Source organism: Nipponia nippon, unplaced genomic scaffold (assembly GCF_047370975.1).
Source record: "Nipponia nippon isolate SJK-2023a ecotype South Korea unplaced genomic scaffold, ASM4737097v1 scaffold_12, whole genome shotgun sequence".
NCBI lineage: Eukaryota > Metazoa > Chordata > Aves > Pelecaniformes > Threskiornithidae > Nipponia > Nipponia nippon.
Genome location: NW_028262313.1, coordinates 24,362,172 through 24,471,962, shown reverse-complemented (window position 1 = coordinate 24,471,962; position 109,791 = coordinate 24,362,172). Strand labels below are relative to the sequence as shown.

At 48.0% G+C, this 109,791-nt stretch overlaps 3 protein-coding genes across 5 annotated transcripts; 2 read left to right on the top strand and 1 right to left on the bottom strand.

The window, feature by feature from the left end:
- Window positions 1-5,486: 5,486 nt before the first annotated feature.
- Window positions 5,487-51,886, top strand: MSN (moesin). The gene is made up of 13 exons (XM_087749271.1): window positions 5,487-5,561; window positions 31,910-31,993; window positions 41,191-41,286; window positions 41,822-42,096; window positions 42,551-42,634; window positions 42,988-43,134; window positions 43,609-43,705; window positions 44,765-44,928; window positions 45,382-45,512; window positions 46,192-46,352; window positions 46,864-46,956; window positions 47,382-47,615; window positions 48,645-51,886. Exons 1-13 carry the CDS (start codon window positions 5,550-5,552, stop codon window positions 48,807-48,809), a joined length of 1,743 nt encoding a protein of 580 aa, XP_087605397.1. The 5' UTR covers window positions 5,487-5,549; the 3' UTR covers window positions 48,810-51,886.
- A 7,906-nt stretch (window positions 51,887-59,792) lies between these two features.
- LOC104012830 (adrenodoxin) lies at window positions 59,793-68,454 on the top strand. Its single transcript, XM_009465237.2, has 4 exons — window positions 59,793-60,073; window positions 66,134-66,258; window positions 66,704-66,833; window positions 67,090-68,454. The coding sequence occupies exons 1-4, from the start codon at window positions 59,895-59,897 to the stop codon at window positions 67,208-67,210; spliced, it is 555 nt and encodes a 184-aa protein (XP_009463512.1). The 5' UTR covers window positions 59,793-59,894; the 3' UTR covers window positions 67,211-68,454.
- A 2,751-nt stretch (window positions 68,455-71,205) lies between these two features.
- LOC104012911 (rho GTPase-activating protein 20) lies at window positions 71,206-109,250 on the bottom strand. Of its 3 annotated transcripts, XM_087749269.1 has the most exons (16): window positions 109,113-109,240; window positions 105,575-105,674; window positions 90,666-90,748; window positions 86,566-86,736; window positions 85,830-85,979; window positions 84,208-84,249; window positions 83,369-83,453; window positions 82,407-82,484; window positions 81,608-81,674; window positions 80,059-80,247; window positions 79,421-79,596; window positions 78,730-78,891; window positions 77,460-77,569; window positions 76,334-76,523; window positions 75,590-75,707; window positions 71,206-75,007 (listed from the first exon to the last, which is right to left on the bottom strand). In XM_087749269.1, exons 3-16 carry the CDS (start codon window positions 90,743-90,745, stop codon window positions 73,266-73,268), a joined length of 3,360 nt encoding a protein of 1,119 aa, XP_087605395.1. In that variant the 5' UTR covers window positions 90,746-90,748; window positions 105,575-105,674; window positions 109,113-109,240; the 3' UTR covers window positions 71,206-73,265. The 3 variants fall into 3 exon arrangements, with proteins under 3 accessions (XP_087605395.1, XP_087605394.1, XP_087605396.1); XM_087749268.1 differs by lacking the exon at window positions 105,575-105,674 and having other exon boundaries at window positions 109,113-109,250; XM_087749270.1 differs by lacking the exons at window positions 86,566-86,736; window positions 90,666-90,748; window positions 105,575-105,674; window positions 109,113-109,240 and having other exon boundaries at window positions 84,208-84,367; window positions 85,830-85,961.
- Between the last annotated feature and the right edge of the window lie 541 nt (window positions 109,251-109,791).

The window sequence follows — 109,791 nt, the reverse complement described above, 5'->3', positions numbered from 1 at the left end:
GACAGCCAATATTATGATATTACTTTTATAGCTGGGCTAATCAAAAAGAATATAAAATTATCCAGTCAGACACTGGCACAGCTCATACGACCAAGGAGAGCTATCTTCTAGTCTCTGTCCCTAATTTATAGGACAGTACTTTAACAGCCTAATTTTTCTTAGGCTGGGGGTTGTGGATTTTCAGTGCCTCGGCTACTTTTACTTTGCTCACGGAGAGGCAAATTGATCAGGTATTTTTTGTAAGAAAAAGCAAGCTGTGACGTTTGAACAGCGCAGGCAAGTCCTCTGTTGATGGCAGTCTCAGGACTTCCGAGGAAATGAGGTTTGATGTTGCCGTCCCTGTAGACCTCTCATTTTCCTGTTAACTGCTTTCTACCCCCATCAGACAGACTCTTCGTTTCCTCCTCCACCCATTCTTTCCTTCTTTGCTTTCTACGGCAACACGGAATGACTTAGTGGTCAGAGATTCTCCTTGGAATGTTTTTTTAAGATATTGTTATGGGTGCTGGTTAATGAGGTTTAGGAGAACACCAGAATCCAGAAGTTTATTTGATTGGAAAAAATAGAGGGATAGGAATGAATAGCTTATCTTGGCTCTTCTTTCATAACATATTTTTGGAACAGACATCAACCCCTAGGCAGAGTCCATTTTGCTGCCATCTCAGCACAGCTGCTTTGCTACCTAGTTGATTGGTAACAGTCTCCTTGCTTCAGAGTCAATTGCAAGAAACTTTTAATAACCATGCTGTAGCCAAAACAGTGAGAGTCTGAACCAGGTTGAGATCTTTCCTTCCTTGCGCCAGCACCAGATGTGGCATGTAGACAACTGGGCACTTGGACTCATTAGAACCTTTTTAACCCCTCCAGGAGCCATTTGTGAGGAATCACCTGGTGATTCATCTCCGTGCATCAGGTCCCTGGCTGGTGTTAAAGCTAGAGCCCATTTAATCTCAATTGCTCCATATAGCAAAAGGCCCGTGTGTATCTGTGTGTCTGTGAAGAGGGGATAGGCAAGAAAAGGAGTTTATAAAAGGTGAAAAGAAATGTGAGATGTCTTTCCAAAGGTTTCTGTAAATCTAAGTTTACAGCTCTTGTACCCAACACAAATGACAGGTCACTGTTTCACCCATCACTAAAAGGCAAATTAATGCAGGATTTCCTCAAGCCCTTGAAAAAGTTAAGAAATTGATAACCACTTGTTGAAGATCTGGTCCTGATCTGCACGGCCTGCGAGGAGCGGCTGAGGGCTCTGGGTTTGTCTCGTCTGGAGAAAAGGAGGCTGAGCAGCGACCTCATTGCTCCCTGCAGCTTCCTGAGGGGCAGAGGTGGAGAGGGAGGGGCTGAGCTCTTCTCCCTGGGATCCAGGATCTCCCCGGGATCCTTTGAGCCTGGGAAGGGCTCCAAGCTGCCTCCGTCAGGGGAGGGTCAGCCTTGACGTGAGGAAACACTTCTTTACCCAGAGGGTGGTCAAACACTGCAGCGGGCTTCCCGGGGAGGTGGCCGATGCCCCAAGCCCGTCAGTGCTGGAGAGGCATTTGGCCAATGCCCTGAATAACGTGCTTGAACTTTTGGTCGGCCCTGAAGGGGTCGGGCAGTTGGACCAGAGGATCGTTGTAGATCCCTCCCAACTGAAATATTCTAAGTAGAGGTCGTGATGGACAGCCCTATTTATTTCTTTCAGAGCTCAACAAAGATAAAAACCACTATTTGCATACTGCAGGCATGTTAAACAGAAAGTAGTTTCATTACAGGACAAAATCCCTCAAAAGTTAAAAGCTCTTACCCATCCTAAGGCAGAAAAACATTTTGTCTCCTTTGAAAGAAGCTACAGAAACCAAGTTCACCAAGAACCTTTAACTTTCCAGCTTTAGAAAGCTATTCTAACAACCTTGAAGTTGTATGTTCAAGATACAATATGAAAGCGGCCCTGAAGGGGTGGGGCAGTTGGACCAGATGATCGTTGTAGATCCTTCCCAACTGAAATATCCTATCCTATCCATTGATGAGCAGGCAAGCTGTACAGCTCTGGAAGACTGGACTCCTGTTGTGAGGCCTGAAGGCTGCAGACACAGCACCTAACCCTAACACCTTCTAGTATGGAACACCTTTGCTTTGTTTTTTTTTTCTGTTTGTTTTTTTTTTTTTTAATTACATTGCAGCAAGCTGGATGGAATAAGGCCTCTATCTTCTGCCAAAGCTATGCGAAGGGCAGTTCAAGTCACCCAGCATTAGTCCAAAAAAACTATATGCTGATGAAATGGCCCCTTGTTTAAGTGCTCATGCTAAATAATTCTGGTATTTCAGACCAAATAATTTACGTGCTTTTCCTGCTTAAAAGAAAGTACTACAAAAGGTTTGATGTAAATGAAACCAAGACAATAAATCCCCAGTGAAATACCAGACCTCCTCCCAGGAGAATGCTTAATGTCATCCTGGTCTAATCTAATTCTGAAATACTTTAATATTATTTGGGCTCTGAGCAGTCTGGAAATAACAGCATTTTTGAGGCCCTGGGTAATGTTACTCGTCTCTACAGCCTCCTGCAGGGAGGATCCTCAGTCAGCTGACGCTTTTACCCCTTGGAATCTCATCCTGCAGTCGGGGAGGAGAGATAACCCCTGCCTGTGGCTCCCAAAGAATCCCCCGATGCGCTTGTTCTCACAGGCGGCCAGGCAGGGAGGGCTCAGCAAGCGGCTGCGCGATCCACCATCCCTCCTCAGCCGCTGGCAAGGGAGAGGTCTGCGGGGGAGGCGAGATCTCCGGGCAGCTCCGCAGCAGCAGGAATTCCTCACGACACCGTAGCTGGAGCACCATGTGGTTCGAATGTTTCGGATGTCTTGTCCTCCCCCTCAACAGGGAAGGGGAAGAGGAAAGGAAGAAGCAGGCGAGGAAGTGAATTGTAGAGACTCATGTGCCTGTCACAGGGAAGCCTTGTCTTTCAAAGTGGCACGGATGGTATTTGGTTTGGCTGTTGCTACGAGCAATAGAGAAGAAGGACAAGAGAAGTGGCTGGGGTGAGAAAGAAGTGTCTGTGATGCTGCAGAATCCACTCTGCTGTGTCTCGCCCCTTCAGACTGTTTGTAGACTGTTCGACGTAGGGTTTATGACTTTCTGTGCACATGGCCAATGCCTGGCACGCTCTCAGTGGGACTGCAGTTGCTTTGGATCTGGTCGTTTCACGGACATGGGGCTTCGTTTGCATCACGGCTCCTGTCATTAGCACTATGAAGAAAACGTTAGGTCCCTGGACGCTAAGCTGTGGCTCCTTAAATTTGGCAAGGAAATAGCTAGACTTTTATCACCTGAAGTTTTATCATCTTCGTGAAAAAGAATTATTAAATCCTCCAAACAGCTACCTCAGTCTTACGAAGGAATGTTGGAACGGAAGTCCCAACAGAAGCCGAATCGGGCTCTCCCCATCACATATGATGTCGTCAGCATGGTGATGCAGAAGTCTCCACGGAGCCACCTGAAAGCTCACCCCTAACATTCCTGGATTCAAACCTGGCAAAAATCACGAGCAGGTGCCTTTGTTATTCTGGATCTCTTCTGGCAGTATCAATCTCTGTAGGAAACAAGTGGAACCCTTTCATGGCACAGTCTTGTTTAACCTAGTCTAAGAAAGTCCTAATGTAAAAATGAGTCAGAAAAGGAAGAAAATATTGTAAAATAGGCTTTTAGGGACCCTGTGACTTTTTGTATAGAAAAGTTACACCGATTCGCGTCAGTCCAATTATACCGACCTTTTTTCCTGTGTAGACACAGCATCGAGATTCCAGTTTAGGTGAAACCTGCCTATTCAGGTGAAGCAAACAAAGCTGACGGACCCCATCTCCATTTCCTGCCAGCTGGGCACAGGAATATTTTTATCAATCTCTGTAGTATTACTCCTAGTTCACTCTGGGGTGAGGCAAGGCCTTGTCTCTTACAAACTTCATTTTTCATTTTTTATAGGGTGAGAACTATTCTGGATTTTCTCTTTCTCACATAATGCTGCATGGTGAGGAAACATCACATTGAAAAGCAAATCAACACATTTTATAAGCCCCTAGTTTAAAAATTATTTGCGTTACATTACATGTACATTTACAACAATATTATTCCTTGGGGAAAAAAAGAGAAACTTCCTTTCTGCAGACCCTGAGGATTTAATTACGGGTATTTACAAGGCACTTTGAGGTCTTTTGAATAAACTGCAATTTTAAAGACGTACAAAGCGTTGTTATGAATCTGCTGTCAATTCCCAACATACCTCAGTTCAATATTAATCCCAGCAGAATCCTGTAATCAAATTAAAGAAAACAGTTTACTCAGCAGGAGGCTGTGCTGAACTGCCTAGTAGAGCTTGGCTTGCTCTCTTCCTATTTTATATCTGAATTTATGTGTTCTCATATTAACACAATCTTCATTTATTCAACATGCTGGGAGAAAAGTAGGTATGAAGTACAGCTAGTCTGCATGGTCTTTCCATCAACCAACATGGCTTAAAGATTGAAAATGTTTCGTAGATTAGACAGGAAGACACAAATTCAAGAAAAATAGGAAGATAGGTTCCTACTTTCCTTAAAAATTAAGACGTTAAATTTATTGAGAACATTTCCTTCTGCAGGACACAGGCTGTTAACTTTAAAAAGAATGACTTTTTTTTTTTTTTTTTTTTTTTCCCCTGGGAGAAAACAGGACTTGGGTTTGTGTTTGACAGCTATGTTCAAAGTCCCAAATGAGACGAGATGGCTTCTTCAAAGCCCCCTGAAAATGCTGGACCTCGACTGCCTCCCTCAGTGGCTCCAAACACAGACGGCCGGGGAAGCTTTGGCGCGGGGTCTGCAGCCGGGCCTCGGGCTATTTTCGCCCATGACTTCGGCGGGTCGTTCACACCGTGCGATGACGGTGGCGGCCTCCGGCAGCCCCGAAGAGCGGGGGCCGACCGAGCACCAGCCCCGAGCGAGGGTGCCCGGGCTGGCTGAGAGGCCACGGGATCTCTCCCCCGTCAGCGCTGCGGTCTTGGAACAGCGCAATCGCCCGTGAAGTAGCATTAATTTTCTAATAGCGCTTTTAGCGAGGACCAGGAGTCCCAGCGACGCCCGATACGCAAATAAACTTCAGCGTCCCGCGCTTTCTCGGCACCTGGTCTGGGGGGCGCTGGGAGCCCCCCGGGCGTTTCGCCGCTGCCTCGGAGGCCGCTGCCCCCCCGCCCGCCTGGCAGGGGCCCGCTCCGGCGGGGGCCCGCAAAGGCTTCGCCCTCCCCCCGCGGCGAGGCCGCCCCGAGTCTCGACGGCGACGCCGGGCCCGGCCCGGCCTCCCCGCGCCGCAGGACCGGGCCCGCGGGGGGCCGCGCCCCGCCAAGCCGGCCGGGGCGGGGGCGCTGCAGCTCCGGCCCCGGAGGAAGGCGGCCGGGCGCGGGGCCGGGCCGTGGGGCGGGGCGGGGCGGGGCGGGGCCGGGCGGGCGGAGAGGCGCGGCGCGGAGTCCCGTTAGAAGCAGCGCGGAGCCCGCGGAGAGCCCCACCGGCGCAGGAGCAGCGACCTGCCGTGCCCAGTCCGCCGGGAAGATGCCGAAAACGGTGGGTGCCGCCGGAGCGGAGCGGGGGGGCCCCGCCGCGGGGGCGGCTCTCGGCGGCGGCCGAGCGGGGCCGGCGCCCGGGGCGGGTGCGCGGGGCTGGGCGGGTGCGGCGGCGCCCGGGCCTGGCGGGGAGAGGACGGCGCCGCCCCGGCTGCGCGCCTCGCCCGCCCGCCGGCCCGGGGGGCTCTTCCCGCCTGGGCTCGCCTGCGCCCCGCCCGGCCGCGGCCGCCGCGGAGGGAGAGAGGAGCGGGGGAAGGAGGGAGCCCCGGGGAGCGCGGCGCGGGCCGGGCGGCGGGCGGGAGGGGAGCGCGGCCGCCCGCCCCTCCATCTTGCGCTCCCCGGCCGGCCGCTCCCTGCCCTGCCGCCGCACCCCGCCCGCGGGGCCGGGCCGGGCGTGGGGCGGCTGCTGGGCCGGGGCCCCGCCTGGGCCGCGGCTGCCCGCTGGGGGCGGCTGGCGGGCTGGCTAACGGGCAGCGCCCGGCGGAGGCCGCCCCTCCGCTCCAAAATGTCCGGTGGGGCCGTGCCTGCCGCCCGAGGGCTCGGGGTCCCTGCCCGGGGCTCGGGGTGCGCCCGGCTCGGGAGGGCGTGCGGCGGGGAGCTGTCTGCAGCCTGACGGGGCGTGAATTAGTTCTATGGCCGCCGCTCATGTGCTCTGTAAAGAGGAGAAGTTGGGGTTTTCACAACTTGCAATTAGTCAGCTTGAGTTGCTAGGGAGCCTTGTCCCAGCTTGACTCGAAGTATTTCTTGGCTGGAGAGATCTTAGTACTTCAGAAAGCCTGGTCAAGTCTGTACTTGACTCTCCTCCTCGCAGCAGGAGCTCGGTGACGAATGAGGAGCATGGGGTTTTTCCATTTAATTTCCCCTGGTTGGAGAAGAAGAATTGGTCCTAGCCCTTCATTGATAAAACAGGAAGGGGGAGGCTGGAAGGCTCTCGATGTTTCCTTGCTGGGAGTGATCTGAAATGGCCCAAGAACATCTTATGTTTAAGCTAAGAGTCTGTGGTTTACATAAAGGAGAGAAAAAAAAAAAAACAACCAAACTCTAAACAAAAACCCACCCCTGTGCAAGTGGAAGTTGAAATGGAATCCACCCTGATTTTTTTTTTTCTACAGATAGTTTAATTTTATTACTTTAAAATAGATACTAAATGCCTATTTGACTGACTTCTGCTTTTCCTGCTGTCTTAAATGCCAGCTCTCCGAGACAATAGCTGGATTTCTTTTTTTAAACATCAACATCTTAAAGGATATCAAACTCAAGCCACTTAAACGTTAACACAGTATTTTCTGAAGCTTTCGAAAGGCCTTTCTTCAAACATCAGCAATGACTAGTGAAGATTTACTTCCAAAAAAAAAAAAAAATACGGGCAGCAAGTTAAGCAAGATGAACAGAAGTAGCTCAGGTTAGGGGACTTCTGCGTAAAATGCAGTTGAGACCTTTTAGCTAGGGAGTTTACGGTTGTCATGAGTGACTTCTTTTAGTGTGAATCAGCCAAGAAATCCTGAAGGTGTTGAAGAGACGCTTATGGGGCAGGGTTCCCGCTGCCAGGCTGCACCAAAGGTTGGGAGACGGCCCTGCGGGGTGCCCGCTGCGGCCGCTGTGTCTGCAGGCACACCCGGGGCTGGATTCGCGTTCTCTGGTTCTGACAGAGCAGTTCTGCTTTCGGAGCTCTTAGAAACTGGAACAGATAAAGAAATGCAAGGGCTTTGCTACGGCGCCATGTATTGCACGCCGCAGATTCCGCAGAAAGCGGTTCAAGTGTTTGGGCCTGTTGAGGTGCAGAGCTGCAGGCCTCCTGCTGTATCAGCCTTTGGTTTCCTGCCCCATCTGCCCTAGTTGCAGCCCCAACTGAAATAATATTTTAAACATTATTTCTTGAGCTGTGGTTTGCAGGAACAGGATATGCTGGCGTAACTGTGTAATCAGTTCTTCATGTGAAAGAAACAGGGCTACTAGTGTGCTAGCTTAAGATTTGTTAATAGCTACTTAACTAACAAAACAGTAAAATGCAAGTGACTTTCCTCAATTAAGGTCAAATGTGGGTGAAACTGGAGCAGTCAGATGTAGCTATACGTGGGCTTCATCACAAAAATAAATCCATTGTGAAGAAGGCAGATGGAGGAAATGTTCCAGGGAACAGTTCTGGCTGGGCAGGAAAAACATTTGTGTCTGAAGTGTTTGGTAGCTCTTATCATTCATCTCACCAAGCTCACAGAACATGCTGCTGCGCGGCTTGAGCAGCAAAACCTGTTGAGTTCCGAGTCCCTACTCCTCCTTAAGCTAGGCTAAATGTTAACACATGTAGCTAGAGATTGCTGGTTTGTTACATGAGGTTTGCCACAAGTGGCACTATGCTTTGGTGCACTATTAATAGGACTTCAAGATTAACTCTGGTAACCTTTGAACTACGGGCACGTGATTTGCTGTTGTGAAGTGTGGTGTCTGCACAACTGGGGGCTTTGCTTGCTGGAGGCTTCGTAGGCTATGTAGAAAGTCCCTGATGGATCGGCCTGCTGATCCTGCCATGCTTTCCACAGGAAAGCTTCACTGTTTTATCTAGAGTGATGTTATAGTTAAGCAACCAACTCTGGCTTATAATTTTTTTTTTTTGTTCTGAAAAGTTTGCAAGATGTAAACAGTTAAAGCACATGCCAAAGAGGGCATATAATTCCCCCTCCCCCTTTGTATTGCAGAGGGGTGGAAGTAGTTGAATGCTAAAACGCCTCTTGCAAGCCATTGTCAAGTTCAGAAAAGTCTCTCCCCCGGTTGTGAGAAGTCTGTTTATTGGCCATGATCTCATGCTTACTGAGGAGTGCACTGAGTCATTTCAGGCTGGGCAGAGCTGGAAGTCACACTCAGTTCCACATCCTGATAGAAGGGAATGAGCTGTCATGTTGATGGCTAGTCCAAGCCCCGTAGTTAATCACTTGAACTTCAGTGTTACCAAAACCGTCGCAGTTGGAGGGGTGGGAGGGAAAGCCACCTTTTTTTATACCAGTCATGCCCATTTAATGGGCTGATACTTTACTGTGTCTTTAGCTACTAGAAAAAGCAATGTTTCTGTATCGGGATTCATTAACTATTTTGCCTATGAATGTATTTACTTTATGGCTCTATGAATGGATAGGCCACTGGACTTGAAATGTGAGCATGTCGTGTATGAGGTGTGTATTCTACTGTCCTGTCACTAGGACTTGAGCAGTTCTGTTTTAAGTAACATAGTGTTTACTTGTAGAGAAATGAGTTTAGTCAGAGGTAATCTCATGAATACAGAAAGCTTCAAACTAAGGTATAATAAAGTTTGGACTCCTCTTATTGTATTGGCAGAACTAAGTGTTTCTCTCTGCTCAGAACGTAAGTCTCCAGGTTTCTAGGGCAAAGTGTTACTGCAGAGAAGATCAACTTGGACAAGCATGAAGTCTTCAGCACAGAAGAATAGCAAGATTCATAGGTCTCAGCTCTGTGATGCTATGTAAGATTTTTTAAAAAAGTCTTTTCTGCTGTTGCCTTTTCCCTTAATACTTTCTAAAACTCAGTGTAGCAATATCCATTAGGGCCTTCGGGGACCCTGTCTGTAGCTTAAATTGATGGTCTTTGGTACTTCTGGGCCTTCCATGTTAAACAGGGAGTTTAAAGAATACCATTGATAAACTAGCGTTCGCTTTGTTTTTAGGTACTGGTAAAATCTTGCTTCACCTTCTTACGGCAAGCCTTGCGCCTAGCTGGCAGCGTTGTGCAGAGAACCTCAGTTACAGCGGCTTCGGACCGTAGTGGGTGAGAACTGTTCCCAGTGCCTGATCCGAACTGGTAGTCGTGATCTGGTTCTTAGAACTTTAACGTGACAGTGTTAGGCCTAAGAGTGCTTATCATACCAGAGGTTCGAGGAGATTAAAAGTGTTAGTCGAGTCCATCCTTTTGTTTTTGACCTCTTGATTTGTTGCTTGAGGCAGATGAGCAAGAGGCAGGTTGGTGAGGTGCACACAATAAAAGGAGCCCAAGGGAAGCTTTAGATCTGCTGCTTCTGCCGTAGAATCCTACGGGGAAAAGAGTGCCTAATACCAGGGCTTGGTTGCCACGCTTCTTGCAAGTATCCTGTCCCCTTAACGTTTACAGGCAGTGCCTCTTCTGGACCTGCAAGGGGCTGCAGCGCTTTCCTTGGGGTGACTCTGCCTCGTCTGATTAATCGCCCCGAAGGTTAATTACAGTTCTTGCTTTTCTCGTGAGGATAGTTCATAAGATGCCTTAATATGGACTCCTTTTTTTGACAGGAAATGGCATCGCTGCCTCTAGAGGGAACTTGTTTCAGTTGTTTTATGTATAATGTCTGGTCTGAAGTGGAATCCTCCCGCGCAGAGCTCACTGAAGTCCCTAGGTAGCTACATGAGAGAGGGCTGACAAACTGAAACCGCACGACTGAAATGCCTTCTGTCGCAGCTTCTGGCGAAGCTGGGGGAGCAGGAGCAGGAGCAGGACCCTTCCTGGGTTGCTGGGCTCTGCGCGTCCTTGCTGAGCGACGGGCCCCTTTCCCAGAGCAGCCCCTCTGGAAGAGGTAGCTCTGGCCCCGCTCCAGGCTCTGAAGGGAACTGACTAAAAGCTTCCCCTGGCTACGTCATCTCCTGGCCTCTTTCCTGCCTTGCTGCAGCTCAAACAACCTTATTTGGCTGACGGCTTTTTTCTTTTTTTTTTCCCCTCCTCTGCAGCGAGAGGGCCTCCCTGAATTTGCACAATAAAGCTGTTATCTGTGCTTAATCGCTGTTCTGAGGACTACAATGGGGTCTGCTTGAAAAAGAGTTCCAAGGTCTCCACGCTAACTCCTTGCCCCCCCTCCCGGTGTCTTGGTTGTCTGTCTGCTAAATGATGATACTGGAAATCGGCATCACCCTGCGAGGAGTCTCTGCTGCTGCAGACACGCTGTCGGAAAGGAGGAAATCCCTCCCTGCCCGGGAATAATCCAGGGCAATTAACTGATGTAAATTAAGAGCACTAGTAAGCAGCCAGTTAATTGCTTGCTTTTCCCTAGGGGTGTTTGGGAACAGCAGGAATTTGCATAGTGCAGCCAGTAATACAGCATCAAAGGAGTTTGTTTTTATCCCATCTGAAGCTTCTAAAGCAGGCTGAAGTCCCTAGATTCGTGGAAGGCTACTCTTTTGGGCAAACCTCTTTGAAACACTTCTATGGCTGTGTCTTGGTGGAGCATTCAAGTGTTTTGGAAGTTGTGGGCACAGAACCCACCCTTCTGACTCCAGTAGCTAATGCTGACTCGTACTGTAATGTTGAAAAGATTGTGCAGCCAGTACTTGGCAGGGGTATAGGAAGAGACAGTCACTGGCAGGCTTGGTGGTTATAAACAGGATCAGCTGCAACTGTTCGGAGGTTTAAAACCTGAAATTGCAGAGGTTTGAGCCTTATCTTGATGAGAGACAACTGTGGCTGCAGCAACTGTGGATACGTAGGTGGGTGATCTGGTGCTGCTTCCTTCCTCTGCAGCCATGACGGGAGGCTGCACGAAGGGGTGATCCTCCAGTGGAGCACTGGGGCAGGCAGAAATTCTTGGCCGTTGTATAGCAGCTTGTTGAGCTTGTATTAAATGGGGAGAAAACACTCCTTGAAGAGATTTTTTTTTTTAATGGTATACTCCTGCAAAATGCTTTTTCCTAGTTGTTCCAACATCTCTGAAGCTGTAGTTGTTCTGAGGAACCTATTAAAAAATACAAGCTTTGGATGAAGGAATGATGTTTGGTTCTTGTCCCATTCCCAGGCTAAGAAATAGGAGTGTTTGGCCATGCTAGGTTTCTCTCCCTTTGGCGGTGGCTGGTTGACGAATAGCAACAGACAAAGGCACAGGGGTGCCCCTAAAGGAGGAATGAATGAAAACCCTCCGAATCTGATCTGCTCTGTAGAGAAACGTGCAATTAGGCAAGAATGAGATGACGGACTAGGAGGGGGAAGAGACAGACTCCTTTCTCTGCCAGCAGTGATTCTGTGTAGAGAAAAACGAAATCTCAGAAGAGATCAGAAAGAGGATAACTGAAGTAGTGAATAAGAATGGCATGGTATGCGTGGTCCAGACTGATCTATGCTCTCTTGCCCGTTTCGTTTCTAGCACTATTGGTCAGCTTGTTTGTTTTGCAGAGGAAGGCTACTCAGGAGAAGAGACTTCACTGTGCTGGAGTGTGAATGCTGTGAAACCTTGTTGTTTTTTTTTTTTTCTTTTTTGGGGTGGGAGGGGAAGGGGGTTAAGTCAGTGTCAGAGAATCTTGCGTGCAGCAAATTGGAGAATTGCTATTCTGCGATTGTATGCCTTCCTATGTTCTCCAGGTATTTTCTTTTTAAAGCAAAACTTCCTGCGATGTGAGGATAACTCTGTGCTCTGGGAGACGAGATCAAAAGCTTAAGTATCAATAACTAGTTTGCCAACATTGGGTTATTTCCTTTGCCCCTACATATATCTATATATTAAGGAAACTTAATCACTTTTGGAAAGGTGGACTGGTTCACTTCATTGGTTTTATTGGGTAGATAATGAGAACTTTAGCTGGGATGTATTGACTTCCCACGGCCATGAACCGTTCTTGTCTGTCTGCGCATCACTGATTTTTCCTCTTCTCCTTAGTAAGCCCTTATGACTCACAACCTTTTTTCTCTCTGGACTGGGAGACCTAGTTATGGTGGGGAAGTGACTAAGTACAGGAAAAATCTGCCATCGCAGTCTGATCAATCACTTAGTCACACCATTTAATAAATGTATTTGGCTTTATATAACACAGGCTAATAAAGCTCAGAATTCTGAGCTTTCCTTGCCATAGCTTTTAAACTGTACTGAGCTTGACTCTCCAGTGTTAATTCTGTGCTGGGTTATGGTGCAAAAAATGAGCTGCCAGACAAATTATTAGGGTGAAGTGTCAGGGCTCTCAACATCCCCCACCCCCCAGAGGTGTGGCTTTTTGTTCATAATGTCTCTAAGAATAATAAGGTATCATTTTTTCACCCTCTGAATATGTTATTCTGGAATAATGAATTAAAAAAAAGGTGTCTATTTCCTGAGTACACTAAATGTCTTTTCAGGCTGGCTGCTGGATGGAAAAGAGGGTTCTGGTTGCATGATTTTTTTTTTCCTCTATTAAAATCCAGAACTTGATATCACCCTAACATGATTATAGTTCACAGGACTTGCAGAATGGCAGCGAATGGTTCTGAAGGCACTCTGTAAGGAAGTAAGGCAGTTCTACTGCTGACAAATTCGAGCAATATCAAGCTGCCCAATAAAAAAGTGGTGATACAAAACCCACACAATACTTTGTGGTCCAATACATCCTCATGTATGAAAACAATCCTACTAGTATGGCAACTCACTAGCAACCGTGGAGTTCCAGTTAGAAATGATAGAGAAGGAGGGATTTGTACGTAGGTATTAAAAGTAAGGGCTTACTTACTGATCCATTAAACAGACACTTGAATGAATGGTTGACCTGTTCATACGCAAGATAGCGAGAGGCGTATGGCATAGAAGTCTTTGTACGGACACCTCTAAAAATGCTTCCTCCCTGTGTGCAAGAGGTGGCTCTTGCAGAAGTTGACCAATGGTGAATCTGTTCAGGAAAACTGACTAAGAACTGGTGCTCCAGATACTGTGGAGGTTTGGGGGGGGGGTGTGTGTTGTGTTTTTTTTTTTTTTTTTAGGGTTAGCAAAGTAATGCTGACCGTTGGTCAAGAAAGGGTCAGCAAATCAAAATCTTTCATAAAAGGGTAATAATAAATATGCGTAATACTTATTTCAGTTGTATGAAGATGTTCTAAATTGAACTTAAGTTAAAAGAAAACTTCCACTCTTATCCTTCCCCTTATTTTAAACAAGAATTTTCATCTGCCATCATGTTGGATATTGGAGGCATGGATATAGTTTCAGATATGCTCACTTATTTTCTTCGTGAGTTTCTTCTCGCTTTCATATTGTATCTTGAACATACAACTTCAAGGTTGTTAGAATAGCTTTCTAAAGCTGGAAAGTTAAAGGTTCTTGGTGAACTTGGTTTCTGTAGCTTCTTTCAAAGGAGACAAAATGTTTTTCTGCCTTAGGATGGGTAAGAGCTTTTAACTTTTGAGGGATTTTGTCCTGTAATGAAACTACTTTCTGTTTAACATGCCTGCAGTATGCAAATAGTGGTTTTTATCTTTGTTGAGCTCTGAAAGAAATAAATAGGGCTGTCCATCACGACCTCTACTTAGAATATTTCAGTTGGGAGGGATCTACAACGATCCTCTGGTCCAACTGCCCGACCCCTTCAGGGCCGACCAAAAGTTCAAGCACGTTATTCAGGGCATTGGCCAAATGCCTCTCCAGCACTGACGGGCTTGGGGCATCGGCCACCTCCCCGGGAAGCCCGCTGCAGTGTTTGACCACCCTCTGGGTAAAGAAGTGTTTCCTCACGTCAAGGCTGACCCTCCCCTGACGGAGGCAGCTTGGAGCCCTTCCCAGGCTCAAAGGATCCCGGGGAGATCCTGGATCCCAGGGAGAAGAGCTCAGCCCCTTCCTCTCCACCTCTGCCCCTCAGGAAGCTGCAGGGAGCAATGAGGTCGCTGCTCAGCCTCCTTTTCTCCAGATGAGACAAACCCTGATAAATATATTGAACAGAACTGGCCCTAGGGTTGAGCCCGGAGGAGCACCGCTGGCGACTGGCTGCCAGCCGTATGTAGCCCCATTCGCTGCATCCCTTTGAGCCCTGCCGCCCAGCCAGTTCTTCACCCAGCATGCCGTGAACCTGCTCATCTCACGGTTGGACAACTGGTCCGGAAGGGTGCTGTGAGGGACAACATCAAAAGCCTTGCTAAAATCCAGAAAAGCTAAATCCACTGCCTTCCCCTCATCCATTAGGTGGGTGACATTATTGTAGAAGGATTTCAAATTAGTTAGGACTTTCCCTTTGTGAACCCCTGTTGACTGTGCCTGATGACTGTATTGTCCTTTAAATGCCTTTCAGTAGTGCCCAGTTACTTGGTTAATCTAGTTAATATCCGACCACTAAAACAGATCTTCTAGTAACTATATGTCAGGAAAGCAAAATTGCCTGGAAAGCTGGATGGGTTGACAGAAACTTGCTTGTATTGTAGCTTATTGTGCAGCTGAGACAATAGAACACTCGGTGTCTACGCAATAACAACGTGCAAAATCATGACACATGATGTGGTGTGTGTGGTTTGTTTGTGTGTGTGTGTTTGTTGGGTTTTTGTTTTGTTTTGTTTTTTTTTTTAAAAAAACGAAGTTGTCTTTTAGGGATGATACTAGATTACATTACTCGTTATATTCATATGTTCCACTAAGTTTTGTTTGACAGCATTCATTGATGGAGACGCTGCCCAGCATGCATAAGAAGGGTGTTGCTTTTCTAGTTTACAGTTTGTAACTACTATATGTTACATACCAAATGTGAGGATAACTCTGTGCTCTGGGAGACGAGATCAAAAGCTTAAGTATCAATAACTAGTTTGCCAATATCGGGTTATTTCCTTTGCCCCTACATATATCTATATATTAAGGAAACTTAATCACTTTTGGAAAGGTGGACTGGTTCACTTCATTGGTTTTATTGGGTAGATAATGAGAACTTTAGCTGGGATGTATTGAATCCAGGGTCTGGCTGCGTTCAGCGCTCTGCAGCTACAGTTATCCTCAGTGAAAAATCAGGATCTGAACTTAAGCTCAAGCTGAGAAACCTTTCTTCTGCTTCTGAAAATGTGTGCTGTGTAAGCAACTAGATTTTTGTTGCAGTATCTGTATTTTTCACCAAGGAGCACTCAACGTGTGAATTTGTTTGCATTGGTGAAATACAGGAAGCAGAGAGCAGTAAAATGATTACGTTGTAGGCGATATCCACAATCTCCTGGAGAGCCAGAAGCTGCTGCATGAATGAACTGTTACGTGACTGCTCATTTTGTGAGCTGCCTCAAAAACTGTAAGGTTACTGGTAGCTTGAATAATGGGGTCAGAAAAACCTTGTATTACTTGTAATACCTGGAAGCTCTGAGCCCGTGGTTGGGAAGGTGGTGGGCTTTGAGAGTGTTTTTATTCAGCACCATAAAACACTTTATCACTAAGCCAAGCAAGTACTTGAATAAGCAATGCGTCTTAGTCCTCCAGCTCTGTTGTGCTGTCTTTGTTATGGGAGCTGGACTAAACTTATCCTTTCCTGGAGTACTGAGGTTACATGCTTTCCTTGCTGCTACAGCATTAGTGCTTTGCTCCAAAAAGCAAGCAAGCAAGCAACGAGCCTCTGTTAACCTGAACTTGGTGTTCAAAAAATCCAAAAGTGTTTACTGCCTGCTGATGTAATCTTTTTTTGGCTTAAAAGGCTAAACCGCACCTCAAGCTGATGGTAGTCTGACCCAGCCGTGACAACCTGGGAAGCAGTCAAGTTCTAGCAATAAGTTCCTGAAGACTCAGAATTTCTTACTCTTCTCTTAATGACTTGCTGCTGCAAGTGTTTTAGGCTACATGAAATCTATAGACAGCAATGCCTTCTGCACTGATGGGCACAATGCATACCGAGGCTGTTGTGGTGGCAGCCATACACATACGGAAGCGAGTTAAAGCTCAAAAACCCCCAAGCTGTTGTTTTTTTTTTTCTGCTTTATGTTGGTCTGTGGTTTGTTACTAACATCGCACATTTAAAGGTTGACTGCAAGCTGCAATGCAATGTATTATGCTCAGTTTAATACCCCTTTGCACACCCGACAGAATAGGGTAGAGGTCTTTTTCCAGTGAGGATACGTGTCAGCATCTTCAGCGGTGAGAACATATCACTGTCGTGTCTGTCTTGAATCTCTCCATCAAAAGACAGAGCAAATAGAAGGACTAAGTAACTTCCAAATCGCCAAAAGATCAGTCAACTGAAGATGAGATGTCCTGAACGATACCTGCTTCAGCATCATAGACAGGAAATGCGACGCTATCTTAGCGTTTCTTCTGACAAATGCTAAATAATCGAGTAGAAATCTGACAGAAGGCTGTCCTGCTTCTCCTTTGCTACTTCAGTTCTGACAGATTTAATATACAGGCTTTGTTGCTTGCTCTTTACTTGTTTCACCTCCGTGCAAAGTCTCTTCTGCCACTAAGCACCAAATGTAGCTTAGAGGAGGTGACCAGCCGCTTCTCCCATGGCTAAGTTTTGAAAGTGTCTTTCATTCATACTGCAAAAAAAGCTGGTTGGTGGGTGCCTCTTTTTGTATAGAACCCCTCAAATTGCTATAAGGTATTTCAAATTTAAGATTCACTGCATCATAGCTTGCTTCTCAGTAAGCTGGTTCCCTCACTGTGCGTGTTACGTGACTCTTTCCTTCGTATCCTGGGACTGGGTGCTGCATTACTCTGTCCTTTCAAGTGTTTCCTTATCTCTCTGCAAATGTCTATGTGCAAATGCTTGGGTCTCAGGGAAGTCTGGCATAGAGGACTTTCCAGTGAAATACTTTTACAATATTCTAATGACAGCTTGGATTTGGCAGTGTTTGGAAGGATTTGAAAATAATTTGGATCTGAGGGGATTCAGACAGTCTTGTAAACCAAGTGATTTCATTGATCTGCCATTCCCTTAGAGAAGGATGGGTTATTAGGTGCATGAACATGGATCTGTCTGTTTTCACTACAAGCCTGAGCACGAGTAGTTAGCTGCTCTTACCGCTCCTGGAGTTCTGGAGATGTGCAGTTGGGGGTGAGGTATCCGCATGCAGGAGCGTTGAAGGAGCCCCAGGCTTTGATCAAAGTTGAATTAATGCCTGCAAATCCTATGCTGCTGTTCCTTAGCATATGGAAAAAACTGAAAAAAATCACAAAAAGCGACCCTGCACAGCAGGTCTGAAAAAGAGCTAAGCTCTCAAGTTGACTTACGAATGCTCCTTGCAGAAGGTTGCTTTGCAGGCTCCCTGCCTCTGGTTAGTCCAGTAAGTTTTACTGTTTGCTTTCGTGAGTTATATTTGCATGTATGTTGGCTTACACAGGAGATGTACTCAGCATCTGGCTATTTCTCTTCCTACTGCTCGGTTGTGTTTCTCAGTTTTAACCTCCAGCTTCAGGAAGACCACCAACAGTTTGGCTTCTCTGTATGTTTGGCTGCATAAAGGTAGACCATAACATCTCTGTTTGCAGAGGAGGTTTAAAGGATCTAAATATTGAAACTGCATATGGTGTAAGGAAATTGCTCCGGCCTGCTTGATGCAAGAAGTCAGTTTCCACCATGAGCATTATGTGTTTAATGCAGGGTAGCTCCCCGACAGCCTCTGCGGTCTTGTGGAATCATTGATAAAGTTAAGCTGAGAGAGAGCCCTAGAAGGCATCTGGTCCAGCCCCATGCTCAGAGCAAGGCCAATTTCAAAGTTGGATCATTTTCTAAGTTAGATTGGATTGTTCAGGATCTTGTTTTTGTTACAGTGGAACAGTAGGTCTTCACAAAGATAACTTGAAAAGTACTGGAACTTGCGAAGTATTGTGGAGGTGCCTGGAAGTTCTTGAACCTCATCCTCTGGAGTGCAGAGGCATGGAGAAAGTACAAGATCTAGTCAAGTATAATGATTAAAAACTATCAAAAGTAAACCCTTTTTTAAGGAACACTTAATATAAGGCCGGTTACTTGTGAGTACAGCTATCTTATCTGTTGTGTTTGCTGGTACAGTTGATCTATGCAGGGTGTCTCTGGTTATGTCCAGGCAGCATCCTAAAAACGCTTTCCCCCACGAAGCTAGCATAGGCCAGGGTGATGTTAAGCCGCGGGAGTCCTGAGGCAGTACGTTACCGATGCATTTGATAGTTGCTTCCTAGCAATGCTTATAGCGCTGTTTCAGAACGTGCATCCCTGTAGCAAACTGGGAATAGCTTGACTCTGTAGCAGTTGCTGGAAGTCTGAGGCTTTATTCTGTTCTTTAATTGTGACTCTGTCTCTCTGCAAAACTGCAGAGACAGGTACAGCCTTTAACTCAAGTCCAACAGATATGAATTACGTTCAGGTAGCTGTAACTTTTTTTTTTAATAGACTTTGTGAGAACATCCTGAAAGATTAAAGAAGAAATACTCTGGAGTGGAAGTGGTAATTGTGTGTTTTCTTACATTTAAACAAAAAAAGGCTTTCCCCCCCCCCCCCCCCTTCAGTTTAGTCAGGCCTTCTGTGAAAGGCTACATGATGCAGAATGTTATTTATTTTTGCATCTGAAACGGTCTAAGTGATACCCTCTACTATGGCTGGTTTTTGACTGCTTGGTCTCATGGTGTGTGCCTGATCTATAGAATGTCCAACTGTCATCTACCCTTAATTCTGTGCACTGTAAGGGTGGTATGTGATGGACCTGTATTTATAAGGAAGACATGTTAATAGATCTTACTTAACCACTGGGGTTCCTGGGCATTTAGCAACATCTTCATGCATGTATCTAGGTCTCAAGTGATAACTGTAGTTTTTCAGGCATTCTTTTTAAATAGCCCAATTTCAAACAATGTATTTCAAAAGGTGTATGAGTATGAACTCGGGAGTGTGCATTTCATTGCAGCCTTTAACGAACTAGATCAACTTGGTTGCATGTTTGAGGGCTTTGGTGGTTTGCTACCACTGTAAAGTTTTGCTCCCATCTGCGTGTTCCTGCCTTGCGCTGCCTCAGATAGTCCAGCTCAATAGCGCATCGCTTCTGTTCTCCTAGCTCAGCAGAAAACTGGGTTAGTGGCATGTGCGGCTTGATGAGGGATAAATCTCACCAAGGGGTTATGTATCAGGGCTACTGCAAAGGATAAAGTAGGAGTGCCTGGGAGTGAGGAATAAGAAGTTCAATAGCTTGGCCCATCTTGTCCAACTGTACCCAAAAAGCCATTTTACTCTTCCTGTAATCTGTGCCAGTAGCAGTGCCCCTGTGTCAATGTAGTGAATGGAGCCAACGAAATGGTTCTGCTGGAAAAAATAACGGATGAGCTATTCCCAGCCTGATTCATTCTTTGGTCCTGCTTGTGGTGTAGTTATGGAGTGCTAACATGAACCCGAAGAAGGCAGAGGGAGGGTGGAGGCCGTTTGGGATGGTCTGCCGTGGCGGGGGGACCGCACCCTGCCTGTGCTGGCACTGCTCTGCAGCTCCTGAGCAGCTCCGCGCCCCGGGGAGCCCGCTGGGACGCGGGTTCTGCGTATCCTGGTGGTGTAGCGGCTCCCCTCTATATTAGGGAAACTCAAGTGCTTGAACTAGATGGAGCTTAAAATAACAAAAGGTACTTCAGAAATCACAAGCTGGTCTTTTATAAACTATGTAGAGTCCAAACAGAGCTATTTAAAACCTAAAATAGGTTGGTGGTGAGGGAAGCAAATGGTGGGGGGGAAACTGAGTATTAAAAAGAAATGTAGAACTGAGCCATTTCAGGGAAATCCTGCATTTTGGGGAACCATGACCTAAACAGATATGAAAAAGCAGCCAGCCCAAATGAGACCCTGTACTTGAAAGGAAGTTGCAGGATTTGTCTGGCTCACTGGAAATGATAAAACTGAAAATCACAGGATGATGAAACAGCTTTACCTCACACTTGACGGTGCCTGCAGTTAAATTTGGAGGGATGGCTCATAGTCTGGGCAGTCAGCTCCACAGTAAGGCTGTGTTCTAGCTCCTCGAAGTCTGGCTATTGTTCAGACATCCAGTGAGCGCTGTGCGCTGGCCAAGGGCTTGGCGCGCCACACCCAGGCAGCGCTCCGGCCGCTGAAACAGGCAGCCCTGTGTTCGGCTGCCCCTCTCAGGACCGGTGAGCTGAAGTGCTAGGCGTCCCCTGGTTGAAGAACAGTGAAACAGATAAGCATGCTTCTGACTCGTTCATCCAAACAGGGGAATCCTTTGGAAGGACGAGCTCAGTCACAACAGTTATCTTCATGCTGTCTTCCCTGTGGAAAGTCTCTTGAATGATAAGCAGAGCGTCTGAGCATAGCTTTTTTTCTTTGCCCTCAATTCCAAGTTACCTCTAAAACAGATCCTAACTGCAGGTGAATTTAGAGACCTTTACCTAGGGAATGAGTATTTTGTCTGTTAGCTCAGGAACCTCAAGTACTGACTGTGCATGCGGTGCCTCTGTGCAGCTCACACTTGTCTTGTTAGCATCCTGTCTTGATCTTGTTTTGAGCCCCTTCCAGCAAAATAGCTGCTTGTAATTTTGGCAGACATCAGGCTTGGAAAGCTTATTGGCTGTCTGGAAATGCATCCTGGCTACCAGGCTTGTCTGCTTAACCCCTTGAACCGGGTCTTTGCGGCTCTTAAACGGTACTGGGAAATCCCCTGCCTTTGGAGTGAGGCTTGGGAGGGAAGAACTAGACTAAGGGAAGTGTAGGGGTGGGGGGAAGGCTGCCCTCTATGAGTTTTCTCAGAAAATCTGAAATGCTTCCAGTGGTGGGGGCGAGTGTTGGAACTATTTTGCTGGTTAAGCTACTGCAGGAGCAGCCAGGATCGTAACACCAGTGTGTGGCCTACAATTTAAGGGGCGGGGGGGAGGTGGGGCACCAAATACTTGTTTATAACCTGTGGATAGAATTGCCTAGGAGGGACACAGGACAGGAATGTCACCCGTACCAAACATGCCCGCTGCCCTGCTGCCTGCCTTGAAGTTGCTGAGCTTTAGCTAAGGGATGTGGTTAAGCTCAGACAGGTGAAGTACAACTGCCAACCCTACTATTAGGGTGCAGAGGCCATAATAGGCGTATAGTATTTCTCCAGAGGACAGCACCTTCCAACAGGCACAAAACAAATGGGTGTTTACAAAACAAAACCCAAAGCTACCCAAAGTGTAGAAGTTGAATGATGGCAACTGTATGTGGCTAGATTTTGCTTCGAGTTTTACCTCCTGATCGAGATGTTGTGGAAAAGGGGTCAGGGTTTTTCCCCACGATTTTCAATCTCCTTCTGGGTTTTGACTAGTAAAGAATGTTTTAAGTAGCTCAAACAACAGGTACAAAAATAGTTACTCTAAGGGCCTCTTTAAACTAGCTCTAAAGAAATGGAAAACGGCAACGTTAATGGCTTGGAACAGCTACAGGAAAGCAATGGGAGGTGCGTGAGGAATCTATTTATGAGAAAGGAAATGGCAAAAATAGAGGAATTGATCCATTGCACAAGGTTGTGAGTAAGTTGTGCAACAAGTGTCATACAAGTATCTGGACTTGACTGTAAATGTGGGGATCCACCCATGGCTTCTCTTACTGGCTTAGTACTCTCATCTTGCAGCTCCTTTTGTCAAACTGAAACTTGTTTGCCCTCTGGACAGGGTGGCAAGCTGCTAGCAGCCATGGTGTTGAAACACCACTGGTAGGATGTGACTGCTTACTATCTGCTTGGTTGAAAAGGAAAGAATTATATTCAAGTAGCTTTAACTTGGACACATGTCATTAATGATTTTGGAAACCATGCTGTGTAGTAGGGGGTAGGGGAATTCCCTGTCTTTTTTTTTTTTAATTGTTTTGTATGAATAACTTTGTAGTAATCTTATAAAATAGAACTTTCAGTCCTGAAAAAGTTGCCTGCCCAAATCAGATCACTAATTAAACTGGGTAAGCGATGCTTCCAGCGTTCTAAAATGCTGAGCTCTCCAACTTAGCAAGAAGGATTGGCATAGCCCCTGCTTTGCATGGCTCTGCATTCTTGCATTACTAGTGTGTGCTCACTAGTGCTAATCAAAGAAGACGGCTCTGGACCTTTGAAACATTGATTATGAGAACTGAAAAGTTGGGGCGGGGTGGGTGAGCCAAGGCCTCTGAAGTAAGGCAACTGCAAATGTCAGCCCCTTTGCATAAGGAATAGGCTTTTTTGAAGCCCTCTTGTGAGCTGTGTGAATGTGGTTTGAAGCAGACCTCGTTTTTTAGAGATGCTGTCCTTGGGGGTAATAAATCTGATTCTCCCCCGCTTGAGGAGGAAAAAAGAAGTCCGGTTCGTACAGAGGATGCCTGAAGTAGACTGCCCGACTAGATACGAGTAACTGATCTCTGGACCGACGGCCACGTGCTGCAGGGAGGATCCCCTCAGGCTCACTCGGGCGCCCCGCACGCTAGGTGTTGATCAGCTGGGACGGGGGACTTCAGCACGGAGGTAGGGGTGGCTGCTCACACTTGGTCTTGAGAGCCAGAAAAGCAACAAAATACTGCTGTGTTGCTCTGCTCTGTGGGCATTGCCTTTTTCAACGGCAGCAAGTGTTCTCGAGGAAACCGATTTGTTTTTTTCATGGGAATGTTCCTGTTTACCACTGGGTGTATGGAAGAACTTTATTTTCCTTATTGCTGGGAGATGAGCAGTCTGAAATAATCTCAAAATAGTCTCTTGTGTTAACGGCCTAACCAATACATATTTGGGGCTCTGACAGGACAGTATGACAGGGTTTGTATTAGGATGAATCACTTGGTTTCCTTTTTGAAACTGACTGCTTTAGCATTACATTTTGTACCAGGTTTTTAGAGCCACCTCAGTCAATCTCTTCTCCTTACCCTTTTCAAGAATAGGGATTAGTTCTTTCAACCACTGGATACCGTGCCTGCTATAAACCCTGTCAGAAAACTTGTTTAGAGAACGCTGTTGGAGTGGACACAGAATCAGCGTATTTTGAGCCCCTGTGTTAGGTAAGGCAGAAATTCTCTGCTCCCCCAAGCTCCGCATGGGGCAGAGGTACTTCTAAAAACTTCCATGTTAGTCACCAAGTGCTAGGAGAGTGGGTAACCTGCAGCGTAGCTTTTTAATGTGCTGTAACCGGCTTCCCCCCCGCCCCGTGTTAGTCAGTCGGCGCTACGAAGGTGAGTTTTGCTGCAAGTTACGGGCAGAGCGCTTTCTGCACTGGCCGCGCCCCTCGGTGTCTCCGCCGAAGCGCGGTAAGTGTGCGATGCACGCCTGTGTCGCAGGGCACGGCTGGCTTCCCGCAGCTCAGGCGCTCCCTCCTCCACCCTCTCTCAGTTCAGTTTCTGCAAGCAGACTTTTGAAAGCTGTGAACTTTCTCAGTCCTGCCTGCTGTTGCTGTGGCTGGCTTCCTGTGGCACCATTTTCCTCTTGCTGTCCTCAGCGGCTTGGCTCCTGAAGCTGTGTGAAAGCTGCAGCGTGCTGCCCGCGTAGGCCAGCTTGCCTTGCTGGGGACTAAGAGCAACCGGTGGAGGTGGAGGGGGGGACACAGCTCTGATGTGACTTCGTCAAGGTGTGGCTCCGCAGTGGTTGCTGGCTTGCTGCAGTGCTGCTTCACAGGGAAGGAGTAAGACCACGTGAGCGCAAATCTAGTTAGATTTAGCCTGATCGCTTCCCTGACCGGGCTTGCTGGTGTCAGAGCAGGGCTGCGCAGCGAAGCTGCGCTGCAGCAGCTGCCCCTTCCCTGCCTGCAGACCAGCCCGCACCGCAGCGGAGCGGGGCACAGCTCAGCACCTTCCGCGGCTTCAGAGGGCACCGGAGCCAACAGAACTGCCTGTCCTTCTGGGATGTCAGCTGGTGGTGCCTTCTCCCAGCTTTTCTTCAGTTTATCATTCAGACAACTTGTTCGTATACGATAATCGTGCTGCAATTCAAGGGATTTGCTCTTTTATCATTTTTAGTTCAAATGCTGACCTAAGTATGAGATCTTAATGAGGTGCTGCTCAGCCCTATCTGCCACTTGATTTTAAACAAAGGAAGCTTGTTGATTTTTTTTTTTAAGTGAACTTATTAATACATGGTATATTTGGGGTAGAACAGTATATTGCATGTGTGGCTACAGGGCTCTGCATGTAAATCCAGTGGTTATGGACTCTCCTTGAGGACTCGGATCACGTTTGTGATCTGTAGGTCAGTCAGCAGCAATATCCACTTTCCAGTGGAATGTGGAGGTTGCTGCCGGTTCCTTACGTTTTTGGTCTAGAGCCCAGTGATGTGTGTTTCATAGCACACTAGAGGTACGCTCTCCTCCATCCTTCTGCAAGAGGGGTGGCGGTGGGGATAAGGGAACAAGCCAGAAAAAATACTTGTTACTGAAGCTAATAAGTGGAGCTTCTTTACGTGCTTCCAGATTACAGTTCTTGATGTCTCTGCCAAGCTGAATTCAAACGGTGGATGAGCCCATTAATTGAGATTGGAGTATCCAGGCCCTTGTTTCTTTTGTCGCTGGCTGCTTACAGAGAAGCCTGTCCTCCCTCTGCAGCTGGCTTTTAATTTAGTTTTATTATAGGTACAAATGGAAATTTCCCGTAGTAGATGACACTGAGCTGTGGAATTCAGCATAACAGTGGATGAAATGTTACTGTAAGGTTCATGTAAACCTGCCATTTCTTGCAGAGTCTGACTGTTACAGCTGGCATTTTTTGTGCTTTAATGACAGCCGTGTGTGTCTTGTTCATGTTAAGTAATACTGAGCTAGTTTTAAATGGTGGTTGGGTGCATAAGGTAACTTAATGCATGAGAAGGGCAGTAAGGTGCAAGATCCTCACTACCTTCAGAAGTTTGATCCGCAATCGGTAGCTGGCTGTCCTGTGTTACGTCTTAACACACAGCAGGTGTGGGCAGTTGGGATGTGTTTGTAACTAGTGTATTGCTGAAAGGTACAGTCAGCTCCCTAGCTGTCTGGCTTTGTCGGAAGTGACATTAAAAATAGCCCCAACTGAATAACTGACAACTGCTTCTGCAAAATGAGCTTAGATGCTGTGCTGTCAAATGTGCAGAGAACAGGGGATGGGTGGGGAAAGTGCGATTTTTTTTTTTTTATTTATTTTATTTTTTTTCTCTCTCTTCCTTCTTCCCCTCTCTTACAACAATCATGGGGGTTTCTTCTATCTGGTAAAACGTTTTCAGATCATGATCTTTGCTTGTGTCCATTTTTCGTCTTAGCATAAGGTGACTAAAAGATGTACGTGCAAAGAAGCTCAGTTTTTCTGTAACATCAGCTGGCTGTCTTCAGGCCCTGCTCTGAAATCATTAGGGATTCTTCGAAGGGTGAGTTCCTGCTACAGGCTGTAGTTAGGTACCAAAACAAAGCCAAGACACAATCGGTGCCTGTAAGGGTGGTGTTATAACACGTACTCTGTAGCACATAAGTCATACTTCTGGCTCACTGGTACTGAGTGCATCAGAGGTGGGCAAGCTTCCTCTTCCACTGTCTCATGGTGAATTTATTCACATTGTCATAGTGGGGTGGAATTCTTGGCCTTCCTTGGCCTTATCGGCCCCGCTGTGGCTCCAGTCGAGTGAGGAGTGCCGTGTCCCCAGTAGAGCGGCGGTGGAGAGAGCTGGGAAGCTCCGAGGAGCCATCGGGAGGATCAGTGCTCTCCCTGGGGGCTGCAGTGCAGCAGGGCCAGGGCTGGTGCCGGGGCTGTGCCTGCTGCTGTTCTGTTCCCTGATGAGCTTAGGGGGATGAAAAGGCCCTTTAAGACTGCTGGAAGGGGGCTTGGTTTAATTAAGTGTAATCCCTTCAGAAATTGCAAGCACTTTCACATGACCCGATTCCAGCCTCACCCTGGCACAGAGGACCCAGGGCTGTTTCGGCAGAGTGCTGGCACTCGGGAAGGAGCCAGATGTCTGTGAGTATTGCTGGTGCTGCGGGGGGGGGGCATTACCTCTGATGCTCTTCTGAGGCCGTGCGAAGCACGATGCCCTGGTACGCTCTGCGGGTCAGCGTGCGACTCCTGTCCTCGCAGCGGGGCCCGTGTTAGCTGGCCGACGTGGTGGGAAGTGAAGCATAGCCCTGGGGAGCGTTTGTCCTCCAGAAAACACTCATGCGTTTTAAGGGACAGGGGAACAATTCTCGTTATACTTACCATACTGTTGCTAATCTTGCTGAAAGCCAAAACTTGCCTTATGAGATCTTGAGTTCAGAGTTTGTGCAACTCCAGCTGGATTTGATGTGCTTCCCCGGTCAGAGCTGTTGGGACTGATGCATGGTGTTAGTCTAGCATCTTTACCTGCAGTAACTGCTGGGTGAACTGGTGCCCTGTAGTGTAGAGAGTCTATAAAGGATGGCCTGGAATTTCTTTTTAACTGAACTTACCTCTGGTCCGTAACAGTCAAATGAGCGATAAAGTATGATTTTTCCCTATGCTATTTTCTCCAGAAATAGTCTGCTTGGTGGCTTGAACCTGGGAAGCATGAATATCTGAAGCTTGAAGCATACAGATCGGCAGGGTATAACAGCTTCCTTGCGTTCAGGAAATCCAGGGAGGAAAGAAGCTTTAGCTCAGGGACAGGGTTTTGTAGAGGTTGATACTCTCTTGTGCTGACTCTACCTATTATTCTGACATGAATTTCCTAGTACTCTGTTCCTGTCTCAACTTACGACAAACAGAATTGTCTGTTCCACCTCTTGCACCGCTCAACGTGCTGGGACATTAGTACGAGTAATGCATCCGTTACTTAGTGTGACGGTATCAGTCCTTCCTGTTTGTCCTGCTCTATGCAGCCACAAATTTTCATCCTGGGAAGCAGTTGTAGCAGGTTATTAGTAGGACTCACTCAGAGACCTGGAAGATAACCGATAATCATTGCTGCTAGTAAAACTTATTGGGAATCTCAGTGCGGCAGAAAGCGAGACTTGGAGGTATACGGGCAATGTTAAAATTTCTGAAAAGATGTTGCAGATAAGTGCCTGGTACCACCGACTGTGAAGTCGGTCTCCTGTAGTCACTAAGCACCATGGAAGGAGGGTCGTGGTGTCCTGTAGCTTGTGAAAGCTTTTGCCTATCGAAAGGAGCTTTCTCTGGCTGCAGCTGCTCTGGGGGCTGAAGAGCGTCCCTTCCACGCGAGGGGTCCTGTGCGGGAGGTCTCGCCCTCGCCACAGCACCGTCCTTGGCAGCAGGAAGCTCTTTAATGTGCTCTGGTAGTGGCAATCTTCAGCTGTGCTTAGGCTGGTAGAACAATGCTAATTCCTCAAATAGAGAAGAGGAAGAGTTGCTAGGTTTCTAGCTCTTTCCTGTAGCTGTTATGAAATGAATCAGTTAAATATGGGCTTCTTTCTTGAGTATTTTTTTAGCTTGGTGAGTGTAAATTTGCCTGTTGAAATATAATACTTTAATTTTCTTGTAATGTGCAGGACAGCCTCTTCTGGAAGCTTTTCATATAATGTTGCTAGGTGTTTGTACGCAAAATACTATATTAAATGATGATGGAAAGGGAAAAGAAGGCTATTTAGAGGCCACCTACTGGGGTAAAACTTCTGCTAGTTTAAGATCTAAGCAGAATTTAGAGGGTTGCAGACACTTGGATGCAGCAGTGAGTGCATTATAAATGCTATGGTGAAAAAAATCAATGAGTTGCTTTAAATAGAATTTGAGTATAAATCACTGCATTAGGATAGGGTTGGTGGGGTTTTTTTTGGTAAATCTGTTTAATGAAATCCAGTAAGTCCTCTAAAAACACCTCCTGAGTGTTAAAAGTTTAAGACAAAATTTACTAACAACAAATTTTGGAAAAGGGGTGTAGTATACTTGGGGATAAGGATTGCCACTGTGGACCTTGTGATCTGATTGCTGGTGGGCAAGGTCTCTTTCTCACTGTATTTACTCTTACTCCTTACATCTCGGCAGTGTGCACCTTGCCTGTCTGGACTGACAGAGCTAGATTTGTGTATGCTCAGAAGTCCGAGTTGGTTATCTTATTGAGGAGCATTTTGTTCTGTTTGCAACCCAAATGGAAGGCGTGCTGATGGTTATGCCAGCCCTCAAACCTAGGAAGACCTCATTAGATGGCTTAGAAATACAAAGTGTAAAAACTTAATGCTAATGAATCTTGAGGCTTTTCTTAGAATAAGCATTGATGGTAAACTAGATAAATGGTTTAAAAGTGCTTTGGCGCAGTAATTCTTAAGGGACGAGGCAAAGAGGAGTCTAAATTACGATGGGACTGGATCATGCTGGCTTTCTTCTGGTGTAGCGCTTCTGTTGTGTAACCCTTGTGCAACATCTGTGTTGGGCAGTACGCAGCTGTGAATGCCTCAGTAAAGTGGTTTTACTTAAAAGCAAGACTTCAAATGAATGGGGAGGATGAGGGTGCACATGCAGTGTCTGGCACTTGTCAGGTAGAGGTTACAGCAGTCTGGATCTCTGTAGTTTGCTGAGCTGCAGGCAGAGCACGTGAAGGTCAGTGAAACGGAGTTGCCAGTAGTGAGGTGGCTCCTGGGTATCTTGCAGAAGCAAGCTCCCTTGGTGCTTGGTTTTTCAGCCTTTTTACATGCTAGGAGAACCAATTTGTATTTCTGTGCCAGTATGCAGGCTCTTGAAATGAAACAAAATGCTTGCTCTGAAGTATTGTCAGGCCTCTTATCTGCTAACTGGGAGTGGAGAGCAGTGCCTCCCACCACCTGCAATGGCAGAAACCTCACTTTGTTTTTCCAGTTCACAACTGGCACAAAAAACCCCTGGCTTGGTAGCATGTGGGAAAAAATTCTTCGTATGTTTTTTCCACACCAATGAGGCTTAACAAAACTCAGTTTTACAGCAAACGAACTTCTCAGCCAAGTATTAAGTTACTACAAAGCTAGTGGTTAAAATGTCAGCGGTACAGCCCGGGACATGCTTTCCCCAGCTCGGTCTGCTGACGGTTAACAGCAGCATGCCATTGAACGTGCGAAACCCTGCTCGGACCAGGGAAGCCAGCGTTACCGGGGTGTGGTTCTCGGCAGCACAAGCCTGTTTCCTGCGGTGTCTTAGCTCAACGCTGGCTTCGAAAATAGCATAGGCTGTGGAGGTGCGAGTGCAGACCCCATTCAAGACTCTGCTGCTGCTGCGCCTTGGGTTGGTGCGCATCTTGAGCACGGGGGGCTTCTACTGGGGGAAAAAGTGTATCTCTTCCTATTGAATGTACTAATCGAAGGATGATAACTGGTCAGATAGCTTAAGTGCATTTAAGGGAGTGACAGTGAAGGAATTTTGCTGGTTCCGGCACGGGACCTTATTTTGCTGTGCTAACAAAGACGTGAGTCTTACAAAGAAGTATTCTGCGTGAATTATGAGGATACTTACTGAAGCAGCTTTATTTTAAATTTTAAGGTCTGATTTGCTCTGAAGAGCTTAAAAGCTATTTGGGCACAAGTTGCGAAGAGCTGCCACAAATGTTTCGGTTCTGTTTTCTGGTGCTTCCTCTGTGCTCAGATACTTCAGCGTTCAATCACCTTTACAGATGATATCAGATAAGAGTAGCTACTGTGTTTTATCCATAAACAGTGGAGCAAAAAGACTATTTTTCTTTCGTGGTAGCTGGTACATTAGTGTTTTAGGTGAACAGGAAAGACTTTAAAACAAACAAAAATCAACCTGTTGCTTAATGGCTCGTTTAATGTATCCCCTCTTATACTTAGACGTGGCTTATGGACACCTTTGCTCTCGCTGGTAGGTGTGCTGGGCACGTCAGGCTTACAAGCTGGCACTCCTTCTGGTAGAAGAGACTGCTTCCAGGTACAAGTAGCAAAGCTGTTTTGGGGAGCGTTCAGCCCTTCTAGCGAGTGACTGGATTCCTGGTTCACCAAAGCGCTGTGAAATCAGCCAAATGTCAACATCCAGGGTCTGAGGAGAATAATTTTGGGGAGGTATAGCAAGAGAACTTAACACAACTGCATGCTATTGAAAGCTGCTAATTTTAAACAAAGTTTGATTGCTTATGAGTTTAGGTCATTTGCTCTTTCCTTGCTACTGCTATGGGATGGTTTTTCCTCAGTTTGACTTCACTGTGCCTGAAGGTTCAGAGGGTTTCAAAACCGACTTACTCCTGGTCTGCTTGTTCATGATATCTTTGCTCCAATAACGTCTAAATAGCATTCCTTATACATGCAACAATCAGAACTGCAACTCTTTTTGACTTCGGCTTTGCTGTGCTAAGCCTACCTTTAACCTCTTACAGAATGTGCTTAAATTCTTAGCTAAACTTAATACAAGAAAACCTTTAGGTTCATCACGAGAGGATATCAAGTAGAAAATAGCGGTGTGCCTAGGATCAAGTAGGCTTTTTGGGAAACTTCAAAATGTATTTGGATGGAGTGGTCTCTTTTCGGCACTTGACTTAGATTTAACTAGCAGAATGCTTTTTGCTTATGGAAAAAAAATGGTTGTAGCTCTCTTGCAGTCTGCTGCTGCTTTCTTAGTAAACAAGGTGTGAAATCTGTCCGTATACTCAGTAAAAATACAGGGATCGGGACTGGCTGTGATCATATTGGTACTGGGTGGTTCCTTGAATATTTCTCTGCTTACTCTAGCTTTTTTTTGGTCTTTAGCGTCATGTGGTTAGCTTATAGTTTAAATGTGAGTTTGCGTTATTCTTACTAAAACTGTTCACAGCATAATTCCCCCCCACCCCTCACCCCTGGGAGTCTGGTGGAAAGTGCTAAGAGGATTGATTGCACTGAAGAGCAAATAAATTAGGATTTGTTGATATGGGGTAAATGGCTGTTGGCAAGATGGAGAACTATGAATGCAAGGCCTGTGTGCTGGGGTTTGGTGCACTCTGAATATGTCGTCTGTACAACTTCAACATTTGATTTGATGGAAAAGCATTAAAACAGTTTGATCTAAAATATCTGCAGCTTGTGTTCATAAATTGTGAAATATCTTTACCTTTTTCAGTTGATAAGTATGCAAATAGAAGTGAATTCTCAGACAGCTTGGTGTACTTGCAGGCCTTACTTCGCCTGGTCAAAAGTTAAGGCATCTGCATTCAGGCAGACGTATTCCTGTCTACCCCTAAGAGTCTACATGATGCTTTCCAGTGATGATCAGGAGTTGTGAATGGAATTGGCTATGTTTTCCAGTAATCTTTGAGGTGAAATGCCTCTGCTGTTAAACTTGCTTAATGAGAACTATTGGCGAAAGAGGTACAGATGTCTTCCTGCTTCTGTGGGATGAAACTGCAAAGTCCCTTGCTGCAGTCCCTTGCCACTTTCATTTCACATGTGAAAACGTGGTGGTGAGACTTTCCTGTCAAGACAGGGTGTCATATAATGTTTCTTCTGGAAGACCATTCATGATCCTACTTCTTAGGTCTAAGCCTAAGACTTCCTTGACATTCATCCTTCAAATGGAAGGGTTGGATGTCTGGTTGTGTGTACTGAGGTTTGCAACATCCCTGCTTTTGTGAAGGACACTGGAATGTTCTATGCTAGAAATTCAACTTCATAAGCTGTAAATAGCTATTACATGTGTCAGTATATGGATGGGAATATTAGTAGGAACAGAGAGGATAAACTCTTACACTGCAAAACAGGAAAGTTATATTCTATAGGGAAACTGGGAACACCATGCTGGCGGGGTAGATGACTTTGGAACTGCTCACAGTGAAGTTTGTGGAGGCTTGGGAGCTGATCTCTGGCTGTAGGCAAATTTCGATTTTCATTATTGGGTAGTGTCACTTTAGAGCATGTGTTGTAATGACGCATTTTCTGTCTTCCAGATCAGTGTGCGTGTTACCACCATGGATGCTGAGCTGGAGTTTGCCATCCAGCCCAACACTACAGGGAAGCAACTCTTTGATCAGGTATGTGATGGAGGTGCAGAAGATCTAAAGTTGATACAGATGTTGTGATTCTATTAAGGCAACAGCAAACAATTTCTAAAGGACTTCGAAGATTAAATGACAGTGTGTATAATAACTTCAAGAGAACTCAGCATAGTAAGAAATTCTACGTTTTTTTCAAAACTAGTGCATTTTTTATCTCCAAGAATGTGTTAGGAGCTATTCTTACCTCTAATGAACTGAATTGGTGCTATAGCTCATAATAATAATAATAATTGGAAAGCAGTAGATGTCTGCAGTCATAATTCATAAGGTAAGAAAAGTCTTATGAGGGAGCTAGTAAGCTGTCTTTGGTTGGCTTACTTGCAAGCATTGTGTATTTGATTTCAAAGAGTAGTTGGTCTCTAAAACAGGAGAGGCTTCGCCAGCTTTTGAACGTTGCTGCAACCCTTAAGTGCAGGTGAAGTGATACTCTGTGCTCCCATCAGGCCCTGAGGGAAATCGCAAGAGAAGTTGTATACTGTACTGTATTGGGCTGTCTTCATCTGGGTGCCTCAGCCTTCCTCTGCGTTCACTGGCCGGGCAAATTTCCTCCTGCTTTGGTCCAAATAGAAGCAGGGAGGCATGTGCAGCCCAAAGTTGGAGCAGCTGAAGGCAGACATTATCAATTGCAGCAGTTGCAACTTTGGACAGGCTCCACTATGTTTCTCTGCTATAATCCTGAAGGCCGTGGATTTGCTACTTGGAGGAAAATCTGAACAGTAAGTTCATAGCTTAAAGAAAAGTAAAATGACTCTTGGATTAATGACAAGGTGGAGGAACTGCCAGGCCAGGTATGTCAGATATGGGTGTGGTTCGGTAGTGCTAAGCGTTCTGGGGCCAGCTCTACACAGTACCTATCTTAATGAAGAGAGAAACTTAAGGGCTGACCCACCCATAGAAGTCAGCTATTTCATTTGGGGCCAGCAAACCTAATTTAAAATTTTTTTTAGATGTTTGACCACAAACTACTACTTTCTCTCGTACTCAGCTGGCTGATTCAACACTAGATATTATATTGCTCTTTGCAGCCCAGCCCTGAAATGGAAGGCATAGAGTGAGATCCTAGGCTTTACTAAAAGAGCATCCTTTCATAATGGGAAAAGCAGAAAGGCTTTCCGGAAAGTTCTGAGTTGCAGTGTAGTTCTCAGCTATTTGTGTGTTACTACGTAGTAGCTCCTACATATTTTAGCCCTGTGTGGTCTCCAGTCTGACAGGTTTTTTTTGATTGATGGAAGTGAGAGCTGGATTCTGGCCAGAATCCATGCGTGCAAGATGGCACTCCACCACAGTTTGTTCATGGGAGCGTATGCCAATGAAGCTGAGGTGACATACCCCCAAGTTCATCAAAAGGTGAACTGTTTTTTTGGAGGGGGTGTTCTTCACGTGGATGCTTCCCATGATTATTTTTCAGTGTCTGGTTTCTGACATTATCCAAGCAAAGGACCAGGTGCTAAGAAGTGATACTACTGAAGTCAGTAGTATTTTTAATCTGCACATAATTTTTTCAGTCAGCTCTAGACCATCTGCAGCTTTTGCTGCAAACTGACATTGTGGTGGCAGACTTGGGCTTCAGCAACTTGTCTCTGTTTGAGGAGCATCTGATCATGTTTCCAGTATGGGAACTCTTCATGTCTTACTAATTGATTTCACTCCTTTGTGTCATGTTCTCAGACAGCTGCACCTTCTCCTCCCTGCAGTGTGTTTTACACAGCACCTGTCTAAACAGAAGTTTTGTTTTGTTTTTTCCATAGTAAACACTTTGCAAAGGGAAAAAACAACTGCTGTTGCAGAACAAAGTTTCTAAGTTGCTAATGTAAATGAGGCAGTGTTTACCTCAGCTAAATTGGATTGTAGGTGGAGTTGGAAGAGGAAATACAGTGGGGGGAAAAAGTGTCTGAAGCTAGCTGTTAAACAATTGCTATTTCTAAAATATGGTGTCTGGACACCATCTCTTTATACTGTCCGTATATCACACTCACTGGAATAAGAATTAAACTGTTTTCTACCACCTAGCACACGAGATTTCCTTGTGGAGGTGGTGATGTTGGTTCCTGATAGGGCTGATATGGAGATGAATGTCCTACAGTCTCACCAGTGGCAGATGTGCTAGGTGGTGTTAGTGTGGGAGCACCACAGTGATGGTGGTCGGAGGACTGACCCTCTGCCAGGGCTTGAGAACGTTGAGAGCAGTAAGGTAGGGAGTTGGCAGGTGTGGGATGTCAAAAGTCTTCCACCTCTAGCATGAATAAGGAGTTTTGGAGGCTACTGCTATGTGAGTGGTTGAGGAGCCTAATCCCAGTTTCTGTTGCTGCCCTGCGATCTAATCATTGGCCCTTTGCAATTAAGGAAACTAATTGCAAAGGAGGTAGCTATTCAGCTCCTGCCACAATGGGAAACGTTTCATCTTGGTCTCTGAATGCAGATACACAACAGACTGTTGTCTGTCCATTTGTTTTTAATGGAAAATTCAAGGCTCTTTTCTATTGCAGAAGAGACTTTATAGTCAGACTTGCACATAAAGGAAAGCAAAGACTTGTTGTATATGGATGCTCAAACAGACTGTTGATCTTTGCGTAAAGAACTAACTGAATACCAAACCAAAACATGGCAGCCTCTAGTGAGCGGACCGTAAATGCCAGACTTGCTCCCTTTAGTATGGGGATGGGGCTCTGAATATGTTGTCAGCTGGCATACATCCAGTGTGTTTCCAATGGCTGAGCTGTTTGTGTGGATTAGTTCTGGTAAAGGGATAGTCCGGAGCTGTTCCCCTTGCTGATGGGGACTAAGCAGTGACCGCTGCCTGACTGATCATCTGTTGGCACGCTCTCAGTCGCTATCCTGAGGTGGTCTTGGCTGTTCGTTTTCTAGCTCCCTTAAACTATGTTGTGCTCCTGGAATTGCTAATCTGGTGTTTTCTGCGTGATGCTGGTTGTGAAAAAGCTGCTTTCATCAATGCTTTTTTGAGGGAAGAGAGAGTTCCTCTACAAAGCAAACTTATGGTTTTGCTGTTGCAGCACATTGACCTTCTGATGTGAAACTTGACTTTTGACTCTTTCACAGAAAAAAAATAAGATAATGTGCATGCTTTTGGCCTGGAGTGCCCTTTCACTTTGAGCTGTCAGTTCTGAGTTAAGCAAAAGGGAAGCTGCCAAGCATTACCAAGATTTCTAGCTGCACAGCTACCTCAGTGCATGCTGCTGGCTTTGTTAAGTAACATTCAGGCAATATTTGTTTCCACCTGTTGTGTATAAAGTTTAATAAATATACTCATTATGCCACACAATTCTGACTTACTCTGAATAGGATTCAGAAGACTTGGAAAGCTTGTATCTAGGTAATAGCTTCATGAGGAGGAACAGTTTGAGTCTGAAGTTCCGCAGTAATAATAGGTGAATGGGCTTGAGGGAGAAATGTTCCTGTCTCCCTCTTTCCTGCTTGGTTAAATTCCAAAGTGAATTTTTGTAGTGATAGAACAATGCAGATGCTTCACTGCTTTGTTGGAAATCATCTTTTGCCCCAAAGTAGCTGGCTGTAGAAATATCATTGAGCTGATATACGGTGCAGTAACATCATGATTTATACTAGAGATCATCCTGTAACACCCCATCCCCCAGGCTTGCAACTGTACGGCTTTAGCTTAAATAGCTTAAGCTTGTGTGCATGGACAAAACCTGTATTAATTGAGGCAGGAGGATTGTACTGTCTGTCTTCTGCAGCTTTGCTTATGTACCTCTTAGCATCAGCCGCTGAACTCGCCGCTTACCGACTCACTAGCAAAACCAGTACCTCTGCTCCCGCTCCTCAGCTGCTAGGGATGGATTAAAAGAAGAGCTTGAGGATGGGCTGTGCCTGTCAGGGGTGCTGCTTATCCCGCAGTCCTGATTACTTCACTGGTACCTCAACATACTGCTTTGCAGGGCACAGGCACTGCAACAGTGATAGCTGCTTGGTTTCCTTCTTTGACCCTTTTCTGTACCAGACTGAAGTGCAGTTAGACTGGAGACTAGCGTGTAAAACAAAGCATTGCTTTGCTTTGTGTATCTCCTAATGAAAGATTAATCGTTTCTCTGGTAAAACTGCTTAGCTACTTACTGCAGTGGATAGCTTTGAAGTTGTGTCCCTCCAGTCTTTTTTCCTCTCAGACTTCCTTTTTTTGGGTAAACTGATTCTAGCTTGAATCAGTGAGACTTTGGGCTGTTGCGGGGGTGAGGGGAGCTAGCCTGTACCTTGGACCGGGAGAGAGGTAACTAACTCTCTTGCCTAGGTGCTCCGCAGCTGGCTGGCTGGGAAGCTTTGATGGAAATGCCCTGGTTTAGTGGACACTGCGTCTTGCAGGCTCCTCAGGCAGCCTGCATACAGACCGGTCACAAAGTCCTCAACCACTTTGACTTGTGCGGTATGAAAACATCCTCCCTTCTTCCATGTCCCCCATGCTGTATGAGGCAGCTTCTCAAATGCCTTGTTTCTGATCACTGCTGCCCTTGGATCCTGCTGGCACCTTGTTCTTTCTTTCCCCTTCAGAGCCCCTTATTCCCTCTAGCCTCTGGTAGAGGAGCCGTAGCTGTCTGCTGTACTAGGTCTGTTGGGTGGTGAATGCAGTCGATGGGTGGGGATCTCTGCATCAGGATCTTTTTAACAATGAGTTGTGGTTACTAAAGTGTTCAGTCAGTACTTCCTTCCCCAGCCTAAAATGAACTCTATTTCTCCAGCTTCAGAACAGATTTGCTTCTCAGTGATGTGCTTAGTGCTCTCTGAGCCTGTAGCTGGCCACGTAAGCTTCAGTCCTTCCAGCGCTAGCTTTTGGACATGGTGAAGTCCGGGAGATGGTGGCTTCAGCATGCCACTCCAGAATAAGCCTTCAGAGTAACCATAAGCACCCAATCTCATTAAAGGTGATCTCTGTCCAATTAAGAGCCGTGAAGCCAAGTCACAGGTTAAGGAGAAATGTGACATTGGAAAAACTTTATCTCTAACTTCAGACTTTGAAAGCATGTGGTTAACTTTCCTAGGAGGCTTTTCCTCAGTTTTGTGAGCTTTTGGGGTCAAAACTAAGCTTGTAATAGAAAAGTGCACTCAGGTATGGGTTAAAATTGTAACAATAAGCATCTCTGCTCACTCTAAACCTAGTCACTGATGCTATGTTTTATGTTCAGCATTGAGCCTAATATGTAGTGGAGTGTGGGGGTACTTTATTTTTTGTTTTTAATTCTTAAGGATCCTACAGATTTCATCAAGAGCCAGAGTTCCTAAGATTCTGAGTTTGTGTGCCCTGCCCTGGCTTGTTTATCTGCTGCAGTGAGTTTAATGGTTTTGTAGAGTACCAGTTTGCCCCTCTCTCCTTTCAGAGTTGCTAAAGCTTACAACACAGGCTGACCCAATCCCTCTCAACTTTTGAGTAACTCCAGCTGAGTTGAGCTGTGTTTTGGAGTGGAAGTGGCTGGTCTCTCATGGGTTGTAAACTAAGCTTTGTGAGGAGGGAGGCTGTAGAGAAGCCTTTAGCCTTGGTAAGGTCCTACCTAGTAGTGTTTAAATACATAGGAGACTGGTCTGGAGCACTTGATCCAGTAGATGAAAGCACTGAACCAGAAACTTACTATGGCAGTTTCATGGTAGAAAGCAGCAAGTCTCGGGACAGTGACGGGTTCCTCCAGCAAACCCCAGAACTCTTGTTTGTGTAACGAAGGCTGGCGGCTGAGTGGTATGGAAATGTGTCTCAAATTCCACAGGAATGTGTGGAAACTTATTGGCTTTTATAAAAGCAGTAGTCCAACCAAAAATGGACTGTTTGTTGCTAAGGAGGTCAATGGCAAACTGTAATAAGCTTAAAAACTCAAAGATGATCCTATCATTTAGCACTTTGGCATTTTAGCACTTTGAAAGGGAAAGAAATATATCCATCAGCCAAATGGAAAGGGAACAGTTGAATGTTTATGGCTGTAGATGGAGCCCGTCTTGGGTGTTAAGTTAGGGTACCTGAAGACTGTGTTCTAAGTCACTTTTGACTACGGCATATGAAACTGCAGGTCAGAGCTCCTCCAGCAATAAGGTTTGCTAGCAGTTTTCTCTCAAAAGTACTTGACATGCCTGTCAGAGAGCAGGAGAGAGGCCCACTTCATCTTTAACTGGGACAGCAGGTGAGGTTCAAGGCAGATATGTGCTGCAGAATAGCCTGGGATGCTTTGGCCTTTGGGATGCTTTGGCCTTTGGTGCAGGATACTTGGTCCGAATGGAACGTGTTCTCCTCTGCTTGCCCGCTTTGGTCTTGCCCACGTGTAGACGGTGCTTTCATGTAGGTTCTGCACTTGTTTGCCAGTGTGGCGGTATATATCCTGGGCTGAGAATGCGGGCAATCTTCAATCATCATCTTCATCTATGTTTAAGAGGCTGCTTATGGCTCTCCTTCTGCTGTGGGGCAGCACTCAATGGCAAGAACATCGTTTGGAGCGAGAAGGGGGAGGACAGGAGTCGTCATGCAGACCTGGAAAATGTGGAGTAAGGAGAAGTGAGAGAAAAAGTTACCCAGAAGACCTTGTGTTTCTTCTCTGAACATAAATTAAAAAAATCGTACTACTGTGTGCTTACACTGTCTGCAGAAGGTGAAGTGAGAGTCACCCAGAAACGCACATTTTCCCCTGAGGCAGTATTGCTTACCAAGTGGAATTTTAAGCTAATGGTACTTGATGAGGAGCTTTGTTGTAGCTGGTCAAGGTACTGTGGGACAGCTGGATTTTAAGGCTGCCTGTGATCTGTTGCCAGCTGTAGACTAAGCCTTGTACTGCAGGCTAAAGATGGGACTGACTTAATGTTCTCCCTGGCACAAAGAAAAGATGTCCCTCTCCAGCCGAGAGTGTAAACTTTAGGCACTTAAGTATAGTGTTCTGTGTTAAACAGTACTCTGTTCTCCTGTCTTGTGTGCTAGCCCTTCTCCGTCCTCAGCCACTGCCAGTAACTTTGCTTTTTGGAACATCTCAACAGTTCGTCAGGGCTCTGGGTGCTGTACACCCCAAACATAACTGAGCTGCTAACTGCCAGCCAGACTCCTTGCAGCTGTAGAAAGCTGTTTCTTCTTCATGCTTTTTCCCTTGCTAAATGGAACTAAAGGAACCTGCTGAAGCTGAGGTGGGAAGGCGGGAGGAGGACTGTCTTTTCCCCCTTCCCACTCCCCCTTGATTCATAGCAGCTTGGGGGTGCGATGTTGTGTGCTGTGCTGTCTCCCTCTCTCCTCTGTCCAGTCCCTTGTTGTCACTGCTATTTCTGTGCAGACTTCTGCTGTGAAATAAATGTCCTTTTGTGCAGGGCCTCAGTGTGAAGCCTTTCAGTTCCTTGCTGGCAGTCCAGCGCGTTGAATTCCCAGGCGAAAGCTGCTGACGAATGGAAGCGAGGCAAGCAGACACATGCAGCAGAGGGGGGAGCTTCCATCCCATTCACATGTCAACGCTGCCGAGAACAGGGCTTCCCTTAGGCTGCAGGACAGCCTTTCTGCCTCTCTCTGTACCACGAGCTTTCAACGCATGCAGCAAACTCTGATTCTTCTCCGAAACTGCCTGTAGCTGTGTGCATCCTCCTACGTGATGTGCACAAGTGAAGGTTTATCTGCCCCGCATTCCCCCGTGTTTACAGGGGCTTCAGGCCAGCTCTTCAGTTCATATTCAAGCAAGGACAGGCTGAATAATTTAATGGACTCCAGTGGGATGATGTATATACACTACACGACCTTGGGTGGGTTTTGTCTCTGTGTGTGCTACTAATAGCATGCCTCTGCTGAAAGCTCCCTTTGGTTTTTGGGCCTGAAAGGAACTAGGGCCCTAATGCTGCTTTTGTAAGGCCAGAAGAAGTGTCTGATCCGAGCCCTGAAGAATCTAACTCGTAATGTGTGTGCAGGGAACCTATGTCCTTGGTGTTGTGCCTTGCCAAAGCTAGAGACCGCATCAGAAGGGAACAGAGTGCCTCCTTAGGATTCAACAGGGAAGTAACTTAAAAGGAAGTAGGCATTGAGGGAGAAATCATAAAACACGAGACAAGGCAGTACAAAGTTACCTCGGCTTACCTGGCAGAGGGGACACCATGATCAGGCAGCTGGTTTTCCCAGGGCAAGGCTTATCCCCTCCTGTCCAGTTACTGAGGCCCTCTGAAGGAGGGCAGCTGTGAGCACGCCCGAGGGGTGGGTGGTGTGTAAAAGCAGCTTAGTGTTGTACTTGACCTAAAGGCAAGTGTCTTCTCCCTCCCCCTTCCTTGTCTAGTAATGGAGGTGACGGGTAAGTGTCTTGTTTGGCAGTAAGCGAACAGCTCCTGGGGGTTCAGGAGAGATGTGGGGGAACTTCAGTTTCTGGACTTGCTGCAGCCTCTGGCATGTCCCAGGCTTGCCAGGGCACAAAGCTGTGGCCCTGCGCTAGTGAACAGGCTTTACCAAGAAACTTGCCCCCCCTCCTTTTTGCCGGCAGTAGCATTATACTGCAGTAGTCTTGCCCCCCCGTGAGGCTCTTGTCTCTTGTTACAGTATGTCTGTAAAGCCTTCTTAACTCTTATTTACACGGCACCCGTGGTGTGCTAGGGAAATGACTAAGGAGAGAGCTTACATGGTGGCGTAGTTAATTTCTGTGGTGGCTCTTTGTCCTGGTACAAGGGACAGCATATCGATTTACCCACTGTAGTACCTCTTAATGGTGCCACTCATTAAAGAGCTGCATGAAAGGCCTGTCCACAGCTCTCGGTGGAGTAGAATACAAATCTTAAAATAGCATAGCCTCGTAGGACACGAGCTAGCAGGGTGATTCGTGGCTTGCCCAGGAGTAGTACATTTGCATAAGTGAGGGGCGTACCTGAAAACGGAGCTGCGTTGTTGATTCCTGGCAGCTATTACACCTGTCGGACCTGTTGCATCGTATTTGGGCTATACATGTCAGCTTATAAGTAGCTGAAGAAAATAGTGTCCCAACTATTTTTTATAAATTGCAACAAGCCTTAAAGAGATGAGGGAGAGGGAAGAATACAATACCTCTCCCACTTAAGACCCCTCAGATGCGCTTTGATCTACGTATGTGCGCCATAGCAGGGGAGGCAGAAGGCTAGGGCACTGGTCGTCTTCGTGTTCGTCTGAACTTACCGCTGGCACGTTCTCTGCCGCCAGTGAGATCAGCCCATCTGGCTGACACTCTTGCTAATCATCTTTCTTCCAGGTCGTCAAGACAATTGGTCTAAGAGAGGTCTGGTTTTTTGGACTTCAGTATCAGGACACCAAGGGCTTCTCAACATGGCTGAAATTGAACAAAAAGGTATGTTTGCTCCAAGCTTTCACTTATCCTGCGTTCCTTTCTCTGGGATGGCAGGGACAAATTCAGTCTCTGTACTTCTGTCAGGGATTTGTTCTTGCCTCTCCACGCACCTAAAGTAATGCAAGATTAGTGAGTTGGTGTTGCCTTCCTTCGGTCCCCACGCCCCTCCCCAAGGTACAAGGAGTCACGGTGTCTGATCTGGTCCTCCTGCATCTAGACCTGTTTGTTATCCAGCACATCTGTTACCCTTCCCGGTTACATGCTAATGTGGTGCTCACATGAGCATCTTGGTTGGAGAGAAACCTGGAAAGTAACTTACCTAGCACTTACTGTAACTAGTGGCTTGTCATAAGTCCTGTGGGGAGAGGTGATGAGGTATTTAGCAGTAAGGAAGTGAAAATCCTTGCTTTTCTGCACACTCACTTCTGCATTGGAAAGGAGAATTTTTCTCCTAATGCAAGCTTGATTTCCTGTTTGTAAACCTGCTCCCCCTCGCTTGGTATGTAGGCTATAAAATCTGGTAACTCTGTTCCAGGTAACAGCACAGGATGTACGCAAAGAAAGCCCCCTGCTCTTCAAATTCCGTGCCAAGTTCTACCCAGAGGATGTGGCAGAAGAGCTGATCCAGGACATCACGCAGCGCCTTTTCTTCCTCCAAGTGAAGGAGGCAATTTTGAATGATGACATTTATTGCCCTCCAGAAACAGCTGTCCTTCTGGCTTCTTATGCTGTCCAGTCAAAATATGGAGACTTCAACAAAGAGGTGCACAAGTCTGGCTACCTTGCTAGTGACAAACTGCTCCCCCAGAGGTGAGGGAACCTGGGTAGTCTTAGACCTTCTTTGTCTTAAAGGGTTTGGGATTTGTTTGGGAGGGGGGCAGGATGTCTTGACTGGAACGTTCAGAATAAAATATAGCCTGGTGCCTCTCTGAGGATTGGGTTAGTATTTGTTTAATTAAGAGCTTTAATCTTAAACATCTTCTTACTGAAGAAGCTCTAATCAGAAGTAGTGAGAGAAGCTCCAAAACGAAAAGATGTAATGCTACAACAAGAAGCACAACTGAATACAACTTACCATTTATCAGAAGTCTGAATACTGACCAGTGTGTCTCTAGCCTTACAATAAAACTGTATTTCCTGGAATGTTTTTGGGGGGGAACTGTGATGTCAGTGGGGTACTTAATGAAGCATTATTCAAGAGCGATGTGACTGTGTGTGCATAAATGCAGTGGCTGGTCTCAAACATCCCATGTACTCTTCCTAGAGTTCTGGAGCAGCACAAGCTTAACAAGGACCAGTGGGAGGAGAGGATCCAGGTGTGGCATGAGGAACATCGAGGAATGATTAGGTAACTGATGCAGTGTGAAACTACTGTATTTAAAGTAGTGTGATATGTGCTAGTGTGTAATGTATGAATGCATACAGAAGTCCGTGGCTTGCTTCAGGATCAGTTAGCATTCTTCAGGTTATTCTGCTCAGAGTGACTGGGTTCACATGCTTCTGCCCTTCCTAGTCCATGTCAGCTGGCTGTTCTTAGGAAAACAACACTGAGTTTGCAGAGTGAGTTTGTTATGAGCTACTAGGGTGATGCCTGGAACCTTTGCTAACTTGTTGCTGCTCTGCCCATGTAAGATGACAGCACCTTCTTGCTCTAATGGCTTATAGACTCAAAAAGGAATATCTTCTTTTTGCATGCTGCAGAGAAGATGCTGTCTTGGAGTACCTGAAAATTGCACAGGACCTGGAAATGTATGGTGTGAACTACTTCAACATTAAGAACAAGAAGGGCTCTGAACTCTGGCTAGGTGTAGATGCTCTTGGACTCAACATTTATGAGCAGAATGACAGGTAATACACTCCCTCTCCTCATCATTGTCTTCAGCTCCTTTCAGTATAAAGGCATTCAAAATTAATCTTTTCTGGAATTCAAGTCTTCAACTAAACTCTACAATTTTTATATCATTCTTGTCTATGTTTTTGACACTGCCAGAATGATCCGTAAAATGTGCTGCTTTGGACCAAAAAATACAAGAAATTGGAAAATCTTACCAAGCTAGTTTTACTTGTATCCCTAATCTTCCTGCTGCAGACGCATTCTCCAGTTCTGTTTTCCATTAAAAAAAAAAAAAAAGGCAGGATTGAAAAACTACTTCTTACGTTTGTAGTTCATTTGCATGACTAATTTTGTTTGTTGATTCCAGTCAATGTAAGAGTACTGAAATCTGAGGGCAGACTTGGTAGAATTTTGAGCTTTGTATTGTAAGTCAAGAATTTGGAATGACTTGGGGCTTTTTTACTTCCTCTTGCTTTCTGTTTCTGCAGGCTAACACCGAAAATTGGATTCCCTTGGAGTGAGATCAGAAATATCTCATTCAATGACAAGAAATTTGTTATCAAGCCTATTGACAAGAAAGCACCAGTAAGAAGCAAAATTCAAATTAAACTTCTGGCTTCTTAGCTGAATAATCTCTTCCCCCCGCCCCCAATCTTATCATCAATGATGTCAACGCTGACTTAAGCAGTGCTCTACTACCTGGTCTGTTCAGAGCAGTATGCACACAATGGGTCTAATGGCAGTAAGGTGATAGTTGGGATTTGTTTCTGGCTAGGAGGGTAGACATTTATTCAATATAACCTTAAGCTGTTCAAAGTCAGTGGCAGGGAGAAGCTCTTTGCTTAGGGTTTCTGATTCTCCTAAGACTGTTCAGATCCTCCGATAATACAGTTTGGGATCTGAGGCACTTGTATTAACTGTGAATGCTTCCTTTGCAGCCTGTTGGCTTTAGTAGTGTGTGGGATGGTCTTTTGCAGTTTTTCCCCTTACTTGAAGCTGAAGCTTCAGGTCATTTTGTAGGGTACGCTGGGAGGGTTTTTTCCTTGCAAATCTATATGAATGTAATTGTTTATCTTTAAAGCTTATTAATTTCCTGTGTCAGCAGATATCTTCTGTTCTTCTGGTCATTCTTGTTGCATTGCTGCTTGGAAGCATTTCCCTGTTGCTATTGCTCCTTTTTAACAGAACAAAGTTATTTATCCATTGGACATAATGTTTAACACTTCCTTGTATAAGACAAAACATTACAGTTGATGTGGCTGGCCAGACTATTGCATTAAATAACTAAGTGGGAAGAAAGGTGGGAGAAGGCACAGGCTCGGTGTGCCTGGTAAACCTGCCCCGATGGTGTTTGTAATGAACGAGCGAAGCGAAGTCACTGTATGCTCTCTGCTAGGGATGCTTTACAAGGAAACCCAGCAGACTGTAACAACAAGTTGGGCACTTCTGCCCTGTGTGTATTTGTCAGGTTGAAATTAATTCCTGAAAGACAGGTGTCTAACTACCACCACCGATGAATTCGACACTGTTAAGAAAAGCTGGCTAGCAATTCTAGAAAGCTTAGGGTCTTGGAGAGTATTGCATACACCAGGGGCTTCTTATGCTGACAGAACAGGTCTAACGCTGCCTTTTTCTTGTCCCAAGGACTTTGTATTCTATGCCCCTCGGTTACGGATTAACAAACGAATCTTGGCACTTTGCATGGGGAACCATGAGCTCTACATGCGCAGACGTAAACCAGATACCATTGAGGTGCAGCAGATGAAAGCACAGGCTCGAGAAGAGAAGCATCAGAAACAGATGGAGAGGTTGGTAGGGTTCTGAATAACCCGGACTTGGTCGATCACTGCACAGTAGCATCATGTGCTAGATAAATTGCTGGCAGCATCTTAATCTGCTTGAGCCAAAAACGGAGCAGATTGCTTTCTGCTTCAGTAAATCTAATGGGATGATAGAAATGGCACTCCTCACAAATGTGACCCAGCATCACTTTCTTAAAGATTTGTCTGTCTATTTGACGGGACTAATACGCATCTCGATATAAGATTTCCCTTACGACATTGTTGTTACGAACTTGCTATTGAGATGAATGCCAGCAGAGCTTTTTCTTTCTGCACTTCTATAAAGGGGCACGTCTGGAGTAAAACTCATCAGCTGAGTGCTGTAGTGCACACCTCTTGTGTGCTCATGGCTTCACGAGGAAGCGCTCCAATCTGAGTAGTTGTTAATTTGATATTGCATTATGACTTCCCCCTCATCAGAGCCCTGCTGGAGAATGAGAAGAAGAAGAGGGAGTTGGCAGAAAAGGAGAAGGAGAAGATTGAACGTGAGAAGGAGGAGCTAATGGAGAGACTCAAGCAAATTGAGGAGCAAACCAAGAAAGCTCAACAAGGTAATGTGAAATGTTCTGCTGTTTCCTTAGATGCATAGTCTGAGTGAGAAGGGTTCAAGTAGTAAAGCTATGAGCATCTCTGAGCCGTTTGGCTCTCCAGTGTTGTGTGCTAACTGGTGTTAGGGCTCTGGTTTAGCCTTCTGAAGCTGAATGTAAGCCCTCCATATGCAGCTGCTGAAACAGGACTTGCGTTAAAGAGATGGGTGGCAGCCAGGATACCTCTCTGGCAGCGAGAGTACCTTGCAGTTGTTCATGTGCTGGCTGGAAGCTTTTATCCCAGCACATCTGTAGAGGAGGGAGTCAAAAAGGGTAGTAGGGGTCACACTAGCCAGTACTCTGGTGTGATTACTATCTAATTGCTTGGCCAGTGTTACAGTGTGGTGTTGCCCAAGCGAAATGCTGTATGCTTCTCTGTCTTTATGGATGCCATTTTGGGATGGGTACTTCACCACAAATCAATCAGGCAAGTAATCTGTTGCCTTGGAACAAGCCTGGCTCTTAGTCTTCCAGCTCCAGTTATAATGTGAAGGAGAGGGAAGGGGGCAGTTGCTTGCATCTCTCCTTTACCTGTCCCTCTGAAGGAAAACCCTCATCCAGAACATAGGTGTAAGGGCACCTTCCTCTTCTACTGCCGTTCTTTACTTGTTCTGTCTTCAAATGCGCTCCCCTATTCTTTCAGAACTGGAAGAACAGACCCGCAGAGCTATGGAGCTGGAACAGGAGAGAAAACGAGCTCAAGAGGAAGCAGAGAAACTGGCTAAAGAACGTAGAGAAGCAGAAGAGGCCAAGGAGGCCCTATTGAAAGCATCCCATGATCAACAAAAGACGCAGGAACAGCTGGTAAGTGGGCGAGCTGAAAATCGGGTGGGGAAAATAGTGACAGGGTAGGCATCTAAGCTCTTGAAGCAAACCAGGCTATGAATATACTGAGGAAACATAGTTTGTTTCTTTAATTTTTAGCCTTAGGCAGATGAACTTATACCTAAATACAAGTGTATTTGTACAGTAGATCTGGATTGTTGTGCTTTTTGCCTTTTTTTGTATGTGATGCTGAGAACAGAGTGTAGAGCTTGCTAATTGCTTTCCTTGGTTTGGATTCAAACAATTGAGTTCTGTAGCTCTTTTTGGAGGAGGGGGGGTGGGGGGAAGCAACAAAACCAAAAACTTTTTTTGGCTTCCTTTTCCCTTGCATCCCTTCCACCTTTCCGTATCGGTGGGACTGAAGTTTACAGGAAGGCTTTCTCCTTACTGAAAAGATCCTAGATGTACTGTTTTTACTGAGGGCTTAGACTAAATGCTTCATTTAGCAAGTACTTTGGTTTTGTCCCCACTAAAAGCCTTTCTTTTGCAGGCTGCTGAGATGGCAGAACTCACAGCTAGGATCACGCAGCTGGAGCTGGCCAGACAGAAGAAAGAAAGCGAGGCCCAGGAGTGGCAACAGAAGGTAAAGCAGAATCTGAGCAACCAGCAGCACTTTTTTTGTGGAGTTGCTCTTCATTCTGCATTGTGACCTAAACTGCTGCACTAGATACCACACTAGAATGAGTGTCTGCAAGCTTGAGGCTGTTGTAAATACCTAGCTTTGCTTTTCTTGGTGGAATGAGTGCCTTATTCTAACTCTATGTAGAAATATTTTGACTAATTAGGCCTAGCCCATTTCCCATGAATTATAACCATTCTTCAGATCTCTGAAGTGTTAGCCAGCAGAAGGTTTTGCAAATGATTGTGGCTGAGCAGCTTTGGAACGTAGCACTTCAGTGTGCAAGAGGTGCAAGGTTTCCTGTAACAAGCGCTGAGCAGTGCTTCTGTGAGAAGTCTCGTGCACTCAGGATTATATTGACTAACTCACTATGGCGTGCCCTACTGCAGGCACAGATGGTGCAGGAGGACCTAGAAAAGACCAAAGAGGAGTTGAAGACTGCCATGAGCACCCCTCACGTCACTGAGCCCATGCAGTCTGAGAATGAGCATGATGATGAGCAGGATGAGAATGCGGCAGAAGCCAGTGCTGAGCTACGATCAGAGGCCACCATCAAGGACCGCAGTGAGGAGGAGCGCACCACTGAAGCAGAGAAGAACGAACGGGTCCAGAAACACTTGAAGGTAAGAAGCTGGCAGCAGAGAGGGTGTGTGTCTGCGTGCTGCTTCTATTCTTGCCATTAATTGCAACTGGGAGGTATTACTGGTATTTAAAAAAAGGTGGGGGGGGGGAAGAAGGGTGATCATGATCTTGCCAGATAGCTGCTAAACCATTGAACAGAGAGGCAGATCTTGTCTTCTGGCGCTTTACTACTTTCAGGGAAATAGAAGTCAAGTATTTTCACGCAGTGCCAAAAAGCAGCATCTGTCAGACATAGTGTGCTTGTGTGAGTCTTGCCAGCCATCTGACAGCTGTTCGTAGCCCTGGCTGCAATGAATCGGAGAACTTGGTCCGGTTCCTATCAAGCAGCTGTCTGTAATTGTCTTGTCTGACTGGCTTGCATTGCAAAACCCTGAGAGCAGCCCACTAGGGCCTGAGCATGGAGGGAACTGTGCTGCACCACCTTCTCGTAAGGAACTCCAGTGTTCTGGTGCTGACTCTTTCCGAGCATTTTGTTACACTGCCTGCTAGCTTTCTGACTTGCACCAGGCTTTGCTTGTTCTGCATCATGCTGTGGTGGTTATGCACAGGCAGAGTGACAGAGGCGCACTTTATCTTCTGAAGCAAGTTTCTTTTGTGGTAGAAGGCTAGTAATTGCTCAAATTCTGCAAGATGCTCCTGTTGTCTTTAGGGATCCCTGCACTTGAGTCTTCTGAAGAACGCTGGAGACAGTCTTTCTTACTGTGCTAGACAAAGATAAATAGGGTGACAGACTGCCTGGTGTTTTCTACCTTCAAACATTAAAGAAAAATAGTAACAACTTCCACAGAATCACAGAATTGTTTAGGTTGGAAGGGACCTCTTAAGATCATCTAGTCCCACTCCCTTGCTCAGGCAGGGTCAGCTAGAGCAGGTTGTCCAGAACTGTGAACATTCGTTTCCTGCCTCTATGGATATTGAATCTTTAGGGGGATCAGCAAGGAACCTCCTCGTCCAGCTTTGTGTCTCTGGCATGTGCTAACCCGTTGCTATCTGTTTCCCCTTTTCCAAAGGCTCTTTCCTCAGAGCTGGCAAATGCTCGGGATGAAACCAAGAAGACAGCCAATGATATGATCCATGCAGAGAACATGCGTCTGGGCCGAGACAAGTACAAGACCCTGCGTCAGATTCGGCAGGGCAACACCAAGCAGCGCATTGATGAGTTTGAGTCCATGTAAACTCTCCCCCGCACCTGCTGCCCTGCACTCTCTTCTTCCCGCTTTCCCATCCTCTCCCGTCATTCACTCGTAATCGTGCTACGCTGGAACCACTACAGAAGAGTGACCATGGTCTTATTTATCAAGTTTTGGGCAAACGTTGGAGTTAAGCAACAGAAGAAAGAATAGTATTTACACCTTCCTGGGGCTGCTTGGGACAGCAAACATGTATTGGGGCAAATCTGAAATTGTTTGGCTCTGGGTAAAGTCTCACTGCGTTTAATTTTGTATTGCTTGCTGAGGTGGCTCTGCTGTCCTCTCCCGTTGGGTGGGGAAGCCAGCAGATACTTTTACTGAGTTACGTACAGTAAAGTGCTAACAGTTTGACACTGTGCCTTCATACTAACTTGTGCAAGCTTCAGTATTAAGCTTAGTAGCCAGGGTCTGAATTTCTGACTTATACAGGATCTGAATCATGTAGTTGAGAAGGGGAGGCTGGAGCTTAGGAAGAAGGGTTGGGGGTAGCATATGGACTTTCTTTCTAAAAGACCAAAGCTTTTGTCCTTCAAACATAAGCAGACCAAACAGATTCTGTGGTGTTCCTGCTGATGTTGCCTTCTGTTGTTTAATGATGGAACTTTGAATTTCCTAATCATGAGGAGGTCTTTGGAATGTCTCCACTGATGTAGTGTGATTTTTGGAGCCTTGACTTCCCTGGTTTCCAGAAGTTTTGTCTCTGGTAAATGGCTTTGTTCACTGTCATTTGTCTGATTTGAATGTAACCAGTGAGGCAGAGATAGCTAAAGAACACTGCTTTCCTTTTTGGGTTTGCCAATGGAAACCTAAAGGGGTAGGTAGAAATGTAAAAGACTAAAAATTCCTGTAGCTGTATTTTTCCCTTGCTGAACCAGTACATTTCTAGACATGTGAATAGAATTTCAGGTTTTTCCATAAGAGGCCTTTTAGCACATAGTCATTGGTGCCTTATGACAGTGTATAGATCTACTGTAGCTCAGATGTCTTTAGTTTAAACTAGATGCAATCGTAAAAAGTGATCAGCAGCTGGGGACCAAAAACTACTCTTGTATCTGGGTCATGTACAAGACTGCATCTGTCTTCCTGGCTTCAAGCAGCATTTGAAGGGAGAGGATCCTGAGACATTTGTCCAATTGCTGCCTTAATCCTCGCTAGCATTCTGCCAGATCCCTGGCTCAAGTGCTTTTCTTTCCCCAGAAGGAATTTTTGCCTCTTCGTAGCCTTGTGAACAGAAGGCTCTGTCTCTTAGAAATGGGACAGTAGTGGCTGTGAGACTGGTCCTGAGAGCTGTTTGTACCAGTTGTTGTAATACCCATCACCTCCTGTCTTCCAAGCTATCCATGCTGTAGCTACCCAGAATCCTTCCTGCCATTTCTGGGGAGGAAACAGCCATGTATGCTCAGGGTTGAATTGGATTTTGCCTTGATCCTTCATAGAAGGAAATGTTAACCTTCAGAAGAGGCCTCTCAAAAATGGATTCCACCTACAATGGAGTCCTCCTTTGCTTTGCCCTCCTTGGATTAGTCTGTCCCTATAAGAAGCAATCAGGCTAGCATGTGACTTATTTTCTTGCCTAGCATGATCCTAAATCTTGTGACTTTCTCAGTTTTGGGGATTCCCCCTCTGTATGCTAGGGGTGACAGAAGGAAAACATCTCAGTGCCAGAGCATTTTCAGCTCCCTGCTCTATGGGAGAGGTAAAGGGGGACTGTGCCAAAAAGAAATGTTCATGATAGTGTTAATAAACTGCAGTATTTCCTCAAGAATTCCTTGGGCTGCTGGAAACAACCTTACCAGTGCTGTATTATTTTATTTCTTGGAAGCAATGCAAGTCTGTGTGGAGATCCACACAAATACCAACCAACCTCTGTTAGGAGCATAGCTCAGCCTGTTGCTTCTAAACATCCAGATGAGTTGTGTGGGAGCCCCCTTCTCTCCCCAGGACACAGCATGGTTTTGAGGGGGACAGGACATGGTAAGCTTTTGGTTGGCCAAAACCACATGCCTCAGTACTCTGAAAGTCACAAATGAAAGATTGCAGTTAAATTTGTCAGAACTGATTTGTGTGTTTCTATACTGAAGGGTTATTGGCACTGGCTCCTCGTGAGTCTCGTTACTGGGGGAACAGACAACCTTTACACTTCTGTTTTGGTGCTTTAAAGCTGGTTCTCAGCACTTCTGCTCTGTCCATGGCAACTATGGATGCATTTGCGGGGAGAAAAGCCTTTATTACATTTTAAAAATCTCCTAACAAGCTGATATATGGTGCCTGGAATATGTGTTCAAATAATAAACCAGTAAACCTTTTCTGCTTTGATGGGTCACACAACACTGCTGAGCTCATGTTTTATGATGCTGGCATGACTTCTGTTTATAGGGTTTTTTTAATCGTTCTAATTCCAAATGGTCCAATATAGGAATAGAACGGCTTGTGCCAGTGAGTCCACCTAACTCTTTGTAGTTGTTTCAGCCCTGCCTTCTTCTTAACCAGTATTATATTCCAGTAGTATGTAATGATATTTGATTTCAATACTTCTAGCTATGCACAATTAGAAAATATTAGTCATGGGATGGAGGATGTGTTTATGGTCCTCCTTCCCTTGGAAATGTATACTGTATTGTAAAGAAATGGTATTTTGCAAGAAAACTAATGTAAGAAGCTTTCGGTAGTATAGTGAGATTTATAGACATGTTTTTTATTTGTTAGAATACAGTGAATTGTTCTTCTTCTCCATGTTCCAGTTTAATTGGATGACTACTCCTCTTTGGGGGTGGGGGGAGGGAAAGTACTTTATCAAATATTTGCCTGGCTTGTTTTTTCTTGTTTTATTTTTTGTTGCTGTAAATTATGTTGAGGTTTTTTGACCAGTCTTTTTACTGGATTGTAATAAAACATCAGTTCCTTAAGGTTATGGAGTAATTCATGGGTCCATATGCTTATCTGGAAAGAGAACCTTGATATTCAGGCTTTTTTTTTTTTTTTTTTTTTCTTCCTGTTTGGAGGAGTTGTTAAGATCCATACCCTGTTCTTCCTAAAGTGCCAATAAAGTTCAGAGAAATTCAGCAGATGGTGTCTGGCTGGTTACTTAAGGCTTGCTTTGAGTCTAGTGCTGTGTCTGCAAGCTGAACAGGTCTGCCACGTGGCTCCTGAGAGGTCAGCCTCGTAGCACTCGCAAATAAGATCTTGCTTCCATCCTGAAAAGCAACTGCTTGAATAACATCCCTTTCCCCCTCCCCAGCCATCCCAAGTTGTCTGACTGGAGCCCCTACTGGAATTCACATTTCTTTGTGGAGACACCGAGTATAAATTTGTATTGTGTTAACTTGCAAATGGAGCGGTCAAATGGAGGAGGAGGAGCTGCTGCTGGAGCCTGCCACGGGTGAGCACCTGCCGTGCCATGCCCAGGCCCACGTGCATCCACGACCGGGTTAGCACGCAGAGGGTGGCCGGGCCTCGATGCTGCTGCTTGCCCTCGACGTCCTGCTGGGTCGGTCCTGCCCTGACCCTGTACCGGGGATTTCAATCCAATTTGTTTTGCGGCTACCTTGCTGTAGCTATCTCTACCTGTGTTTCCCGAGGTCTCAGGCCTGGGCCCAATGATGGAAACTGCCACCTTTCTGCTAATGAACTGTGTGATCTTTCTTTGTAGCTGCTTTCCACGTGGTTGCGAAGAGGGGCTTTGCAGAACCTCTGCCTCATGGTTGCCGCACTGCGGAGTAAGACAGAGATTTCATCAGAACGTGTTAGTGCTCAGAGATCTGGTGCTAGGGGAGAAACCTGAACTTGTCTAAAAACAAACGTGAAGCGTGAAGCAACGGAGACTTCTGCAATCCCCGCCAGGCTTGGCACAGATCCAGCTTCCATAGGTGGGTCTGTCTTGTTCCTTCCTTCCAGGATTCCAAAATCCTGAACGACCACTGGAGAAATTGCATGTCTGCTTCAGCGCTACTGCAGCCTTCAAGTGAAGGTTGCACTGGTCTGGGGAGGTTGCTCTCACAAATGGGGTTCTTGCTGCTTTTATTGCCTTTGCTTCTCAATGGACAATACCTTTCAGCTTGTGCTTAAATTTCTGGAGTCTCCAAGGGCTCTCTGCTTGCAGCCAGGTTACTCTTCTGCATGAGTGGCCTAGCTTTCATGGCATTCCCTTGCCTGTATCTGTGGAGACTTAAGAGGCTTAGTAATTCTCCAGTTAGGTGTATCTGTACTCAGTTTGTCTTAGAAGAAATGGAAGTGCAAAGCATTAACGGCTGAAGGCTGCTTCTGTGCAGGCCATGTAGTAAAAAAACCCCAACCAAACAAAAAACAAACCAAACAAACAAAAAAAAAACCCCCAAAAACCAAACCACTGAAACACCTGATTCTTCTAATCTGTTGGAAGGCATTTTGTAGTTTAGAATCAGAAATTTGTATTCACTTTTGGGTTGTGTAGGCAGCTTCTGCTGGATTTGCTATTCTGTCTGTGATACGTTTCAGACCCAGTTTAGGCTACACCTACAAGTGTTGGGGGCCCAGATGCTTTTGTCTGTGGGACAGGGAGAGACTGGAGCATAGAAGGCTCTCAGAGCTGGGGACCAGAAACACTGTCTTTTTGCAGGTTCTGGAATGTGGCTTTATTAAGCAGTGCAACTTACTAAACTCTAAAGAAAAGCCAAGGTAACTGTAGAGTCAAGTTCTCATTGAGATAAGTCTGTCTGGTGGACTAAGGCGTTTGGCCTTGGATACTTTGTCCTCCTACCTGGAGTCAGTGCAGCTGTAGAAATAAGGCTGTGATTGCTTTTCCCTTCTCTTGTTTTCACTTTCTAAGGCAGAGAACTGCAAAGGGTTGGTCTCCAAATTCTGTTTCGTTTTGATGTAGACAAGTCCTGTAGGGGCTTCTCTAGGTAGATAACAAGCTTATCGGTTGCTTGCTCAGGCTAATACATTGGGAGGGAAGCACGGGCATTTTTTTTTTTTTTTTTTTAGGTGACCTGGTGTGGGATTCTCAGTGAACAGATGAGCGGGCTCAGTAGCCTGCCAGCCACTGCCTTTTTTTCTGTGATGAACAGTAATAGAACGTGAACACCCCCTGCTGCCACGCGTATCTGTTCAGGTCAGTTTGTGTAGATACTGTTAGTAACTATGGCAACTTAGTAAGGGAACTAGATTAGATTTTGCTCTGTACTTATCAGGGTAGGATGCTGCCTTTTGACAGCACTATCCTCTCGAAATCTGCTTTGGGTTGTGGAACCAGTAGATAGTCTCTGAGATACCAAACAAGATTTGTCCCCCCCCTTTCTCCTGTTAGCTGGTCCTAGAAGCTGCTCCTTCTGTCTGTGACCTGGCTTCAGCCTTGGTGCATCGTGCTGCAGTAGCTCTCCATTAAGTAGCTGCATCTAACAGCTGTTTTCCAACATCTTGCAAAGCTTGATAATGCAATGTATATAGGGTAAGGTATGATAATCCTAGACAGTTGTATGGCAGCTGCTTGAACACCTAGGAAGGCAGACTGTCTCCCATTGAGAAAGCAGAGAATAACTGAGGTGTGGCTTGTTTGCCCTGGACAATGAGTGTGACTGTTCTGTTGAGTGCCAGCTTCACAGCTATACATAAGTCAATCTTGGGCATACAGTCTAATTATACCAGTGTATAACTGGAGCACCTGACAACTGGTAGAGAGCAGTGTAATGCATCTATAACTGATGTCAACCCATAACTGCTGCATACCCTTATGCAAGGACTCCACGTGTGATGTTAAGGTCTCCCTTGCAGAAAAATTAACTTCTCTGTAAGAAAAAGGATCTGGGCATCAATGCATTGAATGTTAGGCTGAGGCTGGCTTTTGTCTTGCAGGTCTGCAGCTCTAATTTAGGTGCAGTTTGTGGACAAGGGTGCAGGTCCTTATGGCTGAACAATGGCTAAATGAACATCTAGTGCCAAGTGATGGGTCTCTGAAAGTTCCTAGTAATTTTAAGATGGACTTTCTTAGGATATATGACAGGATGAAGTGGGCATAGGGGAAAGTGGAGGAAAGAATGAGGAGGAGACATTAAGGAAAGAGTAGTGCTGAGACTGCAAAAAGGAATATTGGGAGCTCCTGGAAGGGACTGGACCTCCAACTTCTGTTGAGAATGCACTTGCTCTGAGCACGTGTTAATACCATTGATATAGCTTTCTGGTGAGCAGAGCTAGTTGGAAAATTACAAGCACCCGTGATTGCTATTGCCTCTGGTCGTGCATCATCTTTTAAAGAAATATAAGCCAGGGTTGATCTGTAGTCATCAAGACTGACGGAAGGGTCAAGGGGATGTGAAATATACTGCTCTTGAGCTCGGAGGTTACAGTGAAGGCTGTCTATACCCACATGCAGCAGTACTGCCCTCCCATCCATCTTTGAAGCATCCTTGGCTGACTGAAGGAGAAGCATCTGCAAGTGGAGGCCTTGGCTGGGGCACTGTAACTTCTTAGTGGCCTTCACCCAGCCAGGCAGCAGCTGCGTTGCCAGAGGTGGCTGCTGTCAAGAAGCCCTGTTGTGAATTCCTTTTGTTTCCTTGTTGTGGTGTTAGCCCATCTCTGATTGCATTACTGCCCTCTTGCTTCCAGCAGTGAAAATTTGGGCCTTGCTCCTTTAGTTTGTAGTGATTCTCAGAAGGTTGCTGAACATCTAGAGAAAGGTCAGAGCGGGCAAACAGTAGTCTTGTTTTGAGAGATGTAGAAACTGAGGCATGCTTACAGTCTTCCCCCCCAAGCCTCCCGCCTCTACAAGGTCGTATCTGAGACTTGAGCGCACTTGATGTAAGCACTTTGTCTGCAGGTTTGTGTTCAGTACCTCTGTTTTGAGGCAGCACTCTGTACCTGGTCCTGTGGGCTTGGAGAAAGCAGAACAAGCACAAGTTGTCCTATTTGCTTTTATTAGCAGCTTGTTCTGGAACAGGAGAGGTGGTCGATGGGTTTTCATAGTGACAACGGGGATAGGGGAATTTTAGTTTTGTTCAGTGGCTTTAGTTCTGTGTATGTAAGCAGCCTGTGTCTGCTTCCTTACAGGAGTACTTGTGAGGTGGTGGGCTTGGTAGGAGGTGCAGGGTAGGCTGTTCTTGCTGTTCCAAGTTAAGAACGAAGGCTGTGTTCTGGAAACCTTCGTTATTCCTGAGTCTGTGTGCCTGCTGCTCTGACTGCAGTCTCGGAGGCTTCACCCATGGAACAGCACGGGCTTGCCTCTGGCTACCTCTGGGCAGTGACTGAGCCGGCGCAGCTCTGGCAACAGCATGTCTCTGTCTCAGGTGTGTGTTTTATCCATCATCCCTCATTCACACTCCTCAGAGGCCAACCGAGAATCCTTTCCCCCGTTTCTTTGAGAGGTAAAGCAGGGCACAGAGGATGATGTGTTTCTTCCAAGGCGTAAGAGTTGTGGCTGAACCTGGTGGCCCATTTCACAGATGTCAGCGCGAACTTCCAGCTCTGTGCCCTTGGCATGCCCGGTCTGCCTGCTTTCCCACAAACCTGGAGGAGAGCACGGGCCAGTCCTGCTTGCTCCAAACAACAAAGGAGCAATGGCTTCTGAACTGGGGCACGGTGCTGGCCTTCAGCTTTGTCATGACTGGTTCAGCGGCTCGCTCAGTTCCTCCCTCCCCTCTGGACACTTCTCCTTTGGGAGTTCCACTGTTGAGCACTTGGGATTTCATCAAATAATGATTTGATAAACTGCTCCAATACTGGAGCAAGCAGGTGTTAATTTGCTTGCCTGCATGACACCTGTAATCTTTCTGCATATGTTGCAGCTTGCTCAGGGATAGGGGCCAGGTGGCTTCTGACTTGCGCGTGATTTCTGTCTCTTCCCTCCCCTGCTCTTGTGGCCGCTCTGCTGCGGGACAGGCTGCCTCCCAGTTCTTCCTGCTCCTTCTGCTGCTGCTGCTCCTCCTTCACAGAGGAACTTCTTCCTCTCTTAATTTATCGAATGCATCAAATCTTGATTCAAACGGTAGCGGAGTTACTCTCACAACCCCAGAACTGCAGCATCACTAAAGCTATATTAATGTGTATATTAATAACTACATGATTACACAGTGATTTTCATCTGCTTTCAGAGAGGCAGCAGACTAATATTGTAATTTTAGACCTTCCGTCTAGGGTCCCTTGGAAGCCACAAAGTTTACAGAAGAGCTCTTCTGGTCAGTGCTGTTTGCGCAGAGCGTCTTCTGCCCAAAGGAACAGATGCAAGTCTGCCTTGTGCTGACTATGCCTACGTGTTTGCTGAACCGGCCCGCGGAAGGACCGAAACTCTTAACGGCGGTCCGAGGAGCTGAGGCTGGTATCTGAGAAGTCTGAGCGTGCTTCTGGCTGTAGAGGGCTGCAGTGGTATTGTGTAACTTCTTGTTGGATCAGTGCAGTACTGATTTTAATCTCTACTTCTTGTGCAGAAATTGGGGAGGAGGTGGAGTTAATGGGGGGCAAATTGTCTTTTGTGTCGTGCAGAAGAAATTGGGCGATGTATTTCAAGGTAGAAAACCACTTCCTTCCCAGCGTGTGCTAACCCATCACTAGATAGGTAGGCACAGCGCTGCACTGACAGCAGCGTGGCCTGCTGGCAAGCAGGAGGGGGAGCAGGGGGGTGTGCGTGCGTGCACGGTGGTGGAAACTTGGTTTCTGCCCAGTTTCTGTGAAACAGAGGTAAAGATTCGCTCCAGCTGTGCCTGTCCTGCCCATAAAGTGTGTGCTGGCTTCCAAAGCAACATTTTGAGGTTTTTTTTCAAAGCAAGCAAGGATATTTTTGCTTAGGGTTTTTTTTTTTTTTCTGTTGGTTGGTTTGTTTTTTGTGGAAGGGGTGGTTATTTGCAAAGCTTTCTATTTTTGTGTCCTGGGCTAAATGAACACTGGGTTACTTCGGAAGGGCTGCGTTTACTTCTGGGCTTGCTGCTAGATGGAGTGGGGGAGAGGAGGGAAAAAAGGAGATCTTACTTCTGCCCTTTTTCCTCTGTTTTAAAGACCTCAAAACAGGCTATCCGAACTCAGTATGGGGCACGATTCTCTCCTACCCCGGCAGGGTTGCTCCTGCTTTCACCAGAGGACAGTTGTCCCCTTCACTGCTTCTCACCTCTGCAGGACGGGGTGTGATGCTCTCAGACCTGACCTCCCTCTCTGTGCTGGCCTCTCTCCCTTCGGGTGGCATTGACCGGTCGCTTGCTGTGCTCCGAGTTCCTGGCAAGGAGAGAGGTCAGTGCCGGGCAAACACACAAACGTCCTTGCTGTGCAAACTGCTGCGCATACATCTAGTGTATCTCTCAATTCAAGGTTTGCTGGAGAGATAAGATGTTTTGTAGTCTCTTTGGATGTGCTGTGGCCCCTTTCCTTGCATCCCTCACGGCAAACCTTGCTTTCCTTCTATGGAAATGACTGAGAGACAGAACTGGGCTGCCTACTGCATCTCTGTAGTGCCTAAAAAGCGAAGGCAGGACTGGGCAGAGTCTCTCAGCTGCAGAGGCTGCACAGAGCGATTTCATGTTCAGGGGTGAGCTGCAGCCTAAGAATTTGGGTTTGAAGGCTGAAGTATTCAGGGCAGCTTGCAGGAGAAAGCAAACCACCTGGAAAAGCTGACCTGAGAGTGCGGGGCCACAGAGCAGGGCCGCTGGCCAGAGCTGTGTTCGGCTAAAACTGCTCGCCTTACTGCCAGCTCTCTTCTGTGATACAAGCAAGAGTGGGAAAGGAAGCCTTTGAAGGATATTCTACAAATTATTTGAAATGAGGAATTTTTTACATTCACTGGGGTTGAGGGGTGGAATGACAGAGAAGTCCCAGTGATCCTGGGCATGGCTGGACGGTCTGATGCGCACCCGTGCCTGCCACGTGGCTTCCCTGCTTCGGCACCTTGCCCTGCCCCGCTGCTCCCAGGGATGTGCCGTGGGTGCCTCTTGGCAGACAGCAGCTCCCTCACTGACTCTGCGCTTGGGGGTAGCACTCGCTCTGGGTTAAAATCCTAGTGATACTTGGTGGTTTGTCCCACCCTCCCTGCCCTCACAGACTGTTGGCCTGAACAAAACCGGAGGGGCAAATCCTGCAGCAAAAAAAAAAAAAAAGCATTTGTGGGACGAGCAGAGGCTGGCATGAGGGTGCTGCAAGGCTGTGATTGCTGATTGCCAAGTGCATCACATATTGGGCTAGGAAGTGTCTTACCTGTGCCTTTATGGTACTTTTTAGCAGAGAATTTAGCAAACGAGCAAAGCGTGGCTGCTTCTCACCACTGTCCTGTGAAGTAAGTGAATATTCACGTTTCAGAGCTGGGAGCCTGCAGTACTGGGGAAGGCAACGATGTGGCTGGACAACATCCATCTGCAAGTCTTACTCTCACCCCATTGCTGTAAGAACTGGCGTGCCCCTCTCTTCCTGAGGCAGCAGCCGTCTGTGGCTCTGCTCCTGCCAGTCTGCTCTTCTGGCCCTCAGCTTGCAACCCCTTGTATGAATCACAGAATCACAGAATGCCAGGTAGGAAGGGACCTCAAGGATCATCTGGTCCAACCTTTCTAGGCAAGAATTTGCACAGTCTAGACAAGATGGCTCAGCACCATGTCCAGCTGAGTCTTAAATGTGTCCAGTGTAGTGGAGTCAACCACTTCCCTGGGGAGATTATTCCAATAATTGACTGTTCTCATTGTGAAAAATTTTCCTCTCGTGTCCAATCGGAATCTCCCTGGAAATAACTTGTCCCATGATTAGACATTGCAATGAATATTGCTCCTGAAACTGGATTAAGGTCTGGTTCCTAAAAGGGAAGTCTGTAAGGCAAAACAAGGTGAGCATTGCTTGGGGACTGGTATGTGGAGATGATGCTCATGTTACTATGCTTCACCCAATTCCCATGCCCTGATGGGCTGGACTGCAGCAAGATCCAAGCACAATCCCTCTGTCCATCCTTCCCTCCTCCTTCCCCTCCCTCCTTCCTCCCTCCACCCCTAGGGAGGCTGTCCTAGTTTGGTTGTGGTTTTTTTTTCTTTTTTTTTTTCTTTCTTTTCCCCCTCCTCTCAGCTCTACTTATAACTCTGAATCTCGCTGGCCTTGCAACAAACGACAGCGCAGGAGAGCCGGAGCGGGACCCTAAGTAGCATGATAACTCAAGGCATCTCGGGGCTCATGCGACCCTTGCTAAGTGGACTGAATGTGAGCAAAATTCGCTTTCTTTATCTCTGTGGGGCGACTGAGCAGCATCACACACCAGCTAAGCAGAGGTCAGAAAGAGGCTTCAGCTCCACACCCAAGCTCCAGGATGCCCCTGGGGAATCGAGGTGAGTAAAATGCTGAAGCCTCCCTTGCTGTGTCCAGAAGGGCCTTTTCAGGAGGGACACGCGTTTCTCTGCCTTGCTCCACAGAAGGGAGAAGAGAGGCCAGCGTGAAACATGGCCTGCAGGAGGTGGTGGATGAGAAAGTGTAGGCTAAGCAGATGCTGACGGGGGGAAGGTGGTGCAGGGAGCCAGTCTGTGAGAGGTGCTTCTCCCTGCTTCTGGAGCCATGGAGTCCGCAGCTAGTGGCCTGGATCCAGAGCATGAAGACGATGATGTGTCACAAGAGTCCCTTGACCACTGGGGCCCAGTCACCAGCCTTTGAGGAACGGGGATGGTGGGCTAGGTGGGTCGGACAGCTGGGCCATGAGCCTGCCGTATTCCTGCTGTGGGGAGGCTGGGATGACTGCTGTGTTGCTCTGGGAATTGCAAATTCTCTTGGGTTTCTTGTCCCTGCTGCTGTAAAGGCAGAGTAGGGAGCTGATGACATCTGCAGCCCCAGGGAGCAAAATGCTCTCTTTGGGTTCTGGGAAGCCACGCTGCAAGCTCTCGTGCCTTGCTGGTGTGCTTTTCTTGGCAGGGAGCCGGCTCAGCGCTCAGCTGCCCAGGTGGTGTCGGTAGGTGCGAGGGGCTGTACGAGCCCACGGCACTGGTGTCCCGCCAGGCTCCTGAGGGCAGCGGCTTGTGCTGGGCTTTGCTGAGACCGCTTGTTCAGGGCAGGATGCACAGTTTGTCATGGTGGCGGAGTCTGTGAGTTGAACTCTGCGGTGGAAGTTGGCCAGAAGCTTGTCTTTAGAAATGCCTCTAAATGCTTTTGGTCCCTGCCAGGGTGGAGGACCCCCAGCCGGTCATCTGAAAGGGCAGACCTTGGCCTGTTTAGGGGCCTGGTTGGCAGAGTCCCTTGGGAGGCAGTCCTGCAGGGCAAAGGAGTCCGGGAAGGCTGGACGGTCTTCAAGAAAGAAACCTTAAAGGCGCAGGAGCAAACCGTCCCCATGTGCCGAAAGGATGGGGCTGACCAGAGAGGCTGCCTGGCTGAGAGCGCTCATCTGTGTTTCTGCAGCAGGAACTACTGCAGACTCCCTGCCAGTCTTTCCTCTCTCTGATCCTTAGGGGTGATTCCGAAGGAGATCACGTTTCTCTGAGCAAGATAAAGGGAATTTGTAGATCTCCTAGACCAGTATGATCTGGGTCAGACTGTAATCTGCTAGAGATTGAGAAAAAGACCCAACCAACATCACAGAAAATACAATAAACCATTTTGCTATCTGACCTTAGAGAAAAGTTATACTGATAACCCTGCTTAATGGGATTTATGAAGACTCATTATCAATGGGTTTTCTTTCTAATTGGTTTGTTGCTTATGAAGTTATCTCTGGCAGTACTTGCAGGCATCTTGCTGTTTTTCATGGCCTTGCAAAGTATCTTTTAGGGAAAAACATCGATGGGGAGAAGAACCTTCTTGAAACCCCCTTAACTAGTTCCCTGTGTCACAGAAAGTTTGAGGGTTTTTTTAAAAGGGAATAATCGGTTGGCACGTGTTGAGCTTGCAGTGCTGAGTTTGTCACATCCTGATAAGATCTTTCCAAAGCTCTGACCCTGTGTCCTGTGACGGTAATGCCATTGTAAAATAGTTCAGCCTAAATGAAGCAAAATTTAGTCTAATAAATTTTGAGTTGTTTTTAAAATCCTGGTTCAAAATTATTTTCTTAACAAAATGTGAAAGGAATTTTTTCATAGTTTCAAAAATGCTGATAAACAAATTCAAAAGTAAATAGAAAATAAAAGCTACAGGTTTTCTTCCCAGGCTCTCCTGAAGCCTTGGGTGCCCAAAGCAGGTGACTCGAGCCTGGGACTGGTTCGGGGGATATGAAGACAACTAGGCCAGTACGTGCGTGGGTCTGTGGGAGATGGCTGAACTGAACAGTGAAAGCAGGGAGTCATCAGGTTGGATTTATGCCCCCAACAGAGGCACCCGTACTAAGAACACGGACATACAGCTTAATTTCTCCTACAGCCAGCGAAGAGAGAAGCTGCTTACAGGTGCTCTCTGTGTCGTGGCCGGGAGTGCTTGGCATCATCCCTGCTCTCGAGAAGGGTGAGCTGCTGCACCCAGGCTTGTCCAAAGTCGTGCAGGGGGGCTGTGGCAATAGCACCTGTACTCCCTTGTGTCCAACTGGAGGCCCTGGCTGCTGGCCCTGGCTGCAGCTCAGCTGTCCCAGGGCTCGCTTAACTGGCAGCAACAGCCAAAGGGGGCTGTGTCCGGGAGGAACTGGAATCCCCTAGGATTTGCGGGAGCCTGGTGCGGGGACCCTCCTGGGACTGATGTCAGCTGCAGCTCTAGGTGCCTCAAAGACAGCACGAATGAAGTTTTCTGTCAGTAAACATGCGTGCAGCTTTGGGGGTTGTTGGATCCAGCGCTCTCTGCTTGCAGACGGCCAGCTCGCGTTACCCTGTTGAAGAATGCATTGAGTTGCAGCATTAAGCGAAGTCCTAAGACTTTACCATTTCCATTGTGTAACAAATTATTTCACCCATAACTGTAAAATCAGCGTTGCCAGAAAACCTGCCTAGTTGCCATAAAAATTGAATAAACGGGTCTAATCCGTTAAAATATAGAGTTGTGTTGTTTTGTTTTCTTTTGACATTTGAGAACTAGTCTTTAAATTGCTTATTTACAAAGAAATGTCTGTGGCTGTCTCTATGAAGGAGGCTGAAATGTCTTAAAGATGTTCTTTGGCTGTTTGCTTTGGGAAATAGGAGGGTCCTGCTTGGCTGTGCGTGACTGCAACGTGATCTTTCCATTCTCCACGTGGGAAACTCTTCCCTCTGCAGCATGGTCTCGGTGCTAACTCCACAGCTGTTTTCATAACCAGGGGACCCTGTTGTAGACGAATGGCCCAGGCATTGTTTTCTGCCGAAGCTTTCTGAAAAACAGGAAGCCGGCCTCCTCGCGTGAAGGCACAGCGGCCCCTGTGTTCAGCGAGCAGGGACAGAATCAAGACAGAGCTGGAAAAAAAAAGAGCAGAGAAGGCAAAAAGTATTGTTCCACCTCTTTTTTTTCTCCAGTTCCAAATTTTGATGGAATATGAAGATTGGCTTTCCAAAGAGATAATTGTTTGGAATTTTCTGTGCCTGAAGTCTTGCTGATGAAGTTCATGTGACAACATTTTAAGAAACAGCATCCTGAATCACTTAGAGATGTCCTTGAGGGTGGAAAGGCTCTACAGAGAGATCTGGGCAGGCTGGATCCACGGGCTGAGGCCAACCGTATGGGGTTCAACAAGGCTCAGGGCCGGGTCCTGCACTGGGGGCACAACAACCCCATGCAACGCTGCAGGCGTGGGGAGGAGCGGCTGGGAGCTGCCCGGCGGGAAAGGGCCTGGGGGTGCTGGTCGACAGCCGCTGAACATGAGGCAGCAGTGTGCCCCGGTGGCCAAGAGGGCCAGTGGCATCCTGGCTTGTATCAGGAATGGTGTGGCCAGCAGGAGCAGGGAGGTGATGGTGCCCCTGTGCTGGGCACTGGTGAGGCCGCCCCTCGAATGCTGTGCTCAGCGCTGGGCCCCTCACCCCAAGGCGGCCATGGAGGGGCTGGAGCGTGGCCAGAGCAGGGCAGCGAGGCTGGGGCAGGGGCTGGAGCCCAAGGCTGGGGAGGAGCGGCTGGGGGAGCTGGGGGGGCTCAGCCTGGAGAAGAGGAGGCTGAGGGGAACCCTCATCGCTCTCTGCAACCGCCTGAAAGGAGGCTGGAGCCGGGGGGGTCGGTCTCTTCTCCCCAGGAACAAGCGATGGGACGAGAGGGAACGGCCTCAAGTTGCACCAGGGCAGGGTTAGGTTGGATATTAGGGAAAACTTCTTCCCCCAAAGGGCTGTCAGGCCCTGGCCCAGGCTGCCCAGGGCAGGGGCCGAGTCCCCATCCCTGGAGGTGTTTAAAAGATGGGTGGATGTGGTGCTTAGGGACGTGGTTTAGTGGTGGGCTTGGCGGTGCTGGGTTAACGGTGGGACTGGATGATCTTAAAGGTCTTTTGCAACCTAAACGATTGTATGATTCTACTGCAATGATTTGTCAGCAGGTAAATGGGATTAGATCTAGATGGTGATTTTAACTTACATGAAGCAGAATGAAGAAGCCCTGCAAATTTGAAAGAGGACAACATTTCTTCCCCTTTTCCATTACATTTTCACAGGAGTTCTTTCCTGCCTCCTATTCAGCTGGATACATCCCCCGTACTCCATCTCTGCCTCTTGTGAGTTAAGAGCGAGCAAAGGAAATTGTTTAAACTTGATCCTTACATATTTCTGTGCTTAACATTAAAAGGAAATCAGCAGAGATCTCCACATGCTTCATTTTCATCTGCCACAGAGCAGAGAGGGATGAGCAGACAGGGTAAGTCCTTTCAGCTGCTGGTGTTGCTGTCCCAGGGACAGTTCTCATTTAACCAGTTCCTCCTCGAATCTCCGACTTTCGGATGCCTGGCACAGAGTAGCGCAGGTGCCACAGCGCTTCCTCAGCTGGCAGGTTTGCTGTAACGTGCGACTCCGGGGCTGTGACAGTTTTTTATTCGGTGTATATTGCAAATACATTGCAAGAAATCAGGAGATAGTATTAGAAATTCTCAGAGCTCTGAGCTGTACTTGCTGTTTGTTTCACTGGCCCCAGGGCTTCCAGGAGAAGTGTTACCAACTTTATACCAAACAGCACTTTCATTGGAAGAAGCTGGATGCTGCTTCACTCAGCCTTGTGTAAGTGGGAAAAATCAGGGAACGGTGAGCTTGGCCAGTTCTCGCTGTGAAATTCACTCTGTCCGCAAGGCTGCGGTTCTTTCTTCCTGGGCCAGAAATCACAGCAGCGAGGCCACGGGGCAGCGCTGGCACTGCGCGTGCTTGGGGGTTTCAGAGCTGTGGGAGACAGAGGTGGATCTTTCCAGAGATCTGAGAGAGTGGTGCGTGCCATCGGCTTGATGGAAGAGGGTGGACCCAGCTTCTGCCACTGGAGAACGTCCTGGGCTTTGAGATGATGGGCACTTGGGCAGTGCCACATTGAGAGGTACTGGGCAAAACACCCACTGGCTCCAGGGTGCTGCCCTGTTTCAGCACAGGAGGAGGGACCTTTGGGTAACTGGGACCTCCTGCTTCTAAGTGACATTTGGGTATGTACACTAAGAAAAAACACTGTTTGCTCATGTGCTTCCCCTGGCAAATATAGTAGATGGTCTCAGAATATACTGTCTTGGTGAGAAATCCCTGATGCCGCTGTTCAGGGTGGCAGCCTTCTCCACACTGGTGGAGAGAGCCTGGGCTGGAGGAGATGAAGTGGATGCTGTTTCCCTCTTATTTCTAGATGTGGTTTCTGCAAGTCAGCACTAAGAAATGCTGGCGGCCTTGTTCTTAACTCTCTACCAGATTAAATCTCTCAGGCTGTCAAAATAACTAGCAATTTCTCCTGACCAAGGATCACGTCAGCTCAGAGGAGGTTACTCGGCACGGTTGCTCTGTAAGCTGGGGCTGAGCATGTCTCATCACAACAAGGCTCCCTGCGACCGAGTTCAGGGAAGGAGCGGGCACTTCATGAAAGAACAAGCAGCAGAAAAGGAACAGTCATCAAGTAATCCCCTTGGGAAGGGGAAACAACATGTGAATGACGACAGCCCTTATTGCATGATTAGTATCTGATCCTGAGCGCTTTTCTTGTTATTACATCACTCCATCCAGGGTTAATATCCCAGCCCAGGACTTGCAAACGCTTTGCCTGCCTACAGTCCCTCCCTCCGCCAGCCAGCCCAAGCAGAGGCAGCGGGTGCAGAGCATCTGCACTTGTTCGTGCGCAGCTAAACATTTATTCTGAGGGACGTTTGATAGAGTGGGAAATATTTGGGGTCAACTCAGATTTGCCTGGCACTGAGAACTGATAATCTGAATCTTTTCTGACATGCGTGGTGTAATCCTTCTAGAAAGTGTTTGTATGCACGTTTCCCTCCAAGGGCCATGTTTCTAGTGCTCAGCCAAAAGACCTCAACAGTGGGTGTGCAGGAAAGGGTGGGCTTCTCTGATTTTTGCAAACTTGTCTTACAGCTCTGCAGACCAGGTGACGGTGCATTTTATAAATCGGGATGGAGAACGACTTATGGCCACAGCCAAAGAAGGGGAGAGTTTGCTGGAAGTGGTAGTCAATCAAAACTTGGCCATTGATGGATTTGGTAGGTGTTGCACAAGGGTATGCGCTCTTAGGATTTATGTGTCTGTGCTGTGACCGGTGGGCACCTGGGAACAGTGCAGCTGGACTCATGCCACTGCGTTCTGGTGAGACCGCAAAGCAACCCTCTCTTCCCCAACAGCTGCCCGCTGGGCTGGCTTACGGCACTGAGATGGCAGTGTGGCTTCCACACCGTCACTGCTGGGATGCCAGCGGCCTGTGTCAATGCGCTTGGCTGGTTAGAGTTGACGTACGGATTTGAAAACTGATTGTGATCCTCCCAGAGAAGAGGCGGGCTAAAATCTGCATCCAACTATTGTGTTTTCTGTCATCTCTTTCGATATGCTCCGGATCTGTTAAAGGACCTTTTCTCACACTGTTCCTGAAGATGATCTCTCTCACCGCCTTGTTTTTTCTGATTTGCTGTCACTCCCTCGTTTCTCCACCAGGTGCCTGTGAAGGGACGTTGGCCTGCTCCACCTGTCACCTCATCTTTGAGAAGGACACCTTCCAAAAGCTGGATGCCATCTCAGATGAAGAGCTGGACATGCTGGACTTGGCGTATGGACTCACGGAGACGTAAGCCTCCCTGCCGATTGCAGTAGATTCTCAGGCTTCTGAGGCAGATCCTCAGCACCTGGCACCTGGTTCCAAGGGGACAGGACTTATTCTGTATGACAGTTGTGCCTCTAGAGCTGCTTTCTCTTGGGGCACAGGAGACCTTTAACAGGAACTTTAGTGAAAACTCAGCCTGGACCAGACGTGCCGGTGTGGGCGGGGAATTTCTTCCTTTACTGTGGGAACAGATGAGCCTCACTTAATGTTCTCTTCTCAGATCTCGCCTTGGCTGCCAGGTGTGCATTAAGAAGTCGATGGATGGTCTGACGGTGCGGGTCCCCGTGGATGTATCGGACATCAGGAAGCAGCTGGAGGTTGGAAAGCAAAGCAAACAGTAACTGGAAACGGCTCCTGCACAACTCGCATCCTCATTTTAGGTGTGGCAGGGTACTTTGCTTTTGGTTAACACTATTGCTTTGTGTGGCTGGCTTGCAGGAGACCATACAGGTCTGATTCGGTATAAATGCCTGTTTGGCATATCTCTTATTTAAACAAAGCTTAATGCTAGGGTCTTTGGTACGTGTTTTAAGTGCTTAAGCGCTCTGCTGAATGCAACTGGACTAAAGCGTATGGCTTTACATTTCCCTGGACGGGTGACAGTAAACGTCTGTGCTGTATGTAACTCACCCTCTCCTTTGAAATGTAAGGAATTCTGCTATTCTAAGTAACTGCTGGGAATTTTGCAAGGCTTGGCTCTTTAACTGTAGAGCAGGTTTTTCCCAAGTTGGGAACCTTAAGAAGAGATAGCTGTTACAAATGCAAGACGGTGTGATGATACAGGCTGGCTGAGTCTGGTTAGCAAGAACCATTTGAACGCTGACATTTCCTATAAGAGGGAACCACTTCCTATGAACGTGAGATGTTACGTGTCACTGAATTGTTATGTGCCATGACCTTCTACTTTCTCCAAATATTACATTTTCCCATTGCTATACTACCACGTATGTCAAATAAAATTTTAATAATCAGGCTATTAGACCTATGAGATGCACTTTTCTGGTAACATGAGTGTGGTTGGAATAGAATGAGTTTGATGGAAATTTAGGTATAATATCCTGCTGCCCCAGTTTACTTGACTGGATTTTCCCTCGTGTTTGAGTGAATATGTCAAACTTGCCATCGACATGTCGTAGAGAACCCATGGTAACAGAGTTGTCCAAACAGAGCTCTGCACAGAAACCTTTCCTATGGATTTAGTTAAAACCCAGGCTATGTTTAGCATCCAATTTAAACCAACAAGTTACTGTTCTTAGGCAAGGTATCAACCCCATAAAAGATGTATGCATTTAAAAAAATGCTTATCTTATATTAGAGCATTCACAGTTTTATTTGGCATAAATTGCAGAGTTTTGATTGAAGGGGTGGAGGGACTGCCCTGTGCGGGAGGCCGGGAACTGCACTATGCCTGTCACAGCCCCTTCCAGCCGGCTCTGAAACCAGTGTAAAAACCCCTTTGCACACAAGTGTGTCCCTGTTTGTTTAACTGTTTATCATCTTTTTTTTTTTCCTTCTTAATATGTGAATCAGTAATTTAAAAGTTGATGCTAGTTGGCAATAAATTAAATGAAGTAAAATTCCACAAGTCGAGATGTTTCAGCGTGTGACAATAGTACCTGACTAGATGGGTGAAAAACAAATTTTGTATGGAGAGAGAGGTAATATCTTTCATTAGACCAAATGCTGTAGCTGGGGGGAAAGGAGGGTAAACACTTTCAGACATAGAAGTGCTTCTTTAGATTTTTAAATAAGAGCTGGAAACTCCAAGTTCAGGCATCCTGGTGCAAAGTGAGTGGAAAGGATCTTTTAAAGGTCAGGATCTCTGCAAGTGTATTAGATGATTTTGTCTGAGCCCACCTTTAACTCGCTGGGTTCAACCTATGTTTGTGTTGGGTTTGCAAGCCTGGATCCACCTGGAAAGGTTCAGCAAAAGGAAAACCTCATCTCCCAGCTCCCGGATTTCCGTTGCCAGCACCACATCCAGCCCCGCGCAGCCCTGCCGGGGGCCTGGGATGCGCAGTGGACCTCTCGGGGCATCGGCGGCTCCGTGCACGCAGCAAGCAGAGAGGAGGAGGACGCGGCTTCCTTCTGCCTCCATCCCTCCTTCCTCATCCCCTGCACTCCGACTGGCTCTATCTCAGAAAGCTCGGAGCTGCTGGCCCTGTTCGGTGACCTCGGTGCTACCTCCATGCCTTTCTTTAAGGCAGCGGGAATGCTGACACGAGCCCTGCCGCTCTGTGTCGGCATGGGGCTCTTGGGCACGGGCGAAGAGTGACACCCTGTAAATCCCCCACTGTAGGCTTTGGCTTCCTCTCTGGTCTGTCATGCAAAAATCAGTACAAAATTTTATCCAGGGAAACTAACAGAAGGCTCTCTACTGGAGGAATTTTCTGGTGTGGGCCAGAGCCACTTGCTGTAGGAGGTGAATGCAGCAGGGTGGATTTCTGCAGGGTCCCAGCCCTGTTTTGGGAGCATGGATGCGGTGTAGTACTGGGGCTGCAGAGGCTCTGGATTGGCATTTCACATAAGCCAGTGCAAGGCCAAACCTTCTACAGGGCAGCCCTTTGCTTAGATATACCTCAGAAAGCTCCTCCAGGGTGTGCCTCTTCTCCTCCAGCTTGCCCCGGGTTTACTATAATAAAGCAAAGAGAATAAAAATGGATTAAATGAAAGCAGTAAAGCCACCACCTTCAGTCCCACTTCATGCCTCTCCCCACTCCTGATGCTGCCACTATCCCTTTGCAAAGCAGAGATGAGCCGGAGCTTTACAGTCCCGCTCCTCAGCCGCCTCCCGTCCGTGAGTTGAAAGCTGGACCGCAGGCTGCGGCTGAAAGTGTCAGTTCTCTACACGCAGGCGTGACGCCACGTGCTGGTGGGATGGCGAGGGAGGGAAGAGCTGCTGGCTTGGAAGGGCTGAGTGCCTGTCACATTCCTCTTCAGAGCGTGCGTGACCTTTGAAGGAAAAGTTTCTAGGGCAAGCTTTGACATGCAGGTAGCCAAAATAGCCCATGCTAGTCTTTGGCAAGGCAATCTGTCCCTCGAAGGTGCCATGGGATAGCAGAGAGGAGTCTGCACAGAGGCGCTACCTGCAAAGGATGGGGAGAATTTGTCATGGGAGACTGACTTTCCTGATGCTGGTGGGATGTCAGAAATGGGATTGAGATGGTTGAAATAACCTACAGCTGCCCTGGTCGCTTCCATCACGGTTTCTGTCAGCCTGCAGGGTAAGGGAACAAATGGTACGTGCCGAGCAGAAATGAGGGGAGGCCGAAGCGCGTGAGTCATTGCCTCTTCAAGGCAAATGCGCTGGACCATAGGGACCCATAGGGACTGTGGCCAGGATTTGGGGGGTTTAGAGGTGGGGCATTACATTAAGGCATTACCTGTTCCCCAACTACACTTGGAGCATGCTGGACGGTGGCACAGCTCACAGGTTTCCAGGTCTGCTGCCCCTAGGAAATCTATGACTAATTTCCTACATGTATTTTGATGGCCTGGAAGAAAGTAGAACGCTTCTGCTAACGTAGTGGATGTAGGACTGGGTGCCGAAACGTGGGGAGCATCTTGGTCTCCAGCAAGCTGGACTCTCAGAATCGCATTATGGCCTGGGCTCACGGACAGGCGTGCTGCAGGCTTCCACGCCCAGGCCTAAAGGTACAGCAGGTAAGCAAGGGCTCTGTGCCCCTGGGGAGGCCAAGTCTCCCTCCGCCTTGTGTAGCACCCTGCCTCTGCCGTGCAGCCACATGCTCCCAAAGGGACCAGTGGTTTGTGCCATCTTTTCTGATAAATTCTGGAGGATTTTGTTCTGTTTTGTTTTAAATGAAGAAAAATTATTAGTGGAGAGCTGGGTTAGAGCAACTATGCAGGAAAATGCGCCCATATTAGGCAGCCTAAGATGAGAAGAGGAAAATGTGTGTTCTGCCCCACCTCTCCCGGCGTTTCTATAAACTAATCTCTTTCTAACTTGCTCGTAATTCTTTGAGGTGGCGCAAATCATGAGCTCTTACTCTGCATTTGGTCCAGCTTCCCCTTGTTTGAACTGAGACCAGTTTACAATCCATTAGCGTGTTTAGAATACAGAATAATCTCGCTTCCAAGTACAGACAGACATTTCTCATAATATTTAGTGCTGTTTCACCTTCCCGAAGAGACACAAATGAGAGTGATGCCTGAGCTGCGCTGCTGGCAGAGGGCTCCTCGTCAGCGCGGCCAGCCTCGCAGACCTGGGGCGGGACGCACGTGTGCCTGACGGCGCGGCTCGCCGTTCTGCAAACGCCCCCGCGCCGCGGGGCGAGGGAGGGCCGAGCAAGGGAACAAAGGGCGGTCGCTGCACCACAAAGACAAACAAACTTGTGTCTCTTTTATTGAAATAGTTACAACTGTAGCTCTGGAAAAAAAGACTGTGAATGCCTCGTCAGTGTTCATGTGTGAGGGAAATGATGGCGGGGAGGGGTTTGTATTACAATTATATACACCTTTCATCATACAAGGGCCACCGAGGTGATCTGGGACGCAGAGTGCCACATCTGAGAGTTAAACACCTTGCATGTAACAAATTAAACTCTATACACCTTGGAAAGTGGGTTCTAGGCTTCCTCCTCTCTCCTCTGCCCTGGTATTCGATGGCGTGAATTTGGAGCGCTGGGCCAGCTTCCAGGCACTGACTGTCACAGGCACCCGGCAGATGCGTGGAGGCATCTGGTACCTACTAGATCATTTTGCAGAGGCGGCTTCCCCTCTGTGCAAGGACTGAACCATGGCAGGTGTCGAGCAATTCCAGGTATGGCTGTTCGCAGACACTCAGCAACTTGCAGGGAACACTTACTCCACAAGGACCACCTTTCAATCACTAGGATTCGTGTATTTCTCTTGTTCTTCGCCCATTCACTGTTAATTGAGTAAAAGGAGTGTCTCTGAGAGAAACCGCCTTAGAAAACTCTCACGTAACTTTCAAATGAAACACCCTGAACCTTTTAACCTTTGAGACTTTTCCCATCGTTTTCTTAATGCCTGTCAAACTAACGTGGTGCTCTCGGCTTCTTTTTAGAGCTCAGCTGGCAGCATCCCAACCCTCTAGGCAAGTCCCATTATGGCTATGGTGCTTCTGAGCATCGCTTTGAGTGCAGTCATGGGAATGCTCCAAGAGTCCACTGGCCGCTTTTCTTTAGTGGCGCAACACAAGCAGCCCGCTTAGCGCATCCCTGCCTGGCACCTCTCCAGGCTTCGTTCTGCTGGAGGACACTGGGCCGTGTACTATGCTGAGTGGGAACTTGCTGCGTCTCTGGGACAGCATCAGTGCTGTTGAAGCCTGGAGAGTCTCAGCTTGTGGACTGTCTGACAACTTTCTGGCCAGATTGGGCTTTGCTTCAGCATCCACTCGACAACATTCTTGACAACTTCCCCAACTCCTTGACCTCGTGCTAAAGCCAAATCCTGCTTAAGTCTCTCTCAGTGTGACTAGGAATTTGATTAGTTGCCCCACCCGCACTGCTTCTGGAAAGGGCCTTCTGAAATGTCACCATCAGTTACAGAAATACAATGTCACCTTTTACTAGGACTAAAAGGACCAGCTACTCCCAGAGGACACCGAAGAAAAATGTTCCTAGCCCTGCCAATGTGACAGTGCTAAAGTCCTTTAAAGTAACTGTGGCTCTGTCAAGTGCTAGCTTTGAGGGAGGTATGAGGAGAGAGAATCAATGCACAATTAACTGGGGAAAAAAGCAATCTTGGGGTTAAAATGTTACATATGCCACCTGTCAGTGAAAGCTGGGCTTTGGGCGCTGGGCTCCATTTGGTGTTTCTGGAACCCAGCCTCAGACCGTAATGAACGCAGACTGTGAGCAAGACCACCGGGGGACGAAAGATGAGCAGAAGAAAGCAGCAGTGATTTCTGGGATGGAGGTGAAGGGTCTTCCTTTGGATGAACGGTGGCGAAGAACAGTGAACAGTGGAGGATTTTCGGCAAGCGTAAAGATTTTTAAGTAATTCTGATGGAGCATTAGCTGTCCCACTTCTCCGGTCATCCACACACATCAGCAGCTGACTGGAGAAAACAAAGCAGAGTTTCTCCTTTCCTGCTTTAAAAAGAAATGGAGTCAGACCCTGTACAGGTCAGCTAATTCACGGACAGGGAGAGTCTGGTGGCATTCAGCCCACTAGACACCCAGCCAGTGACGGCTCTTCCATAGAAAAAGGGTGTAAAGAAAAAACAAGAACCCCCACCCCCCCACCCCAACCAAAATGAATGTTAAACCCCAACATTACATACACATTAGTGTCACTTTACACTTATTGCCCCATGCAGCCTGCTAGATTCTTCACACCCTGATCATATCTTACAGAATATTTTCTGCTGCACGTACAAAAAAAATATTCAGTTCTCCCACATCCATCTCCCTAGACGAACGTCTCTTTTGCAAACGCCACTGTATCGTGCTCCTCTGTGGCCACCTCTGCCACTGGCTGGCTCCTGAGCCACGCCACCCTGCTCCGAAGGAGTTCATTCTCCACTGCTTCTGCCTCAGCCGTGGGGCAGGTCTTGGTTTCATCATGCTTGAAATACTCCCTGACGGTGTTTCGAATGGAGGCAGGGAGGATGATACGGATGGTGTGGCTGAATGTGTTGAAGCCCTTGCTCTGGGTTGGCGCCTGCGCCATTTCCACTGGCTTGCTCTCCAGCTCCTCGGGAGCGGAGGCACTTTGGGGGCTCTCTTTGTGCTCTGCCTGCGGGGACGGGATCGTTGGTTCATGGTGGTAGCGCCTGGAGATGGACTGCAGGACAAGGGGGGTATTCTGCCCATAGAAAACTGTCTGGGGAATCTGGACTCTCACAGTCTGCAAGCTCTTGGACAGGCTTTGCTCACTGCTGCTGCTGGGCGAGTCACTGCTGCTGGTGTTTGCCATGGATCTCTCCTCTTCCTCTTCCTCTGGAGACCCCCAAGAGCTCTCTTTATTTGGGGCCACATAAAAAGTTATCTTGGTGCGCTTCAGGCTTTCCTGGCTTGGAGGGCAGGCATCAACGCTTGTGATTTCTATGTTCTTCACTGACTTCTCCCTGTGCTGCTGGTGGCTGATCTGTGGGGATTTCTCGCTGGCTGGGCTAGCAGCTGGGAGCTCAGGGTTTTGTTCAAACTCTTTGGTATAATCCTGGCTCCTGAGCCCTGGGCCAGGGCCCCCTACACCACTCAGCTGTCTCTCCTCTTCTTCCCAGTCAACGTCAGTTAGTGGGCTTCCCACGGCAGCTCCGCTAACAGATGGAAAACTTTTCCTCTCTCCAAAGCAATGACTGCTCTCTACAGCCTTGGGTTCATACGCATGGAAACTGTCCAGGTCACACGGGTGTAAAGGCACAGGAGATGTGAAGGACTTGTGCCACCCTTTCGGGGACCTCTTGGCGATCTTGGGGGACACAGCATGAAGCCTGGCAGATGTGCCAAACATGAATGGCAGGGATGAGACATCTGTGGGACTAATGGCTGATGACTCCGAGCAGTAGGAGAAAGCACTGTCTAAGGAGCTGAGTGAGGAGGCAGACGGGGAGGTGGTGGTAGAGGACAGGCTGGAGAAGCTGGACCTGTTGGACAGGCTGGATTTCTGAAGGCTGAGCTTCTTCACCCTAGAGCTGGTCTGAGGCGACTGCCACAAGTTCTGCCTGGTCTTATTAACGCCAGGGCTTAGGCCTTCGTCAATCAACTTCTGGCTCTCCACCTGCAGCTGCTTGAGCCTGTGGATATAGTCTGTATGGCTGTGCATGATGGTGGCATCGCAGCTGGACTGGCGGGCCACCGGCTCATGGCTCTGAGCAGGAAGCTGGGAGCTGAGGCAGACGCTGGGCTCTGATGAGCACCGGTCCCTGGCCGGGCTGAGTGAGCGTATTGAGCCGATGGAGCAGAAGGAGCCCTCCTCTTCCAGGAGGTCATAGCTGTCTGCACTGATGTTCTTCTGCGCTTTGCTTTGGTAGCAGGCTGTGATCTCACTGAACAAGTCCCAGTCTTCCTGATCCTCATCGAGTAACAAGCTGCTGGGTGGTTCAAAAATGGCATCTGTTTCAGGTACCAGGTGGTGCTTTGGTCCTTCTGGGTCACAAGCAGAAAATTCCAGCTCATCAGAGGAATCATCATGCTGAGCCAAGCCTATGCCTGGGGCAGAGAACACCAATTAATTTGTTGCCTATGTCTCCTAACCCCATGTAGTACCTTACAACCAAGGCAGGGAAATATTATCAAGTCCATGGAAAAGTGAAGATGATCCGTTATTTTCACAGGGACCAGAGCAGGACTGGGAATACTATAAAAAATTCTGACTTTATACCTGAGCTGTCACCCCGGCCTGTATTCATAGGAGAGTTAACAGAGACAACTCGATCTCTTTCCATTCAACCGTTTGGTTTAGCTTTACAGAACTAATCTGGAAGAAAAGACTCCTGGGACGTGGCATTGCTAAAGCTACACTAAATTCTTGTGATGGCTGGAATAGGTTGAACAGCAGCCACAGAGGAAGACAACCATCCTCAGGGACACATTTGAAGTGATGCACCTCAGCCCTCTGCTTTGCCCTCGCTGCCTCCCTGTGCCTGACAGGCAAAGGGAAAACCAAACCCAACTGTTTTTCAATGCTTTTCCTTGGAAGAGACATGAAGGGAAAGCAAACCCTTTTGCATAAGGAGTTTACCTATTAAAAGATTTTAACCATTTCTGGAAGATACAGTACCACTAACTTACCCAGCGATTCCTCTGAGTTTTTGGACTTCTTTTTGTCTGGCCTTTGAAACAAGGAGGCAATGTCCCCTCCAAAAATCTCTCCTGAGTTTTCAATCAGGAACTGCACTAACAAGGCCACCTGGCAAAGAGAGGAATTTACGGAGTCAGTTTCATGAAAATATAGCCAGCAACCTAAAGCAAGTCAGAACGTTCCTTTGCCTGTGACAACGGTGTAATTTCCTACAGAACCTTTTGCTCAAGAAGTGGTTAAGAACATGGCAATGCATCTGCATGAACGACACCTGGGGCAAGAATACAAGCTACATGAACTGGTACAGCGAGCCAGGTACAGCGTGTTCTACAGTTTTCCTTACTATTGATAACACCTCGTAAGCTACAAGCAAGCATTCCTTCCCTCTGCTTACTTACAGTTCATTGCTTGCTTTGTCTCTGCAAGATGGCTTTAGACCCAGCTGAAGTGGCAGTGTCTAACTTCAGCTGCTCCATCCTTCTTGTGCATGCTTGACCACGCACAAAGTTCATCTGGTAAAGCACCCACAGCCTCTCTTTCCACCCTGGACAAACTGAGTGGCTAAATTCCCCTACCAGCATGGGCACAGCTGTACAGGGGAAAGGACGAAGCCTGGATGCCACTCAGCCAGCACTGTCACTGATCCTATGCCTTCCTTTAGTCTACAAAATACAGTGCCCATAAAAAGCAGTAAAAGGGGAGACAAGCATGAGGCCAAACCCATGAAAGATTACCTTCTTTGTAGACCTGCTCTCCTCTTCAGGCCCAGTGGGACTCGGTAGCCACAGCATATTGGGTGCTATGCAAAGAGCCAGGTTAAAGGCATTCATCTGATTCACGCCGGAATTCTGCTCAATGTGATGGAGGACTCCAAAGAGGTGTCTGAGTAAGATGAGGTTGGCCTCTGGAAGCTGGTTGACTAGACTATTCGGGGAGTGGGAACAAAGGAAAACAGTGCTGTTCACGAAACTCTGCTCTTCAAATATCAGAAGTTGCTTCCCAAAGCTTTTGCCCCCTTCTGCCCTTTTGCAACCAGTTTGAGACATTCCCATTTGACAGTAAAGTGAGACTGTGTCACTCTCCTCCACCAACTTATGGGAGAGCCACAACTTCACATCCATATTGCCTACCCGCTCTGGTCACAGAGCTGGAGGGACCAAGGGACTTACGTCCAGAACACGTGGGGAGAAGTTGATAATGCCTTAACAAAATAACGCTTGCCCAAAGGAGATGGATGCAGCCCCAGGCCAGCAGCACACGAGACAATGCCATTGCCTGTGTCCCATGCTATAGAGACAATGGAGGAAGGAGGCCCAGGCCAAATAGTAAGGTTCAAAACCTGAGCTGAGCCATTGACAAGCAGAGGTTTGATATATTGCATATCCCACGGGATGCTGATAGGCTATTCTTGCTCAGGGCAGCAGTTTCAAGGCAGCTAAAGCCGTTTTCAAGGTCCCAGTCACCATCTTGGCAGGCCTATCTTTTCTAACTGCCAATATGAGGATCAGCTTCATTTTGTGCACATAAGAAGAGTTACCGTTGTTAAGGATCCAATTCCACTAACATTTGATGTACTGGTGGCTGAACTATTGTGCTTTTTCAGTTTGCTGGTTCTGGTAATTGGAACTGGTCATCAGAAAAGAATTTTCTAATGACATTTTTTGGGGTCAGAAATGTTACCAATGCTCATAAAAGACCCTTGAAAGGAAAATGTTCGGATCAGTGACACTGGCAATCAGCAGTAGCTCTACTGTGGCCTGGAGCATTGCCAAGAGTCTCCCAGAAGATGAAGTCTATGCTTAGGGCCATGTGCTCCCTTTTCTCCCACCAAAAGAAGATTTTACAAAGGCTTTTACGAACCTTTTGATAGCTTCAATCTTATGTGCCCGATTTTCCGTGTCCACAGCTTCCATCCACAGTCCGTGCATGTCTGAGGATAGAACACTGTCAGGTATATTTCGGAGAAAATCCTGAATTAAATATATATATGCAGAGCAGTCTGGTCAGTTTTGAATTCCTTGTTTTGGTTTCACGATGCATATAGTCATTGTTTATTCATATTAAGCACAAGATAAAACAAGACACGTCACAAATACATTTCTCCTGCCCTCCCCACTTCCACCACGCTGTCCTCCGCAGGGCTCTTCCATTGCAGCACTGCCGAAGTCAGAGGGGGAACAGCCGGCCTCCCTGCCCGGCCCCTTCCCCAGAACAGGACTGACCTCTGTTGCAGCAGGCAAAGGACTCATACCTAAGGCTGTGCATAATTCTGTTTGAAACATTTCTCATCTATGAGGATTGCTGTTTTATTCTCAGGGGGCTGTTTAACAACTTATATGTCTTCCATTGGAAAGTGCCTGAATATCCTCCCAGTCAACAGCTTCTTGTATTAGGCCAACAAGAGCAAGAGACAGGGATGTTTTTTGATACAGCAGGTGCCTGAATTGTCCTGACCAGATTTAATTGCCAGTGCAAAAGATAGGCTTTTTCTTACTAAAACTTGGGTCTTATTGCAAGCTTCATCCCTCACCCACCACAACCCCTCTGCTTGGATTTGGAAGCTGTTTTCCCTCTTGCTTGCTGGCTGATTGGAGGATGAAGGCTTAGGGTCCAGATAGCACAGGCCAGCTCCTCTGGGGGAGGATGCAGAGCAGTTGCACTTAAATGGCATGAGTCCTCCCATATCTCCCTGCAGGCTCTTCTGTGTGTCCAGAAAGGACAAAGAGCATCTGTGCTGCAGTCACCAAAGGGCCTCATGCCTATGTCAGTGCAGCATCTGAATTGCTGAGTCCAGACTCTGGCATGTTATTTGGCACTGTATAGATACCACGGTTATCTTGGAGGTACACATTACTGTATCACCTGCTGGAGGCTGTTCTGCACAGGGAGGTGCAAAATGAAACACTGGCCTGAGGGCCACTGCACATATCTGCATGTGAAAACAAGCTCCACTGGGTCAGGCAGATACCTTTGTGCACATGGATGGACGAAGCCATCAGGTGAGAACGCGCCTTGCTGGAAAATGCTTTGTGCTCCCCCCCCATCTTCCCTACCCATAAAGACTCATGTTGCTTCCTTAAAAAGGAAGGTATGATTAGCTCAGACAGCTGAGTTACTTGGCCATACCTACCGTGATGACAGCTGCAGCCACAAAGACTGACTCTCCATCCACCTGGACATCATCTCCAGAGTTCAGCTTCTCTTTCAGCTCCTTGCAAGTCTTGGCATTGGCAGAACGTCTGAAAATGCCCCTAGTAGAGGGACCTTCATGGTACAGCAGGAGCAGCATATCCTAAGAGAAAGGCCAGTTGTACTTAAGAGCCTAACACTTTGTGCTGTTGTTTGTGTATATTATACCGCACGTATTATAACATAATTAGCATAAGACCTAGTCAGTACTGGGAAGAGAACAGACATGAGATTTGTCATGATTTCACCAGGGACAAGAGCCTGTCAGTGAAGTTGCAGGTACAGTTCATGTGGGTATGCTTATCCTGTGGCAAGGGTGAGTCCAGTGGACTCTCGTAGTGAATGAGGTCTAGGCTATGTAGCATGGCATAGTCCACTGACATCGCCCCTTGTTGGCTTGTGATGACCTGGTTGGAGACGCCCATTGAAACAGGATGGACATCTGTGCACGAAGTGATATGGATTACACAGGAGAGGGTTGCTTTCACCCCTGTTACTGAGCTACATCTGAACCACAGGCAAATGCTGGTCGGCTTCCCCATCCAATCCTCATAAATACCAGAAGCGATTTTAAATTCTGGGCTAAACACATCAAGTTTATGGCAGGACAAACAGTCCAGGCTACTTCTTACCATGATTGGCTTGGGAAGGATCCCGTCAGGACAGACAGAGGACAGAGAGAGGCCAAAGAGCTTCCGCGGGGTGGTAGGAGACTGCGAAGGAGGGCTGCCCATGGGGGTGCTGGTGCTGCGGCGCAGGGCCCAGTCAATCAAGGACTTCTTTCTCTTGGTGTGTTTCTGCAGTGACTCTGAAAGAAAACACAGACCTTCATTACACACCTGTCTGTGCTTCCTGCTCGCCAGCGAGTGATCTACAGCGGAGGCAGAGTTCCCAGCAAAGCAAGGACTTTCTACCATTGTGTCTTTAATAAGTACACTCTAATGGGGACGGCCAGATAATATACACCGGTGAAACCACTCGTTCACCTCTCAACCATCAGCAAAAGTTTTATTCAATCACTGTTCTTCAGGGAACCTTGCTGTCTGTGCAATGTAAGAATGGCTTGCAATTGAAAGCTAATCAAGGACCGAAAGCTAATTCTGAACATTTGCACAGACAAATTTAGCCCCTCTGCAATCTCTTCCTCTCTGCATATGCTCAGGTAAGAGAGCGACTCTGGAATATATGTACGATGCTTGGAAGAGTTTGGCACTACCATAGAAAGCAGCAAAGTCTCTGCCTGGTCATAACGCACTCCTGCGGCCCCTACCTCTCCTCAGCTCCACTGGAGCTTGGAGCCTGGGTTTCAGGACAAACTGACACTGTTTTTCCTTTGGGAGCTGATCAAGGAAGGAAGTCTCTGTGCCATCAGCCAGGAGGGTGTTATTGTTGGTTCCTTGTTGCTGGTCAGCAGAGTCCCGGAGACAGTTCAATGCGATGCTGAAAGGATGCTCATGTCCTGTTGAGCAAAGAGGTGTGTAAAGAGCAAGCAAAAATGCAAAGCTACATGAAAACAGCTCCACATCTGGGCAGGAGGAAGCACCCACGTCCAATGGCTCCCACTGCAGCTGGGCCTCTGAGCAATGTTGCTCAAAACCTCCACCTGTGGACTAAAGAGGCCAGGGCACATCTATGCATATATGATCATTGCTTTACAAATAAGTTCATCCAGTTAAACCTGACCAGTCACTCTTCATTAGCAGCTCTCCAGAGCATTATGCAACAAAGCACTATTAACTGGGTTTAAGCCCTTATTAATAGGCTTATGGGCCCCACTGCACTAACGAAATACTGTAAGCACTGCTCTGTGCAGGAGTTAGCTCACTATGACAGTCTAGTATGTATTGGACGGATACAAAAAGTAAGCATGTGCCACGACAACTTGGAAAACACCAATAAACACCCACAAATAAACATGTGCAGTCTAATGAGCCCCAGAATACTAGTCTTACTACAACAACAAGGTCTTTGGAGGAAGGTATCTTTAATAAACCAACATGCATAAACTTCCTTGGAGAGCCTGGGGATGTATTTATCGGGTTATCACTGAAAACACAATGCAGAGTTAACGCAGAGATTACTCATTCGGCATAACTAAGCAGTATGCTATAGGGCAAAACAGCCTGAGCAATGGCTGCACCATTGATATATCTGTCAGAGAAGCAAGCAGCAGTTTAAATGCATCTAACAGCTTTGGTTTAGATGCTGGGTAAATCAGCATATTTCCTTGCCTCCTCTCTGGATAGATCTTAATGGTGGGCTCCTTAGTGCAAGTACGGGCTGCCTGTCAGGACTGCCAGGGCCACCTCGCTCCCACTGAGCAGTAAGGCCATGAGGCTGAGCCTGCCCCAGACCACACGCGCTGCCTGTGAGGAGAGGATGACCAGCCTCCAAGCATGTAGCCCTGCAAGCTCATACCAGCAGCCACAGGGATGGGACTGGGCTTTGAGGCATGTCCTACCCTCGCATCACATTCGCTGCATAGAAAAAGCTTAGGCCAGCCTAAAAATCTCCTGTTTATTTGGAGCATCTGCTGAAAAGTGTCATGGGCTCCCATCCAGAAATGCACAGATTTGCTTGGAATAGGGAGGTAAGTGTGAAGATCTTCAAAGATATCACCACGTGGATCCTGAGACCACAAAAGCCAAGTGACATCTCACATCAGCTTAATGTCACATCTCACATCAGCAACAGTCCCCCTACAATTGCTTTTTTAAGTGGAGTGCAATATTTGAGATGCTTCTCTGCCACACACACCAGTATCATTTATCACTTGTTCCTGTGGTGCTAGAATTGAGGGAAAATGGGATTGCTCTTACCAATGAGAGGGTAAGCAGGGTCATCTTTTCCTGAGATCACCCAGAGGTGGTGTTCGCTTGTCCTGCCCTGGCGGTTGAGGAACAGCGAAGAGAAAAATATTAGGTGAAGGTGGCCAGGCTGAGGGTCCACGAGGCTGCGCTCCACTCAGAAAGCAACAGACAGAGATAATGGCTGAACAGGCCAAGGAGCCGGCTGTGCACGGCTGTCTCCAGGACAGCCGCACTGCTGGGAGGGACGGTGCTCTGGATCAGTCTGTCTGATACAGACCGGAGGGGGAAAGGTCCAGGAGAAGAAAAGACTGAGAGCCAGCAGGATGTAAACCCACGTGATGGTTTCCCAGCCTATTTTAGCAACATGTTCCACAACCTTCCTTGGTATTAAACTACTGGAACACTGTCAAAGCTACCTGTTAAACAGTGTAATGGGGAAGGCTGGACCACTGCAATGGGCAAGGCTCATCTGATAACATCACCGATTTGTTCAGTATTTCATGGCTATATTAGTAATCCTTGACAAGCTTGGCTCAATCCTAATGCTGGATTGCAAGCATTGAAGTCCTCTGAAATCCAAAGGACTTTATACAAGGTTTGAATTTAATGTAGGCATGTAAGCATGTCTGTGATTCTAATACTTGGCACCCACACAAAGAGATTGCTTCATCTTGTAGTCTAGAGAGAATTAATGCCTTACTGGTTAGCTACAGCAAATCTAGACTTCTCCACATCTGCACCGTCCTGTAAACCAGACGTTGCCAGCTTCCTTAGCTAAGATCTGGCAGACTATGCAACTGCCACTCACAGGCCGTCCGAGCTGTAGAAGGGTCTTCTTCATCACACTCTCTGCAGTTTCCACATTGGACACATTGACTGCGGTCATCTAGAAAGGAAAACAGAAAAAATGCAGGAAGCTAATAAGAAGGCATGAAGTTTGGTTGCAGTTTCTTGTAGCTTTAAAATCTGGGGGAAATGTCACTCATTTGTCTATTGACTGCCTTTATTAAAAGTTCATGAAGAAGAGTTGTATTAACTTGAACTACACTGGAATCGTTGTTAAGGGTGACAGCTATACATTGTGAAAACTGCTCTCCGCTACTTCGTCTGTCACAGGTTTATTACTCCATCCAGAGAGTTTGTCCAGTAGAAATCACAGGAACTGGGTGGTGTTCAGATGCTGGCTTTGATCACATCACATCAGATCACTCCAAAGGGTGAACACGGCACAACGCTAATAAACCACGAGTTTCTGGGGTTGCTCTCTGAGGGAAGAGTCCCCAGGATGTAAATGTGACCCACCAAGCTTGGCATGAAGCCTAGAAATGTATGCTATTAACATGAAGAGACCAGGACACATTCCAGTAAATTAAATCAGGAGAACACACCAGTGACTTTTTCATCATCAATATCCTCAACTTATTGCACTGAAAATAAGAACGACTGGGTACTCAGCCACAAACCATCACCAATTATGAAGTGAAGCAGAAGGAAAAGAGGAAAAGCCAGAGGCCAAGGATAATCTTAAGAATTAACTGTTCTTTGGTAAGGGTCTGGCCACCTCCCAGTTTCCCAAACCAAAACTCTCTGAGTCAGCTTCCAGTGGGAAGGACGCAGCTGCCCAAATGCACACCCTCTAAAACCTCTTCAGGTGGGACTTGAATTTTAAGCAGGGGTAGCAGCAGCAGCACCGCAGCCCCGCCGGCCCGCCCTGCCCCGCAGACCCCCACGCAGTGCTGGTCTGATGAGCAGGCTCTTAGCTTTACTTACAGAAGAACAGTTGTCAGCATCCAGCACAAAGATCTGAAGGGTTAGATTCTTCAGATATTCATTCTGTTTTACCTTATTGATATGCCTGAAAGTCAAAGAAAAGGGGAGGGAATAAAATTTCCCCACCAAACTTGAGAAGGACCCCACGATTTGGACGCAAGAGGTCCAAGGGACCTGCTCCTTGGCACTACAATAAATACACATTAACTGCGACAGTAACAATTACGTGTAATGTTCATCGTGTGGTTACATGTTCTTACTGGCTTCTTTGTCTTTCTTTGAGGCCCCAGCCTAGCAAAACCTCGTGGCAGTACTTTAATGCCGATAGATGTGTCTAGCATAACCCTTTCCAGCATCCTTAGGATCATTACTGTTCTCCACAAATCAAGAGACTTCTTCCCCTCTCTGTCCCTATACAAACACGTCTGCCTGGATGTTAGTGGAAACAACATATAAAAACATAACATGAAAAAGAAACAATTGTAGTCTCTAGGTGCCAAGAAATACAAACTCTAGTTGGAATCAAAAACCATCTGAAGAACCAGTAACACTTGCGACACTTCCACAGTGACCAGCAAAGCCAGCCTCCAGCTCCCAAGGAAAACAGGTGCTCCGACCATGTTACCTTCTAGTGGATTTCATCTTTTCCGCACTGTCAACACCAATTTTGCTTTCACCCGGGGGCTTCTACATTGAGGTTTCAAAGGCGGATTTTTCTAACAGTAGCTAGGCACTTAATGTGCTGAAAATCAGAGGGCAATCTGACACCTGGCATGAGAAATTTCTCTGAGGACTGTAGAGGAACCACCCAGGAGGAAGATGGAAGGAGGGTCACTTACCACAGTAATGCTGACAGCCATCGTTCCTTCACGTCAGCTGAGCTGAAGATAAAAAGGGAGGCAGATCATCAAACAAGTGCTGAGTGGGTAACAGCCTTTGGAAACTCTACCCAGTTTCATTTATATATAGCTGTAAGCCAAAGTTCCTTCCTGCAAAGCCCTGGAACAAAAGCACAGTCCTTTCCTGTTTCTGTCCTATTTCAACAAATAACAAAAATAATAACAAAAAAATCCCAGCGACAAACTGGACTACATTTCCTGCCCAGGCTGGCGAGTGTTCAGATAAGGGACAAATATCTTTCTGTGATGTTGGAGTTAACTCATCTTGTGGGCCCTTATTATTTTTGCAGTGACCTTTAATTGCTATTTTCTTTCTCCTATTATTTCCTTCCCAACGTCTGCCATTCCTAGAAGCTTCTGCTGCCAACAGGGGTGACCCAGGTCTCAGTGACGCGAAGGAAATGGAACTGCTGTTGAGTTTGGACTAAGACACAAACGGCAGCTTGCATGTCTGAGCATGAGTCCTAAGGCCAGGAAGGCATCACCCAGGAGAGACCATCCTGACCCTTGGAAATGATGAGACAGCATGTATGAAACCATGGTATGCTTCCCATTTCTTTTTCCACCAAGGCAGCTGCCCCACAGAAGGAAAAGCATCAGGCCAGACCAGCCCTTCCTGGCCGTGCCAGCAGAACCCCTGAGGACAGAGCTACCCTTGAGGACTGCTGACTTCTCTGCTTTGCAAAAGAGAGCATGAAGCGGAGATGCCTGAGCCAGCAGACCTGAGCTTCCTGTGGATATACCAGCTCTAGATTCAATTTAGCCGGGCTAGACTGAGCTCCAGGTAATAAAAAGCTCACCTGCTTTTTGGTGAGCCTTATTAGCTCGGGCACAACATTGGGACAGCCTTTGAGATGGCAGTTGGACATGAACAGCCTACTCTAGCCTGCTCCCTGCTCCCCCGCATTTCTGGTTTTGGAGTTAGCAAGGGCTAAGCAAGCTCTGGCCCATGCTGCTTGTGCAGACCCATCTTGAAGAACCTTTCCATCTTTATAGGCTGTCGCTGTAGGCATGGGACGCCCTGGCAGACAACCGCAGGAGGAAGGTGTGCCCAGGAGCTGCCCATGCCAGGCTAGGGGTGGATAAAGGATTTAATCCTGACACAAGCCCTTCTGGCATTTTTCATTGTCATAACTAACCTGTCCTTCGTAATGAAAAATTCTCAAACTAGGGCTAATCTCCTACAGAAATGGCTGCTGGCAGGTGCTGAAACAACATGCTTCTAAGTTATATGATGGCACAAGCTGGTTTGCTCGGGCAGATGTGGTTGTGATGTTCCAGGATGCTCTGCAGCAGGGTTAGCCCTTGTTATTACAACGCTTGCAAGGGTTGGTCCTCTAAAAGGCTCTCAGGGACCAACCTGCAGATATCTTTCTAAGATGACTGTCTCCCAACATCTACGTTTTTACCACGCTGCCTAATGTGAGTGGAAGTCCTCTACTCAATGGGGAGACGGGCTGTAGTAGAGTTCAGGGCTCTATAGCCTCATTGTTTTGCTTGACACATGGGAGACTTGGGCAGCTGCCAGGCTGCAGAGGGAGGTCTGGTGTCTGATGGGATACCTGAAGGTGACAACATAGTTGATGGTAGGCCAGCCGATGACAAACGAATTCTCGGGACCCATCTTTTTCTCTGTCACTTCGCTGAGACAGGTGCCGGTCCATACTTCACTCAGATGCACCTGCTTTTTCAGCTTCAGGCTGGAGGAGGATCTGCAATTCAAATTATGGATTTCTTAGGCCAGATCCTAACATCTAGACCTCCAGAGTCTGGTCAGGCCACCTTCCAGTCATGCAGATGCAGTGACAGCAACAAGCCCCCAAAACTAAACATCTGGGCATGTGGAGGCACTACAAGAAAGTTTTGCAAGTGGATTTTGGGGTTGGTGGCTGCAGCGGGACAGCTGTGGCCTAGGGCAATGCGATTCACTAGAGCCACGTGCAGGTAGATGGTGATTTAGGCTAATAACTGAAGTCACCTAAGCTCTTAATTTATGTGTGGCAGAAGTAGCCAGACCAGGAGTCAGTTTTCTGTCCTTGCTGCTTCTTGCCCTCATGCTATTTCTTCAAGAAGCCACATAAGGGAAAGGGCAAAACCAATTAGACAACCTTTTCCTTCAGGAAAGTGGAGTCAAACATTAATACCAAGAAGAATTTCCGGAGGGGGAAGGGGGAGATGCCACATTTTAGATCCACATTTGTAAAGAGGAGTTGTTTTGATGCCTGCTCCACAAATAGCTCAGAGCCTAGCTTCAACAGCACATACTGGGGAGAAGAAGTGAGTGTGAATTCCTCTTACTTGGACTTGGCGATGACCAGCACATCACTGAACAAGATCAAATGTCTTTCCTGGGTCTGCAGGCCCACGGTTAGCTGTACTCGCTCGTCCAGGATGAAAGTGGAGCCTGGGCTGCTGAACACCCCACTTGGCAGTCCATTGTCTGAGTGGGAAGAGGAAAGGGCAGTTTCCCTGGAGGAGAAAGAAAAATCATGACTTTGTCAGCAACTGTTCTCACAAGCGTTTGGCATTGGACACAGGCAACTCTTTTGGAACAGCCCGACAGCCCCGAGCTCCTCCCAGCGCTGCCCCTATTGCTCTCAACTATGAACTGCATTTGCCTGCCTCTGCCCAATTAATTTTACCAGCCTCAGACAAATGGAAAACTGCCTAAATGCCTACACCAAATCTTGGGAGGTTAAGCTGCTGAAATATTCATTTCTGAGTCATTTCTCACTCAGGTAAAAAGCTTAATTCCTGCACATGCGTGTGAGCTATGGCTCAAAAAGAACACAGAAAGCCCATGGCAGTCCCTGGCTCATGGCGCTGCTCAGCCGGGCGGGGGGGTGACTGCCACTTCTGCCCGTGTTCTCCATCTGTACTGAACTGCTTGTCAATGCAAGGGCTGCAGCACAAAAAACATGACCTGCATGTACTCATCTAATTCTGGGCCCCTTTGATTTCATGGGAGTGAGATTAAAGCTAGCCATTAGCTGCTTTTTTAAAAATCGGTCCCCAGTCGCAGGAACACCCGCACTCCTGCAAGCAGAAATTCCCTCTTCCCTCCTCACCACTCTACAGCCACCAACAACTGAATTCTTGGCTTATGCATCTGTTGCCTATACAAGTGAGAAGCTAAATCACCTTTAAACTTGATATTTAAAGCTTTCCATGTGCATCCATTGAGCAGTGGGAGCCACACCATCACACAAGCTCAGCAGTGGATTTCCTAACGCTGGAGGAGTTACACAGTTTTGTAAACAGAACAGCAGGAGAGCAAAAAAAATCTCACCAATACTCTGGTGGCCTAAGCAAAGATGGCATTGTACCAGCTCCCTCCATAGCAATCCATCATGAGAAACGTTTAAAGGTTCCCTCCGTCACGAGGATATTCTCCAGCCAAATAAAGTCAAGAATTTGTTTCTCTTCTTTACTTTTTTTAGTGCAATTTAGAAGGGGGGGGGGGGGGGGATGACAAAGAAGCCACGTAACTCAGTCAGAAGAAAACCAAATGAAAATCAGTCCTGTCCTTTATTTTAAACGATCCTACGGGACTGACCTCACACACTTGTTTCAGAAAAGCAGGACGTGCTATGCATCAGTTACCTATGGTGTGATATAAAAGGGGTATTATTCAGGAGGGCTGGTCCAGATCAAAATGTCAATCAGTTCAGCTTTATCATCTCTTTCTTACCAAGAAAAAAAAAAAAATCAAACTTAACAAATCACACAGGAAAGGTTATTTATAAGACTGCTATCAGAGCAAGGCGGAAAGGAGCATGCCGTGCCTTTATCTCTGTCTAGTAGTTACACGGTGCCACAGGAGGAAGAGAGGATGACGTCGAAGAGTGCTCAGCTCCCACTAAAGGACCAAGGAGCTCAGCTCATGGCTAGCACTTGATATTTCAGCAGAAGATCTGCACGTCTGGCATGTTTGTACCTGGCTCTATCTGCTGACACTCCTGGTGCTTATCCCTGCAGGAGCAAAGCATCAGCAGAGCACTGGGTGGCTCTGGAGTTGCAGGCAAGAGAAGGAGCTTTTCACGTCAAGGTCACCACTTAACCTATCCACCCAAGCTGGTAGTAAGGGAAAGCTGCTGTCATCTGACTAGGACGTAACTGTCCTGGAGGATGACTGGATCCGGTGGCTCTCCCACCAAACAGCCTGAGCTGATGCCACCCTACACAGTGCTGGCAGGGCATGGACAGACTTCCCAGCGCTCCGTGCATCCCCAGATGCAGCTCCCAGCCCCCTCACATGCCCAGATGAATCTGCACCTGAAACACAGCCAAATCTCAGGGCCAGCCCTCCCACTGGTGGTCCAGCAGATGGAGCAGGGGCCAGAGAGGTCTCCAGCGGCGAGTCCCCACGCGGCGGCCGGGCAGGGATGTGCTGGGGTGGAACACCAGGATGCTCCTCAAGGACAATGCCGCCGCAGTCTCGGTATGCGAGGTGGTGAATGCCACACCAGCCTGTGTCCTGCATCCCGCTGCACCTTCCCAGTGCACCTCGTCCCTCCTCCACCTGCCCCCGCCTGCTCCCATGATGGGACCTGCAGTCAGCGCGGCGCTGCCGCCTGGCCTTCCCCTGCCTGCAACAGCTCTGCCCAGACCTGCTCGGCTGGGGACAGCTTACGGCCCCCGTCCCGTTAACTAAACTAAACCAAACCACAGCCCTTCACTGCAGCCAGAGCTGAGGGGATGGGGATGACTGTGCTCTTGCCCAAACCGGTGGGCCTTTGCAGAACATGGGCAGGCCCACACGAGGCTTCTCTGCACCCCAGTCTTCTGACACCTCCCAGTTGTGCTCCTCACCCACAGCCACACACTGCTGAGAGAGGAATCCCCACCTACTGGTCTGCACTGGGCAGCTTCTCTCCTGCGGCTGCTTCTGTCTGTCCTTCCTGTGGCATCAGCTCTTTCTTAGGGCATCTGCTTCTCATACCACTGCCTGTCATGGGTGAGAGGCTAGACTAAACAGCAACGAATCCATCAGCCAAACGCTCACTGACTTTGGCCAGAACCACGAGAGGAAGCTTGTCTCACTTGCCGTCCAGCAAGAGGTGGTGAGGACAGAGCTTTTTCTGCTGTTTACAAGCATAGGGGACATCATAGATATACACATATATGTATTAAAAAACCCCACACACATCTATATGTATACATATGTACACACATAAATATAAATATTTAAGGAAAATCTCTTATTCCTTCAGGAGGTATGGCCTCCCAGCGTCAAGACAGCGTGTGCGTGAAGATGAGCGACCTAGTCACTGCATCTCAGGAAAAGAGTCCCCGGACCTCGCGTCTGTGATCTGGGGCTCATTGCTCCCGCCTGCCAGGAGCACACTGGCCTCCCTGCGCTGGCTACGCTACTGGGCAAAAGGGAGGCAGTGCGGGCTTCCAGCTGAAAGCAAATTTCAGGAAAAAACTCCAGGCTGACAACTCAGGGAAGCAGGTCCTCTCCTCACCTAGAGACCAAGCGTGACACGGCACAGCCACAATATGCCCCGTGCAAGCTCTGAACAGGCCCACGCCTTCAAGTCTGCTAAGTCCATTGGCAGATGGGGGTCAGGCCACATGAGAAAAAAGCCAGGAGAGCTGTCGGGAAGAGATGGCAGCTCTGCTACTCAATCCAGCTTGGACTGTATAGAGCATTTCATGCTCTGATGGCAGGGAACGGCTCTGCAACGGACGGAGGAAGGGCACTCTACCAGCCAGTCCCAGCTCTGCTCTCTGGACCTCGCTGGTGGTGTCTGCACTGCCAGCACTGTGAGTACCCCTCCGAGCTGGATGACACAAGTGTCAGAGCTCATTTATCCCAGCCACGTCAACAGGGAAACCACACTACAGAAACTTACACACTGTTTCTCGTGCCTGATTTTACTTGGGTGTCTCTGTACTGTGCAATATTGTCCAGGTGTATTTATACTTGGATGTAACAGACATCAAATATCTAGACCTAATATTATCTGCATGGAAAAAAAACAGCTAGCCTTGTGTGGTGGGTTGACCTGAGCTGGCTGCCAGACCCCCACCAGCCGCTCTCTCACTCCCTCCCAACAGGACAGAGGGAGAAAATAAGATGGGAAAACAGAGGAATTCATGCACTACTTCCATTGGTGGGCGGACGTCCAGCCTCTGCCTGGGAAGCAGGGCCTCAGCACACGTAGCGGTTACTTGGGAAGACAAATGCCATAACCTGAATGTCCTCCCATCCTCCTCCTTTCCCTCGGCTTTTATTGCTGAGCACGATGCTGTTCCAGTAAAAAAGAAACTCTTCCATGTCTGTCCACAAACAAATTGCCCTCGTCACTGTTAAATTAATTTGAAAACCAGTTTGATTTCAGTCTGTATAGGCAGAAAGGTGGAAAAAGGAGTCAGAAAGGTATCTCCTCTACCTGGAATGGTACTTGGACTTGCCAAGAGCTTTAGTAATGGCAGAAGGGGTAGATCGTCTTCTTTGGACTATGGGCTTCATCTTCTGCAAGACAAAAAGACAGTCCAGTTAGCCTGGCCACCTTGGAAGCAGATCTGCTCATTGCACTCTACAAGTTCTCTTTTTATCTAGTTAACACTCATGAAATCTCAGCACCGAGCGCCATGATCTGTGCTTTCAGACACCTCCCTCCCCTTCCTTACTATTAAAACACTTGTCAACTCTCACATTTATGTGGGACACTTAAAACTTTCCTAACTTGAAATGCTTCCAGTTTTCACAGCCAAAATTCAAAGTAATGACATGAAACTAAGTAAAGAAAAAACCCACAGGCTGAAGGTCAGGGAAAACTTCCTAACACTCATGCCGTGGAATAGTTTGCTAAGGAAAGGTATAGAAGTCCAATTTAAAACTGGACTGGACAAGGCTATGAACACCATATAATACTGTAGGGAGCCATATTTTATGGGCTGAAGGAATGGATAAGGTTACTTAGTAGATTTTTCTCTATCTTCATTTTCCATGATTTACAGATTCAGCAAATAGACTGTTATTAGGCTCCTCTCCAGGTAGCATAACCTCAAGACACTTGTATCTCTTTTAACAGCCACAGCCACCAAGTCTTGCATGGCACAAAATCGAGGTGACTGTAATGGTGAGACCTGTGAGTTAGACATGATAACCATCCAAGTCAACACACACACACGAAGGTCACAGGTCTCCTTTTATTTGCTAAATTAATTTTGTGCTGGAGAAAGATGACAGATTTTAGCCTGGGAGAGAAATCCCTACATCAATGGCTCTTGCTTACTAAGCATGGGAAAATCTGTCCCCCAGCGCATTTCTAATTTCAGCATTTGCCTGTATTAGAGCTTTCAGTACCAGGAGGTTGAGAGTGTGCTGAGAATTATTGATCTTTTGACTTCCGAACATATCAAAATATGGAATATCCTAAGAATAAAAGGAACTAGGATTGCTGGTTGAGGAGACGTCCTACAGAGAAAGCGTGTTCCTTTTATTAACTGTATACTTTTCAAATTCTGTGCTGAATGCAGAAATATTCGTTTCATGTGAGCTCATTAGTCCCATCTCTGAGTACACGACACCATTACAGCTCAGTACCTTATAACCACATTAACATGACATTCTTATGATGTCAGAGGAAGGTATTATCCTCATTTCACCGATGGAAAGGCCAAGAACAAAGTGATTACAGTGAATTTGGGTGCCTGGTGTTCAACACGTTGGACCTGATTTTTCTGAGCAGACAGAACGGATGGCTGAGGGGGCTGGCCTGAAGCACTGTTCCTGCTTACTCTCACTGGAGCTACAGGGGCTCAGCATGGCTGTAAGTCTGTCTCCAGGGATTTATGTGAGGAATCCCAAAAATTAAGAACAGGGCATTAGTGACCACTTCAGAAGTTGGTGGAAGTGATTTACCACACTTCAGAAAGGAAACCTGTGGCAGAGGCCGGCGTGGAGTCCAGCTGCCAGGGCAGGCGCCCTCCTCCTCAGGTCCCATTTCGTTTACGATGCACCTTTTGACTTCTGCAACAAATGACCAGGGAATTGTACAGGCAAGAGCCTTCTACAGCACAGACTCCTGATTCATTGCCTGATCAGGTCCACCAGAGCCCTCCCTCCAAAGCACAGACAGCCTCGTGAAAAAGAGAGTATGATCACGGAACTCAAAGTTGGAGTGGGACTGCAAGCGCAATTTAATAAAGCAATTTCCTAACGTATGAATACGCAGCTTTGCAACATCAGTAGTGCTCTCTTTGTGTATGTGTATATATGTAGACAGTGACAGATGGACAGCAATTTCTCCCTCATTGCCTGATATGACCTTGCCAAGCAAAGATCTGTCTTCGGAAGTTTCACAGAGGGAACTAAGTAAAAATAACATCAGCTCAAAAATGTTTGTTCTACAAAAAAAGTCTCCCTTCTAAAAGAGAACATCTGGCTTTCAGAGGTGCCTTAATAGGATAAAATGTTCCTACAAAACACAGTACAGTAAAGCATCAGTCATGCAGTCTCTTAGGGTAGGAAGAAAGGATGGGTGTGGTTCCCTGGTGGAAAACCCCGGCCGGCTGTCAGCCGCAAAGGTCACTTGAATAAATACAGCAGGCAGGCAGGGAGATGGGATGCCTCTCTGTGCCAGGGGCATTGTAGTAACATCTTGAATGGCATTGCAATAAAACCTTCCATGTGATAGTATCTTCTGTGCCGAAGAATTCTATGGCACATAACAACCTTACTGTAGGTAAAGCAATCATTTTGGCCACCCCAGAACTAGTCTCCTCTGTGGTACAACGTGGTAAGGAGTACCAATGCCATATGTGATGTGAGTGCAGTGTAGGAGGACGTTTTACTCAGAATAAATTTCAGGGGAGATATCAGAGAGTCAAGCACTGGTGGATGTCTTCTCCTGACCATTAGGAATAGTTTCAGGTTGTATCTGAATGGTGGCAGCAATGCCTTCCAAGAAGCCTCATCCTTGCCCACTCACTGCCTTTCTCCAGAGGAGTCTGAGGACCTCTTCAGTGGCACCACCTCCAGCAGGCACTGGACTACCCATGGAAGTCTCACAGAGACAGAACTTTGGGTTTCCAGTGAAATGCTGTGACTACAGGACACAAGCTATTCCCCATACTTGCTATCTCCAAATAGAATGCTGAGATCGTCAGTTGCCCAGGGGTCCAGCTTCCTGATTCCAAAGAGACTCTAGGCAAACCAGAAAATTGCCTTCCAAGGCCTCAGCCAAAGCGTCTTCGACACTAGCCAGTCAAGTAGCCTTGGCAGGACATCAGTGAGATGATGCCCACAAGATCACACGAGTGGCAGCTTACTGAGGGAACGGGACACAACTAATTGGCATAATTTCATGGTTAACATACTTGATTTGCGTATTTAATAGAGGAATAATAAATTGTTCTGCCTTTGGTTTTAGTAGCCATGTGAGGTAAAACAGTTGGTCGTGTCCTCCTTCCCTGCTTGGGAGAACCTAGCTGCGTACCCCATGGCTAGCCCATGCAAAGGATGTTTCACTAAGAGGCTGCTGGTCAAGGACAGAGTCTCCCAACACCTTGAGCGTTCTTCCAGTGCCATGTAAGACGTGCTCTGAATCCTGCATGTTTCTAAGGTCTACAGTTTTATGGTTTTCTCGCAAAAAAACCCTCCCATCTCACTACACAGAAGAAACACCATGCCTCTCTCTCACGCAGGAGCTCTCTGGAGCAGCCACAGCCCCCTCGCCCTCCTGCCCGACGGCTGTGCTTGAGCAGAGCTAGCAGTGCTTCTGGGGGGCGGCTGGTGGCCCACAGCCCGGGGCTTGCCCGGGTGCCAGCAGCATCATGCAGCCTTTTCCCACAAGCACTGCTTTTGGTTGAAGGGGGGACTTCACTGTGCCCCTCCGCGTCAGAGCCAGGGAGTGCTTTTGCTGGAAGCCAGCTCTGTTCACGTTAACCAGGCACTGGAATCGGAGAACCGCCAAAGGGACACGGCATAATCTCTGTGCTGTTTTGATGCTATGGAAACAGATACTCATTTACCCAACATACTCTCAAAGTGCTTGAACACTTGCAACACCCTGGACCGTGTTTGTGCATTACTCATCTCAGAGCTGCCAATTTTAGCTGTGTATTTCTTGGCACTGAGGAGGTCGTGAGTCTAATGCCCCTCATTCCAAACCCATGTATGGCCTGCACTATCGGCTCAGCTGGCCAGCGTGAGTGGTTTCCCCCTCCCCGACCTCTGCGCTTGAATGTTATTCTTCAGATAGTTAAGGTGAGATAGAGCTGAAAAATAACGACACCTGCTTAGTACAGGGTGGATTTTCCTTCTGTCCATAGCTGGTCAACGTTTGCAACGCCTGTGGCACTGGAATGCTGCTATTTGGTTTAGTTCACATGCAGAAATGAAAACAACATTTTTTTAATAGTGCAGTTTTTCTGCAAAACATAAATTGAAATATTTGCTTCAGAAACATTGATACACTGTCTCTTCAAAAACACCACGTGCTTTCTTTGACCCTAGCATCTGCTGCAAGTTGACAAGTCTCGTGCACGCTGCAAGCAGCAGTGGAAAGCTGCCTGGTCAGGCTCATCTCCATCGGTCAGTGCAAAGCAGCAGGGAAACACGTCTCTGTCACTCACGAGCTGCTGATGCTATGAAAGGCTGCAGGTTATGATGGCATGGACCAGAGACCCTGATGCTTCCGGACCAAATGTGGGAGATGATAGATAGATGCAGCCAAGGAGCTGGTTGGCTTGGCCACCTGCAGGGCCAGGGCTGCCTGGATGCAGGACCACCTGCACAGTAAGGTATGACAGACCTACAGGACTTTGAATTTCTGGGTTAATCCATAAGATAGGGCTGCTGCAAAGCTGCAGACCATGGGGCTGGGTGGGTAAGGTGGCACGAATCGAGGGCATTTTCCAATGGAAGCTTGCCTGGCAGGAAGCTTTAAGATCCTGCGTGGCAGGAAGAGTTCCTGCAGAGCCCTCCCTTCATTTTACTGGAAGGCTCTTCCAAAGCAGTATGTTTTGATAAAATGTTTGTTTTCAATTAATCTGCATTTTCCAGGGAAAAAATACACTACAAGAAGGCTCCTGGGTGGCTCTGCTTTGGCCATTAGGTATGTCATCACTGAAAGAGAGATTGAAAAGCCAGTCTGAAAACAAGCAGCAGTGTAGAACTAGTAGGACGAAGCCCTGCAGAGCCTCTGCCAAGAAATGGGGCTAGCTAGCATGTTTAAAACTAGCCTGGTACGCCCACACCGCCCCGCAGTCCACAGTGGAAACGTCCTTCATGAGGACTGAACACACAGCTTAGAAGACCAGTCAGTTGATCTGTCTCCGCCCCATATGCTCTCTGCTGAGCAGGGATGACAGCCATCCCCTCCCTTCTCTATCGACGCGGGGAGAATTGTGCACTGATTGTGTTAATGTTGTCCCTTGCTAGACAGAGATGGACATATTGTCTAAAAATTAAGACGTGACCCCACATCTGGGACATTCACCCATCGGTGTCTGATGTGCTGTGAAGGAAAAGTCCAGCTGCGCCAACGAGCTCTGAATTTAGCCTGAGCATTTCCCCTTCCGTTCCCTCCTACGTGGCTGTTTAACAAGCTCCTGCACTGACTCTGTTACTGTCACAAGCAGGATTTAAAGAGGTTTGAAGCTGCATTTTATTACGAACCATCACAGGGAAATGAGATCCACTTCACACTTCAGACCTGACACTGGACTGGCTTCCCTGTACCCAGGGGGGTTAAAAGCAGTAAGCTCAAATGTAGGGAGAGAGTTAATTTAGGTCTACCCCTGTTCTCGGCATACTGATGTTTCACCATGAGTTCTTTGCATGCTACTGAATGGAGCGACCCTATCAACACGTCACCGTATGGCTGCAGGCACCCAGCTCACACTTCCAAAGGGAAATTCGCTTCTCCCAATGCTCTTAGCTGCCGCGTTCGGTTACTCCTTTAGGCGAACACTTGGCTGCCAGTGTCATTCTCCCCAAGTCAGACAAACAGTGCACTTTCTAGCTGTGAAGATGGTGAAAGGGTATCATGTACTCTTTAAAAAAACCAAAGAAACACAAAGAACCTTACGAATGTGGACTCCGAGTCAATTCCATGCTGACATTCAGATCCCTTAGGGAGGTTTATGTTGCTAAAGGCACAGTCAGAGATAGTAAAACATGGGCCACAATGTCTTTGATTATTTGGAGCATCACAGACCATTCAGAGCCAATAACACCAATATTATTCTCATTCTTGGATGGATCTTGTGAAACACTCTCTTCCTACGAACACTCTCATCACAGTATAGGTATGTTGTGTCAGAGCAGATAGCTGATCACTGCTACTAATCAACCGAGCCCAACAGAGGCACATTTTTCAGAGGTCTACTGGAACAGAGCAAAAGTTACTGTATAAATGTAGCACATGGTTATTTAGCTCTCAGGAAACATTCAAAAAAATACTTAAGAATCCAGCTAAGAGTACAGAAACAATGAACCGATCGCTTGGGCTTGGTCCATCCATGTGAAAACAACTGCTGCTGCTCTTCTATCCAATAATGAGTTTATGTCAGCAGTGGCATTCCTGCAGAAGTATCTTAATGAGATAATGTAAGACGCTTCTGCCTCCTGCTCTGTTACGTCTCTTGTTTATGTGAGCACAGGATGCTCTTACAAAATGCCTGTACCAGGCTGCAGTTGCATTTCTAGTTAGAAAACCCAAATAGAGAGAGACAAAGAAAGAGAAGGGGAAATTGTTCACTGCATAAAAAGCAGCCAGGCATTAGGTTACACGAACTGAAAACAACTGGGCTTGCCATTTTATGCTAATTTGCACTCAAAATGAGTTTAGGGTAAAGTGCACTTGCATGGCTGCTGTCTCCTTCTGCCCTTGTTCCCAGACTTCATCTGCCACTCGCGAAACTGTACGAACTTGAATGGGACCCCACGACCAGGAGCAGTTTTAGCAGGGGCTCCAAAAGCTGCTGTCTTGCAGCCATTCCCCCTTGCCCCCAAATGGGGCAATCCAGTGCAGGGCACTCAGCGTCACCTTACTGGGAGGCAGCCTCAGCCGTGCGTACCTGCCCGGCGCCTCATCCAGGTGTGCTGTGCCACCCGCTGCCAGCCTGATCCTGGGTGATCTGGCTTGAAAAGCTACCTCCTTTCTACATCATGCCACCAGCTCTTTGGAAGACGACTTGTTTTCTTCTCAGCCTTGATTGCCTGCCCAGCTTGCCACCCAGAATAAGAGCAAAACCTCTCCAGTTCTCCTCCAAGTGTCCCTTAAAAGGTGAGCGTTTGGAGTTCTAGGACCAAGACAAAAGCCTGGGCTGTGCCTTGGTTCCCGCGCTGGTTTCCCCATCTTTGCCCTGTTCCCAGCCAGGGGAAGATGCTATATATAGCAGAGAGCTGTTGTCGTGATGGTGATCATGACTAGGCATTGTTAACCGGCTTCCTTCCAGCTCGGTGCCAGGCAGGCAGGCCAGCACGACCTGACGGGGAGAAGGGAGAAGGCTCCAAAATGGAGCCAGCCCTCCAAAAAACATGCTCTGTATGAACCAGCTCCCGAGAGGAGCAGCTGCTTCCAGCGGGACCCCCAGCCCAAGAGCTCCCCTGCCACCCAGCACCAAGGTAACCCCAACAGTCCCAGGGGAACCTGGCCTTGAGCGGTGGGCTGCAAACCCCCCTGCTCTGACGCTTGCAGGGAGGAAGGTCCCAGGGGCATGCATGGAGGGGAGGGGAGATGGGAGCACAGGGGCTGTCACAAACCTTGCTGAGTACCTCCAGGACTGAGCAGAGACCAGCACAGACAACCAGATCCTCAGCTGGGGTAAATCAATGTTGATCCACTATAGTCAGTAGCTTTACACTCATGTAATGCAGGGAAAGAGCCATGCCAAGGTCACTGAACTCTCAGGGGAAGTTTTATATACTGCTTGTATACCAACATAATGAATCTAGCTACGAATGTAGCATGAAATATGTATACAACAAATTATTTTAGTATGAGCGCCTTGTGTCTCTGCTACTAGAGTAATAGGAATAATTAATCTGGTGGAGCACTAGTTTGAAATGTTTGCTAAAGAACAGAGCTGTTTGAGCATTAGATGTCTTTAGAAGACATCTAGAAATCATGCTATGCCTTAAAATTTAATCTCTAGAAGTGCAGCGCCTATTGACTTTAGAAAACCGGAATGATGTGAGCAGATGCACTAGTAGTGCCTGCGGCGCGTGCTGTAAGGCAGGTAACCGAGGGAGCGAGTCTGCAGATGTACACAGAATGAGACACTCGGGACACGAAAACCTTCTTGAAAGGACTGATTAGAGGAAGGGGGAGCAGGTTTCCTAAGGGGTCTCCCATGTCTGTCCTGCGCTTGGTTTCCCCCACGTCAGAGCGCGTAAGAATACCATGAGTATAAGCACTGCTGGGGCTGGCTTTGCCAGAAGGAACGTGAAAGCTCAGGATGGAGGGCTGAACGTGTTGCTTTTCCTGTGCAGTTCGGAATATTTCCTGTAACAACTTCACCACTGGTTAACCGTTTGAGGCGAAACTCTATTAAATGGCCAGCTGGAGTCTCTGCCTTGGTCTGCAAAGGCAGCAGACCCAAGCCTTCCCCCTCAGCTTGCGCCTGGACTTGGGCTGCCCATGGAGCTGGATCCAGCTTTCGAAGCTACACCTTGCAGCGCTGATCCGGGACCGAGCAGCAGGGCAAACCCTGCTCACTGCCGCGGACTGCCTGATCCTCTCCCCCAGCACCCCAGGCCCGAGAGGCACAAGCCACCACTTACACACCGGTTCCTCCCGGCTGGTGAAGCTCCAGCAGCGTTCGGCGGGCGTCTGGGCTGCTGCCAGCCACTCACGGCGATTCTGCTCTGGGTCCCCTTGTCTCAGCTTGAACAGAAATGGGGGCAGGGCTGGAGCTGCCCAGAGAAGCAGACAGAGCCCCTGCTGAGGGGCCGCACACGCACCCCCAGCGGACAGAGCCTCCTCCCTGGGGCCATCTGCTCCTCTCCCCCGAAAGCTGGACCGTTTCTCTACTTCTCACCGTGTTTTTTCCCCAGTGGGAATGGTCTGAGGCCAGCTCAGACAGTGCTGCAGCACGGTGGCTTTGCGCTGTTTTAACCCTGGAATTACGCCTTTCCCAGGCTGGGCTGAGCTCTGTTACCTGTGGATTAGCTGCTGTTGGGATCGCCCTTCCCTGCAGCGGGGCTGAGAGGTCCCACAGCTGGCTGCCTTTACAAAACCTACAGGAACGGCCCCAGCCTCTGATACATCCCTCCCCGCCACATCTGGGTGCAATCCACCAAGAAGCTCAGACGTTGCTGGTGATGGCAGGGGGCAACCACCTCCCAGTCCTTACAGTGACAGCAGGTGCCTCGTTTTGAGAGGAAGACAGACCAAAAAGTGTAAGTTTCCCCATTTTGGTGCCTAGCCTGCTGCATCCCTAGGAGTGTTACCCACAGCCACAGCTGCTCCATGCTCTCCGTCTCTGAGCAGAGCCAGGCTCTGTGGGCAAACTTCACACCTCTGTCAGATATTCCACCTCAAGACACCAGATGAGCCTTTTCCCACTACACAGAATAGCCAGGAGGAGATGAAGCAGGCTACGGCGTCCAGCTCGCGGTGCTCATCCGCCAGCTGTGCCGTGAGGTTTCTCATCCCAGGGACGGTAATGTTTTCAGCAGCTGTAGGAGCAGCTCCGCACATTGTGCTGCGACACCGCCCCATTCCCAGCTCCCAAACAGCTGCCACGCGAGCATCCCTGTGGTACATGAGGCCTTTGTGGCTGCTCTGGAGACATTTCAGGGCAGGTGAACAAGGGAAGAGAAGCAAACTCTACGTGTCTAGAGGAATGCCCACCGCTGTACGTGCCCATGAGCAGGCGGCCAACTGAGGAGCTCTGTCGGGACCATGATTAGCTGCCAGAGGACTGACACAGCCTGTTTCCGAGACAGTGGTGGCCTTAGCAAAGTGACTTTCTGCTTTTCCCTCTATATAACTACTGTGCTTCACCGCAACATTTTCCAGCTGATGGGCTCTAAACCAGATTACAGTCTTCATTCAACCAAGCCCTTCCTTAATCTTATCCCATACATCTCTACTCCAGCTTCAAAGTGACTGCTTGGAAAATGGAGAAACTGAGGCTCAGAATGAAGACTTAAGTAACATGCCCACAGCAATGCAGAAAAGTAGTGGCAGAGCTAGGCTTGGAAGCTAGGTCTTCATTCTGGGAGAGGTCTAAGCGAGGTGTCCTTTCTCCTCAGATCATAAGGTATATTCCCCCGCAGTCGTTATTGCGACATTTTCATTGTGAAAACAAAAGACAGACACAGTTCTTGCTGTGGGAGCTTATCCAAAAGCACAGAACACCAACATTTGTTACCAGACAGAATCAGAGCAGATCAAATCTCAGGGAATATTATCAGGAATTCCTGATATCTAGACATTTACCATCATCTACCTGTCCAAAGAAACAGGTCCTTTTGCTACCGTTGGGGCTACAAGAAGCTTTTCCACAACACGGATGACTCGCCCCACCCAAGAAGGAGCAGTATTAACCGCTCATGCAGCCCGATTAACACTATGCTAACTGCCCTATGCCTCCTGCCCCCCTGAGACTCTGGCAGTCCATTCCGTTTTCTGGCTAATGCAACCCTGTTCTGATCCATCCAGCCTCCTTTTTCCATATTGCTTCATGTTAGGTAAGGACATGCGTGTCTGTCCATGTATATTTTAATAGTTCACACTGCTTCACTTTGCATAGGGTGAAAATTCAGTGCCCAGAAGAGAGGGGAAAAAAGTGCAGCTGTTTTACGAGCAATTGGGGTGAATTTTGCCAGCACAGGCATATGGTAAAGCATTTACATTTCCTTGCAAATGCTACGGAGAACCTTCAACTCTCCTGCCAGCACTTTAACCCGCTGCATTCCTTAAGATCCATAATTAGCCTAATTAATCAGAGGAGGAAGTGTAAAATAACGTTGGGTGGCTACAGCCCAGTATCTTATTTGGGGATGCGAGTCCCTTCAGAGAGACATGGCAGGGTTTAATGTGAACTCAGAGCTAAGAAACTTGGGTGTAAATATTTATCTGAGCCGTTTTACACAAGTTCATCTGCCCGTGTTGTTTCACTAATTGCTTCCCTCTCCCTTACTGCTAAAACACGGCTCCAAACAAACTCAGACATTTCTTAAAATATGCAGAGCCTGATGGCAGTAAATCAGTTTGCAAGGACACACTTTGAAACATTTCCTTTTCCTTCCCAGAAATGGAGCCCTGCTGGTTTATTTTAAAATGTCCCATATAAAGGGGACGGGGAGAAACAATTCTTGGCTGCCAAAGGCCGAGTGGGTTTTCCAGTCGGAGGTGGCTGGGGATTAGTTTGACTCACACTAATCTGTTCCATGCCACTTTTTTTCCCTGCTCCCGTGCATAACTTGTGCCTGCAGGGCCTGCCTTCCTCGGGAGTCCGGGACAACACTGACAGTGGACGGCAATGAGAGAGGATGTCCTGCAAAGCGCGGAGGGGACTGCTGTCTCATGGAGCACCAGAGGTCCCCCCGACTGAAGAGGGTCTTTCTGAACAGCTGATGCAATGGTCCACGTTCTTAAATGACACTGGGCTGGAGCCCAAATCAGGACACTTGGAATTTGTCAAGGCTTGGGTCTGTGTTTCTGGCTACGGAACACAGCCTCGCCCGCACGGCACTGCCTGCCACCGGGAGTATCCACGCCTGGGGACGAGCCGGGGGTTTGGTCCCGTCATACAGCACTGCCCAGGGTCCTAAAAGACCGCGAAACTCTCGGCTGTCACTCAAACTGCAGGACGGGTACCTAAAACGGGGCCCAAACGCTTTAAGCAGGAAGACAAGGCCACAGCTCCCGTGCATCAGCTCTGCCTCTGTAACACTTGGGTGCCCAGCTGGAGCTCCGGGCTTCCTCACTGCGGCATCCAGTGCTGGACAGAGAGCTGAAAACGGATGAATACAAGAATAAAAAATTTTCTGCTGTTTCCAAGCCTCAGCCCACTGATACAGTGTTGGTGGACAGAATCTGTGAAAATTATGGGCAACTGCTGCTGAAAACATCCATGGGTGGGCTTTGCTCTGCAAATCCAAAGGTTCAGCAGGAGGCGGGGTGTCTATGTATTCTGGGGCAACAACAAAAAAAGCACTGCAAGAAAAACGCTTACTGCTGGTGAGGATGACCATTAGCCATCACCTTCAACAGGACCAGGCTCTGAACTTCTGAAGTTCAGAAGACGAAGTCTTTTTTGCATCGATATCAATCTGAAAAACTTTGAGTAGCACAAATGCAAGTCTCTTCTCTGTAGCCAGCACAGCACAGCAGATTGCTAATTGATGGAAACCGAAGAGATCAATAGATATTGATGTTGGTTTAGAAATACTTCTATACTTGCTTCTGGCCTGGTCAGGAACTAACGGCCAGTAGAGGAAGCACTTCCCCCTCCTAGTACTTGCACAGGAGCCCAAATGTGGTGGGAAAAGCAAAACCTTGTTTTGTAACATTTCCTCAGCTTTTCGTGGAGGTCCTGATAGTTTGGTTGCAATTCTGACGTCCAGGGCTGAGTAAATTTGAAATATTTGCTGACAATGGATTAGACCAAAGAGCTGCCGCCTGTTGGGATTCTCCTGCAATGCTTATTCCCATGGTGAAAATCCACCGCGATAGATTCCCCCTATATGTTTTGATAGAACTTTATAGTGTGACTCTTTCCTCATCCCTTTCCCTCCTTTGAACCAATGCTGAAAGCTACCCCAGGAACCTTTCATGAGGAATCCTTGCCTCTGTAGCTCTAAAGAAAGCCTCTGCACGGCTCGACACACATATAAGGTCTCTAGCATGAAGCTGTGGCATGCTCTGATTGTGAGCACAGCATCAAACAGTTATGGGGTGACTACTGATGAGACTCGTGGGAAATCAGTGGGGGCACACTTTTATAAACCCCTTTAAACCATTTAATTCAGGCTGGTACTTTGGGGTAGAAATTTCTGTTGTAAAGTTGGATGTATATATAACACTGGAAGGGAACTTGACGGATTTCACAGTACAAAAATTCATCACTGAGGCCAAAGTAAGTTAAGAACCGTGCTCTTTCTTTTAAAATGCAAATAAATAGTTCACTGAATTGAGCTTTGGCAAAATGAAAAACTTGCAGAGCAGCCAAACCTGAGGAACAGAAGAATGTAACACATTCCTTCATGTCTTTAAAATAACCCCCTTCTCTTCCCCTCTCTTGGTTCAAAACTCCTCCTCCTGCCATATTAAAAACTAAAAATTCATAGACAGCTGGGTCTGCCCAGCTACAGAATTACTTCAGCCTTTCCGAAGCAGAGCCCCTGAGCTTGAGTACGCTGGTCCAGTCCCCGCTAGGGCCCCGGCCAACCGCCAGTGCCCGAAACGGACAGCGCCCGCGCTCGGCGTCTGATACAGGGAGACAGAAACTGCTCGGGGAAGAGAAAGCGTAAACAACAAACAGTTTATGGGGCAGTAACGCTTCAGGTCCACTAGGCAGACAGCGCATCTCCGCTTGAATGCTGTGGTATGAATCCTCCCCTCTCCCGGGACACACACCCAGGGCAAGCTGCCGAGTTGCTAGTGGTCCACCACCACGTCCCTGAGAGAGACCTGCCAGACACTCCCCACCTCCATACCTGCCTTGGCTTTCTCTTAGGCAGAGACGCAGGCTGTTTCCGAGCCAGCTTCCCCCAGCCCTAACGCAATCACGCGCGTGAATTGTGCTCCCCAAGCAAGGGCCCGAGCTCCCACCTTACAAGTGATCTTGCTGCAAGCCGAGGGCCAGTGGGTGACCCCGTCTTCTCCACCAGGTAACTGCCAGCAGCCTCTGGTGCCTGTGAGTTTAAGTACCTAGCGCGTGTTGCGAGTCTGGTGTTTCTCATCCATTTACAACGACTAAATCATTTTATTTGCAGCTTGGCCATGGAAAAGACCTTGAAAAGAGGCAGCTCTGTGCATCTGGATTTCATTAGAGCTAACCATTAATCCCTTTATGCCTTATAAGCACCCTGTTAGCATTATACAGACTTGGGGCTGTTAAATGGCATTCTCGGAGCCGGCTGGCTGAAAAATGGGTTAATCAACAGCACCTCTGCTAGCACACACACCATGAAAGGCATTTTCCTCTTTCTGCTGCTTGCTCATCTGCCCGTCAGCATCAGGACGGGTAACACACTTATTAGTAACGTTCACTGTTGAACTTCTCCTCAAAACTCATGATAGGTTTGTTCTGAATTGTAGGATTTAACCCTACAGAATTTTGCAGTTGATGGAAATTAAAAGTAGGCAATCCAGCCTCAAACGAGGCTCCAAACATCATGAATTTCAGTGGAGCTGCAAGTCTGAAGTTACATGAGCTACGCAAATAAAAGTAGACTTTGGCTTGAACAATTGCACTTTTTGGCCAGTTTTTGGAGTTGCAGGAAGACATTAAGGGTTGAACAGTGACAGAGGCCAAGAGAGCGACACCGCCGAGCAGCTGGGCAAAGGTCGAGAATGGAAAGGCAGGCGGGAGCAGCACTATGGGAGCGGAGCCCATGTGGAAAAGAAGGTGCGAAGGAGGGGCCTGAAAACAGCCTGAAGAGACGCCAGTGGACTGAGAAAGGGGAGAAGCTAGTCACAGAGGATGAAGAGCTCAGAGATCAAATAACCTGGAGGCCAGAGGATAGTTTGCCAAGCGGGGCTAACAAAGAAATATGCACATTCTTATAGTAAAAATCTCTTGCTACGCACCAATGCAAGTCAAGTTGTGTGGCCTTAAAGAACATGTCCCAGTTCTTTGATGGCACGAGAGGTGGAAAAAGATAAGCAGTGGAATCAAACTATTCACGTTAAGTTCCTTACATGAGGCCGTTATTATTCCATAGGAGCAACTGCTGCGAGCTATTGCAGAAACTCATAGATGAGCCAAGGAGAAGAAATGATTAAGGCAGAAAACGTCTTGTTCCACTGAAGTCAATGATGAAATGCCAGTGCTTTGCAGAGGCTAGGATTTATAAGAGTGGGTACAGCATCTCCAATGAATCAGGCCAAGGCTACATAGCGCAATGACGGAGGCTGAATAGCAGCCTCTGCATTTGCTCTCCCCGCGCAAGCATAGGAGCACATACACGTGCACACACACACACACACACACACATGCACAAAGCTCTTTGGCCGATATATTTCCCAATAAATGCGGCAGGCAACTTCAAAACCAAACCAAAACAAGCCTTTCAATAGGAATTACGAAAAGTAAGTTTTAAATCAGAAAAACATCCTGTTTTGCTTCAGTTTCTCTCTCACATGCCACAAGCTGGACTCCACCCTACCTGTTTTCAGAGGGGCTAACTATGGGCGCCAGGTTTTGGAAACTTTCACGTCCTTATCTGTCCTGCCATTTGCTCTCAGGGGAACATGAGGAGGGCAGCACTGTGGAGACAAGAAAAGAAGGGTTGATCCCCTGCGCCCATGCGCACCCATCCCTGTGCCAGTCCTTCTTCCCATAGCTCTAAGATCCCTCAGGAGAAAATGCCAGGAGGTGGAAGATGAACAGAAGTGGGTTTTACTGGGTTTTGTTTTTTAAATCACAGTGACTGCCACAGTCCCAACCTCTGGCTAAAACGGAGCAGGTGCCGTTGAGCAGACCTGCTATTTCCTTTACTGGGCGTAAGTACTCATATTGACGACGCTTCCACAGACAAGTCAAAGAGAACGTCCTGAGGAGAGGCCAGGTCCCCAACCAGAAGCACAGGGAGAGGTGGGGAGCTGGCGAGGCAGAGTTCCTGTCTTAGCTGAGAAACCAGCCCCGCAGATCCGGTGTGTACCATACTTCAGTACCACCTCCAGAGGAGCTCTGCCCATCAGCTTCCAGCCAGAGGACACCGGCTGTCTCCCGAGCAGCGCTGCCAAACAGGCGATGTGCTGCTGGTGCTCCGCAGGCTGCTGGAGGTGCTCGCTGGAGACGGGTGCAGCCCAGCGTAGGTGCGATCGTACACGGCTGTACGCGGGACACAGGCGAGTAACAGCGCGAGTGGCTGAGTGCCGCTGCAGGCGTTTTCAGAGACGCGTGTATTTGGATCTGCCGGGATGCTGCTTGCTGTGATGGTGGCACTGGCAAGGGTGGAGGAGGGAGTAATATGTGGGTGAAGGTGAGCAGAGCAAACACGGGAGTCTGGGGTGTTTGTGAGGGTGCTGGCATGACAGGGGGTGAAACAGCAGAGGGGGGGTGAACCTTGGCAGGCGGGAAGGTGGCGCACGGTGTGCTGGTGTAATGCTGTCCGCGAGGGACTAGGAAAGGATCCACAAGAAGGATCTCTGCATCAGAGCTGCAAATCAGAATCTTCCATACTACAAGCAGGAGGGGATCTGGGATCCCTCATGGCTAGTCATGAAGAACAAACACCCACTACATTTCCCAGCTAATTAAGGGAAACCATATCAATGGTACATTCCTCAACATCTCCCATACCTGTGAAGTAAAACCAGTCTGACTACACAGATGCTCGAGTCACATCCCCTGGTTACAATCTAAAGGAGTTCTAGTCCCTGGAGCTACCTCCTCTGCAAAAACAAGGCAACACACTTCCCATTTCTGGGGCCAGCCTAGCTGGATTCTAATGAACAAAGGCGAAGCACCAAGAAGCATCAACGGTCCCTTCTGCGAATGCCAAGCTCACCTAGACCAGAGCCACATTAAGCGATCTACGTGTGGGTTCAGCCAAAACCTCAAGTGCAGCAGCACTTAAAGACAGGTCCAGAGAAAGGAACTGTGTCCAGTGCTGTTGACGCAAAGACCTTCACTGAGCACCACTGAGAGTCTGCAGGGGAGGCAGGGGCCATCGTTGTGTCTCCAGGGCTAGAGAAGCCTATCCAACATGAGGTCATGCACCCATCCGAAGTGTAGGCACTGTGTTTGATAGGGATTCCCTGAAGCAGTTGACTCTCAGAAAATGTAAATCTTTTTAAACCAATAAACTTTAATATTTGTTTTCCTCTTGAAAGGAATCTACGTCAATTTCTAAAACATCACTAGAGGGCGTTAAATAAATAGGCTTCCCAATCAAGCCAACTGCCTGTGCAAGCAGTGAGATCTTTGAGAAAACCGTTCAGTTGCAAACCTCGGGGGGAAGGTTTAAAAGGTCTGGGCATATCAAAACAGCCTCCTGACCACTTTCGCTCTGGCTCACAGACTAAATGCTTTACTCCTCTCCAGGCGTGCCCCCGAGAGCGCCAGCCCAGGGGCCCAGGAAACGCGCCCAGGACCTTCCCTGCAGCTGGGCATCAGCTGTGCCAGGTCTCAGCGAGCCGTTGGCCAGCCGTCCCCTGACCAGGAACGCTGCCATTGATACATCTCCATCAAGTACCAGTGGCTTAATTAGCTCAAAGTCATGCTGGACAAACCGATGATCAGGTCCTTGAGGAAAGCGCTGGGAAGGCTGGGGTGCAGTGCCTGGTGCTCTGTGCATCCCAGAGAATACAATCCACGTAGGAGCTTCGGGCTCCTGCGGGAGCAGGTGGCCGTGGCCCTGCTGCTCTGGCTGTGCAAGCTAGCAACGGCTGCGATGCTGAGGCAAAGAACGTACTGCTAAAGGCCCTCGTTTGCCACCTCTGCAGGTAACGTAGAGTTGGCACATCACAGCGACACTTTGTCCGGGTTACACAAGGCACCAGCAGACAGAGGTCCCGTGAGGAACAAGAACGTTAAGGGATGTTCGAAAGGTAGAAGATGGGAAAGCGAAGGGGAAAACAGGCATCTCTGTCTTAGGTAGGGCCTGTAGGTAAAAACTGCAGGCGTCTCTAAAGAGCCGGTAGCAAAAGCTGCGATAATACATCACTGGATCATAAAGATCTCTCTGGTTGTGGGCACCCTCCAGCCCCTGGCAAACACTACAAGTATTACAACTAGCTGCGGATTTTTTTTAACAGAACTTGCTATTTATTCCAGTGGAAACTCCCTGCAAAGAAAATAGTTCCAGTCAGCTACTGTTTGTTTTGGATGATTTGTTTGAGAATTTCCAACTGGCTTTTTGAATAATGTTTACAGTTTTCCCTCTTCTTTTCCATTCTTTCAGGCTAACCCCATGCTAATATGATATTCTATTGTTTGCTCTGTTGCATTTAAAAAAACCCAGCACAGGCAGCTGCCGTTCAGTGCAGACTAAGCCCCCGCTCCCCACCAGCGCGCTCCCCGCGCCGCCACACGCTTCGCTCGCTCCAGAGGAGGCTGCGGTTTCTCCTGGGGAGTCTAAAAATACGAGGCAGTGACAGCAGGGCTGCTTTGCCTGTCGTTGTGTCCCGGCACGAACGCACGGTGAGGCGCACTTGACGGCTCTCCTGGAATAACGCCGGGGTGCAAACGCACCGCGATCCCGCCGCCCCCCTGGGAAAGCGCCTCAGGCGCGGCTCTCGCAGCCCCGCGCTCCAGGGGTTTCCAGGCTTCCTCCCGCCGGACCCAGCCCGAAGCCGAGCGGGCGCCCCGCTCCACACACCACGAGCCCTCCCGCCTCCCCCGCCTCCCTCGCTCCCGCAGCCGGGCTGCGGAGACCGGACTCCTTCGCCCCCTCCCAGGCTGGCAGCGCCTTCTCCCCGCCGCCTCCCGACCGGCCCCGCAGAGCCGCCGGCCTCCCCGGCCGCAGCAGCCCGGCGACACCGCCGCGACAGGCAGCCGCCGCCGAGGGAGCGTGCGGGAGGCCCCGCGGGCGGCTCTGGGGCGGGCACGGAGAGACGCCCCCTCCCCGAAAGGCAGCCCCCGGGGCCGGCGGCGGACACCCCCTCCCCGAAAGGCAGCCCCCGGGGGCCGGCGGCGGACACCCCCTCCCGCAGCGCAGCCCCCGGCGGGCAGGGCAGCGGCGCCGCCGCGGTACTCGCCTGGCTCCGCGCGGAGCTCGGGGCGCGGCCGCGCTGTCATGCCCGCGGCCGAGGCGCGGCACGGCGCATGACTGGCGGCTGGCGGCGGCCGGGCGCTCGGTCCCGGCGCGGCGGCGGCCGGCGAGTGGGCTCGGCGGGGCCGGGGCTGGGCGGGGCCGGGGCCGGGGCCGCGGCCCGGCGGGGCGGGGCGGGGCGGGGCGGGGCGGCTCCGCCCGGCGCGGGCGCCGCCGGCCATTGGCTGGGCGCGGGGCCGGGCGGCAGCGCCCCCTGCCGGCGCGGGGCGGCGGCCGCGGACGGGGGGCGCCGGCGGGGCCCAGCGCCGCGTCCCGGGCCCCGCGTCCGCTCCCGCTCGGCCGGGCCCGGCCCGGTCCGCAGGCAGCGGCACCCTCGGCGGGGCTCCCTGCCGAGAGGCTCCGGTGGGGAAGGCGAAGCGGGGAACTCACCCTCGGCACCTTCCGGGCTCGTCCTTCGCGGGAGGAACGCACCTCTGCCCGCTCCCCTGGCAGCCCGCAAAGCGTCGTGGGGAGCGAAGGAGCCGGCGAACGGCTTGTGCCGGGGGAAGGGGCAGCGCCTGCTCGGGGAAAATCAGCGTTTCTGTGCGGGGTGTGAGCACGGGATGGTGCAGGCTGGGAAACCACACGGCAAAGCGAACCTGGCGCGGAAGGGGCTCAGTGGCTTT

Excerpts from the sequence above, each read along its gene's own strand:
- MSN (XM_087749271.1), top strand. Across the intron at positions 41,287-41,821 it reads GGCTGAAATTGAACAAAAAG|GTAACAGCACAGGATGTACG; the intron begins GTATGTTTGCTC and ends ACTCTGTTCCAG. Across the intron at positions 45,513-46,191 it reads AACCAAGAAAGCTCAACAAG|AACTGGAAGAACAGACCCGC; the intron begins GTAATGTGAAAT and ends CTATTCTTTCAG.
- LOC104012830 (XM_009465237.2), top strand. The coding sequence starts at position 59,895 with ATGATAACTCAAGGCATCTCGGGGCTCATGCGACCCTTGCTAAGTGGA. Across the intron at positions 60,074-66,133 it reads GATGCCCCTGGGGAATCGAG|CTCTGCAGACCAGGTGACGG; the intron begins GTGAGTAAAATG and ends CTTGTCTTACAG. Across the intron at positions 66,259-66,703 it reads CTTGGCCATTGATGGATTTG|GTGCCTGTGAAGGGACGTTG; the intron begins GTAGGTGTTGCA and ends TTTCTCCACCAG.
- LOC104012911 (XM_087749268.1), bottom strand. The coding sequence starts at position 90,745 with ATGAAGCCCATAGTCCAAAGAAGACGATCTACCCCTTCTGCCATTACT. Across the intron at positions 83,454-84,207 it reads TGGCTGTCAGCATTACTGTG|GCATATCAATAAGGTAAAAC; the intron begins GTAAGTGACCCT and ends TTTGACTTTCAG. Across the intron at positions 81,675-82,406 it reads TTCTACAGCTCGGACGGCCT|GGCAGGACAAGCGAACACCA; the intron begins GTGAGTGGCAGT and ends CTCAACCGCCAG.